At 36.1% G+C, this 144,179-nt stretch overlaps 4 protein-coding genes and 4 long non-coding RNA genes across 16 annotated transcripts; 6 read left to right on the top strand and 2 right to left on the bottom strand.

Annotated features, from left to right (window-relative positions):
* Positions 1-30,558: 30,558 nt before the first annotated feature.
* LOC147761858 (uncharacterized) lies at positions 30,559-45,360 on the top strand. The gene is made up of 5 exons (XR_015334597.1): positions 30,559-30,641; positions 35,320-35,397; positions 35,979-36,060; positions 44,753-44,832; positions 45,258-45,360. It is a non-coding gene; the product is annotated as an uncharacterized LOC147761858 (long non-coding RNA).
* A 5,623-nt stretch (positions 45,361-50,983) lies between these two features.
* On the top strand, positions 50,984-56,299 carry LOC147761857 (uncharacterized). 2 transcript variants are annotated; one of them, XR_015334841.1, is made up of 6 exons: positions 50,984-51,066; positions 51,744-51,823; positions 52,473-52,572; positions 53,216-53,317; positions 53,744-53,823; positions 54,152-56,299. It is a non-coding gene; the product is annotated as an uncharacterized LOC147761857 (long non-coding RNA). The 2 variants fall into 2 exon arrangements; XR_015334840.1 differs by having other exon boundaries at positions 52,470-52,572.
* Positions 56,300-60,750: 4,451 nt separating this feature from the next.
* On the top strand, positions 60,751-71,278 carry LOC106173398 (uncharacterized). The gene is made up of 3 exons (XR_015334771.1): positions 60,751-60,829; positions 61,213-61,441; positions 71,171-71,278. It is a non-coding gene; the product is annotated as an uncharacterized LOC106173398 (long non-coding RNA).
* A 5,987-nt stretch (positions 71,279-77,265) lies between these two features.
* LOC147761856 (uncharacterized) lies at positions 77,266-80,192 on the bottom strand. The gene has a single exon (XM_087013816.1). It carries the CDS (start codon positions 79,074-79,076, stop codon positions 77,352-77,354), a length of 1,725 nt encoding a protein of 574 aa, XP_086869942.1. The 5' UTR covers positions 79,077-80,192; the 3' UTR covers positions 77,266-77,351.
* Positions 80,193-82,186: 1,994 nt separating this feature from the next.
* Positions 82,187-100,595, top strand: LOC106150501 (dephospho-CoA kinase domain-containing protein). The gene is made up of 5 exons (XM_087012635.1): positions 82,187-82,443; positions 84,828-84,941; positions 85,746-85,835; positions 94,328-94,415; positions 99,763-100,595. Exons 1-5 carry the CDS (start codon positions 82,332-82,334, stop codon positions 100,052-100,054), a joined length of 696 nt encoding a protein of 231 aa, XP_086868761.1. The 5' UTR covers positions 82,187-82,331; the 3' UTR covers positions 100,055-100,595.
* A 457-nt stretch (positions 100,596-101,052) lies between these two features.
* Positions 101,053-117,925, bottom strand: LOC106150500 (snRNA-activating protein complex subunit 1). Of its 3 annotated transcripts, XM_013523353.2 has the most exons (11): positions 117,823-117,925; positions 117,361-117,427; positions 115,413-115,632; positions 114,786-114,914; positions 110,924-111,064; positions 109,932-110,039; positions 109,158-109,273; positions 108,548-108,656; positions 106,456-106,648; positions 103,865-103,948; positions 101,053-102,714 (listed from the first exon to the last, which is right to left on the bottom strand). In XM_013523353.2, the coding sequence occupies exons 1-11, from the start codon at positions 117,908-117,910 to the stop codon at positions 102,530-102,532; spliced, it is 1,440 nt and encodes a 479-aa protein (XP_013378807.1). In that variant the 5' UTR covers positions 117,911-117,925; the 3' UTR covers positions 101,053-102,529. The 3 variants fall into 3 exon arrangements, with proteins under 3 accessions (XP_013378807.1, XP_086868760.1, XP_013378808.1); XM_087012634.1 differs by lacking the exon at positions 114,786-114,914; XM_013523354.3 differs by lacking the exons at positions 117,361-117,427; positions 117,823-117,925 and adding an exon at positions 116,987-117,257.
* On the top strand, positions 117,583-122,091 carry LOC106150499 (kelch-like protein 40). Of its 6 annotated transcripts, none has more exons than XM_024077719.2 (4): positions 117,583-117,646; positions 118,368-118,676; positions 119,090-119,268; positions 119,884-122,091. In XM_024077719.2, the coding sequence occupies exons 2-4, from the start codon at positions 118,501-118,503 to the stop codon at positions 121,410-121,412; spliced, it is 1,884 nt and encodes a 627-aa protein (XP_023933487.1). In that variant the 5' UTR covers positions 117,583-117,646; positions 118,368-118,500; the 3' UTR covers positions 121,413-122,091. The 6 variants fall into 6 exon arrangements, with proteins under 6 accessions (XP_023933487.1, XP_086868758.1, XP_013378805.1 ...); XM_087012632.1 differs by having other exon boundaries at positions 117,584-117,637; XM_013523351.2 differs by having other exon boundaries at positions 117,584-117,641.
* Positions 122,092-130,166: 8,075 nt separating this feature from the next.
* LOC147761855 (uncharacterized) lies at positions 130,167-133,840 on the top strand. Its single transcript, XR_015334893.1, has 3 exons — positions 130,167-130,514; positions 133,259-133,310; positions 133,609-133,840. It is a non-coding gene; the product is annotated as an uncharacterized LOC147761855 (long non-coding RNA).
* The last annotated feature ends 10,339 nt before the right edge of the window (positions 133,841-144,179 follow it).

Here is a 144,179-nt window from a genome sequence, read left to right as displayed (position 1 = left end):
AATTGTCAAGTAAGTTCCAGTCTGTTTTATATATTTTGAAAGTGACAAGGGTTAATGTTACCTGTTTGGAGTTGGAGGTGCAGGAGTCAAGGATTCGCTTAGCAAAAGTCTTGATACAGAGAAAATTTCATGCATACATTCCGATGCCTGTGCTTTGTGTGTTGTGAGGTTCAATGTGTCTGTATGTATTCTAATCACTGTCTATATATGTCTATTGTCGCTGTATGTTTTTATTATAATATAATAATATATTTTTGTCACTGTAATCATTTTGGAAAATTGTCACGTGCTTCCACTGTTTTAAATATTTTCAAGGTGACTAGGCTTAATATTATCTGTTTGGAGTTGGGGGGGGGGGGGTGTCAAGGATTCGCTTAGCAAAAATCCTGATATAGACAAAATTTCTTGTATATATTGTGATGCCCATACATTGTCTGTTGTGAAATTGGTTGTGTCTGTATGTATTCTGATCACTGTCTATATCTGTTGTCGCTGCATGTTTTTATTATAATATAATATAATATAATATAATATAATATAATATGATATAATATAATATAATATAATATAATATAATATAATATAATATATTTTGACCACTGTGTTATTTTTGTTTTTTAACTATACTGTATGTGTATATAAGTATATTTTTTATTGATGATGTATTATCTGTTTTCAGTAGAGATGAAGGTGTGTTTTCTGGATCATCATCACAACGAGGACAGCTGACCTGATCACAACCTCGCAACCTCAGCACAGATAAGATTATGTTGGTATTAGATCAGGCTGGTCGAATTACATGGGCGACAAAAATTAAAGAAATACTTTTTAGATATGGTTTTGGGTTTGTATGGTACAATCAGGGTGTTGAGAATGAGATATATTTTTTAGAAATTTTTAAGACAAGAATGAAAGATTGCTACATTCAAGAATGGAACGGCCAGTTACAGAACTCGTCTAAATTAAATTTGTATTGTATATTTAAATCTGTATTTCAAAAAGAAAATTATTTATTGTTGAATCTCCCGGAAGCGCACTTAGCTGCTTTCGCCAGGCTCAGGTGTGGAAACCATAATCTTATGATTGAAAAAGGTAGACATGACAACATACCCTCGAACGAGAGGGTATGCACACTATGTAAGGACGAAATAGAAAACGAATATCACTTTTTGTTAACATGTGAGATGTACAGGGACTTAAGAACAAAATATATACCAAACAGGTACACCTGTCAACCAAATATCCAAAGGTTTAGACAGCTTATGTCTTCCAATGACAGAGATTTGATGATTAACCTGATTAATTATGTTTATTATGCCTTTAGAAAAAGAGAATCTTTTTTTGCAACGGATAGTGCACGTACATGAGCTCTCCGCATGCGCAATAGTTACGTTATATGAACCATTTACATTTGTAATCTGGGCAAATGCCTTTATACGAAAATAAATATCTTGAAAAAAAAAAAAAAAAAAAAAAACCTCAGCACAGGTCAGTACAACAATGATATTGCCATACTGATGATTCTTTTTAATCGAACTGTGACCATCGACAATATATGTAGTACCTGAGAAATTATCATTTGGGAAAATTGTCACGTAGGTTGCACTGTTTTAAATATTTTCAAGGAGACAAGGCTTAATATTATCTTTTTGGAGTTGGGGGTGGGAGGGGGGGTCAAGGATTTGCTTAACAAAAATCTTGATATAAACAAAATTTCTTGTATATATATTGTGATGCCTGTACATTGTCTGTTGTGAAATTGGATGGGTCTGTATGTATTCTGATCACTGTCTATGTCAGTTATCGCTGTATGTTTTTATTATAATATAATATAATATAATATAATATGATATGATATAATATAATATAATATAATATAATATAATATAATATATTTTGACCACTGTGTTATTTCTGTTTTTTAACTATACTGTATGTGTCTATAAATATATTTTTTATTGATGATGTGTTATCTGTTTTCAGTAGAGATGGAGTTGTGTTTTGTGGATGATCATCACACAGAGGACAGCTGAGCTGATCACAACCTCTCAACCTCAGTACAGGTCAGTGCAACAATGATATTACCATACTGATGATTCTTTTTAATCGAACTGTGACCATCGACAATATATGTGGTACCTGAGAAATTATCATTTGGGAAAATTGTCACGTAGGTTGCACTGTTTTAAATATTTTCAAGGAGACAAGGCTTAATATTATCTGTTTGGAGTTGGGGGTGGGAGGGGGGGGTCAAGGATTCGCTTACCAAAAATCTTGATATAAACAAAATTTCTTGTATATATATTGTGATGCCTGTACATTGTCTGTTTTGAAATTGGATGGGTCTGTATGTATTCTGATCACTGTCTATATCTGTTGTCGCTGCATGTTTTTATTATAATATAATATAATATAATATAATATAATATAATATAATATAATATAATATATTTTGACCACTGTGTTATTTCTGTTTTTTAACTATACTGTATGTGTCTATAAATATATATTTTTATTGATGATGTGTTATCTGTTTTCAGTAGAGATGGAGGTGTGTTTTGTGGATGATCATCACACAGAGGACAGCTGAGCTGATCACAACCTCTCAACCTCAGCACAGGTCAGTGCAACAATGATATTACCATACTGATGATTCTTTTTAATCGAACTGTGACCATCGACAATATATGTGGTACCTGAGAAATTATCATTTGGGAAAATTGTCACGTAGGTTGCACTGTTTTAAATATTTTCAAGGAGACAAGGCTTAATATTATCTGTTTGGAGTTGGGGGTGGGAGGGGGGGGGGTCAAGGATTCGCTTAGCAAAAATCTTGATATAAACAAAATTTCTTGTATATATTGTGATGCCTGTACATTGTCTGTTGTGAAATTGGATGGGTCTGTATGTATTCTGATCACTGTCTATGTCAGTTATCGCTGTATGTTTTTATTATAATATAAAAAAAATAATGTATTTTGGTCACTGTAATTTCTGTGTTATAACCACTGTATGTGTCTATAAATATATTTTTTATTGATGATGTATTATCTGTTTTCAGTAGAGATGAAGGTGTGTTTACTGGATTATCATAACACTGAGGACAGCTGAGCTTAATTCAACCTCGCAACCTCAGCACAGGTCAGTGCAACAATGATATTGCCATACTGATGATTCTTTTTTATCGAACTGTGATCATCGACACTATATGTGGTACCTGAGAAATTATCATTTGGGAAAATTGTAACTTAGGTTCTAGTCTGTTTTATATATTTTGAAGGTGACAAGGGTTAATGTTACCTGCTTGGAGTTGGGGGTGGGAGGGGGAGAGTCAAGGATTCGCTTAGCAAATGTCTTGATAAAGAGAAAATTTCATGCATACATTCCGATGCCTGTGCTTTGTGTGTTGTGACGTTAAATGTGTCTGTATGTATTCTAATCACTGTCTATATATGTCTATTGTTGCTGTATGTTTTTATTATAATATAATAATATATTTTTGTCACTGTAATCATTTTGGAAAATTGTCACGTGCTTCCACTGTTTTAAATATTTTCAAGGTGACAAGGCTTTATATTGTCTTTTTGGAGTTTGGGGGGGGGGGGGACAAGAATTCGCTGAGCAAAAATCTTGATACATAGACAAAATTTCTTGTATATATTGTAATGCCTGTGCATTGTCTGTTGTGAAATTGGATGTGTCTGTATGTATTCTGATCACTGTCTATATATGTCTATTGTCGCTGTATGTTTTTATTATAATATAATAATATATTTCTGTCACTGTAATTTCTTTGTTATAACCACTGTACGTGTCTTTAAATGTATTTTTTATTGATGATGTGTTATCTGTTTTTAGTAGAGATGGAGGTGTGTTTTCTGGATGATTATCACACAGAGGACAGCTGAGCTGATCACAACCTTGCAACCTCAGCGCAGGTCAGTGCAACAATGATATTGCCATACTGATGATTCTTTTAAATCGAACTGTGACCATCGACAATATATGTGGTACCTGAGAAATTATCATTTGGGAAAATTGTCACGTAAGTTCCAGTCTGTTTTATATATTTTGAAAGTGACAAGGGTTGATGTTACCTGTTTGGAGTTGGAGGTGCAGGAGTCAAGGATTCGCTTAGCAAAAGTCTTGATACAGAGAAAATTTCATGCATACATTCCGATGCCTGTGCTTTGTGTGTTGTGAGGTTCAATGTGTCTGTATGTATTCTAATCACTGTCTATATATGTATATTGTCGCTGTATGTTTTTATTATAATATAATAATATATTTTTGTCACTGTAATCATTTTGGAAAATTGTCTCATGGTTCCACTGTTTTAAATATTTTCAAGGTGACAAGGCTTTATATTATCTGTTTTAGTGGGGGGGGGGGGGGGGGGCAAGGATTCGCTTAGCGAAAATCCTGATATAGACAAAATTTCTTGTATATATTGTGATGCCCATACATTGTCTGTTGTGAAATTGGTTGTGTCTGTATGTATTCTGATCACTGTCTATATCTGTTGTCGCTGCATGTTTTTATCATAATATAATATAATATAATATAATATAATATAATATAATATAATATAATATAATATAATATATTTTGACCACTGTGTTATTTCTGTTTTTTAACTATACTGTATGTGTCTATAAATATATTTTTTATTGATGATGTGTTATCTGTTTTCAGTAGAGATGGAGGTGTGTTTTGTGGATGATCATCACACAGAGGACAGCTGAGCTGATCACAACCTCGCAACCTCAGCACAGGTCAGTGCAACAATGATATATTACCATACTGATGATTCTTTTTAATCGAACTGTGACCATCTACAATATATGTGGTACCTGAGAAATTATCATTTGGGAAAATTGTCACGTAGGTTTCACTGTTTTAAAATTTTTCAAGGAGACAAGGCTTAAAGCAATAATAACTCTTCGTTTCGGCCAAAAAATGAATTTTCCTGGAGTAAACAACAATTTTCCCATACTTACCAATGGTTAATGAATCCATTTTTACATTCAAAGTTAGTCCCTGGTTTTTTTCTAAAAAGTTTGGTTTTTTGTTAAAATCTCTTAAGAGTTATTATCCCTTTAATATTATCTGTTTGGAGTTGGGGGGGGGGGGGGGGGGGGGGTCAAGGATTTGCTTAGTAAAAATCCTGATATAGACAAAATTTCTTGTATATATTGTGATGCCCGTACATTGTCTGTTGTGAAATTGGATGAGTCTGTATGTATTCTGATCACTGTCTATATCTGTTGGCGCTGCATGTTTTTTTTTATAATATAATATAATATAATATAATATAATATAATATAATATAATATATATAATATAATATAATATAATATAATATAATATAATATAATATAACATATTTTGACCACTGTGTTATTTCTGTTTTTTAACTATACTGTATGTGTATATAAGTATATTTTTTATTGATGATGTATTATCTGTTTTCAGTAGAGATGAAGGTGTGTTTTCTGGATGATCATCACACAGAGGACAGCTGAGCTGATCACAACCTCTCAACCTCAGCACAGGTCAGTGCAACAATGATATTACCATACTGATGATTCTTTTTAATCGAACTGTGACCATCGACAATATATGTGGTACCTGAGAAATTATCATTTGGGAAAATTGTCACGTAGTTGCACTGTTTTAAAAATTTTCAAGGAGACAAGGCTTAATATTATCTGTTTGGAGTTGGGGGTGGGAGGGGGGGGGATCAAGGATTCGCTTAGCAAAAATCTTGATATAAACCGAATTTCTGGTTTATATTGTGATGCCTGTACATTGTCTGTTGTGAAATTGGATGGGTCTGTATGTATTCTAATCACTGTCTATGTCAGTTATGGCTGTATGTTTTTATTATAACATAAAAAATAATGTATTTTGGTCACTGTAATTTCTGTGTTATAACCACTGTATGTGTCTATAAATATATTTTTTATTGATGATGTATTATCTGTTTTCAGTAGAGATGAAGGTGTGTTTACTGGATTATCATAACACTGAGGACAGCTGAGCTGAATTCAACCTCGCAACCTCAGCACAGGTCAGTGCAACAATGATATTGCCATACTGATGATTCTTTTTAATTGAACAGTGACCATCGACACTATATGTGGTACCTGAGAAATTATCATTTGGGAAAATTGTCACGTAAGTTCCAGTCTGTTTTATATATTTTGAAAGTGACAAGGTTTAATGTTACCTGTTTGGAGTTGGGGGTGCAGGAGTCAAGGATTCGCTTAGCAAAAGTCTTGATACAGAGAAAATTTCATGCATACATTCCAATGCCTGTGCTTTGTGTGTTGTGACATTAAATGTGTCTGTATGTATTCTAATCACTGTCTATATATGTCTATTGCCGTTGTATGTTTTTATTATAATATAATAATATATTTTTGTCACTGTAATCATTTTGGAAAATTGTCTCGTGGTTCCACTGTTTTAAATATTTTCAAGGTGACAAGGCTTTTATTATCTCTTTGGGTGGGGGGGGGGGTCAAAGATTCGCTTAGCAAAAATTCTGATATAGACAAAATTTCTTGTATATATTGTGATGCCCGTACATTGTCTGTTGTGAAATTGGATGAGTCTGTATGTATTCTGATCACTGTCTATATCTGTTGTCGCTGCATGTTTTTATTATAATATAATATAATATAATATAATATAATATAATATAATATAATATAATATAATATAATATATTTTGACCACTGTGTTATTTCTGTTTTTTAACTATACTGTATGTGTCTATAAATATATATTTTTATTGATGATGTGTTATCTGTTTTCAGTAGACATGGAGGTGTGTTTTGTGGATGATCATCACACAGAGGACAGCTGAGCTGATCACAACCTCTCAACCTCAGCACAGGTCAGTGCAACAATGATATTACCATACTGATGATTGGTTGCTGTGCCGTTGTTCAGGTTAGCTACAGTAACAGTATTGTCCGTGTGGACTATTACATTGCGACCTGACCAGACGTTGCGCCACCTTCTAGCTGCCACAATGACGACGGCCAGCTCTTTTACGTTAATGTGATGGTGTAACATATCCAGTACGTCTGAATCCCAGTGAGTGTATGTCCAGTCTCCCAGGCAGAAAGCTCCACCTGCGCGCAAGCTAGCGTCCGTGTGAACTATAACATCACTCGAGGGGGGCCAGATTCTCTTTGTGTTTGATCCTTCTCTCAGCCAGAAGTCCCACCAACGCAGGTCCGGTTTAATTGATTGCAGACGAGTCTTGCTTTGTGGAGAGCTCAGAGAAGACAAAAGGTTGAAAATTGACCTATTGTGGGCTCTTCCCCATGGGGTTACTTGTGCGGCCCAAGATAACTTCCCAGCAAGAGACTCCAGCTGGCGTTTAGAGGCTCTAGTCTTTGTTAGGAAGGACTTAACTGCTTCCTTTAATGATGTAATCTTGTCGCTATTCAATGAAAGTCTGCCGGTATTAGTGTTAATAACAATGCCAAGAAAACATATACTTTGGGACGGGTCCGTGACCTTTTTCCAATTAATGCTAAACCCTAGCTTCCGCAGGAGCCCGATAAGGGTGTTGTATGCTCTAAGACAGTCTTGGAAAGTATGCCCGGTCACGAAAAAATCATCCAGATACGCTACAGTTCCAGACAATCCTTTTTTAATCATCATCCGCCGAACTGCCTGTGTAATTCTGTTGAAGATAAAGGGCGATTTTCTCCTCCCAAAAGGTAGATGTGTGTCGGATAGGTAAATGGGGTGCGCGTCCCCTACAAACTGCCATTTAAGTCCCGTCAGAGATCTCTGCTCTCGCTTGATGTGGACCGATCTGTAGGCACTCTTGAGGTCAACTTTTGCCATAAACGAGCCAGGCTGTATACAGGACAAAGCGTCTTGGATGGATTGGTACTTCATAGCCTCCTTTGAAGCATGAGAGTTTACTCCACTATTCTCAGGCTGACTGAGATCGTGAATTACACGAATTTCACCATCAGGCTTTGGCACGCATGTGATAGCACTAGTAATTAGGGGTTTCTCTGAGGAAGTTATGTAATGTCCTTCTTTAAGTCCGTCCAATAATTGCTTTTCTACATGGGGACAGATATCGGGCCTATTCACTCTATTGCTATTATCTACTTCTACTGGTGCAATGTCAGTAACTTTAATATCATTATCAGTTAGAGAGAATCCGTTCACTATGCCATTTAAGATGAAGTCTCTGTCTTTGTCTCCGACAAGCTCAGCGCGCCATATCTCTAAGCTGTTTAAGAGTGGGGGGAGTTGGCGTGTGGTTCCGACACTCTTGTTTAATCGTTTTTTGAATCCAGGGTAGGTTGGCCCGTTTTGTGGTTGAATTCGCCGTGGTTGCGGGCGTAGCACGTTTTGCATACGTGCGAATATTTGCAGTGACGAAGGGAACACCAGTTTTTACCGTTAAAACGATCACAGACAATGCGACCTGATGAAGGGTCAAACTTGTTATTGCGCGCTCCTCCCTCCTGTGGTCTGGACTGTGCGCTTCTGATCGACGTGCTGTTCTCTCGCAGGAACACCTGCATCATATACGGTAATGTGCCATGAATTTCGAACAGTAGAAAATAATTAAATTTGGGACAAGATCGTTCTGGCCGAAATTCATGAAATGGAGGTGCTCAGAACTTCCGAAAGTTCGAATTTCATGGAATTCTGTCAATTTTGACCGGAAGTTGTCTGTTCGTCGCTAGGCCTTCTGTTATCTTCTCCCGACATCTATTTAGAGTTACCATAATGTATGATGTGTGAGTGTCGGTAATTGCGACCAAAGATATACACGTACTTTCACCCGATCACTGTGTATGGCCCATAGATAGAGCGGTACTGTTGTCTAGGGCCGCAAAACAGCACGTCCTTGCACCATTTATAAAATAATGCGTCAGTAGTGTCGTTTTTCAAACACGATTCTGGCAGCCAGAAACAAGGTTCGTTTTTCAAAAACGATCCTGGCGCTCAGAACGGGAGTGGACGGAGGGAGAGACGGCCGACGATCAGCGTCTGTCATGGCCAGATAACCTTTACTATGGAAGCTTAGTGTTACCGTTGCTCCTTTCCGTGCACTGAAACTGAGACGACAGCCGATCAGTGTCTATGGCGCACGTGCAGGTAGCCTTCATCTGCGATAAGTGTCTTCCCCGACCAGGTTCGTTGCCTTTACCGTTAAAGTCGGGCGGAGCTTTACGCGCGAATGCGTCCTCATCTCGCCGTTCGCGGGTCGGTGTCTCCGACGCATACGTAGCCTTCCCTGCAGAAGCCGGCCTCGGCACTACGGCCTCTCCTCCGTGCAGAGAGGCCACTACGACCGCAGATCGGTATGTGCGGCGCACAGGTAGCCTTCGCCACGGCAGCCGAACTGTGTATTACGGTCTCTCTCCGTCGTGCGCTGCGACCAAGATGACCGCTGATTGTTGTCTGCGATCAAATATACTAGGTTTGGGGGGGGGGTGCAGGGCCGTTTTTTTTTTTTTTTTTTTTTTCGCTCAGGCAACCCAATCTTTACAAGCAGCAGCAACTGATTTCCTGGCGCATAGTTGCGTCAATGTACGCATTTGAAAAGCGTGTACGTTTTGTTATTGAAACCATCTTCAAACAAACGCGAGAGATAGGTAATCTAGAGTAAACCGAAAAGGCAGCTTTTATATTCGTTCAAGGGACTGGAAGATCGTCAATGGGAGATAGTGAGCGATCTGAGCGCGACACTAAGTCAATTTCCACACTAGTTCAAGGGACTTCGTTACTATATTCGTCAGCAAGAGATCGTCAGCGATCCGAGCAAGCATAGAAGCTTGGACTTTTTGTCCATGCTAGAAGGCAATTTTCATGTAGTCAGTAGGATATGGTTTGCGACAGGGGCGTAACCAGGCATACGCATGGATACACTGTGCGTATATAATTTTTTGGCCAACCATGATATTATTCTCTATAAATCTAGTGTACTTTTCAAGAAATATTATCGAAAATCCCCTTCGATTATGTGTTAAGGTCACCTGAATGTACAAATTCTCTGTATAATTTATATATGCACCATTGTTCTGACACCCTTCTCGTTTGCTTTCACAGAACTGAGGTAAACAATACTAGTTACCATCTGAAGTCCGATCTTAATCGTCCATCTAGCTGGAACTTGCTTTACCTCTTAATTAGAGGGTAAAGTGCCCTTCAGCCCACAGGTAGCTTTTGTCTTGAGTGTATCGAACGCGATATTTATCTCAGATAAAAATCTACCTGTGTGTTATTTCAAAGAGCTGCTCCAGCAGACCTGGGGGCACTAGATAAATCTGATCATCGGGCTAAACAAGGAGCCAGAGAAACAAAGGAAGATTGATTTTTCCTGCAAAGTTTCAAAGAATTTTGACACGGACTTGATCCAGCTTAACCCTCCAAACTAACGGGGTGGCATGGGCAATTTTTACAAAATTTACAAACAATTAAATTTAGATATATTACAATTTTATCCTTTAATATAATTTTGGGAGGCATGCACCCGCATGTAAGCTGGGTGATGTCAGTAAGCCCCTAGTTTAATAAATATACCCTTATGAGCAAGGCTTTTCCCAGCGAACCGTCCAGCCGTCATTTGGACGGCCGCTGACATCACCGGACGGCCTATATTTCCAAAGACGGCTAGACGGCTTGCGACTTTTTTTAATGACGTCTTGGCTTGTCGGGACAGCCGTGGACGTTGTAAGAAATTTTCTTAGAGTAATTTGACGTACCTAGCTTTTATGATGCGTCACAGATGAATGGTACTACTTTGTAGTGTACGCTGATATTCAGTCACGACGAAACTACTTCCTAAAGCTTACAAAACACAATAAAATGTTTCTATGAACTTTAAGATACACATTCCACGCCATATGCAGCAGTGCCAAGAGTGACCTTCATGCGGTACAAAACACTAAGCAAACTACAGGCCAATTTGTGAAAGGGGACACCTTCCGGACCTTCATACGCACGGCAACTGACAAAGCTGATTAACAAAAAGGAAAATTTCAAATTTTCAGCGAGAGATAGTTCGCAATCCGAGAGAGACCAGGAGGCAATTTTCATATTTGTTAAAGAGACTTCGTAAGCCAAAGGGCGAGTCGAGAACGCAATTTTCGTATCGTCAGCGTCGCAATCCGAGTGAAACGAGAAAGCTCATACTCGTTCAGTGGCTTTCGTTTGCGGCAGATCGTCAGCCGGAGATCGTTCTCGATTGTTTTTAACCCTCCATCCCTCCCCATTGGAATTTATTATTTTTAAAAATATTTTTCATTTCATTTGTACATTTCAAGGGACTTCATTAGCGGAAGATCGTCAGCGGGAGATCGTGAACGATCTGAGCGAGACAAGAAAGCAATAATGGTAATCTTTATTGCAGCTCTTAATATTGCTCTTTTGTTCTGTTACTGAAGTCTCTACGATAACAATGCTATTGTGCGCCTCAGCAAAACTACCGATCGCTATCTCACACCGAATACTGCGGTAAAGAAACAACAGCCCGACAGTACAACTCTTAATAGATTCTCCTGTTATCTGAATGAATGGATATGACGATGTTGTTTAGCGTCCTAAACTAACTGTACTGATCGTTATCCTGCACCGTGGGCTGCACACGTAGTACTCAGGTAAAGGTACGCTAGGGCAACATTGCTGACTGTTAGATCTTTATAAGCGCGAGAATAGCCCGGTGGCCGATTTTAAGGTGTACGAAATTCACGAAATGAAGATCGCGCAAAATTGCTTACTGGCCGAAATTCATGGTCCAGAAAAAACTCCAGACGGCCGATTTTAAGATCGTTCGAAATTCAAGAGCCGTTCGAAATTCATGGCACTTTACCGTAAGCATTATCAGCTCCCCATTGAAAGTCGGCCGCTGCTTTAGCTTTACAGTACTCTTGGTCGTACTTTAGGACAGATTTCCATTGAAAACGTTGGCCCATATGTGCTATCTTTATGAGGTAGCCAGTGTAGTCCATCATTTGTTGCTGCGTATATCCCTCGTCGGTCACTAGTTCTCTCATGATCTTAAGACTTGCCTCCATATACTGCAGGGGCGTTACAGCTTCTAGTTTTGGTTTGGTCTCGGGAAGGGAGAGTTCAAAGTCGCCTAATTTCACCGCTGACTTAGTTTGTTGAAACTGGGTGATATAGTCACGAATGTCTCTACACTTACTGTTGTTGCTTGCGGCTATGTCAAAAGGGTCGAAAACGTATGAAGACTTACCCTCTTGTTCTGGCTTAGGTGCATCTTTGGATAAAATGGAGAGCAGATTTGTGACATCCAGAGGTTGCTGTGAAGCTTGATGATCCTGCGTTCCTGATGCTATGGACTGGGGTTGGGTCTGTGCAGGCTCTTTGACTGGAGATGGCTCCACTGACTCTTTCAATTCATCAATGGCTCCCTGTAGTAGTAGCAGCTGCCCGAGGGAGAGGGATTTTCCAAAGAATTTGCTGGTATTAGCACTGTTGAGCATTTTAATGGCTTTCATGCTTTCGAGACCATTCTCTCGCAGGAGAGCAAGTGTCTCATCATTCAGCTCGGCCTTCTTAGCCCACTCCTCTAATTCTGTACATCTATATCCATAACTAAAAACTAGAACAAGTCAGAAGCAAAAATTAAAAAGCCATAAGCAGAAAGCGTGCGGCGCTGCACTGTTCAAGATACCGAAATTGAATCTAACGGTCTAACATGCGCGCGCAGCTGAATGCAGGGGGCGCTGCCGCAAGTGGCGCTGCCGGGTCTCACGTGACTTACTAGGCAGCTGGCATTGTGTGATGCGTTTAAATCAGATTAACAAACGTTAATCTCCACGAAAATTGTCACGTAGTTGCACTGTTTTAAATATTTTCAAGGAGACAAGGCTTAATATTATCTGTTTGGAGTTTGGGGTGGGAGGGGGGGGGGGTCAAGGATTCGCTTAGCAAAAATCTTGATATAAACAAAATTTCTTGTATATATTGTGATGCCTGTACATTGTCTGTTGTGAAATTGGATGGGTCTGTATGTATTCTGATCACTGTCTATGTCAGTTATCGCTGTATGTTTTTATTATAATATAATAATATATTTTGGTCACTGTAATTTCTTTGTTATAACCACTGTACGTGTCTTTAAATATATTTTTTATTGATGATGTGTTATCTGTTTTCAGTAGAGATGGAGGTGTGTTTTCTGGATGATCATCACACAGAGGACAGCTGAGCTGATCACAACCTCGCAACCTCAGCACAGGTCAGTGCAACAATGATATTGCCATACTGATGATTCTTTTTAATCGAACTGTGATCATCGACACTATATGTGGTACCTGAGAAATTATCATTTTGGAAAATTGTAACTTAGGTTCTAGTCTGTTTTATATATTTTGAAGGTGACAAGGGTTAATGTTACCTGCTTGGAGTTGGGGGTGGGAGGGGGGGGGAGTCAAGGATTCGCTTAGCAAAAGTCTTGATACAGAGAAAATTTCATGCATACATTCCGATGCCTGTGCTTTGTGTGTTGTGACGTTAAATGTGTCTGTATGTATTCTAATCACTGTCTATTTATGTCTTTTGTCGCTGCATGTTTTTATTATAATATAATATAATATAATATAATATAATATAATATAATATAATATAATATAATATAATATAATATATTTTGACCACTGTGTTATTTCTGTTTTTTAACTATACTGTATGTGTCTATAAATATATTTTTTATTGATGATGTGTATCTGTTTTCAGTAGAGATGGAGTTGTGTTTTGTGGATGATCATCACACAGAGGACAGCTGAGCTGATCACAACCTCTCAACCTCAGCACAGGTCAGTGCAACAATGATATTACCATACTGATGATTCTTTTTAATCGAAGTATGACCATCGACAATATATGTGGTACCTGAGAAATTATCATTTGGGAAAATTGTCACGTAGGTTGCACTGTTTTAAATATTTTCAAGGAGACAAGGCTTAATATTATCTGTTTGGAGTTGGGGGTGGGAGGGGGGGGTCAAGGATTCGCTTACCAAAAATCTTGATATAAACAAAATTTCTTGTATATATTGTGATGCCTGTACATTGTCTGTTTTGAAATTGGATGGGTCTGTATGTATTCTGATCACTGTCTATATCTGTTGTCGCTGCATGTTTTTATTATAATATAATATAATATAATATAATATAATATAATATAATATAATATAATATAATATAATATAATAATATATATTTTGACCACTGTGTTATTTCTGTTTTTTAACTATACTGTATGTGTCTATAAATATATTTTTTATTGATGATGTGTTATCTGTTTTCAGTAAAGATGGAGGTGTGTTTTGTGGATGATCATCACACAGAGGACAGCTGAGCTGATCACAACCTCTCAACCTCAGCACAGGTCAGTGCAACAATGATATTACCATACTGATGATTCTTTTTAATCGAACTGTGACCATCGACAATATATGTGGTACCTGAGAAATTATCATTTGGGAAAATTGTCACGTAGGTTGCACTGTTTTAAATATTTTCAAGGAGACAAGGCTTAATATTATCTGTTTGGAGTTGGGGGTGGGAGGGGGGGGGTCAAGGATTCGCTTAGCAAAAATCTTGATATAACAGGGCTCGACATTAGCGCCTGTCCGCCTGTCCGGGACAGGTAAAAATTAAGTTCGGACAGGTGAAGTTGTAGGGTTGGCTGTCCGACGGACAGGTCATGTTATGAGAAATTTGGATCAAAAATCTTTAAAAAAATCATTTTTTGTTGCATACTAACGTATTTTTGCCTCTTCCTAGACAACATTGAAAAGAGTGACCTACTTTTGGCACAAAACACATGCAGTCGCAAAACGAAGTCTGAGCAAACTTACCGCCAAATTATGAAGGTGAACACCCTCCAGAACTTCATCAGACAAAATTTATTCACATATCAGGTTCACAACTGAACATTTATTTAGTTAAAATCTACGTGCTCTAGTAATAAAGACACTTCCAAAGACAGAAACTACACAAGTACTGTGCTGGAGCCAGATTGGACTGGATGAACTGGCTATATCTAGTTCGTTGTCAAGGCAACATACTGCCTGTCAATCAAACACGTGGTATGCTATCTACTCACTATAGAAAGTGAAATCTTTGGGACTGAAGATCTTGTTGAAATGTTGTTTATTTGCCAAAATATAACCTGAAATTTTGTATGATGCTTTCTTTAATGACTCTAGCATCACCTCTGTTATTTACAGTTTAAAATTTAGTGCTGGAATATGATAAATTAACATTGCTCTCATATACCAGTGTTATATTGATGTAAGGAAGAAATAAGTAATAACAAATATGAGAATTTAAATAGAAAGAAGGGGAACCTTTTTATGCTGATTTTATTTAATTCATATATTTTTAAAAAATCAAACATGTGATAACCCCTTAAGAAGTTAAATTGTTGACATAAATATAAGTAAAGTATTATAAAATGAATATTCTTTAATTTTCATTGAACTTTATTCAAATATTATAAAATTTGAATATTTTTATAAAATTATTTTAACAGTACCACCTCCCCACTTCCCGCTCAGGTTTTTTTTTTTTAGCTTTGGTTAAACTTCATGTGAATCTGTTATCAAATTGCAGACTTACAATTAGTAGACCCTGTACCCCAAATCCTAGGAGAAGCCCTGATGTTAAATATCAGACTTATATGCAAGATTAAATCTTCAGGAGTTCACAAGTATGAAAAAACAACTTTTTATCTGAACATAAATTCACTTTAAGGTGCATTTTCGGGGCTCATATGATTGAATGTTTTGGTAATATATACATTAATTTAAATGTATGACTACACGTATTAATTGACAAAGTTCAAAGGTATGAATAGAAAAAAATATTGGTTTTGTGGACAGGTTGGATTGAAAATCGGACAGGTCAAATATATGAGCACCTGTCCGAAGGACAGGTGCTCACAAAAGTTAGTGTCTAGCCCTGTATAAACAAAATTTCTTGTATATATTGTGATGCCTGTACATTGTCTGTTGTGAAATTGGATGGGTCTGTATGTATTCTGATCACTGTCTATGTCAGTTATCGCTGTATGTTTTTATTATAATATAAAAAAAATAATGTATTTTGGTCACTGTAATTTCTGTGTTATAACCACTGTATGTGTCTATAAATATATTTTTTATTGATGATGTATTATCTGTTTTCAGTAGAGATGAAGGTGTGTTTACTGGATTATCATAACACTGAGGACAGCTGAGCTGAATTCAACCTCGCAACCTCAGCACAGGTCAGTGCAACAATGATATTGCCATACTGATGATTCTTTTAAATCGAACAGTGACCATCGACACTATATGTGGTACCTGAGAAATTATCATTTGGGAAAATTGTCACGTAAGTTCCAGTCTGTTTTATATATTTTGAAAGTGACAAGGTTTAATGTTACCTGTTTGGAGTTGGGGGTGCAGGAGTCAAGGATTCGCTTAGCAAAAGTCTTGATACAGAGAAAATTTCATGCATACATTCCGATGCCTGTGCTTTGTGTGTTGTGACATTAAATGTGTCTGTATGTATTCTAATCACTGTCTATATATGTCTATTGCCGTTGTATGTTTTTATTATAATATAATAATATTTTTTTGTCACTGTAATCATTTTGGAAAATTGTCTCGTGGATCCACTGTTTTAAATATTTTCAAGGTGACAAGGCTTTTATTATCTCTTTGGGTGGGGGGGGGTCAAAGATTCGCTTAGCAAAAATTCTGATATAGACAAAATTTCTTGTATATATTGTGATGCCCGTACATTGTCTGTTGTGAAATTGGATGAGTCTGTATGTATTCTGATCACTGTCTATATCTGTTGTCGCTGCATGTTTTTATTATAATATAATATAATATAATATAATATAATATAATATAATATAATATAATATATTTTGACCACTGTGTTATTTCTGTTTTTTAACTATACTGTATGTGTCTATAAATATATATTTTTATTGATGATGTGTTATCTGTTTTCAGTAGAGATGGAGGTTTGTTTTGTGGATGATCATCACACAGAGGACAGCTGAGCTGATCACAACCTCTCAACCTCAGCACAGGTCAGTGCAACAATGATATTACCATACTGATGATTGGTTGCTGTGCCGTTGTTCAGGTTAGCTACAGTAACAGTATTGTCCGTGTGGACTATTACATTGCGACCTGACCAGACGTTGCGCCACCTTCTAGCTGCCACAATGACGACGGCCAGCTCTTTTACGTTAATGTGATGGTGTAACATATCCAGTACGTCTGAATCCCAGTGAGTGTATGTCCAGTCTCCCAGGCAGAAAGCTCCACCTGCGCGCAAGCTAGCGTCCGTGTGAACTATAACATCACTCGAGGGGGGCCAGATTCTCTCTGTGTTTGATCCTTCTCTCAGCCAGAAGTCCCACCAACACAGGTCCGGTTTAATTGATTGCAGACGAGTCTTGCTTTGTGGAGAGCTCAGAGAAGACAAAAGGTTGAAAATTGACCTATTGTGCGCTCTTCCCCATGGGGTTACTTGTGCGGCCCAAGATAACTTCCCAGCAAGAGACTCCAGCTGGCGTTTAGAGGCTCTAGTCTTTGTTAGGAAGGACTTAACTGCTTCCTTTAATGATGTAATCTTGTCGCTATTCAATGAAAGTCTGCCGGTATTAGTGTTAATAACAATGCCAAGAAAACATATACTTTGGGACGGGTCCGTGACCTTTTTCCAATTAATGCTAAACCCTAGCTTCCGCAGGAGCCCGATAAGGGTGTTGTATGCTCTAAGACAGTCTTGGAAAGTATGCCCGGTCACGAAAAAATCATCCAGATACGCTACAGTTCCAGACAATCCTTTTTTAATCATCATCCGCCGAACTGCCTGTGTAATTCTGTTGAAGATAAAGGGCGATTTTCTCCTCCCAAAAGGTAGATGTGTGTCGGATAGGTAAATGGGGTGCGCGTCCCCTACAAACTGCCATTTAAGTCCCGTCAGAGATCTCTGCTCTCGCTTGATGTGGACCGATCTGTAGGCACTCTTGAGGTCAACTTTTGCCATAAACGAGCCAAGCTGTATACAGGACAAAGCGTCTTGGATGGATTGGTACTTCATAGCCTCCTTTGAAGCATGAGAGTTTACTCCACTATTCTCAGGCTGACTGAGATCGTGAATTACACGAATTTCACCATCAGGCTTTGGCACGCATGTGATAGCACTAGTAATTAGGGGTTTCTCTGAGGAAGTTATGAAATGTCCTTCTTTAAGTCCGTCCAATAATTGCTTTTCTACATGGGGACGGATATCGGGCCTATTCACTCTATTGCTATTATCTACTTCTACTGGTGCAATGTCAGTAACTTTAATATCATTATCAGTTAGAGAGAATCCGTTCACTATGCCGTTTAAGATGAAGTCTCTGTCTTTGTCTCCGACAAGCTCAGCGCGCCATATCTCTAAGCTGTTTAAGAGTGGGGGGAGTTGGCCCGTGGTTCCGACACTCTTGTTTAATCGTTTTTTGAATCCAGGGTAGGTTGGCCCGTTTTGTGGTTGAATTCGCCGTGGTTGCGGGCGTAGCACGTTTTGCATACGTGCGAATATTTGCAGTGACGAAGGGAACACCCGTTTTTACCGTTAAAACGATCACAGACAATGCGACCTGATGAAGGGTCAAACTTGTTATTGCGCGCTCCTCCCTCCTGTGGTCTGGACTGTGTGCTTCTGATCGACGTGCTGTTCTCCCGCAGGAACACCTGCATCATATAAACATTATCAGCTCTCCATTGAAAGTCGGCCGCTGCTTTAGCTTTACGGTACTCTTGGTCGTACTTTAGGACAGATTTCCATTGAAAACGTTGGCCCATATGTGCTATCTTTATGAGGTAGCCGGTGTAGTCCATCATTTGTTGCTGCGTATATCCCTCGTCGGTCACTAGTTCTCTCATGATTTTAAGACTTGCCTCCATATACTGCAGGGGCGTTACAGCTTCTAGTTTTGGTTTGGTCTCGGGAAGGGAGAGTTCAAAGTCGCCTAATTTCACCGCTGACTTAGTTTGTTGAAACTGGGTGATATAGTCACGAATGTCTCTACACTTACTGTTGTTGCTTGCGGCTATGTAAAAAGGGTCTAAAACGTATGAAGACTTACCCTCTTGTTCTGGCTTAGGTGCATCTTTGGATAAAATGGAGAGCAGATTTGTGACATCCAGAGGTTGCTGTGAAGCTTGATGATCCTGCGTTCCTGATGCTATGGACTGGGGTTGGGTCTGTGCAGGCTCTTTGACTGGAGATGGCTCCACTGACTCTTTCAATTCATCAATGGCTCCCTGTAGTAGTAGCAGCTGCCCGAGGGAGAGGGATTTTCCAAAGAATTTGCTGGTATTAGCACTGTTGAGCATTTTAATGGCTTTCATGCTTTCGAGACCATTCTCTCGCAGGAGAGCAAGTGTCTCATCATTCAGCTCGGCCTTCTTAGCCCACTCCTCTAATTCTGTACATCTATATCCATAACTAAAAACTAGTACAAGTCAGAAGCAAAAATTAAAAAGCCATAAGCAGAAAGCGTGCGGCGCTGCACTGTTCAAGATACCGAAATTGAATCTAACGGTCTAACATGCGCGCGCATCTGAATGCAGGGGGCGCTGCCGCAAGTGGCGCTGCCGGGTCTCACGTGACATACTAGGCAGCTGGCATTGTGTGATGCGTTTAAATCAGATTAACAAACGTTAATCTCCACGAAAATTGTCACGTAGTTGCACTGTTTTAAATATTTTCAAGGAGACAAGGCTTAATATTATCTGTTTGGAGTTGGGGGTGGGAGGGGGGGGTCAAGGATTGGCTTAGCAAAAATCTTGATATAAACAAAATTTCTTGTATATATTGTGATGCCTGTACATTGTCTGTTGTGAAATTGGATGGGTCTGTATGTATTCTGATCACTGTCTATGTCAGTTATCGCTGTATGTTTTTATTATAATAATAATAATATATTTTGGTCACTGTAATTTCTTTATTATAACCACTGTACGTGTCTTTAAATATATTTTTTATTGATGATGTGTTATCTGTTTTCAGTAGAGATGGAGGTGTGTTTTCTGGATGATCATCACACAGAGGACAGCTGAGCTGATCACAACCTCACAACCTCAGCACAGGTCAGTGCAACAATAATATTGCCATACTGATGATTCTTTTTAATCGAACTGTGATCATCGACACTATATGTGGTACCTGAGAAATTATCATTTTGGAAAATTGTAACTTAGGTTCTAGTCTGTTTTATATATTTTGAAGGTGACAAGGGTTAATGTTACCTGCTTGGAGTTGGGGGTGGGAGGGGGGGGAGTCAAGGATTCGCTTAGCAAAAGTCTTGATACAGAGAAAATTTCATGCATACATTCCGATGCCTGTGCTTTGTGTGTTGTGATGTTAAATGTGTCTGTATGTATTCTAATCACTGTCTATTTATGTCTTTTGTCGCTGCATGTTTTTATTATAATATGATATAATATAATATAATATAATATAATATAATATAATATAATATAATATAATATAATATATTTTGACCACTGTGTTATTTCTGTTTTTTAACTATACTGTATGTGTCTATAAATATATTTTTTATTGATGATGTGTTATCTGTTTTCAGTAGAGATGGAGTTGTGTTTTGTGGATGATCATCACACAGAGGACAGCTGAGCTGATCACAACCTCGCAACCTCAGCACAGGTCAGTGCAACAATGATATTACCATACTGATGATTCTTTTTAATCGAACTGTGACCATCGACAATATATGTGGTACCTGAGAAATTATCATTTGGGAAAATTGTCACGTAGGTTGCACTGTTTTAAATATTTTCAAGGAGACAAGGCTTAATATTATCTGTTTGGAGTTGGGGGTGGGAGGGGGGGGTCAAGGATTCGCTTACCAAAAATCTTGATATAAACAAAATTTCTTGTATATATTGTGATGCCTGTACATTGTCTGTTTTGAAATTGGATGGGTCTGTATGTATTCTGATCACTGTCTATATCTGTTGTCGCTGCATGTTTTTGTTATAATATAATATAATATAATATAATATAATATAATATAATATAATATAATATAATATAATATAATATATTTTGACCACTGTGTTATTTCTGTTTTTTAACTATACTGTATGTGTCTATAAATATATTTTTTATTGATGATGTGTTATCTGTTTTCAGTAGAGATGGAGGTGTGTTTTGTGGATGATCATCACACAGAGGACAGCTGAGCTGATCACAACCTCGCAACCTCAGCACAGGTCAGTGCAACAATGATATTACCATTCTGATGATTCTTTTTAATCGAACTGTGACCATCGACAATATATGTGGTAACTGAGAAATTATCCTTTGGGAAAATTGTCACGTAGGTTACACTGTTTTAAATATTTTCAAGGAGACAAGGCTTAATATTATCTGTTTGGAGTTGGGGTAGGGAGGGGGGGGGGTCAAGGATTCGCTTAGCAAAAATCTTGATATAAACAAAATTTCTTGTATATATTGTGATGCCTGTACATTGTCTGTTGTGAAATTGGATGGGTCTGTATGTATTCTGATCACTGTCTATGTCAGTTATCGCTGTATGTTTTTATTATAATATAAAAAAAATAATGTATTTTGGTCACTGTAATTTCTGTGTTATAACCACTGTATGTGTCTATAAATATATTTTTTATTGATGATGTATTATCTGTTTTCAGTAGAGATGAAGGTGTGTTTACTGGATTATCATAACACTGAGGACAGCTGAGCTGATCACAACCTCTCAACCTCAGCACAGGTCAGTGCAACAATGATATTACCATACTGATGATTCTTTTTAATCGAACTGTGACCATCGACAATATATGTGGTACCTGAGAAATTATCATTTGGGAAAATTGTCACGTAGGTTGCACTGTTTTAAATATTTTCAAGGAGACAAGGCTTAATATTATCTGTTTGGAGTTGGGGTGGGAGGGGGGGGGGTCAAGGATTCGCTTAGCAAAAATCTTGATATAAACAAAATTTCTTGTATATATTGTGATGCCTGTACATTGTCTGTTGTGAAATTGGATGGGTCTGTATGTATTCTGATCACTGTCTATGTCAGTTATCGCTGTATGTTTTTATTATAATATAAAAAAAATAATGTATTTTGGTCACTGTAATTTCTGTGTTATAACCACTGTATGTGTCTATAAATATATTTTTTATTGATGATGTATTATCTGTTTTCAGTAGAGATGAAGGTGTGTTTACTGGATTATCATAACACTGAGGACAGCTGAGCTTAATTCAACCTCGCAACCTCAGCACAGGTCAGTGCAACAATGATATTGCCATACTGATGATTCTTTTTAATCGAACTGTGATCATCGACACTATATGTGGTACCTGAGAAATTATCATTTTGGAAAATTGTAACTTAGGTTCTAGTCTTTTTTATATATTTTGAAGGTGACAAGGGTTAATGTTACCTGCTTGGAGTTGGGGGTGGGAGGGGGAGAGTCAAGGATTCGCTTAGCAAATGTCTTGATAAAGAGAAAATTTCATGCATACATTCCGATGCCTGTGCTTTGTGTGTTGTGACGTTAAATGTGTCTGTATGTATTCTAATCACTGTCTATATATGTCTATTGTTGCTGTATGTTTTTATTATAATATAATAATATATTTTTGTCACTGTAATCATTTTGGAAAATTGTCACGTGTTTCCACTGTTTTAAATATTTTCAAGGTGACAAGGCTTTATATTGTCTTTTTGGAGTTTGGGGGGGGGGGGGGGGGACAAGAATTCGCTGAGCAAAAATCTTGATACATAGACAAAATTTTTTGTATATATTGTAATGCCCGTACATTGTCTGTTGTGAAATTGGATGTGTCTGTATGTATTCTGATCACTGTCTATATATGTCTATTGTCGCTGTATGTTTTTATTATAATATAATAATATATTTTGGTCACTGTAATTTCTTTGTTATAACCACTGTACGTGTCTTTAAATATATTTTTTATTGATGATGTGTTATCTGTTTTCAGTAGAGATGGAGGTGTGTTTTGTGGATGATCATCACACAGAGGACAGCTGAGCTGATCACAACCTCGCAACCTCAGCGCAGGTCAGTGCAACAATGATATTGCCATACTGATGATTCTTTTAAATCAAACTGTGACCATCGACAATATATGTGGTACCTGAGAAATTATCATTTGGGAAAATTGTCACGTAAGTTCCAGTCTGTTTTATATATTTTGAAAGTGACAAGGGTTGATGTTACCTGTTTGGAGTTGGAGGTGCAGGAGTCAAGGATTCGCTTAGCAAAAGTCTTGATACAGAGAAAATTTCATGCATACATTCCGATGCCTGTGCTTTGTGTGTTGTGAGGTTCAATGTGTCTGAATGTATTTTAATCACTGTCTATATATGTATATTGTCGCTGTATGTTTTTATTATAATATAATAATATATTTTTGTCACTGTAATCATTTTGGAAAATTGTCTCATGGTTCCACTGTTTTAAATATTTTCAAGGTGACAAGGCTTTATATTATCTGTTTTAGTGGGAGGGGGGCAAGGATTCGCTTAGCGAAAATCCTGATATAGACAAAATTTCTTGTATATATTGTGATGCCCATACATTGTCTGTTGTGAAATTGGTTGTGTCTGTATGTATTCTGATCACTGTCTATATCTGTTGTCGCTGCATGTTTTTATCATAATATAATATAATATAATATAATATAATATAATATAATATAATATAATATAATATAATATAATATAATATAATATATTTTGACCACTGTGTTATTGCTGTTTTTTAACTATACTGTATGTGTCTATAAATATATTTTTTATTGATGATGTGTTATCTGTTTTCAGTAGAGATGGAGGTGTGTTTTGTGGATGATCATCACACAGAGGACAGCTGAGCTGATCACAACCTCGCAACCTCAGTACGGGTCAGTGCAACAATGATATGTTACCATACTGATGATTTTTTTTAATCGAACTGTGACCATCGACAATATATGTGGTACCTGAGAAATTATCATTTGGGAAAATTGTCACGTAGGTTTCACTGTTTTAAAAATTTTCAAGGAGACAAGGCTTAATATTATCTGTTTGGAGTTGGGGGGGGGGGGGGGGGGGGTCAAGGATTCGCTTAGCAAATGTCTTGATAAAGAGAAAATTTCATGCATACATTCCGATGCCTGTGCTTTGTGTGTTGTGACGTTAAATGTGTCTGTATGTATTCTAATCACTGTCTATATATGTCTATTGTTGCTGTATGTTTTTATTATAATATAATAATATATTTTTGTCACTGTAATCATTTTGGAAAATTGTCACGTGTTTCCACTGTTTTAAATATTTTCAAGGTGACAAGGCTTTATATTGTCTTTTTGGAGTTTGGGGGGGGGGGGGGGGGACAAGAATTCGCTGAGCAAAAATCTTGATACATAGACAAAATTTTTTGTATATATTGTAATGCCCGTACATTGTCTGTTGTGAAATTGGATGTGTCTGTATGTATTCTGATCACTGTCTATATATGTCTATTGTCGCTGTATGTTTTTATTATAATATAATAATATATTTTGGTCACTGTAATTTCTTTGTTATAACCACTGTACGTGTCTTTAAATATATTTTTTATTGATGATGTGTTATCTGTTTTCAGTAGAGATGGAGGTGTGTTTTGTGGATGATCATCACACAGAGGACAGCTGAGCTGATCACAACCTCGCAACCTCAGCGCAGGTCAGTGCAACAATGATATTGCCATACTGATGATTCTTTTAAATCAAACTGTGACCATCGACAATATATGTGGTACCTGAGAAATTATCATTTGGGAAAATTGTCACGTAAGTTCCAGTCTGTTTTATATATTTTGAAAGTGACAAGGGTTGATGTTACCTGTTTGGAGTTGGAGGTGCAGGAGTCAAGGATTCGCTTAGCAAAAGTCTTGATACAGAGAAAATTTCATGCATACATTCCGATGCCTGTGCTTTGTGTGTTGTGAGGTTCAATGTGTCTGAATGTATTTTAATCACTGTCTATATATGTATATTGTCGCTGTATGTTTTTATTATAATATAATAATATATTTTTGTCACTGTAATCATTTTGGAAAATTGTCTCATGGTTCCACTGTTTTAAATATTTTCAAGGTGACAAGGCTTTATATTATCTGTTTTAGTGGGAGGGGGGCAAGGATTCGCTTAGCGAAAATCCTGATATAGACAAAATTTCTTGTATATATTGTGATGCCCATACATTGTCTGTTGTGAAATTGGTTGTGTCTGTATGTATTCTGATCACTGTCTATATCTGTTGTCGCTGCATGTTTTTATCATAATATAATATAATATAATATAATATAATATAATATAATATAATATAATATAATATAATATAATATATTTTGACCACTGTGTTATTGCTGTTTTTTAACTATACTGTATGTGTCTATAAATATATTTTTTATTGATGATGTGTTATCTGTTTTCAGTAGAGATGGAGGTGTGTTTTGTGGATGATCATCACACAGAGGACAGCTGAGCTGATCACAACCTCGCAACCTCAGTACGGGTCAGTGCAACAATGATATGTTACCATACTGATGATTTTTTTTAATCGAACTGTGACCATCGACAATATATGTGGTACCTGAGAAATTATCATTTGGGAAAATTGTCACGTAGGTTTCACTGTTTTAAAAATTTTCAAGGAGACAAGGCTTAATATTATCTGTTTGGAGTTGGGGGGGGGGGGGGGGGGGGGTCAAGGATTTGCTTAGTAAAAATCCTGATATAGACAAAATTTCTTGTATATATTGTGATGCCCGTACATTGTCTGTTGTGAAATTGGATGAGTCTGTATGTATTCTGATCACTGTTTATATCTGTTGGCGCTGCATGTTTTTATTATAATATAATATAATATAATATAATATAATATAATATAATATAATATAATATAATATAATATAATATAATATAATATAACATATTTTGACCACTGTGTTATTTCTGTTTTTTAACTATACTGTATGTGTATATAAGTATATTTTTTATTGATGATGTATTATCTGTTTTCAGTAGAGATGAAGGTGTGTTTTCTGGATGATCATCACACAGAGGACAGCTGAGCTGATCACAACCTCGCAACCTCAGCACAGGTCAGTGCAACAATGATATTGCCATAGTGATGATTCTTTTTAATCGAACTGTGACCATCGACAATATATGTGGTACCTGAGAAATTATCATTTGGGAAAATTGCCACGTAGTTGCACTGTTTTAAAAATTTTCAAGGAGACAAGGCTTAATATTATCTGTTTGGAGTTGGGGGTGGGAGGGGGGGGGATCAAGGATCCGCTTAGCAAAAATCTTGATATAAACCAAATTTCTTGTTTATATTGTGATGCCTGTACATTGTCTGTTGTGAAATTGGATGGGTCTGTATGTATTCTAATCACTGTCTATGTCAGTTATGGCTGTATGTTTTTATTATAACATAAAAAAATAATGTATTTTGGTCACTGTAATTTCTGTGTTATAACCACTGTATGTGTCTATAAATATATTTTTTATTGATGATGTATTATCTGTTTTCAGTAGAGATGAAGGTGTGTTTACTGGATTATCATAACACTGAGGACAGCTGAGCTGAATTCAACCTCGCAACCTCAGCACAGGTCAGTGCAACAATGATATTGCCATACTGATGATTCTTTTTAATCGAACAGTGACCATCGACACTATATGTGGTACCTGAGAAATTATCATTTGGGAAAATTGTCACGTAAGTTCCAGTCTGTTTTATATATTTTGAAAGTGACAAGGTTTAATGTTACCTGTTTGGAGTTGGGGGTGCAGGAGTCAAGGATTTGCTTAGCAAAAGTCTTGATACAGAGAAAATTTCATGCATACATTCCGATGCCTGTGCTTTGTGTGTTGTGACATTAAATGTGTCTGTATGTATTTTAATCACTGTCTATATATGTCTATTGCCGTTGTATGTTTTTATTATAATATAATAATATTTTTTTGTCACTGTAATCATTTTGGAAAATTGTCTCGTGGTTCCACTGTTTTAAATATTTTCAAGGTGACAAGGCTTTTATTATCTCTTTGGGTGGGGGGGGGGGGTCAAAGATTCGCTTAGCAAAAATTCTGATATAGACAAAATTTCTTGTATATATTGTGATGCCCGTACATTGTCTGTTGTGAAATTGGATGAGTCTGTATGTATTCTGATCACTGTCTATATCTGTTGTCGCTGCATGTTTTTATTATAATATAATATAATATAATATAATATAATATAATATAATATAATATAATATAATATAATATATTTTGACCACTGTGTTATTTCTGTTTAACTATACTGTATGTGTCTATAAATATATATTTTTATTGATGATGTGTTATCTGTTTTCAGTAGAGATGGAGGTGTGTTTTGTGGATGATCATCACACAGAGGACAGCTGAGCTGATCACAACCTCTCAACCTCAGCACAGGTCAGTGCAACAATGATATTACCATACTGATGATTGGTTGCTGTGCAGTTGTTCAGGTTAGCTACAGTAACAGTATTGTCCGTGTGGACTATTACATTGCGACCTGACCAGACGTTGCGCCACCTTCTAGCTGCCACAATGACGACGGCCAGCTCTTTTACGTTAATGTGATGGTGTAACATATCCAGTACGTCTGAATCCCAGTGAGTGTATGTCCAGTCTCCCAGGCAGAAAGCTCCACCTGCGCGCAAGCTAGCGTCCGTGTGAACTATAACATCACTCGAGGGGGGCCAGATTCTCTTTGTGTTTGATCCTTCTCTCAGCCAGAAGTCCCACCAACGCAGGTCCGGTTTAATTGATTGCAGACGAGTCTTGCTTTGTGGAGAGCTCAGAGAAGACAAAAGATTGAAAATTGACCTATTGTGCGCTCTTCCCCATGGGGTTACTTGTGCGGCCCAAGATAACTTCCCAGCAAGAGTCTCCAGCTGGCGTTTAGAGGCTCTAGTCTTTGTTAGGAAGGACTTAACTGCTTCCTTTAATGATGTAATCTTGTCACTATTCAATGAAAGTCTGTCGGTATTTGTGTTAATAACAATGCCAAGAAAACATATTCATTGGGACGGGTCCGTGACCTTTTTCCAATTAATGCTAAACCCTAGCTTCCGCAGGAGCCCGATAAGGGTGTTGTATGCTCTAAGACAGTCTTGGAAAGTATGCCCGGTCACGAAAAAATCATCCAGATACGCTACAGTTCCAGACAATCCTTTTTAATCATCATCCGCCGAACTGCCTGTGTAATTCTGTTGAAGATAAAGGGCGATTTTCTCCTCCCAAAAGGTAGATGTGTGTCGGATAGGTAAATGGGGTGCGCGTCCCCTACAAACTGCCATTTAAGTCCCGTCAGAGATCTCTGCTCTCGCTTGATGTGGACCGATCTGTAGGCACTCTTGAGGTCAACTTTTGCCATAAACGAGCCAGGCTGTATACAGGACAAAGCGTCTTGGATGGATTGGTACTTCATAGCCTCCTTTGAAGCATGAGAGTTTACTCCACTATTCTCAGGCTGACTGAGATCGTGAATTACACGAATTTCACCATCAGGCTTTGGCACGCATGTGATAGCACTAGTGATTAGGGGTTTCTCTGAGGAAGTTATGTAATGTCCTTCTTTAAGTCCGTCCAATAATTGCTTTTCTACATGGGGACGGATATCGGGCCTATTCACTCTATTGCTATTATCTACTTCTACTGGTGCAATGTCAGTAACTTTAATATCATTATCAGTTAGAGAGAATCCGTTCACTATGCCGTTTAAGATGAAGTCTCTGTCTTTGTCTCCGACAAGCTCAGCGCGCCATATCTCTAAGCTGTTTAAGAGTGGGGGGAGTTGGCCCGTGGTTCCGACACTCTTGTTTAATCGTTTTTTGAATCCAGGGTAGGTTGGCCCGTTTTGTGGTTGAATTCGCCGTGGTTGCGGGCGTAGCACGTTTTGCATATGTGCGAATATTTGCAGTGACGAAGGGAACACCCGTTTTTACCGTTAAAACGATCACAGACAATGCGACCTGATGAAGGGTCAAACTTGTTATTGCGCGCTCCTCCCTCCTGTGGTCTGGACTGTGTGCTTCTGATCGACGTGCTGTTCTCCCGCAGGAACACCTGCATCATATAAACATTATCAGCTCTCCATTGAAAGTCGGCCGCTACTTTAGCTTTACGGTACTCTTGGTCGTACTTTAGGACAGATTTCCATTGAAAACGTTGGCCCATATGTGCTATCTTTATGAGGTAGCCGGTGTAGTCCATCATTTGTTGCTGCGTATATCCCTCGTCGGTCACTAGTTCTCTCATGATCTTAAGACTTGCCTCCATATACTGCAGGGGCGTTACAGCTTCTAGTTTTGGTTTGGTCTCGGGAAGGGAGAGTTCAAAGTCGCCTAATTTCACCGCTGACTTAGTTTGTTGAAACTGGGTGATATAGTCACGAATGTCTCTACACTTACTGTTGTTGCTTGCGGCTATGTCAAAAGGGTCGAAAACGTATGAAGACTTTCCCTCTTGTTCTGGCTTAGGTGCATCTTTGGATAAAATGGAGAGCAGATTTGTGACATCCAGAGGTTGCTGTGAAGCTTGATGATCCTGCGTTCCTGATGCTATGGACTGGGGTTGGGTCTGTGCAGGCTCTTTGACTGGAGATGGCTCCACTGACTCTTTCAATTCATCAATGGCTCCCTGTAGTAGTAGCAGCTGCCCGAGGGAGAGGGATTTTCCAAAGAATTTGCTGGTATTAGCACTGTTGAGCATTTTAATGGCTTTCATGCTTTCGAGACCATTCTCTCGCAGGAGAGCAAGTGTCTCATCATTCAGCTCGGCCTTCTTAGCCCACTCTTTAATTCTGTACATCTATATCCATAACTAAAAACTAGTACAAGTCAGAAGCAAAAATTAAAAAGCCATAAGCAGAAAGCGTGCGGCGCTGCACTGTTCAAGATACCGAAATTGAATCTAACGGTCTATCATGCGCGCGCATCTTAATGCAGGGGGCGCTGCCGCAAGTGGCGCTGCCGGGTCTCACGTGACTTACTAGGCAGCTGGCATTGTGTGATGCGTTTAAATCAGATTAACAAACGTTAATCTCCACGAAAATTGTCACGTAGTTGCACTGTTTTAAATATTTTCAAGGAGACAAGGCTTAATATTATCTGTTTGGAGTTTGGGGTGGGAGGGGGGGGGGTCAAGGATTGGCTTAGCAAAAATCTTGATATAAACAAAATTTCTTGTATATATTGTGATGCCTGTACATTGTCTGTTGTGAAATTGGATGGGTCTGTATGTATTCTGATCACTGTCTATGTCAGTTATCGCTGTATGTTTTTATTATAATATAATAATATATTTTGGTCACTGTAATTTCTTTGTTATAACCACTGTACGTGTCTTTAAATATAATTTTTATTGATAATGTGTTATCTGTTTTCAGTAGAGATGGAGGTGTGTTTTCTGGATGATCATCAGACAGAGGACAGCTGAGCTGATCACAACCTCACAACCTCAGCACAGGTCAGTGCAACAATGATATTGCCATACTGATGATTCTTTTTAATCGAACTGTGACCATCAACAATATATGTGGTACCTGAGAAATTATCGTTTGGGAAAATTGGCACGTAAGTTCCAGTCTGTTTTATATATTTTGAAAGTGACAAGGGTTAATGTTACCTGTTTGGAGTTGGAGGTGCAGGAGTCAAGGATTCGCTTAGCAAAAGTCTTGATACAGAGAAAATTTCATGCATACATTCCGATGCCTGTGCTTTGTGTGTTGTGACGTTAAATGTGTCTGTATGTATTCTAATCACTGTCTATATATGTCTGTTGTCACTGTATGTTATTATTATAATATAATAATATATTTTGGTCACTGTAATCATTTTGGAAAATTGTCACGTGCTTCCACTGTTTTAAATATTTTCAAGGTGACAAGGCTTTATATTGTCTTTTTGGTGTTTGGGGGGGGGGGGGGGGGCGAGAATTCGCTGAGCAAAAATCTTGATACATAGACAAAATTTCTTGTATATATTGCAGTGTATGAAATGGCCGCCAGCCCGAGGCTGGTAACTTTCAGGCCGGGCGGGTAAGATTTGCAGATTACCCGCCCGACGGGCTGGCTGTTTTTACAGCCTATTTTCACCTTTTATTTTGTCTATGTTCACAAGCAATTTCAGCAAAATATCAAATAAACTCACTGTTTTCACCCACTTTCATAGAAGCAAAGAACTAACCATAGCTTGCAATCGAACGCTCGTATCGAAATGTAACCAACAGTCTCCCTCTCAGTGGCCTCGTTTTCGAAGTTCTGTCTGTGTGATATGAAAGTTGAAAGACAATTTGAAACGAGGCACAATGTTCTTAACCAGCTTCAGTGCACAGCAGATAACGTTACGTCATTGTTTTGTGTAGAGGAGATACCGCGAGTAGCAATTTGTAGGTTGAGAGTAATAAAAATGTGAAAGTATAAAAAGTTATGATATTGATTAAATCGACTTATAGGTACATGAAGTGCTTATAATCAACAGTAATAAAGACAATGGAGGCAAATAAAAGGAGAATTTTACAAAAAATTTGAATCCCAAAATTATGAGTGAACGTACGAGTTTACGCCGTGCGTCAGATGTAGTTCTTTTCCCACGTGCTTTCATCTTGGGCTGTCAAAAATGAAAAAATTCTATCAAGTCCGATAGAGAAGTTCACAAAAGAAAAACAATTGAGGAAAGAAATAAAACTAACAAAGATTACGACAGAACCAAATGAAACAGAACAAATTGGGACCAATGGAAAGGTGACTTCGATTTGCAATGAGTCGAGCGGCAACATTTTTTTTCGTAAAACCGTAACTCGAAAGTATCACGCATTGCTACCGAGCGCAAGCATCTCGATCCAATAACTCGTCCATACTCGCCCCATATAAAAATGATATTGTAGCCTCTATGTGATATATATAGCTATTCTCAATAAGCAATGCTTTCGAGATACGGGGCCCTGCAGGAATGTCTATGGGCCATTAGCGTGCAGGACCATTCCCGACCGCTTTTTAAAGCTTAAAAGCGATATTCAAAGGGACCCTACATGCTAATTTTTTTCTTCTTTATTATTAGCACAGAGATCGATTTATTTGACAACAATATATATATTTTTGGTCATACTTGTTGCTATACAAAAAAGCAAAAATTATGATCAAATTATATCACGAAATCGGAATAAAAGTTATGAATAAATTATTGACGAAGAAATGAGACAGCCTGCAAGGTGAACATAAACTGAATTGACTACCCCCGCCCTCCCCCGACTGCTAAAGGGTCCTGAAAATTTTTGGTATTTTAGATGGTGAATGGTGCCATTTTGTATGGTTTAGAACTATGATTCAACTAGTGAAAATCTTATTTCAAGAGGTGAGTTTTTTTTACAGAAATTAAAAGGGGGGCGTCAGGAGCCCCTTGACCCCCTCTAAATCCAACACTGACAAGGTATCATTCAGTAGAAATTCCAAACAATTTCTAAATTTCCATGCATAAGGCATGATATTGCCCTTTCATTTCCAAATTACTCTCCCAAGAATGCATTCTAGACCCCCTCAGCATACCTCTCTTAACTCTAGGGGTTATCATAAATAGGGCAGGTAACTACATGGCCGGGCTGGTAACTTTTCAGAGTTACCTGCCCGGCGGTCTGGCTAGTAATTTCCTTGAATTTCATACACTGTATATTGTAATGCCTGTACATTGTCTGTTGTGAAATTGGATGTGTCTGTATGTATTCTGATCACTGTCTATATATGTCTATTTTCGCTGTATGTTTTTATTATAATATAATAATATATTTTGGTCACTAATTTCTGTGTGGTAACTACTGTATGTTTCTATAAATATATTTTTCATTGATGATGTATTGCTTTCAGTAGAGATAACTGTTTTCAAGGTGACAAGGGTTAATGTGAACTGTTTGGAGTTGGGGGCGGGTCAAGGATTCGCTTACCAAAAATCTTCTTAAAATATAAGTGACCGACAAAGGCCGGTCACTTATATTTGAAACCGGTAGCTTTAGTGGACTTAAACCAGTTATGTGATTTACGTACGCCCTATTTGAATTTTAATATGACAACTGAAATCAATTTACCAGTCTGAGATCAGTTGTTTTCAACCCGCAAGGCTTGCTCAGCGTCGAGGCGTAGACGTACGTACTTCCGAAGAAAATTCAATCACCCGTATCAAAGAATACCAACTGGTACTCAAACGGAAATCAGTGTAACTTTAAATTACTATTAAGTATTTTATTTAAAAAGCATGTCATATAAAAAATATTGAGAAAAGGCAAAATACGGAGCGTACCTGTGCCGATAGACATACAGTATCTTGCTTGCACTCTTCCGATTTTCTTACTTATATACTCTCGCTGTGCACAAACCACGGTGCATATTGAAAACCCCACTGATACAACCCGATCGTAAAAAAAGCATTTACTTGCCATAATTTTCACAAAACAGGTGCATTTATAATTTGACGTGAGAATTGAGCACATGCAGAAATGAGGGACTGGTTTTATCTGGCCTGCTCCAGCATAGCGCGAACCACATGTTAATGAAGACGGTCCCATTTTGGGGGAGGGGGGTCACAGGAATGGAGTTCGTCGTGGATTACGCTAAATATTATCAACATTTCATGCATATGGGGAAATAGAAAGTGACTCACAGGTAACGTAAATACCCAGTGGAACTCTCTATAAAGCTCCCATGGAGTTAAGGAAGACGTCATTTTTATTGTTGACAAATCAGTTATCCATGTAGGTGAACAGCGACACGTGTTCGTCAGATTTTGACAGCGTGTGGTATTTGGCGCCAAGAAGTCTGGGCGGTCGATCCCGCTGATCTTTCGGTCGATTGTAGTAAATGTAAGATCTTGCGGTGTTGACTTCAAGAACGTTTCCCCATCTGCATATATATTTCAATCGAACTTGAAAATAAATTGCTTATTCTTCCCAAACTTTTTATTGCTAGCAAACGCGATATATGGTCTATATGAAAGTGTTTACGACGTATTCTACCCACTGTCGATAATTGGTTTCATCCAGAATAGACCTTTTTTTAACCCCCCCCCCTCCCCAGTTACGGGCGTGATGAATCAGTCAGCGAGGGCAAGTCTGCTTAATTAGCAAAATTTGTATGTCTATAAGCACTATTATTGTCATCGGGGACAAAGGAAAAGACAGGTACGTAATGCTTCCAGATTAGATCTTCAGTTAATTGTTTCTTCCTCATTGACGAGAGCTATTGAAAGGACAACAATTGACAAAGGGCCGAGGCATGCAGCATCTATTTCACTGGCTTGAAAATTTACCGAGTCTTGTCGACGATGTGGTCGAACAATCGGAACAAGAAAAAAATTCTGTCCCATGATTTTGACGTATGGACTAATTGTTTGAGCCCAGAAAAATTAATTTCATAAAATAATTTTTGTGGTCGGATTGACTGGGCCCGTCGAAATGCTTGGCACATTACCATAGGTGACAGGGGTTAATGTGAACTGTTTGGAGTTGGGAGATGGTCAAGGATGCGCTCAGAAAAAATCTTGATATATACAAAATTTCATGTATACATTGTGATGCCTGTGCATTGTCTGTTGTGACGTTGAATGTGTCTGTATGTATTCTGATCATTGTCTATGTTATTATTGTCGCTGTATGTGTTTACGAATCTGAGGCTAGAGCAAAAATGTTAACAACTTGTGAAGAATCAGACCGTCGCCATAAATAAACGTTTGACTACGCCAAACTTCCCTATTTTGGTCACTGTGTTCTTTCTGTGTTGTAACTACTGTGTGTGTTTATAAATATATTTTTCATTTATGATGTATTTTTTTTTTTTTTTCAATAGAGATGAATATTTTCAAGGTGGAAAGGCTTAATGTTATCTGTTTGGTGTTTGGGGAGGGGGGGGGGGCGAGGATTTGCTTAGGAAAAATCTTCATATAGACAAAATTTCATGCACACATTCCGATGCCTGTGCATTGTGTGTTGTGACGTTGAATCTGTCTGTATATATTCCAATCACTGTCTGTATATGTCTGTTGTCATTGTATGTTTTTATTATAATATAATAATATATTTTGGTCACCTTAATTTCTGTGTTATAACCACTGTATGTGTCTATAAATATATTTTTTGTTGATGATGTATTATCTGTTTTCAGTAGAGATTAAGGTGTTTCCTGGATAATCATCATACTGAGGACAGCTGAGCTGATCTCAACCTGGTAACCTCAGCACAGGTCAGTGCAACAATGATATTGCCATACTGAAGATTCTTTTTAATCGAATTGTGACCATCGACACTATATGTGGTACCTGAGAAATTATCATTTTGGAAAATTATCACTTAGTTCCCACTGTTTGAAATATTTTCAAGGTGACAAGGCTTAATGTTAATTGTTTGGAGTTGGGGGATGGTCAAGGATGCGCTCAGAAAAAATCTTGATATATACAAAATTTCATGTATACATTGTGATGCCTGTGCATTGTCTGTTGTGACACTGAATGTGTCTGTATGTATTCTGATCATTGTCTATGTCATTAATGTCGCTGTATGTGTTTACTACTAGTATATTATAATATATATTTTGGTGTTATTTCTGTGTTGTAACTACTGTGTGTGTTTATAAATATATTTTTCATTTATGAAGTATTATTTGTTTTCAATAGAGATGAATATTTTCAAGGTGGAAAGGCTTATTGTCGCTGTATGTGTTTACTATATTATAAAAATATATTTTGATCAGTGTGTTCTGTTTTTTAACTATAGTGTATGTGTATATAAGTATATTTTTATTGATGATGTATTATCTGTTTTCAGTAGAGATGAAGGTGTATTTTTACTGGATTATCATTACACTGAGGACTACTGAGCTGATCTCAACCTCGCAACCTTAGGACAGGTCAGTGCAACAATGATATTGCCATACTGATGATTCTCTTTAATCAAATTGTGACCATCGACACTATACAGTAGTAGTAATAATTATGTTTCTGTTGTACAACGTTTCAAAAACATTTGAAATGTTTTAATCCCTGTCCTGTGAATAGAATATGGGACGGACAAACAATGGACAGCCGTATAAATCCCTTCAAAATTGGAACGCAAAAACACAATAGTTTAGGTGTAATAACACAATACCTTAGGCGGTTTCTGTGGTCCAGCGCGAGCGACACAGTCCGCTTTAACTAGGTGTTATTAACAGCAGGATACATCAGCCAGAAGGTCTCCATTGTTTGTTGTGGCGATAGGATTACAGCTGTAAGAGGCAAGGCTTGAACCCATGCTACCGCGTGCCACTAAACCGTCTCCCGTAGCGAACTGTCCTTTTGTTCACCAGTTTGGCCCGTGCAGCTGATTATGTTTTTAGTGTTGCTAACAAACTGCTAGTTAAATTTGTTATCAGTTATTTCGTTCAATATGAATTTTTCCGTAGTCAAAGATTGAACTAAGTATTGTTTGTTTGATTAACATGCATGAGCGTCAGCATCAACCTTAAAAAAATTCTTATTGATTTATAAATGTATAATTTATTTATAAACGTACTGCAATCAAGTATTTATAACATGAATGATAATGAATGAGGAATAAGGAAAAAAACAGAATATCATTTTCAAAAAGGAACAATATATGACAAATATATATTACTTATACTATATTTATATTATAATATTATATATAATATATAATATTTAAATTAAATTAGGTACATTGCAACAGGGGGAAGTCTGACATTGTGATTACACAATACATGAGAGCACGGTCAATTAACAGTGTAAATCATCAGTTAGGCCACACTTTTTTATTTTTATGGATGACATCCTCTGGGTACCCCAAAATTGGTGCGAGAGGGCGAAAAAAAAAAAAAACAGTCCAAAAATAAAAATACTGCTTAGGTAAAGGAATGCTGTCAGTACACAGCTTGAAACACAAATTTTACCACAGAAATACGTATCAAACTAACAATATGTCTTTATGATTATCCATGCTCTCAAAATAGTAAAGCATTGTGAATACTTCGTAGAAATGTAAAAAAAAAGTCATGAATAGATATACTTCTTATTACAAAATCTATTAAGGTTATTTCATGCATTTTGTTGGTATAGCAATCAATAAAACAAATATCAAACAAACAGTGTGTCTTTATTTGTATTCTCAGAATATTAAAGCATTTTGAACACTTCACAGAAATGTTTAAAAAATGATGCAAAGATATGCTTAATACTACCAAATCTATTAAAGGTCATTTCGGACGATGCCATTTTGGCTACTTCGACTCACACGGCCAAACCGTCAGGTGGCCTGTCCGACCTTCAGCCCACCAAATAGGCCTACCTCAACGTCCTTGTCGACCCTTTTTTCGCTACAGAAAACCTGGTAGCCTATGTGCTGCTTTGTACAGAATGTCACTGAAATTTTTCGGGCGATAATCGCTGGCGGCCGCCAGCCTTTCGCACAATTGTAAAAAGGTGATATCTCCATGCCCAATATCAATGGCATACCAATCCAAAACAACGGCCCCCGTTCTCTTTATGACTTTAATTGTCGTGTAATTTGAAAGTAATCCTAGAGATGAATTTGATGGCAAAGCGGCCACATTTCCATGTGGCGATAATACGCATGCGCAGAAAGCTCATTTCCTGGCAAATTCAATAACGACGTTTGCAACAACCGACTTCGTTGGGGGCTGGGGGGGGGATTTTTTTTTTTTTCGGAGAACGGGCGAAAATCGGTGCGCGCGCAGGATGTCATCCATAAAAATAAAAAAGTGTGGCCTTAAAGAGGAGGGGGTCTTACTATAGCTTGCTATCTACTGTTAAACGCAACTGTTACTCTCTTGAACGAGCTTAAAGGTTTTCCGCCAGACAGTCAGAATGACCTGAACGGAGCATATTCTTCAGATAACATGCCCAACTAACAATATTTGTCACCAAATACACAAATTAAAAGTTCATTTTGTAAATTTTTGACTTTAAAAAACGTCCTTTTAGCTTAGCCTGCGAGTTAATGAGCTACATGGTCAAGTGGCCCGATGACGACAATCATGCCACCGGAGGATAGAGAGAGACAAGCAGCGTGTTTAGCTGTCAAACTGAGCTGCATTGTCTACCAGTAAGATGACTTTTCCGGCTCCTGATAAAAGTTCATACTCATTCAAATCTCCTACCCGAGGGGACTATATCCTTGTGAAGCTGTGTATACCCAGCTAGAAAAGCAGTCCCTTATGCAGTCTGCTTGCAGTTTCCTTTACAGTCCCCCTATGGAGCCTGCTTTACAGTCTCCCTAGCAGTCCCCGCTCCTACAGCAGTCTCCTTTGCAGGTATCCTTAAGTATGGAGGGAGTCCCCTTGGCAGTCTTAATTTGCATTTTTGGAACGTGCTGCCAGGGGGACTGCCCTGGCAGTCTGCTTGGCAGTCCCCCTGGCAGTTTTAATTTGCATTTTTGGAACGCGCTGCTAGGGGGACCCGAGGGGACTAAATTCTCGTGAAGCTATAAAGCCATTTTCCGTCTATTCAATTCTTTAACTAGCATTTAATTATGGTTATCCCAAGTTGTATAAAACACTGCATTCCAATGACTTGAGAGTACTGTTGATCATTCCATATGAGGTCCACGTTATTTGTGAAATTCATTTTATTAAACCGTTGCGCCCTATGGCTCATCAGAATGAAATGCAATAAAAATATACAGTCATGAAAACAACATCAATACAGCTGCTAGTAGTAATGATAAAAACTCATCAGGCTGACGTTAATCTTAGCTCCGATGCACATTTTAAGTACTTTCACAAGTTGTTTAATTGTGAAACATAGTTAATGGATAACAATTTAAGTAGCTTGAAACCACTGTGCTTTGTTTAATAAATTTTTGATGTATTTCTTCCCAATCGTTCTATAGAAAAAACATTTTTAGTTCTTAAAGGAATAAAATGTAATTCATCCTCAATGTCATCTAAAATACATAGTTTACAGGCTCTTAATTTTTATTTGTTTGTTTACCTTCCAGTTTCTATAGTTAGATTATGCATGGGCGTAACTACAGTAGGCATACGGACGTGTGCACTGTGCGCAGTTTTTTTTTTTTTCTTTTTTTTTTTGCCAACCATGATATTATTTTATATAGATTTAGTTTATTTTTCACGGAATATAATCGAAAATCCTCTGCGAGTTGTAGTCACCTGTATGTACAAACCTTCTGTATCAATTGTAGTCAGCCTGTAGCCTTTGTCTTGAGAGTATCGAACGCACTCTCGCTGGCGATATTTGTCTCAGGTAAAAACTCTACCTGTGCGTTATTTTCAAAGAGCAGCTCCCACAGATCTGGGGGCACTAGATAAAATCTGGACACCAGGTTTATAAAGGAGCTAGAGAAACAAAGGAAGAATTTTTCCTGCAAAGCTTCATAGAAATTTTAACACGGATTTGATCAAGCTTAGACCTCCAAACTAACAGGGCGACATGGGCAGTTTTCACAAACAAATAATAAAACTTAAGTTTATGTTTCAGTTAGCCTCCTTTTAAATAAATATACCATTCAGGGTAAATAAGAATATTGAAACTTTATTAAATCGCGAGAACATTTTTGACTTAAATGATGATTTTATTATTAATAGAAATTAAGCTACTGTATGTGGTACATTTGCTGTGATAATGCTGTTGCATTAGTCTACATTTTGCTCTTTTTTACACCCAACATTCTTTTTAAAAAATCAGTATGTGCCTTTCTTATACCCCTTACCAGGTTAAATCTCCATGCATAATTTAAAATATACTAACGTACGTATCAAAACTGCACATTTAGTGAACACATTAAAGTAATCCTTTTTTAACATGCTACTAATAGCAAACAATGCTTTTTTTACCTTGGTCTGCTACATGTTTTGGGTTTGACAAAACTTACAAATTTGCAAAAAGTTTTGCGTACAGACGCAGAACTTGCATTATAGAATGATAAATCTTTTAAATTATTTAATATTTCAGTTGAAATAACCATTAGATTACAGCAGTTCCCATTTTTTCTTTAATATTACCGCTCTTCTTCCAGTTATTCCTCAACCACGTTTTCTTCCACAGAAGTAATGCCTGGGCATACGCATGTTTCAAGATACCCTGAGAGCAATCACTTTTATTAATGTTCGCAACCGTGTTTGAACTCAATTGTTAAATATCGATATTTAACGTCATTTAAAAATACCAATAAAGTTACCCCATGAAATAAAAGAGATATATTTAAAAATGTTAAAGCCCACCAAGAATCTGACGAGATGGATACCTGTCATTACCTGGCTTGGGAAGTGCAGCGGTGCATAATTAACAGGTTTTATTGTTAACGAGCAATTGGTCAACCACAGTGCATTTAGAATGCATCAGCAATTAGTAAGCTTGTTAACTGATGACAGTTAATTTGAAAGACTATCAGCTTTCAATATGATCTAAACAACTTGAGGTGACCATGATCTGGAGCATCACATCTATTATCACCAAAGTTAGTAAATAAGTCACGGAAGACCGTCACAGACAAAGAAAGAAGATTGTCAACGAGTGCTGTAATTTTGGTGAATCCCATGGCAATACACTGAGGCATAACGAAAATTGCTCAACTCCCTTCAACACAACTTTCCTAAACTTCTCTGTCTATATGCACCATGCAGCTCAGTTGAGTCTCAAAGACCGTTATCCTCATTGTCGTCACAGTACCACGTGATCCAGATCTGTTGCTTCATTTATGCATATTGAAGTGAGGTTTACTAAAATGCTTTTTTTCTACTAATAGATTGTTTTTATACTTTTTAAATGGCGGGGATCGATTAAAACACATCTATAGTGTATAGATTGAGTGCTGAATCTTCAAAATTTGAGAAATGGATTGTTATGTGTCTAATATCCTTTAACCATGCCTATACAATTACTGTGTCTCCAGCTGCCGTGCAGAAATGTCATGTCGAACATATTTTGCTACAGTTACAAACAGGGTGCACTAGCGACTTGTTTTAGATCACTCAAGTAAGAATGCATACATGCGATACCTTGGGAAAAACAATCAAGTATGCAACTGATCTCTTAATTGTAATTGCACAGTACATGTATCTAGACCTTTGTCCTAACTCAGTAGTTAGGAATAGGATGCTTGGACAAAAAGCTTCTATTCAACTTGCTTAGACCTAGGGCGTGATGCTGCTATCATCCGAGGAAACACCTACACTGAACCTTCTACCTTAAGTCCCCTAGCTAAAACAAAAACTGCCCCTTGAACCTGTCCATTTTTTAATCGTCAAAATGATTTGTGATTTCATTGAACGTCTTTGATCGAAAGCTTTTAAGTGACAGTAACCAAACCGTGTGCTGATTATTTATTAAAGCGTAAGTTAATTCATCATGATCTATTTTGTAAACAATACTTGCCTAGATTGTGTTTGGATTGATCGTCGTCACTGTTTGGCTACTCTCCTGTAATGCATGCTGAACGACAGACAACTTTTAAATATCATCTGCGTTACTGTGTAAATGACCACATTTAGTTAAAATATAGCGATGTCGGTGATGTAATCCATCCAACATATTTATATTTGTTCTTTTAAAACCAGTGTCAGGTTAACACCAAATCAAAGCAAGCCTTGCAGACTGGTTTTGTTTAAATTGTCGAAAATTCAATAAAGCTAAATAAAGCCGATCAGTGTTCATCCCAGCAATAAAACTGCATGAAGGATAAAAAGACTCAGTAACGAATTAACTTTCACAATGCTCTGTGCTTCAGGTTTCCAATAGTCCCGTGTAATACAATAACATTGAAGAGTATAGCCTGAGAGTAATATAAATATGAGGCTGTGTATGAAAGATTTTACAAATTAAAAATTCAAGAATTTAAACATGCTAGGTTCATGCACATCACTTAAGTCATTTCACAAAAATCGCACCTAATTGTTTCGATCAACTTTTATCGATCTCAACGCCTTGTCTGATCCACCTAAAAGAAATACAGTTAGCATGAGGAAAAGTAACACGTTTACATGTAGGCAAAAGGGGTATACTTCAATATTAATTGCAAACAATATCAACAGCGATTCAAGACCGTTGCCTGTCTTTCACACGTTTACAAGAACAAACGAAGGCTTAATAAAAGGAGTCGCGTCGCGATATCATATCTCTTTCCTTCGAACAAGCAAAGGGCTGACCCAAAGTAAGCTTTCTAAACTAATTTCCTTTTGATTGTACCGTGTATATTGTAATTACTCCACTTGCTCGCCTCCATTAATTGTCTTGTAAAAGTGACAAAGAATGTGTTGTTTTCATACTCGAGTTGAAAGAACTTTACATAATGCCTTTGCCTAGTTGTATAATGTCTTTATCAAGGTTATAATCAGTGTGAAGAGGGTGTCTTGCCTCACTTAAAAAGGGAGTTGTTATTCATACTAGTTGTTGCTTAACTTATGCTAACCTACTTTGCACAAATATAGTTTCAATAAATCGCCAAAATTAATGAACATTGTGTATCAAACTTCTTGATACGATTGAAATAAATGGACAAGAAGGATTACGGTATGAGCAAGGAGTTATAACTCCTTGGTATGAGTTACTATTTACCTCTGGTGTTAACTTCGCCATGCTATATAAATGAACAAATGTTGCAGATCATAACAAAAAACTTTATTATAGTGTTTTTATGACATATGATTTCCTCGGCTTTAACTAATCACCTGACGTTAACTATGTCTCCCCCCTCCTACCCCCCCCCCCCCCCCCGAAAAAAAAAACTGCTTCTTTTAATTTGTTTTTAAGGCAAAGAAGTCCATTAACCCTTTTACAGCATGTTATTATCGATATTTAAAAAAGTTAATTATTGTTCTCCGCTTTTCAGTGTTCATACCATTATCGGGGATACCTTGGGTTGAGGAACACTTATGTCGCTAGATTAATTCCATATGTTACTGGAATATATTTATAAGTACACGTTAAACTTTGTAAAGTCCCTATCGTCACACATCATAGATACTGAATTTTGTCTTGAATGAAAAAAATACCCTCAAATAATCGTTTTGTGCTTAAACCGTTCATAACTTGGACCAAGGTTTGATATACAGTGTACTGTAGCTACTATGACATTCCTCAAGTTGGGTCTGCTGGGGGAGGGGGGCATTTAAATGATAAACGAGGAAGTCTATCTGTAAAAGCAGCGGCGGCGGTTTAAATGATCGCTATCTCGGTTCTTTTTTTCTTTGACAGCAACATAGAAAGTGGTTAGGGAGAAAGTCACACAAAGACCCGACGTTGTTTTGTCTACACATTTCCTCCTTTTTTATAGCAATAACTATCGTCAATTCTTGAAACCGAGAAAGCAATCAAGTGATGGCATATTGAATATAGTCACTAGGTGCATTTCGCTGAGTGTTTACAAGATCTAGCAACACATTTTTTCGTCAACGTTATGGCTATGAATCTGACATCTGCCCTAATTTGTCAGATAACAAAAAATGCCGAAGGTAGCGGCGACGAACAGCGGCAATGTTTTTCTGAACAACTTGCCTCTATTAATTACTTGATGTAACAAAATAAATTTATACAGGCAAAATTTCATTCAAGGAACTAGTTCCAAGAAATGAACGCGTGTAAAATATAAGTCGGTACAAATATAAGTCATGCAACAATGAGTCTGTATTTAAAGTATAATCCCTACTGTTATGGGCGATCACCTTGATGCAAAACAGTCTATCGTTTCTTCCACTGCGAGTCCCTTTAATTAATGTATTGTATTACTCATTTTACCCATTTTATTTGACACTCTCTCTGTTTCTCTCCCTTTTCCTTTCTCTTGTTAGAAGGAGGGTAAATAATTAAGCACTCAAAATCTGCATCACCAATCTTCAGAAAAGAAAGAGTGAATGAACCATTGGGCTGGTCCACAACGTCCGACATAGCAGAATGAATCAAATAGCAGCTTTCACAGATTTAATTGCAGTTAGCTGTATAGTGTCACTATATACATAATCCGCTGCACGCGTGAAGCTGTTGAACAAAAGGATAGTTCTCTACAGAAGACCTTTTGTTTACATAAGTACTCTAAGGAGGCGTGCCTACCCAGGCGAGCAGGGAATTAGGCTAGTCACTATATTCCGTCAAAATCATTTAGCGACCCTATCATTATCACACTCTCTCTGTTGTATTTTCTGTCGTTATAATTGCATCTAATCTTCATATGGTAGACGGAAAAATATACACAAACTAAATACTAGGACCTGAGAAATCATCATTTTAGATAAGGTTCACTTAGGTCCCATTCGGTTTTATATATTTTCAAGGTACGTGACAAGGGTTAATGTGAACTGTTTGGAGTTGGGGGGAGGGGGGGTCAAGGATTCGCTTAGCAAAAATTTTGTTATAGACAAATTTTCATGCATACATTCCGATGCCTGTGCATTGTGTGTTCTGACTTTGAATGTGTCTGTATGTATTCTAATCACTGTCTATATATGTCTATTGTCGCTGTATGTTTTTATATATATATTATTAATATATTTTGGTCACTGTAATTTCTGTGTTATAACCACTGTATGTGTCTATAAATATATTTTTTATTGATGATGTATTATCTGTTTTCAGTAGAAATGAAGGTGTGTTTCCTGGATTATCATCACACTGAGGACAACTGAACTGATCTCAACCTAGCAGCCTCAGCACAGGTCAGTGCAACTATGATATTGCCATAGTGATGATTCTGTTCAATTGCAATGTGACCTTTGCCACTATATGCTGTACCTAAGAAATTATGATTTTGGAAAAGGATCACTTAGATCCCACTCAGTTTTATATATGTTCAAGGTGACAAGGGTTAATGTGAAATGTCACGAGTTGGGGGGAGGGTTTGCTTCGCAAAAATCTTGATATAGCCAAAATTTTATGTATACATTCTGTTGCCTGTGCATTGTCTGTGATGACATTGAATGTGTCTGTATATATTCTGGTCACTGTCTATGTCTTTATTGTTGCTGTATGTGTTTATTATAATATAATAATATATATTTTGATCACTGTGTTATGTCTGTGTTGTAACTACTGTATGTGTCTGCATATATATTTTTATTGATGATGTATTATCTGTTTTCAGTAGAGATGAAGGTGTGTTTCCTGGATTATCATCACACTGAGGACAACTGAACTGATCTCAACCTAGCACCCTCAGCACAGGTCAGTGCAACTATGATATTGCCATACCGATGATTCTGTTCAATCGCAATGTGACCATTGCCACTATATGCTGTACCTAAGAAATTATCATTTTGGAAAAGGATCACTTAGATCCCACTCAGTTTTATATATGTTCAAGGTAACAAGGGTTAATGTGAACTGTCAGGAGTTGGGGGAGGGGGGGGTTCGCTCAGCAAAAATTTTGATATAGACAAAATTCCATGTATATATCTTGATGTTTTGTGCATTGTCTGTCGAGACATTGAATGTGTCTGTATGTATTCTCATCACTGTGTATGTCTTTATTGTTGCTGTATGTGTTAATTATAATATAATAATATATATTTTGATCACTGTGTTATGTCTGTGTTGTAACTACTGTATGTGTCTACATATATATTTTTATTGATAATGTATTATCTGTTTTCAGTAGAGATGAAGGTGTGTTTCCTGGATTATCATCACACTGAGGACAACTGAACTGATCTCCACCTAGCAGCCTCAGCACAGGTCAGTGCAACTATGATATTGCCATACTGATGATTCTGTTCAATCGCATTGTGACCATTGCCACTATATGTTGTACCTAAGAAATTATCATTTTGGAAAAGGATCACTTAGATCCCACTCAGTTTTATATATGTTCAAGGTGACAAGGGTTAATGTGAGCTGTCAGGCGTTGGGGAGAGGGGGGGTTTGCTCAGCAAAAATCTTGATATAGCCAAAATTTTATGTATACATTCTGATGCCTGTGCATTGTCTGTGATGACATTGAATGTGTCTGTATATATTCTGGTCACTGTCTTTATTAACGCTTTAATCAAATCTAGTTCTACAACCTTACATCATCAGCAAAAAAGGTCAGTGCAACAATGATATTGCTACACTGGTGATTCTCTTCAATCCCATTTTGACCATCACTATATGTTGTAACTGAGAAATTAACATTTGTAAATGGGTTACTTAGATCTAAACCAGTTTTAAATATGTTCAAGGTGACATGGGTTAATGTGAACTGTTCAGAGTTGGGGGAGCGAGGGTTCCCTTAGCAAATATCTTGATATAGACTGTTACGCACGCAGCATTGCGTAAGTTTGTATCACATGCTTTTGCTTTACTAGTTGTCCAATGATCATGTGATGGAGAGCATGGGCTCTCCATTGGCCAGTCTTTTGAGAACTATTCACTCCACTTTACTACTTATACTGTATGCAGCGTATTTCTTTGGACAGTCTATCTTAGTTGAATAAGGGCGTATCGGGCATATGTCCTTGAATTTGTGTATAGCTTGGGGATGGGTCAATATTGAGTAAGTTACATATTTTTTTCTTTATAATGTACAACTTAAGTAATGTAATTATCTATGTAATCCAGTCATTCTTTGCTAGTGGTGCACTGCAGGGGGGCCATAACAAGAATGTTATTTAAATTTAGATAGCCAACCAAATTCTCATGACATCGTTGTGTATGTTTCAATAACAAATCAAAGAAGCTGCATGAGCAAGGAGGATGCTGTTATAAAAGCAAAATAAGAGAAAAAGCAGAAAATATATCGAAATTACCCTCAAAATGGCGTCCATTTTTGTGGAATTTCGACCCTACCTCTATTTCAGAACAGTTTGTTTAGGGTTTGAATGGATTATTGAAGCAGGAAATACATCTACTGCAAGAAGATATAATAAACAGAATGTGCAAATTGTTATTTAAATAAAAATTTATTTGAAGTCACTGAAAAATGATCACAAAATTAGCGTAACTTACGATACATGCGGTGTCCCACCCCGATGAAAATTTCATCTAATCCTATCTTTCCGTATTAAAACTGTTCAATCGTCCAAAGTAGTATGTCGGTTAATTAGTTTGTGTCACGAAGTCCATGATAATATCAGTTTTCTTAAGAATTTCACATTTATTGCTCAGCAAGGTCGATTTTTCTTCACCGCGTCCCAATATAACGTTCGCAATGCTGAAACTTCAGAGATTGATTTTTATCAGACGACTTTAAAATGCCGCGTGAAAATTATACATCGATAGCGATCTTCTTCCATACTCACTAACTGATGACGTCTTACACACGAATGGCTTCTTTTGCACACTGAAAAACCAGCTCAAACTGGCGCGTGTCCCATTCTGATAACATGTCGTGCAGTGACACTGTCGAGATAGGATGCAGGGCACAGGTGTAATTCCCTCGATTTAACCGCCACAGGATTGTTTATAGGGATCTTCTTTGTATGAAGGTGAGAAAAAATGAGTTCCGTTTCATTTTTCTTCAATTGTTTCAACATATTTGAATTACTTTTTTTAGTTTTGTCTTAAATTAAGCTGCTACACTGTATTCCGTGCATTTAAAATTTAACCGTCTGTAAAAACAGCAATAATGGATTACTCGCAACACTTAATTACGTCACGCAATGAAGCACCGAAAATGGGTGAAGAAAATGTGTCTCAGTAATGCATGTTTGCCACTCATAATGCACTGTACTTTGTTTGAATAAGCAATAAACTATTTGTGATCTTAGGTTATCCATTGTTCGTTATCAGAGTTAACAGATTCTTTGTGTGATTTTTTTTTTCAGAATCCCAAGAGTGGATGCCTTAGTGAGCACAGAACAGATATCACCATTGGTCCACATATGTCAGGAAGAATGTTATAATTATGAACTTTGTGTTACACTGAACTTCATTTTGTTAAATTTTGTATTTAACTGAACTTTATTGTGTTAAAATAATAATAAAAAATAATAATTCTGATAAAAAACTACAATCTGGAACATTCTTTAGATCAACTTTGTTCAGTGTGTGTCCCATGTGACAGAGTTACAGTAAATAAAATATGTACATTATTCCTCTGTGTTTGTCAATTCCATTTTAAAAGCATGTGAAAGTGGTGTGCCCCTCATGATTGAAGTGTGTATGGATAAAAGCAAAAATATTGTTATTATTTACATGATTATAAAAAGTTTTTGTACCCGCGTCAATAATGTTACCGTGACCCACATATTCACCATTTTTATTAATTATGAAATGTGGATTAAATTCTTCAAAACCAGTCTTGAAGCATTGAGACAACACCCCCTTATGATTTAAACTAAAACTGAAAACATTCCATTAGACTTTCAATAGTTTGTGCAAAATATATTACCCAGGGCATGGACATAATAAGCAGAAGGACATGAAACGCTGAGCTAGATCAAAGGATAATCGGCTTAAAGTGAGCTCTTCGCAAAACCATGTGCATTCGGATCACGTGACCTCCCGTACAGGTAGCGAGCATATCGCAGTTGTCGATGACTTTTTGTGTCATTTGGGCAGGTAGTTCGCAATAACGTGAGTCAATCCTTCGGGTGAATGGGACAATAAACTTATAAAGATTAAGTATAAGTACAATTTGTTCTGTCATTTTGGAAACTATGTGAGAATTTGATATGTTTGTTCACGGAGGAATTCAAAATGCCCTATGTGGTAAAGGCAATCTTGTTTGTTGCTGTAAAATGAGCATTCAAAATTGTACAACTGTAGTGTAGTATGCTTGTTTTCAGCTATGATCCGATTGGAAAATATTTCTAGTGTCAAACTTTTCTCTCTATGTGAGAAATTAGCCCGAGACGCGGCAATAATGAAACCTTCAATCGTGTCTTGAATTAAAATGACGCAATTCCTCTCCGATTTATTCAACTCGCTGACATCGTTTTGGGTCTGGTATTTTTTACGTACCGTTTAGATAAAAGTGGCATTTACACTGCTGTGTACTATATGTATAGGTTTATGTTACTTGCTCATGTGAGCCCGAATTATATAATGATAATTAATATTTTTAGCTTTCAATATGGGCTTTCGTTGCAATAGGGCAACACACACGCATTCTTGACGCACAAAAACGCACCTGGGGGCCTTTTAATATTCTTTTATCAATGTTGACATTAACACTGCTCTAAAGTATATATAATTTTACACATTACCGGCTATAGTCTGCTCCAGTCTGAGAATGATAATTATTATTTTTTAACGTTCAATATGGGCTCTCATTGCAATACAGCACCACACACACATTCGTTACGCACAAAAACGCACCTGTGGGCCTTTTAATATTCTTTTATCAAAGTTGACATTAACACTGGTCTGAAGTATATATATATTTACACATTACCGGCTACGATCTGCTCCAGTCTGAGAATGATAATTATTATTTTTTTTTAACTTTCAATATGGGCTCTCATTGCAATACGGCACCACAAACACATTCGTTACGCACAAAAACGCACCTGTGGGCCTTTTAATATTCTTTTATCAAAGTTGACATTGACACTGGTCTGAAGTATATATACATTTACACATTACCGGCGATGGTCTGCTCCAGTTTGAGAATGATAATTAATGATTTTTCATTTTTAAATTGGAGTCCCTACACAACGTAGAGACGATGGACAAGCACCCTCACTGGTCTTTTAATTAAAGTATAAATGTGGACATGTACACATGCAAACTTCATGATTATATTTACTTGGGTAATGGTTGTGATTAAAGTCTTACCTCTGTAATTGGCTTGCTACATTGCATTATCTTGTTATCAGATGCATTTGGATGGCACCTACCTGGCTTTATTAGTCAACATGCTTCTAAACAAGTTATATATCAGCTCGACATATACCTATCAATACAATCTTGGGAACGATAACAAGTATAAACAAAGGCCAGAGCTCGTTTTAATGAGGTAACAACAGAAGATACTGAAAACCCGAAACAAATTTCCACGTGTTGGTGCAAGTCTGTGTGCTCACAACTGCAAGATGGCGGCAATGCTGTATCATAGCAACCACGAGGGACTGCGAGAAATTGCATTATCAATGCAGAGAAACAATAGAAATGCATTGAAGCAGAGCGCACGCTACCTTGATAATAAGCTGTTCAGACGCCCGTGGAGCTATCAAAACAGATTATGTGAGACAATAGGCGAATGTTTACCCGAACGCACATAGCTTCAAAGGAAGATGCCGCGTTTCACGTCCTTCTCTAATTAGGTCCATGCCCAGGGTAACGCATCTTGGATTTGTTGGGTATAGCTGTTCAACTCTCCTGTGTGCCCTAAAAAGGGCAGCTGCTGTTTCCCTTTTTATGAAATGATAAACTGTGATGGTGTAGCTATCACATCGCAAAATTACAGCTTCCCAGAGAAAGTTTGAAATTTTCGGTCAAATTCAACATTTTGTAACCACTAGCAAAGAATGACAGAATCATTTCTTTATAAGTGTAAATTTATTAATGTATCTTTATATTAAAGTGACTTATTTTGTTATGTTCTTTTTCTTTTTTAGGCCACCACACAAATAAATAAATAGAATAAAGCAAATGGTTATGCTTGTCTGTTTATTGTGAAATGTGCGTGTGCCACTGACCAAAAAATTTCAACCCCTACGGCTGTGCGCAACATAGACAAAATTTAATGTATACATCTTGATGCTTGTGCATTGTCACTTGAGACACTGAATGTGTCTGTATATATTCTGGTCACTGTGTATGTCTTTATTGTTGCTGTATGTGTTAATTATAATATAATAATATATATTTTGATCACTGTTATGTCTGTGTTGTAACTACTGTATGTGTCTACATATATATTTTTATTGATGATGTATTATCTGTTTTCAGTAGAGATGAAGGTGTGTTTCCTGGATTATCATCACACTGAGGACAACTGAACTGATCTCAACCTAGCAGCCTCAGCACAGGTCAGTGCAACTATGATATTGCCATACTGATGATTCTGTTTAATCGCAATGTGACCATTGCCACTATATGCTGTACCTAAGAAATAATCATTTTGGAAAAGGATCACTTAGATCGCACTCAGCTTTATATATGTTCAAAGGTGACAAGGGTTAATGTGAGCTGTCAGGAGTTGGGGAGGGGGGTATTGTTCATCAATAAAAATATATATGTAGACACATACGTAATCAAATCTAGTTCTACAACCTTACATCATCAGCAAAAAAAGGTAAGTGCAGTAATGATATTGCTACACTGGTGATTCTCTTCAATCTCATTTTGACCATCACAATATGTTGTAACTGAAAAATTAACATTTGTAAATGGGTCACTTAGATCCAAACCAGTTTTAAATATGTTCGAGGTGACTGGTTAGTGTGAACTGTTCCAATTTGGGGGAGCGATGGTTCCCTTAGCAAAAATCTTGATATAGACAAAATTTCATGTATACATCTTGACGCTTGTGTATTGTCTGTCGAGACATTGAGTGTGTCTGTATGTATTCTGATCACGATGTCTTTATTGTTGTTGTATGTGTTCAGTATAATATAATAAGATATTTTGATCTGTGTTATTTCTGTGTTGTAACTACTGTATGTGTCTCCATATATATTTTTATTGATGTATTATCTGTTTTCAGTAGAGATGAAGGTGTGTTTCCTAGATTATCATCACACTGAGGACAACTGAACTTATCTCAACCTCGCAGCCTCAGCACAGGTCAGTGCAACTATGGGTGCATTCCCAGAGATTAAGATCGATCCAGAGATTTAGATTTAGATCGACCTAACTCCCTTCACGCTAAATTGCTGTCAGCTGAGCGCACACCATAGTTAATTACCCCCTTACTGCTTTTAGTAGGCGGGACAGACACTTAAGCCGGCTAAGCTGACAGTAATCTAGTGAGACTTCCCACAGGGATAGATCAATCTTAAATTTATGGGAATGGGATCTATGATATTGCCATACTGGTGATTCTGTTCAGTCGCAATGTGACCATTGCCACTAAATGTTGTACCTGAGAAATTATCATTTTGGAAAAGGATCACTTAGATCCCACTCAGTTTTATATATGTTCAAGGTGACAAGGGTTAATGTGAACTGTTAGGAGTTGGGGGGCGAGGGTGCGCTTAGCAACAATCTTGATATAGACAAAATTTTATGTATACATTCTAATGCCTGTGCATTGTCTGTTGTGACATTGAATGTGTCTTTATGTATTCTGATCACTGTCTATGTCTTTATTTTCGCTGTATGTGTTTATTATAATATGATAATATATTTTGAACACTGTTATGTCTGTGTTGTAACTACTGTATGTGTCTACATATATTATTTTTATTGATGATGTATTATCTGTTTTCAGTAGAGATGAAGGTGTGTTTCCTAGATTATTATCACACTGAGGACAGCTGCATTTCATCTGTTCACCATCTAGTTCTACAACCTTACATCATCAGCAAAAAAAGGTCAGTGCAACAACAATATTGCTACACTGGCGATTCTCTTCAATCCCATTGTGACCATCACCACTATATGTTGTAACTGAGAAATTAACATTTGTAAATGGGTCACTAAGACCCCATTCCCAGAGATTAGATCGATCTACTTTGGATCGACCTAACTCCCTGGGGGTTCACGCTAAATAGCTGTCAGCCAAGCGGGCACGAAAGTTAATTACCCCCTTACAGCTTGTAGTAGCAGGACGGACATTTAAGCCGGATTATCTGACAGTAATTTAGTGAGACTCCCCGCCGGGATAGATCGATCTAAGAGCTCTGGGAATACGCCCTAAGATCCAAATCAGTTTTAGATATGTTCAAGGTGACAAGGGTTAATGCGAACTGTTTGGAGTTGGTGGGGCGAGGGTGCACTTAGCAACAATCTTGATATAGACAAAATTTCATGTGTACATCTTGATGCCTGTGCATTGTCTGTTGAGACATTGAATGTGTCTGTATGTATTCTGATCACTGTCTATGTCTTTATTTTTCGCTGTATGTGTTTATTATAATATGATAATATATTTTGATCACTGTGTTATGTCTTTGTTGTAACTACTGTATGTGTCTACATATATATTTTTATTGATGATGTATTATCGGTTTTCAGAAGAGATTAAAGTGTGTTTCCTGGATTATCATCACACTGAGAACAGCTGAATTCATCTTTTCACCATCTTGTTCTACAACCTTACATCATCAGCAAAAAAAGGTCAGTGCAACAATGATATTGCTACACTGGTGATTCTCTTCAATCCCATTGTGACCATCACCACTATATATATGTTGTAACTGAGAAATTAACATTTGTAAATGGGTCACTTAGATCCAAATCAGTTTTAAATATGTTCAAGGTGACATGGGTTAATGTGAAATGTTCGGAGTTGGGGGAGCGAGGGTTCGCTTAGCAAAAAACTTGATATAGACAAAGTATCATGTATACGCATCTTGATGCCTGTGCATTGTCGCTTGAGACATTGAATGTGTCTGTATATATTTTGATCACTATGTCTTTATTATTCCTATCTGTTTATTATAATAAAACAATATATTTAGATCACTTTGTTATGTCTGTGTTGTAACTACTGTATGTGTCTACATATATATTATTTATTGATGATGTAGTATCTGTTTTCAGTAGAAATGAAGGTGTGTTTCCTGGATTATCATCACACTGAGGACAACTGAACTGATCTCAACCTAGCAGCCTCAGCACAGGTCAGTGTAACTATGATATTGCCATACTGGTAATTCTCTTCAATCACAATGTGACCATTGTTGTATCTGAGAAATTATCATTTTGGAAAATGCTCACTTAGACCGCATTCACAACGATTTGAGCCAGGCTTTACAAATCCTGGGACTAAAAATGGCGGACGCACATGAAAGGAAAACCACCTAATCTTTTAATAGTCTCTCCGCCTCTCACACGCCTCCCCACACGTTGTCCCTGCGGGGCACAGTCATTAAATCTCGGCTCTTATATCATATCTTATATGTGTATTTGATTTACCCAATTAACTCCAACTTTTTTTCTTATACTTAGGCAAAGTGGAAAGGTATTATTCACTATGTAAGAAATGAGCATCTGTGACTTTTTGGAGATGGGTAAGGACCAGGGGAATGTGAGCATGGGCCTCTGGAGGAAGAGGATTGAAGAAAGAGCTAGGTGCACTGGCTGCAGCCTAGGTCTGCTATGTATCATGCCCTCAGAGCAGTGGTTTCCAACACCAGACAGCATTCCTCTTTGTGTTAATTACAGGTTTTAATCTGTACTTCCAGCAGTTGTGACCGTCACACTTACTGTCTTGTGCATTATATTAAAGTCTGTGTCTGCTCCTTTCAATCAACATCAGTACATTTGACATAGATTACCACTATATGAACCATGTATAATATTTTGAATGAGAGAGAACCATTTGTAGCATTCTGGACACCTATTTGAATGAAGTTATTGAAAGCATCAGTGCTTACACCCTGGTATACTGTCCAAAGCAGCAAACCTTCCATCCTCCAGCGTCCACAGCACCAACCTGTTGGCCATCCTGGAATACAGGCAGACAAACACCTGGCACTTCAAATAAGCAAAGATGGAGATGTGACGTGTAACTTTTTGAAACAAAATGTTTGTAATATATTTTATGTTATTTTCATTGCCATATTTCTACAGATCTTTCCCTTCACTTGTAGTATCACATTGGCTGTACTAATGACGAAAAAAAAAATTGTAAGTGCTATAGGCAGAGTACAGGTGTCAAGGAAGTGCTATGTTCTTATAAAAACGATTGAGAGTCTTATAGGATCATTAAGAGAATAAGAAGTGCATTCCATCTTCAGATAGTTATGACATGCGGAAGAGAGAAACTGTTGTATGTTAGATATTATCCAAATTAAAGCTACCTTTATGGTGTTGCGTGTAAACTAAGTGAGTTTGTGTCAAGAGGTATGTCTAAATTGATCGCATGCACTTGGTGTGAATAAGCCTTTGCCTTTTTCTCATACTGAGGTACAGATGGTATTGTGACAGAGTGGAGATTTAACTGTGATGTTGATGGACTTAAACATCTGCTCTTTCATGGGCAGAAATGATCAAACTTTCAGATACATAATTTTATGATCACAAAATTATATTTCTAAGTAGCATTTGTGTTCTTTACTACAATGGAATAGAACCATAGAGCAACATACTTTTACTTTTGTTGCTACCACTCAATAGGAATATTATCATTTTAAGAAAATATAACTTAAATAATACAATATCTATAAAATTCACAATTTTCCTCCATTGAAAAATTTGAGTTATTACCATATGTATGGTGGTATCAGTTAAGGTTGTTGGGGGTATTTAGTATTTTGCAGATGTAAATAGTCTTCCCTACATAGCCAAGTTGCTCAAGAATAGTACAGGAATTTGGGGCACTTGGGATTTTATTTATTCACAATTTATAAAGTTTAACTCCATGGTCAAATTTATATGTTTTAGTTAGGTTGTTTTGTAGGATAGTTCAGTAATGGAGTCATTTTATCTTTTATCTCTGTCATCAGCAATAAGCCTAGGCAACTTTGTATTATTATTAAGCTTACACCAGTACCCTGTGCATGTTCAATTCCCTCCATGCCAGAAAAGATGGTTTTCATTAGATGTTTAAGGGGCCATTCCCATACCCCATCAGACTAGCAGGATCGATCTATCTGCAAATCTCTAATTTGCATTTAGTTTAAGCATGCATGAAAGTTAATTACCCCCTAGCTGCTTCCGTGGGTGTGACAGACATTTAAGCCACTTAAACTGAATGCAATTTAGCCAGAATCCCCTTGGAATTGGATCTGTTTTGCTAGACAGTATGATAGGCTTATGGGAACCCAGTCTAAGAATTGTTATACTCTTTGTCTAAATGGTGAAGGTATAGATAGTCTGGATTATTTGCACATTAGAGTATATGAGATTAGCATATGAAGTAGTACTTATTATGTCCATACAACCTTTTAGAACCCATATCCTGCACTTGCCAATTGCATAATGGTAGTTGTAACATTTACTACATGTATAACAGATTATACAGTACATTGGTGAAATGGTGGACCTGTGTTAGTTTTAATACATTTTAATGAGGAACACTTGTACTATTGTTATCCAGATATACTGCTAATAATGCTATTGTAAATAAAAATATATTGCTTTCTGTAAAGTTCACGTTTGTTTGTTTGTTTGTTTGTTTGTTTGTTTGAGGATGAAATAAACCAGTGGTTGGAATTATGAGCCTGAGTTTCTGGACATCAATTCCCTGCGGGCAAATTATGTTGTTTTAAATTATGTTGAAATAACGTTGAACCATAACGTTGATAATACATTGGATAAACATTGGATTTGAAAGTTGACTCAACGTCAGATAACAACATTGTATCAACCCCAGTTGTTAGACAACATTCTTGCATGAAAAGACATTAAAATGACCTCTACCTGTCTATCTATAACAGGGTACCAAGAACTGTCAACTTTATTAACTTCACTCCATCACATTTACAGCAACTAATTCATCCTAGTATTAGCTGACCTTGCAAGGACTTCAGTTTATTGGAATGTATTTCTGAATAACAAGTTAAGAAAATTCACTAGTTCACTAAAGACACAAAACAACTGTCACTTTTACTTTAAAACACTTTTTTTATTATTTTGATAAAGTAAGTTACAGTATTGATAAACAAAGTATCACGTTTTCAATAATTAATATTTTAAATTACAATCCATGTCTGCAAGGTTGTGTCAATGACCAAAATACAACGTTGAGTCAATGTCACATTATGACGGTGTTTTGATGTGGCTGGATCAAGGTTGATTTTACGTTGAATTTAAGTAGATCAACGGCAATTCAACGTATCAACCAGTTTTCAACATTGATCCAGCGGGACTATGCCTGCTGGGATTGGACTTGAAAATTGGATCAACGTCAAATAACAATGCTGTATCAACATCAGATAACAACATTGTATCAACCCCAGTTGTTAGACAATATCTTTGCATAAAAAGACATTAAAACGACCTGAAATGTTTTATTTTTATTCAAAAACACAGGTAAACAATTATAACGTATACTAAACAACATTTAGCTCCTAAACACATTTAGCTCCTAAGCGCCTGTTTTGTCTCATTTTTTCATTGCATTTAGCTCCTAGGCACATTTTGCTCTTAAGTATGTTACACGCTTTTGGTCTGAGTGTGTTTAACAGCATGACGTGTTTGATGGCTGAATATATGTAGGGTGTTTATGTTTGGCTTTTAGGTGAGGGTTACAACGGTTTAGCTACACACATATATAAGAAAGTCAGGGTCACCTCAGCCTGTTATGTTAATCTATCGATCCATAACAGGATACCATAAACCAACAACTTCATTAACTTTACTCACATATTTAGCTTGAATTAATTATCCTTATGTTAACTGACCTTGTGAGGAAGTTTAGTAGATTATATTTCTGAAAAACAAGTTGGGTAAAATCGCTAGTTCACTATATAGACACCAAACAACTATCATTTTTACTTTAAAGCACCATTTTTTATATTTTGATAAAGTTTGTTACAGTATTGATCCCAGCAGGCAAATTATGTTGTTTTAACGTTGAAACAACGTTGAACCATAACGTTGAGTAGACATTGAATAAACGTTGGATTTGAAAGTTGTGTCAACCTCAGATAACAACGTTGTATCAACATCAGAAAACAATGTTATATCAACCCCACCCAGCAGGAAATTAGCCTGGATGTGTTTAGCAGTAAGACACATTTGATGGCTAAATATATGTAGGGTAGAAATGTATGGCCTTTAAGTTAGAATTTCCAAGGTTTAGATTAGTATATAGAGTTATTTTCTTATATATAACAAAGTCACAGTCACCTCAACCTGTCTATCTATAACAGGTTACCAAGAACGTTTAACACCATCACATTTACAGTAACTTATTTATCCTAGTGTTAGCTGACCTTGCAAGTAATTCAGTTTATTGGAATGTATTTCTGAATAACAAGATAAGAAAATTCACTAGTTAACTAAAGACACAAAACAACTGTCACTTTTACTTTAAAACCATTTTGTTATTATTTTGATAAATTTAGTTACAGTATTGATAAACAAAGTATCACATTTTCAATAATTAATATTTTAAATTACAATCCATAACTGCAAGGTTGTGTCATTGACCAAAATACAACGTTGAGTCAACATCACATTATTACGGTGTTTCGACATGGCTGGATCAACATTGATTTGACATTGAATTTAGGTAGATCAACGGCAATTCAACGTATCAACCTGTTTTCAACGTTGATCCAACGCAACTATGCCTGCTGGGAATTATTACCCACGGCAACATATATACCATACAGCTGCCGTAAATTCTTGGCCTTTATATAAACAACATATCACCTTTTTAATAATTAATAATACTGACTCTACATGGACTCAATATAATTTAAATTATGATCCATTGTAGGGGTCCATGTTCCACCCTACCCAGGTTCTTCTAATATTTCACTTGTCACTGATTCATGGGAGAGGGAATATAACCACAAACTCACATATTCAGTTCCAAGTCTAAAGTCCCTTTATTAGGTCCAAACATTCAGCATTTATACACATTATCTACAGGGAATCTACAGTACCTGCATGCCACAGTGGCAGCAACTTATTTAAATACTAATTGCAATGCAATAGATGACTAGTGAGAGTTTCTTCTTATCAGTACTTATTAGGTATACCTATACAAAGGATGATAAATATTCATGCAAGACTGAAGCAAGTTGAATGCTAATATGCTGACTGATTATATAAACATAATATGTAAATGAGTGAGTTCATCACCTGCATTTAGTGGACTTTAACACCATGTGTAGGATCATGACGACCAAAATACAACGTTGAATCAACGTCACATTCCCTTAGCAAAATGAAAAGTGTGCAGCACATGTGCTGCAAATGTACCGCATATGTGTGGCACACTCTAGAGTGTGCAGTAGACAGCTTTGGGGAGTGTGCAGAAGTGTGCGGTAAAAAATCTTCCATAAGTACAGATAGTGTGCAGAAAGTATGCAAAAGACTTGGTATTTTAGATTAAAAACCTTATCATTTGATTATTTAATATGCACCAATACAAGATACATGTACATGCACTGCCATTGACAATTACACAAACAAAATACTTCAATACACATTTTACTTTATATCCATCAATTAGAAATAATCAATGCTTATATAAAATTTTAATTATTTTCATATATACACTGTAAGTGGCAAGTACACTATGATAAATAATACACTATTGTGAGCTATAGTGGGTATTTTTGTTGCAGGCCAGAGAGAAATCCAGACAAAATTTAAATCACCCTAGAGCAAATTGAAATCTATTCCTGTTTGGGAATATGCAGTTTTAGCTTTTCCTTTGAAAACAATTAAAATGCCAAAATTAGTCCAACAAACAAATGAATAACATTATGTAAAGCTAGTTATTAATTGTATTGTTCTAACAAAAAATGGTCTTTATTACCTCACTCAAAGTATGAGAATAGGTCAAGGGCAATATAAGTTTAACAACATCTAATAGAAAAATGCCTAATCAACCTTTTAAACTCATTCATTAAATCACAACTTTTGCAGTGCCATACCCACTATTAAAAAAATTATCAGGATGTATCAAAAACAGTCATGAAATCTAGGATTGTGGTAAATTAAACATGACTCCTACTAGTATAATCTTGACTTCGCTACATAGTTAATTTTCACAAAAAGATAAAAAACAGTATATAATGTATTTTTACCATTTTTATGATGATATTCACTTGCTTCTTATTTCTTCTATTATATTAAAAGTCAACCTTAACATTTAGTCTCTCATAAGTCCCTCATAAAGGATGGGAAGCAAGGACAAATTAATAATTTTAAAGATTTATCTTATTATAAATCATGCTCAATCACACTTAAAGCCTAAAGTTTAACAGTCAACTGATGTTAGAGAATGTCCTACGTACTCCACCAGCCATAACAACAGATTTAACTGTGAATTTCTTTTGTTAGCCTGGCACCTATTATTAGGTCACTATTCCTGTAGCTACAGTATTGTTACACCAATTACAGTAACCACCTATTTGGTGTTATCAGATATGTGGTATCCTGTCTATGGGACCATTCCCACAGATATTTTGATGGATCTATCCCCCTGGGAAGTCTCACTAAATTGCTATCAACAGAACCAGCTTAAATGTCTGTCACGCCTAGTAAAGCTGTTAGGAGGTAATTATCTTTACTCCCTAGCTGATTCGGTAAGCGTGACAGACATTTAAGCCTATTGAGCTGATAGCAATTTAACGTGAACCCCCAGGGAGTTAGGTCAAAGTATTAGATCTAAGTATGGGAACCCTGCATTGCCATAGATTTATATCAATCCATCTAGATCGACCTAACTCCCTGGGGGTTCATGCTTAATTGATGTCAGCCAAGCGCGCACGGTAGTTAATTACCCCCTTACAGCTTTTAGTAGGTGGGACAGATGCTTAAGCCGGCTAAGCTGACAGTAATCTAGTGAGATTCCCCACAGGGATAGATCGATCTAAAATCTGTGGGAATGGGGTCTAAGTCTTTGTTTATATGAGACGAGCAGCAAATGAGTGAAGGCTTAGTTTAAATTCAGGTGCATAGTGGAAGAATACAGAGTGTAGAAAAATTGGATTGAGGAAGGTATGTATTACAGTAATGCATTGGATCATTTGGGCATCTAATCAAATTGAAAATGAGAAAATTGATCTAATTTGTAGTGTACATTGTAAACATTATATCTATATTACATTTAATACGTTATAATTTATAAAGTATACTTCCCTTTTAGACAACAAAGAAACAAGGATACAGAATGCAATCACTGTTTAGTCTCTTCATTTCTTATAAAACAATGATCAATTGCTCATCAAAATGTTTCTTCAAATGCAGTTGAATCTAAAAAAAAATTACATTTCATTTAATTTTTGGTTTGTGGTTTATTAAATATTATCTATATAATTTTATCTGTCTCTTACTGTGTTACTTGAACAAATGCATATTTGTTGAAAAATTGTTTATTTCAGGTGATCCTAGAGAGTAGACAACATATGGAACCTGGCATGACAAGACTAGAAGTGACAGACTTTGCTGTGAATATCTATAGTTGGTGGCTCATTGAAACTCTCTCAAAGTGTACCAAAAAGTCAAGGACCTTTGTGATAAAGAAGTTACTACAGAGTTTTTTCAGCCCACAAGAACTGTCAGCAACAGTTTCTTTTGTGAAGGATTCTCTAGTTGAAAGAGCTGTGCAGAGTATGTTTTAAAAGAGAACAACACTAACTGCAAGTTGATTATATCATTCAACAATACTTTTTATGTACAGACACAGATGTGTCTGTACATATAGCCATCACCTGCGTCTGTCGTCGTCGCCATCATGCACTTTTACCGATAACACAATAAGTGGAAAACTGTTTTTGCTTTTGGCTCCAACTTACAGAACTGATGAATATTCATAATATGCAGGTCAAGTTCGAAAATAAGCATGTTCGGGCCATTTTCAGGGAAGTTATGCTGTTTTTTTCACTTTTTTCAGCATATATGCAGCACCGATAACACGATAGGTGGAAAAATATTTTACCTTTTGGCTTGAAACTTATAAAACTGATGAATATTTATAATATGCAGGTCAAGTTCGAAAATCAACATGATCGGGTCACTGGTAGGGAAGTTATGCTGTTTTTTCACTTTTTATGTACAGACACAGATGTGTCTGTACATATAGCCATCATCTGCGTCTGTCGTCGCCGTCGCCGTCATCGCCGTCGCCGTGCACTTTTACCGATAACACGATAAGTGGAAAACCATTTTGCCTTTTGATTTGAAACTTGCAGAACTGATGAATATTCATAATACGCAGGTCAAGTTCGAAAATCAGCATGATCGGGTCACTTTTAGGGAATTTATGCTGTTTTTATTTCAATTTTTTCAGCATATATGCAGCACCAATAACACGATAAGTGGAAAAACCATTGTACCTTTTAGCTTTAAACTGACAGAACTGATAAATATTTATAATAAGCAAGTCAAGTTTGAAAATCAGCATGATCGGGTCATTTTTATGTACAGACACAGATGTGTCTGTACATATAGCCATCATCTGTGTCTGTCGTCGTCGCCGTCGTCGCCGTCGTGCACTTTTACCGATAACACGATAAGTGGAAAACTGTTTTTTATTTCAGCTTGAAACTTACAGAATTGATGAATATTCATAATACGCAGGTCAAGTTCGAAAATCAGCATGATCGGGTGACTTGTAGGGAAGTTATGCTGTTTTTTCACTTTTTTCAGCATATATGCAGCACCAATAACACAATAAGTGGAAAACCCTTTTTACTTTTTGGCCTGAAACTTACAAAACTGATGAATATTCATAATCCGCAGGTCAAGTTCGAAAATCAGCATGATCGGGCCATTTTTAGGAGAGTTATGCTATTTTTTCACTTTTTTCAACATATATGCAGCACTGATAACACAATATAAGAAAAACAGATAGGCCAATTGTCATTATACTTACAGGAGTGGTCAATCTTACTAAAACGCAGGTTGAGTTCCAAAATCAGCATAATCGGGCCATTATTTTAGAAGTTATGCTGTTTTTTCACATTTCCTGAGATTCAATTGTTAGGCATGTTAACAGTCTCATTATTGAACTAATAAGATACGTAAAAGTGTTTGTTTGACATTTCCTGCATCTTTATGACACTGTTAGTTGATTATGTAAAAATGATGGTAAACTTGATATCGTGTATTGTGTAATTAAGTGTCAAAAATGGAAATAAACTCATATCATTGCAGTTTGTCAGATTCAATCATCTACTATCTTCAGAATCTCAGAATGGAGGAAATTGGACATTTAACACTGTTCTATTGATATTTTTCCCATCTCATCAATTTTCTTAGTTGGTCATATACAAATGGTAGTAAACTGTTTATTTTGTTTTATGTTAAAAAAGTGTTTTAAAAATGGAAGTAAACCCATTGCAGAACAGTGCTGTCATGTTTCAGCATATATGCAGCACCGATAACACGATAAGTGGAAAACCATTTTACCTTTTGCCTTGAAACTTACAGAACTGCTGAATATTCATAATACGCAGGTCAAGTTCGAAAATCAGCATGATTGGGTCATTTTTAGGGAAGTTATGCTGTTTTTCACTTTTTTCAGCATATATGCAACACTGATAACATAAGTGAACAAGGCAGCAAAGCTGTCAAATGTACAGACAAAAAACAGAAAATAAAGATGCAAAAAAGGTAATTTTCTCAATTTTGATGCAATGATAAATAATGCTTATAATAGCACTGTCAGTCACCACTGAATTTTAATCATGCACAACAGGTAACATGTCAATAACAGGAGCGAACCCAGAGATATTTTCTGACAGTATTCGAAAGTATCTTTTTTTGATCAATCCTCCATTTTGATGGTCTTCCAACAGAAAAAAATAGATACCAGTCAATATAAACTTAATAACCTGACTGTCTTCTGGAAGACCCAGAAGATGGTCTCAATCCACCCCTTCAATAAGATTACAGTTTCAGGACCATGAAAGTTCAAATTCACATGATGAAAGTCTCAATATTTGAATAAATATGTAAAAAATAGGTCATTTTGTCAATTTTGATTCAAAAATAAATAATACTGTCAATCAACACTGAATTTTAATCATGAACAACAGATAACATGGTCAAAAACAGTAGTGAACAGGAGAGATATTTTCTGACAGTATTCCAAATTATCTTTGTTGATCCACCCTCCATTTTTGATGGTATTCCAACAGAAATAATAGATACCCATCAATGTAAACATTAAAATCTGACCATCTCCCAGAAGGCCCAGAAGACAGTCTCATTCAGCCCCTGCAATAAGATTACAGTTTCAAGACCACAAGAGTTCAAATTCACATAATGGAAATCCCAATATGTGAAAAATGATAACAGTGCATAAAATAATATTACATAATGTTTAAAGACATAAAAACAAACACAACTGCTAATGTGGAAAAACAGAAAATGCACAGCACTTCTGGTGGATGGGAGTTGAAAGTGACATCTTGAAGATGCTAGTGTTTGAAAAATAATTAAAAGAAAAAATAAAACAATAAAACATAACAAAAAATTCCAATAAAGCTGCTATTCAAACTTTTAATCTAGCTGTATAATTACTAACATGATATGAATAACCCTATTGAGTTTGAGAATAGTAATGAACTGTTATTCATCTTTAGCATTAACGTAAGCGTTACACAAAATTTTTCTTTTGTAAAATTATTTTCAATATTAAATAACATTTACCTGCATAATAATCATCGATTCCTAATTATGTGACACAGTTAAGAGAGCTAAACCTATGGGACTTTACAATGAAATCTCAACGTGTGTTTTATGTAATCTCATTTAATGGCCACTTGAAAATTAATTAAGCAAATTACTTTACAACCCTGAAATAACTTGAAAATTAATTAAGCAAATTACTTTATAACCCTGAATTAACATACTGCCTGCTATCCATATACATTTATTGCACCATATAGCACTCTATAGAACTGCATTGGTTCCAAAACAGAAAACAATTACACTGGTTTTCCAACACAAGCTGCACTTCAGTCTTATGAAACTTTTCAGTAAGTTTGAGTATCATAAGTAACATGGTTTTCCCTTAATCGCTATCCTGGCAGCAGTGTCCAAAGTAGGGTTTTTCTTCAACTTTCATGCAATATAACAAAATACTTAACAGCACAATGTCCATCAATTAAAAAAAAAAAAGTATCATGGATATTCAGAAAATGTGATATGGAAAGGTCTCCAAGGCCATGGAAGTTCAGAGTCACACTTTCAAAATGCCAAAATGTAAACAAGAGATAACTGAAATGATTTTCTTTCCATTTTCAACACCTTTTTTTACATAAAACAAAATAATCAATTTACTGTCATTTTTAAATGATCAACTAGGAAAATTGCTGACAAAGGAAAAATATCAGTAGAACAATTTTAAGGCCACACTTATTTAATTTTATGGATGACATCCTGCGCGCGCACCGATTTTCGCCCGTTATCCGAAAAAAAAAAAAAAAAATCCCCCCCCCCCAGCCCCCAACGAAGTCGGTTGGCGCAAACGTCCTTAGTGAATTTGCCAGGAAATGAGCTTTCTGCGCATGCGTATTATCGCCACGTGGAAATGTGGCCGCTTTGCCGTCAAATTCATCTCTAGGATAACTTTCAAATTACACGACAATTAAAGTCATAAAGAGAACGGGTGCCGTCGTTTTGGATTGGTATGCCATTGATATTGGGCATGGAGATATCATCTTTTTACAATCGTGCGAAAGGCTGGCGGCCGCCAGCGATTATCGCCCGAAAAATTTCAGTGACATTCTGTACAAAGCAGCACAAAGGCTACCAGGTAGCGAAAAAAGGGTCGACAAGGGCGTCGAGGTATTTGGTGGGCTGAAGATCAGACAGGCCACCTGACAGTTTGGCCGTGTGAGTCGAAGTAGACAAAATGGCATCGTCCGAAATGACCTTTAATAGATTTGGTAGTATTAAGCATATCTTTGCATCATTTTTTTAAACATTTCTGTGAAGTGTTCAAAATGCTTTAATATTCTGAGAATACGAATAAAGACACACTGTTTGTTTGATATTTGTTTTATTGATTGCTATACCAACAAAATGCATGAAATAACCTTAATAGATTTTGTAATAAAAAGTATATCTATTCATGACTTTTTTTGTACATTTCTACGAAGTATTCACAATGCTTTAATATTTTGAGAGCATGGATAAAGACATATTGTTAGTTTGATACGTGTTTCTGTGGTAAAATTTGTGTTTCCAGCTGTGTACTGACAGCATTCCTTTACTTAAGCAGTATTTTTTTTTTTTTGGACCGTTTTTTTTTTTTTCGCCCTCTCGCACCGATTTTGGGGTACCCAGAGGATGTCATCCATAAAAATAAAAAAGTGTGGCCTAAATGTCACAATTTGCTCCATTTGGAGATTCTGAACATAGTGAATGATTGAATCTGACGAACTGCAATGATGAGTTCCTTTCCATTTTTGATACTTTATTACACAATGCACGATAATAGGTTTACCATCATTTTTATATAATCAACTAACAATATTGTTAAGCAGCAGAAAATGTCAAAACAACACTTTTACATATCTAATTAGTTCCATATTGAGACTGTTAACATGCCTAAGAATTAAATCTGAAGAAAACCACTTATATACACTTTATTTGCAAGATCAAATATCTTCTTTAATGAAGTATATTTCATGTTTTCTTTGCAGTTTATTGGTAAAGGACAATTGTTTATTTTTAAAGGTAAAGCTAAGACCATATCTTTTTTCAATATGGCTTCTTTATCCAAGATGGCTGCCATTATTTTAACAATTTTCGCAACTGAGGCACATGTTATATAATCAAGAATTATTTCAACCATGGTAAAATGCAATATTTCAAGAAATATAAATTCTCTTAAATATTTCCTACAATTTCATATCTGTAAAGAATATGATTAGGCCTTTTTCATTAGAGAAAAATCCAATGTGGCTGCCTTATACCCCTTACCATTACAAATCAAGGGTACCATGTGTACTTTACTGATAGTTGCAATCTCTTATTTAATGAAGTATATTTTCGGGTGGCAGTGATATAGATTTTAGAGATGACATCCAAAACTTGTCATTTCAAGATGGCATGTAATAAACTTTTTTTATATATATGGAGTGAATGTCATAAACTTTTAAAATTTAGGATGCTTAATTTAAGTGTGGGCTTGAAATAGGACATTACGATTTCGACCAACTTAGTGGATGATGCAATCTAAAGATTTCACGCTTCATGTCAGATTTACATAGGGTCGTACAAAGAAAACCCCAAGTCCACATAATGACCAGTTAAACGATTTATTCGTTGGCGTTTCTAAGTCTCCAACTCCTAACTTCTTGAAAATACATCTGCTCCATCTTTCCCAACCTCCTCTCCTTTCTATCCCAAAGGTATCAATTCTCATCGCTTATATACTAATTTCTTATTTTATGTGGATCTAAACATTAATTGCTTATAATTGTATACAGGCCCGTAGCCAGCAATTTCAGAGAGGGTGTTCGTTTTCTGAAAAAAAAATGGACCTTTTACCATAAAATCCTCAAGTACATAGGTCAAATTTTACCCAGAGTGGACCTTTTCCTAGCAAAAAGGGTGGTTCTTTCGAACCCCCCGAACTACCAGGCTACGGGCCTGGTATAGTTAAATTCTTCACATGAGCATAATACAAAGAGGCGGCCACAAAACTCAAGAGCTGTTGGACCACAAGAGGTTACATCATGTGACCTCATAAAATATCTTTTTTATCTTGATATCGGACACGACAGGCATGTATGTTACTATAATGTTGCCATGGAACATTACTTTTAACTTAACAATTAATATTAAGTTGGGCCTATTTAGATGATGTGGACCTTGAAAACTTGATTTCAGAGGTAAAACAGGATTACAAACAGATTTTTTAAATATAAAACACCTATCTAATGAAGGAATAATTGATTGAATTTTTTTCTTGTATGAATTTTTTGGCTCACAAATTAAAAAAAAATGTGGAATGTTCATCCATCATTCATGCCAAGTTCTCTCCAACTATAACATATTTCTACACCTCCGGATGCTGTCCTGACAGGTATCTTTTGGAATAAGGCTTGGAGAAGCTGATGGCCATACCAAACTAACCATGTTGTTAGCAGCTTTATAGTTCTCTTGGGGGGCATGCCTTTTTTGTCCATAAAAATGAGTTGCTATTAGATGTACAACCTGAATATGTAGGGACACTACATTGAACAATACCTTTTCCCTATATCTAGCACTGTTAAAGGGTCATAGAAAAACAACCAAGGACAATCTGTGGTCATGTGTGTCCATCTCTTAACATTATAAATCCTCCACCATCCTGCTGCCTTGTAAGGATACAATATGTTCTACAGGTTTCACCAGTTCAAATCAGCATAGTAGATACAGGGACAAGATCCACGTGTCCAAATAATACATCTCGAGAACCTTATGTTATGGTTCCTTCAGTACATTGCCCATGGGTGAAAAATCTTTTTGTGCTTGGTGATCAGATTTTCTTTTCCCAAAGGAGAGTGGAAACTAAAGGATCCGACGCGTCTCAGATTCCTCCTGAGGAAACATGGTGTTACAGTGGATTGGAGACTTGGAGCATTTAGAACTTGGGTATTTCGTTAAGCATATTGGTAAAGAGATCATGGGTATATTCCTCAGAAACTAGCCATACACATAGGTCACTGCAGGTTGCAAAAATTGGAGGGTTTCTTCCAATTTACACATTGATCTTTGTCTTACATGAAGCACTTATGGTCCACATGGATGTGGTTTGAGTACAGTTTATGAGCTTACTTGGGCGTAGTTTCATCAACTCTCCTTAGAAGCATGGGAAGTGCAAATGCTTGGCATTTTATAATATTTTCCAGCATGGAGGGGAATGTCACCACCTTACAGTTACATGGTATTGTGGAAGAGGCGCACATGATTTTTGTACAGCTATATGGATTTTTGGGTCTTTAGATATGACCAAAGGCCCTGCATATTTGCTTCTTGCAAAGCAGATCTTAGGTTTCTCCTCCCAACTGATGATGCTCTTCATTTCTATACTTTATGAGCTTTACCCTTACCAAAATATCAGGCCAGTTGCAAATTTGCTGCAATATTGCTGCAAATTGCAATTCCTTCCTTCGAATTTGCTGTAATATTAGTTCTGCAAATTAGCAGCAATAAAATTTTGCATACTAAACTTAATGATGTGGGACATAATAAACTGCTAAACAGCAAAATGCATAGTTGTTTCCACCATCTGTATTCCCAAAAATTAATTGCAACTAGAAAAGCACTCCGAGAGCGCAGACCTCCGCCAAGGCAGCAAGGTCTCCACCCAATACCGTTTCACTCCTATATTTTCATTCTATAATGATTTAGTTTTTTACTATTGATTGATTATTGATCCGGATCACCACCAAAAACTAATCATCTGTTCCTTGGCCCACTTCTGACAGCTCCTGAAAATTTCATCAAAATCAGCCCAGAACTTAATTTTTTTTTATTTTTCATTATTGATTGATTATTGATCCAGATCACCACCAAAAACTAAACACTTCTAAGTTAACCCATTTCTGACCTACCCTGAAAATTCCATCACAATTCATTCATAACTTTTTGAGTCATGTTGATGACAAACAAACAAAGAAACAAACAAAAAACAGGGGTGAAAACATAACCTCCTTGGCGGAGGTAACTAAAACACCAATTAATAAATGAAAAGTATCTATTGCATAGTTCAATAAATGTTGTTTGAAGTTTCAATAAAATATGAGTTTACCTTTGATTCCAAGAAATGAAATTTGCTTGGAATTGGAATTATTATTGTACAAAACCTTCGAGCTTCTTTTTGATAAACAAATAAATAGATAATGATGTTATTCTAGACATGTACTTTGACAACATAGTTGTTATGCTATAAAATACAATAGTCCAAGAACATACATATGAATGTGAAAAAACTTGTAAATAATTGACTGTGAATAAACATGCCATCTTAAATTTATCTGCAAAAAGTGAACAAATTCTCATATACCCATATATTGTAAAATAAAAATGAAATGTACTTCATCAAAGGAGATATTTCAACTTTTTATGAGATATACGTGACTTTGTTTCATATGAGGGTAATGATAAGGGATTTATGGTGGCCATTTTGGGTATTTCTACAAGCATAAAGCCTTCATTCTGTATATAGATAGTAAAAAATGCAGGAAGTTAGGGTAGAGCATCTATGTTTGATGAAATTTTGCTTCTAGAAGATTGAAAGAAATTCTGACGTAAAGAAAAGGGATTAAATTGCAAAATTGGTCAAATTTTGGCTGCCATCTTGGATAGAGTGGCCATATTGGATTAATAGGCAGTCTACATTTAACCTTTATAAAATTAAAACAAGTGTACTTTACCCATATGTTTTAAAATGAAAGTATACTATACTTCATTAAAAGAGATATACCAACTTTTGAAAATCAGCAAGTTGGATGATTCATATCATGGTAATGCAGCTAGACTGAATGGCAGCTTTAGTGGAATATTTTTGTAATTTTTTCTTTTTTAATTTTTCATTTTTTCAAACTGGCATTTTCAAGATATGACTCATCACTCCCATCCACCAGGAGCCCTGTACTGTTACTTTGTAACATTTTCTGTATTTTTTTAACTTACAAGAATGATTCTTAGGATTGACATACAGCCCAAATTAGAAAAACGGCTCTATTAAATTATATATATATATATATAATTTTTTTTTTTAGTTTAAGCAATTTTGTGAAATTTTCGCTTTATCTCATTCTGGCATTTCCTAAATATGAACTTTAACTCTTATCAGCCTAAAGCCTTAGGGACCATTTCCAGACCCTATCACGCTAACTGTGGATCGATCTATCTCCAAGGGAATTCTCACTAAATGCAATCAATGTAAGTGGCTTAGCTGTCTGTCATGCCTACTGAAACTGGCATGCCAGAATCCTAAGCCACTTAAGCTGAAAGCAATTTAGTGAGAAACCCCTTGGAGTTGGATTGATCCTGTCAGATTGATCTAGGTATGGGAACTCAGTCCAATGCTTGTTACACATTTTACTCTGATCCTAATCCACTGTTATGCAGAATTAGAATTTGATGTTGGCTATGTAGTTACAGTAAGGATAATACATCAGTGCATCAGAACTGACAGTGTCCTATTTTTTGCATTTTTATTTTCTGGTTTTTTGTCTGTACATTTGACAGCTTTCAAGCTATCAAACAGTAATGTGTATATTGAAATGAACGATGCTTTTTGTCCTCCACGTGGATGTTTAAGATTTGGATGTTTAGCATTGTGCACAGTGTGGTGAATTTGTAGGACTTTATGGTATACTCTTTTTTTAGATGCACGGACCAGGACAGGATGAGTAAAGAAGAGAAATATGGCTTGGATTTTGCTGATTTTGTTCGATCTTTTTAAATTGATTAATAAACCACAATATATTACTGTAATTTCTTGTTTGTTGTTGATTAACAGATTTAACAATATTTCTGTTTAATGACAGTACAGCTTCTAAAGGATAATTTTAACTTTTTTAATGTGCCTAATAAAATTTTAAGATGTTGACACGTCTTCAAATTTAACTCAAAACCTGTCTTTGTAGAATTAATATAAACTGATTGAAAAACGAGTGAGTAAAATTTAAATTGTGTTATAAAATATTTAAATTAGTGAGCAGGAAGCGTGCAAGAAGGTATGCAAAAAGTGCATAGGAGGTGTGCAAAAAGTACCCAGGAGGTGTGCAAGAAGTATGCCGGAGGTATGCAAGAAGTGTGCTGGTTGTGGTGTTGGGGGTGTGCAGGAAGTGTGCGGGAGATGTGCAAGGAGTGTGTAGGAGGTAAATATTTTACCATACATACAGTATGAGGTGTACTTCGCATATGCAGAAACAGTGTGCGGGACGCTTCAAATTTTGCTTAGGGTTATGATGGCATTTTGATGTGGCTGGATCAACATTGATTCAACATTGAATTTAATCATTGTAGATCAATGCCTCAACCTGTTTTCAACATTGATCCAATGTCACTATGCCTACTGCATGGGTTCTTATTGATATATTTCAAAGAAAAGGTGAATTTGTAACATTCATCATCATATGCATAACATATTACACTTTACACTGATCAAATAGCTATACTGGCATATTCCGTTACCCTTGTAACATATAATAAACACACTACTTAATATAATAGCCCACATTGATATAAATCTTGGTGATAATTAACATTGTACAGTTATAAAGGTATTACAGATAAACTAATTAGTAATAATTTCTTACTGAATCTGATATGGTTGAAAGTTATCCTTTTTGGCTGTGTAAGGTGAATACATACAATATTTTTCAAAGAAGAGGTGACTTGTAATACTCATATGATAAGATATTTCACTTGACCAGCCAGGCTATAAAACAGTTATGGCCCATGCTGCATAGTGCATGCTAGTGTTGTCTTCCACGCCATCTCCCAATCCATCTAGCCCCTTAAGGTCACCCCTGACCAGCTGGTTGATGGCCAAGTTGAAGGCATTCAACATGTTGAAAGTCATAACCTGCAATTTTGAGCATGTCAATATTACATTTACCTGGGTAGAAAGTGAGGAAATGCAAAGAAACTATAATCTTCACATAAAATGTAACTTGGTTTGTAAGAAAACAACCTAATTGTCATATTTATTCTTTGTGGGCCAATAAACAATGTAAATGTACAAAAAATGAAATATTTTGACGTGAATTACTATACCTCACTCAATTATTCAAAACAACTACTTTGTAAAATGTCGTTATTAACTCTACTGTAGTAAAAAGTTTTTATGTACAGACACAGATGTGTCATACCCAAACTCGAGCTCATGTCTTTGCAATTATCCCTGACTATGACGAGACCTCCTGATCACGTAAATTGAACGATGACATGTTTATCAGATTAATGGCCAATTAGGTCTTTAATCAGATACCGTGTAGGAAAGACACAGCAGAAAACTTCTAAGAGTAAAAAGCTTTGCATTTATTCATGTTGTTTAATGCAATCTGTTTGCAAAATATCCTCTTTGGGTTTGGTAGCACTGATCCTCGTTGTGTTCGTCTAAAATGGAATACAGTAAGGAATACAGCTAATATATTATTGCAAGTACTGGTACTGGATATTTTCAATTAGCGGGAAATTTTCGTCGGAAACCGCCGCACATTCTGTTTGTTAATAAATATGTGTGCCCTACACGCATATCAATGATCAATGTTTTTAAATGAAAGTTTAATTCAGTTTCAATTTTACCTTCTAAGCAAACGCTAAATGAATTTCACAGCAAGTAAATTCCCCTAAAATAAAGGGTCTTTTATTTATTTTATTCTCGTGAAGCAGGCAATAATATGTTAAATACAATCCATATATTCATATTCTTCTAAAGTATAAAAGCATTTATCAAAGAACATTCTTTTTGAAAAACGGGTTTATTTCAACCTACCTGTGAATACCAGCAAGGATATGATGATAAAAAAATAACATTGTATTTTAATATCACATTATATTATATTATAAAGTATTAATATTATTATTATTAAATTTGCAACCCGAGGGTTGGATAAATGGATTCTTTGTATCATAGTTGAAGAAGTAACTAATGAATATTAAAAGAATATATTTACATTAAAAGACTATATTAAAAGAAATACATTAAAAGAATATATTAAAAGAATATATTTGCATTAAAAGAATATATCTACATTCTTGCGTTTAAATGATATGGCCATTTGCTTTGTTATTTCGCATATTTAATCGCATATTACCTGTCCTAGAACAGTCCCATGTTGTGCCAGCAATTTTCTGCATGAATTGCTTTCATGAAATTGTCAAAGGATCTCAGAGACTGTTGTGTCATCCATATACTTATGGCACAGAGATTCACAGGAATTGCAGTGGGCCAAAATGCGTCTTTAATATACGATTTCCTTCGGGAAACCTTATCGATAATAACTTTTGTGCCACAAAGCGAAGAACTAAATATGCAAGAACAAAATGTTTAAATAGGATATTTGCTGAGCAGAATGGCTTCTTCAGTTGGAAAGGATGATTAAAAGATAATTCCTTTCCGTGACCGTGCAATTTTAACTTATTACCATTATGATGGAATTCAATTAGATATAGCTTTAACAAATTATATACTAAATTAGGCCAGTATAACCTTTTCTTTCTGTTAAGAATTCAAAGCCGTGATGGCAGTATCACTGTATTAGTAAATACTGACCCAGATCCAAACAGTTACTCCCGTCTTAACTTACTAAAACATGAAATAAGCTGAAAGTGCATAATCAAGCACATACGCGCACACACACACACATACACAACACGTATCCTTACACACAGGCATACATACACACCCACACGCACATACAACATGCATATGCACACACAACAAGCATACACACGTGTGTACACGCATAAATGTAAATGACGTTTATTGAAGATACATGAACAAATTTGCAAAGTTGTACAAAATTACAATTATCATTTCTTCTCTTTTTGCAAACCCAACGACTAAGTATGTTTTGCGACATCTGTAAATGATGGTTCATTTTATCTTTTTTGTCCGTTTTTGATGCAAGAGCATAAAGGATTTTTATGGGTTTCAGTGCGGATATTAACTGACGTGAACAGTCTTCACCACATTGATTGTACCTTTTCTTTTTTCTGTTTGTATAAAATATTTTTAAACCACGATGAACAGCTAATCGAAACTTATTTTGAAGTGCTGTATTTTATTCGAGAGCAAAATATTATCAATATTCTGTATGTTTACTTCAGAAAATGGTGCCTTGTTATTCAACCGCGATTATAATTGTTTTTCACTATTGTTTTTAAATATATTGTAAGTTGTTGTTGGTGGTGATGGTTATATTATTTAATTAATCAAGAAAAGATCAGAGTCTGGGAAGCGAATGCGTTTCTTTTATAAAATCTGCATACAGGTTTAATCGGGGTGATAGAAAGGAAAACTAAACTATGGAGTAAGCCTTATGAGATTTCTTCAATAGAAATTAAAACACGGCAGCAAATTGGTCAAATGTACAGCAAGAATCAGAAAATAATAATGCACAAAAAGTTTTTTTTTCAATTTCAATTACATAATATTTAACAGTACAACAGGTAATACGGACATTAAGAATAAGCACTTAGCCTTAGGCCCATTAAATTTTAAATTTACACACTGAAAATCTTCATATGTGAAAAATGAACATTTCACATAAAACTTCATGAAAAAGAAATTTATCAGGGTTATTTCCCCACACATCTTCATATGTGAAAAATGAACATTTCACATAAAACTTCATGAAAAAGAAATTTATCAGGGTTATTTCCCCACACAGGCTGTATTCAAAGCCTAAAAATCAATCATGTACATGCTGCTTATGGTGGTAGTGCACAAAGTAAGATTTTTGTCAAATTTGCGACTATACTTCATAATGCTCAAAAGCAAAATCAACACCTAATTTTAATCATGCTTATAAAGTAACACGGACATTAAGAAGATGTAAATGGCACAAGGCATCAGCCCCACGAGAGTTCAAATTCACACATTAACGATACCAGAATGAGAAAATTGAGAATTACAGAAAAAATTCATGATAAATAATTGAATCAACTGCGGTTTTCCAGTTTGAGCTGTATGTTAATCGTAGGAATAATTCTTACAAATTAGAAATTCATAAGAATTAACATGATTTTCCGTAGAATTTGCGGTGGAAGAAAAGAAATTTATTTATTTATTTATTTATTTATTTATTTATTATTATTATTTTTATTTATTTATTTTATTTTATTTTTTTGTCAATTTCGATGCAATGTTACAAAGTGATAAACAGCAGCATTAATAATAAGGACAGTTGGGTCGGTGCCGACCTGCCATCCCATAAGGACACTTGCAAGGGGGTAGTCGAGGAAATAGCACCTTCCTTAGGGAGGGAGATGAAAGAAACTGGGTAGGGGTCCCCTATTCCTTTCCCAGCTTGCAGACTCCAGCTGACTAGGAGAGAGAATCTTTGCTGAGTATGGAGCAGTAGGACTGCAAATTGCCAGACATACGCGCTTGCAGGAGCCCTAGACATAGTTGCACCACAAAAAGCTACCATTCTGCTGCTATTGGCTTCACCGTTATCTTGACACGGGGAGCTTCCGGGGTGCTACACATGTACATGTACAAGGATGCCCCGTGGATGCAGTTAAACGTCTTACCAAGGTTCGTGATTAACAGCATAATCACCACCAATTTTTAATTATCAACTTATCATACACTGGACATGAATACTCAGAAAATGTAACAACCATACGGCTTCATGTCCGTAAGGGTTTTAAGTCCCGTGCTGAAATGCCAATATGCATTTCGTAGAAAAAAAAGAATCCAATCAGGGTGGTTTTCCAATAAACGCTGCATTTCAGTCTAAAGAATCATTTCTGTAAGTTTGAGAAAAATAAGGTACATACTTTTCTCTAAATCGTTATTTTGACAGTAGTGCTCAAAACAGGAATTTCCACAATTCTCATGAAAAGAATAATCACCACCAATTTGAAATAATATGATATAAGCATCATGGCAATTCGAAAAATTGACTAGAAATGGAAGTTCATAGTCACACTTATAGATTAACCTTTCGTGATAAAAGATACAAATTATAGCTAGCATAGTTTGATTTTGCAGTATACCAAGTTCTAGGGAAGATCCACGTATTATTTCATTTCTAATATAATACAATGCCCATATTTGGGCTACTTTTGATAATAAGGTCTGTTTCAGTTTTCCAGGTAAGTGGATGTATATTCTTGCTTTAAACCATAGCATTTAAAGTATAAATACTACAGAATACAGAAAGGTAAATTGCATAAATAAAACCGTTCTGACAAACTGAAATATTTATAGTAGCTACTAAATTATTAGTATGTAGCTGCTGAAGCATTAATATGCATGCGCAGCAACTGAAGTATTTAAAAGTGTAAACTAATGAAATATTAGTATGAAGCTCCTGAAATATTTTGTAGCTACTGAAGTTTTATAGTACAATGTAACTACTGAAGTATAGTTCTATGTAGCCACTGAAGTATTATTTTGTACAATATAATGCAACTACTGATGTATTTATATGTATAAATATATACATATACTGAAGCAGTTAATATTGTGGACTGCAGGCTTTGTCAAGGACCTACGCTGATTGGCTGATTTCACACACAAAAAAAATCAAAATTTGGTATCTACTAAAAAGGCCGTGAATATTAGAAGCTAATAATATTGTAGAAAGTTAATATATATTCATCCTCAATTTAAGTAGACCAGTACTATATATATATATATATATATATATATATATATATATATATATATATATATATATATATATGTTTCAAGTCATAATAAACTTTTAAGCTGAAATTCTTCCGAGAAAAAGGCCCTGTTGTTTGGTTGATAATTGTTCAGTATGACGCCCAGTAGCTATCTGAATTTAAAACAGCTATTTTACTATATGTGGCTATCTACAGTCTATATATCATTGGACGTTTTAAAATTTCTCTGCAACCGCCGGAAGAAACTGTGACAGTCGTAACGAAAACGCACGTGAATAAAAGTATACAGCACTGGGTTGACGGCATTGTTAAAGTAAATGAAATGTGAACACAGTTGCTGCAGGGCCCGCATCCAGTGCCGCCCATCATGGGCAAAGTCAGGTGAAAACATTTCAGCAAACTTTATTACCCAGAAGGGAATCCAGGAAGAAATGAATACTACCATCACAATAAGGAGCATCTTGGCCCCCCTTGGTCCGATGGGTTTTGTCCTCATTTGTGGTACTGCTAACGAGTCAGAACGTATTCGTTTAAAGCACCCGGCCACATTTTTATGTTTCCGCAGTATTGAAGCATTTTTGCCATTGCTCTCATTGTTTCTGGAGCTACTTAGGCTTGTGAGGCTGGGTTCTTTTGTCATGTGCGTGGGCAGCCGCTTGATTTCCTCTAAAGGCTCAATGCAAGAAAACTGCACCATCGAATAAGTCTCGCGATTTTCAGGTTTATATTCCTTGAAAGAATCCTTGCACATTTTGTCTACAGACCACGTGCGTCTTCGCCCCCTATTAATGCACTGAAATCGCGCGCTTGCCGAAGAATTTACGAACGTCACCGATAAGCTCGAGGCGCGAACTCGCGCGTTTTTCCGCTTGGCGTCTTCACTAGACATTTTTACGTGCCCTACAGGTGTTAATGGAGTATGTGAGTCTTGTTGAAAATCAGATAGGCTTGTATTAAGACTGCCGGTCGCTCTTAAAGTTTCACTCGAATGCTCTTGGTGTTTTCTCAGAAGAAAGGGTTGGGAAAATTGCCGAGACCGAGAGCGGGGCTTGTGTTTCTTCATCGGTGATTCTTTTTCTACTACATGACATGAAAATTCGCTGCTAGGTGGGTCATAGTCAAACAGACGTATTTTACTGACAAGTTTTCTGTGTTTCATTACTGTTTTTCCAATGATGATGTATAAAACAGAACTTATTACAAAGCATGTAGTAAACATAACAAATTCAATTCCACCAAAGATGGTCATAATTAATGAACCCTGATAGACGTCACTGTAATCACACAATTCCGCGTAGTATTCCTTTGAATGCACTACCAACAAGACCGTATGGACACCGTAAAACTCGAGTAAAGGCAAGCTGAAGTTCACGCCAAAAACAACGCATGCCGTAATCATTTTACGAGTTCTCCGAAAAGCGTTGGCGAATTTTAGCGGTTTCCGCACTGCGTAGTAGCGGTCAACGCCCACAGAGAGCAACACAGTGCCTTGAACGGCCATGATGACGTGGATGAAATACTCAAAGGTCTTACAGAGCGGTACGTTGGTCTGATGATAGCCCTGGAGGTTCTTGGCTATTATGTATGGATGCAGTACAAGGCAAGCAGTCAGATCCAGTACTCCTAATGTTAACATATAAATATTTGCCGTGGTTCGGTGTTTCTTACAACAAAAAACAACAACTACCAAAAGGTTGCCGACAGTGCCCATTATCATCATTGTAACCATAAACATCACTGTCGGTACCATACAGTATTCACACTTGTACGGAGCGGTGGTTGCGTTGTCCTTTTCAGGAACGGTTAATGTCCAGTTAGCCATTGTAGTGGTTAGATTAAGAATCAGCCCATCAAGGTTTCCGTTCACGAGCACGGCACTCCCCCCAGTGTGCCACGGTGTGGAGGGACGGTCGACAGGCATGCTGTAGGCATTATCTACGCAGGTGATTTTTTCAGTCCGTTGATAACAAATTATTTTTGCTTCAATTTAAGAATGATTGTCAATGTATTGCTTTTCTGCTGCCTTCCAACACCTTTCTGTTAGAGACATAAAATTAAGCGTACCTCCTAACTTGTTCAGTTAAGCCGTATGTGCAAGTACATGAAGACATTGGCAGTCTTGCTTCTGCATAAAAAGTTTACATACAGAATAGGCAGATCATGTACAATCTTACCAAAAACTATCACCCAAACATGTCCCGCGGAGAGATGTGGAGCATGGTTTCGGTGCTGTGCTTCGTGTATATTGGTGTACTCTACTCTTAAGTCCAATGTAAGCCTCTCATTCTTCTGAAGACGCCTCGCATTTAACAAGGTGTATCAGCTGCTACATAAATGACAAAAAGAACTGTCCACATCTCAATATATATGAAATTGCAATAATGTATGGAGCCCACAGCAACTGCAACTCTTACTTTGTTTTCACTACAGAAACACCTACCATATTCTGTATATGCTCTACATCTGAGGGCAGACTAATACCCATCAATCTAAGCCTTGGGCCGTCTTTCTTCAACAAAACAATTGTAGCCATAGTAACAAGCCTCTTTGCTTATCGTTGTATGTTGTGGAGGCCACAGAAGTGAACTTCTGATTTGCGTATTGGAGGCAAATATGATTTATCATTAAGATATTTGTTCAACAGCGAGTTCAACTGCCACAGTGCACGCCACTGTGGCGTTAGTCAGCCTACGTGTTATGAACCTTTTACACATAATATTATGTGACCAATGTCTCTTCTAGAAATTTAGTAAAGTTTACTTCAAGCTTGGGCCCGGAATGGGACATTACTTTTTAACTTACTTAGCACAAAAAAAGCAATCCAAAGATCCAAAGGTTTGTGTTAGACTTCCGCTCGGTAACTCAGAAAAAATTAACATAATAACCAGTGATATGTTGACACTGGGTAATTACATCGTGATGTGAAGTCTCCAACCTCCCGGTTCAAACAACACAGAGTCCAGCCATATATTTCCGGCGGACCTGGTACGTGTATTTTAAAACTGAGGGTCTGGCGGACTCGCTGTCATGAGGGACTTCCTGGTACATGACACCGGAACTCTCGTCAGTCTTCTTGTCATAAGCAAAATAAAAAGCTTGCAGCAATATTGCTGCAAACTTTAAGTTTGCGGCAACGCGTTGACAGGAGTTTTCAAGAAAAAACTTATTGCTGCTAATTTGCAGCAATATTGCAGCAAATTTACAAGAAGGCATTGCAGTTTGCAGTAATATTGCAGCAAATTCGCTGCAAATGCAACAGGGCAGGTTTTTTACCAAGGGTGATTCCTTAAATCTTATCTCCCCTAGCTCTGTTAGGATATCTCTTTTTATAACCAACTTACTAGCCTTAAGTGACGCGGTACATGCATATCTTGAAACTATCGGTCTACATACATCGACTCAACTCATCGGGGACTAAAGCTGAATACAATCCGTTGAACAGATTAACTTGTTTTCAACGTACTCACCAAATTTCTGTATTCTATTCAACGCGTGTTAATCCCCGCGAAGTTGGATCGATCTACATGTAGTAAGTATACCCATGCATAGATTCATTGGGAATGAGCCCTTAATAACTGGAAATTGCAGAGTTTAATACCAGATAATTGCTAATATCTTCATATTGAGTCATTAATGTTATGCATTTGTTTGCGTCTGATGCCGATATCATTTAAAGCATGTTTACAAATTATTCACCAAATACATAATTTTCTGAAATAAGACACCTGATGCTTCAATTTTTTTTTCATAAGCATTAGACAACAGCATTCACCAAATATCAATTTCTTATTCTAAAATTTTTTTAAAACAATTTTTTGCTTTTAGTTTTTGAAAATTACATAAAATATGACTTCTTGTGACCCATTATCAATTTTTGACCCATTATTAATGACCCTTAACTAATTGTCATGTATTTATTACATCAATTGTCCCATTCCTTGCCTTCATAATTATATACTGTATAATACATTGATATACCTTTTATCAATTTGATACAGTAAGCATTTTCTCTACCTTCATCTGAAAACAAGAAACACTTGCTGTTTGTGGGGTGGGATTATTTTTTACATAATTGGGGATCTTAAAACCTAACGGGGATTGACTGATATAAGAATCATCATCATCAGTGCTCTTCGTCCCGTGTGGGATATAAGAATAGATTCATAAAATGACACTATTCTTTGTGTTCTTCTTTACTTTATTTCGACAAAAACCGTGTCCCAACATTTAAACCCCCCAAATCTGGACATCTGAAGCGTGCATAGAGGAAAAGGACGAACTTTTTGTACAGTACATCGTTGGTGATTTTCTCCAGAACTTTAAGAAAGACACCAACTTTAACCGCAGCTACACGAGATAATGGCTTTTGGATTGAATTCCCGATGATACAGCATTGTTTTGGTGGAATTCTGCTGTTCTTTCCAAATCCCCATACTTTTTCGAACATGGTTTTTACTTTTCACTATAAAATAGCAATAATTTACCATATTTGTAATTGAACAGCTGAAGGAACCCAAGCAAATACAAAATCCCCAAATATACTGTAACTTGGAGGTAGAACATGAACTTTTCATATAACACCAATTAGCTTGCTGTTAGTTACATCTTGTCATAGTTTGAACTTTTTGAAATCGTCATCCTTCATTTTTAGCACGAGTGCAAGATTATAGCTCTCACATAAGTTACAATTGTTTTATATATGGTGTTGCACTCCTAGCACATTTTTAACTTTACTGGGCATTTGGTCAGTTTGAAAAGAAGCAAAAATAATAAAACCTGATGAACAGCCTATGTGAAAAAAAATAATTTTTTGCTATCATTGATTAATTTAGGATTTTACAGCTATGCTATGCAGGTGGGGTTAAATGATGTTAAATGATGACATTTAAGGACTTTTTACAAATTTATAATAGTTCATTCAGAATAATCCATTATTTTTGACATTACAAGCGAGTAACACGTATGTAGTTGTATGACACAAGCTGAAGTATCCGCCTGTCTTGATACCAGTATAAGTTTCACATCGACAGCTATCACGTTGCTCATTTACATAAACAGACGATAGTAAGTCGGTGCAAATAATTTTTATCTTTATTTGATCTGCTTCTCGAGAATTAATGAAAGCTATTTTAAATAATTTTGCAGACAAACGTGCATTACTTCAAGGAAAATAACCATGTTTCTTGTCGGTTTGACGGGTGGAATCGCCACAGGTAAAAGTACGGTCTCCAAGATGTTTGCCGACCTTGGTATTCCTGTTATTGATGCTGACAAGTTATCTAGACAAGGTAATAACATTTTCAAGTATCAGGTTATTAAAGTCATACAAAAAAAACTTAAGTAAGTTCGCACCCTAATTCCGCAGGATCATGCGACGTTCGTTTTCTTTTTATGCAATGGGCAATGTATCTGTGCATGTGTATATAGTCGGGTTACATCCCTGTTCTGGTACATGATGTACCGTACGTCCCCGCACCAGTACTCCCTGGCACCAATACTCCCCACATCAGTACTACCCGCCACCAATACTCCCCGAACCTGTGCTCCCGTTCACCCCCACATTGTTTCTCCCCCAAAGCACGGATTCCTTTGGCTTTGGTCAAAAGTGCCACACCCATACATGTAACTCTCAGAAGCTACTCAGTAGGCATCTAGCAGAAGACTTCTGACTCCCACTTCAGGTAAGCAATCCCACTGAATCATGTGTAAAGTTGCTCATCAGTACAATAAAACCTTTCTTTTTCCAAAGTGCACCACCCTTGGGACCCAAAAGTGACATTTTATTCAAAATATTGTGGAAAAATAAGGAAACAAAAACAAACATTTGTCTGCTTTGTAACTTTGAACACAGTTGATCATGGGCTTCTGCAGAACATTTTCCGGGGGGGGGGGGGGGGGGGGGGTCAAAGTCATTGAAGGGGTAGGTAATGATTGGGTGGATACCCGCAATTGATGTGCCTGCCAAAATTCCAGGGGGGTCAAGTGACCCCACTGACCCCTTCCCCCCCCCCCCAAGGATGCCCATGTAGTTCATCCTTCACATCAGACTTGGCTTTTTGATTTTTGAGAAATGTTTGTATATTTCAATTCATTCTTCAACACTGGTAACATTGCACAGATAACACACTCTTTATTTATGTATCTGTTTTACTCAAAGTTTGTTTTAAACTAAGATAAATAACACACCATTGTCTTTTCTTCATGCACTGCATAATCCATTGAATTATTAAGAAGTGAAAAAGTGGTGTTTAAGCAATAAATTGTTGTGATTGTCTTCACGAAAATGTGAGGTTTTACAATTTACACTGTCTTTGGGGGGTTTCTAGGAACCACTAAACAAATAAATTGCACTGTAATTATGGTTTTTATAACAGTTATAATTAAGGTAATTATGGGTTTTCTTTTAGATTTTAGATTTTATAAAAAAAATCTAGAATGAGAAATAAATAACAGCCTAAACGTAACATCATAAATCCTTCAATAGGGTGGAATAGATAACAAATCTGATGGTGTGTACTGCCAGCTTGTGACGAGATTGTTATAAAGAACCCAGTAATGAACAGCAGTAATCCTTTGTTTTGCATCACCATGATGTAACACCCAGCCAAGTTTAGCAAGTCAAAAGAAAGGGTATTATTATGGACCTATTGTTGATAAAGAGTTGGGCCATGTTTGAAAACGGTATTAAAACTAATAATAAAGATCACTGGCGCAGGCAGAGCACCTTTATATTTATGTAGATATGATGAATGTTTTTGAGGCCCTAGAAAATTCAGGCTACATACAGGGGATCTTTGTAGCCTTAGGCTAAACAAAATGTATAAGTTGGTTAACAAGCAGCAACTGTAAATGAATATGGTTGGTAGACTAATTTCATTTTTTTTTTTAATTCCAAATATGGTTAATGAGCATAGCAACTAATTCTATTACCTTTTGTGCATAATAAAAAATTTGTTAAGCATTACTTAATATTGCATGAAAATTGACAAAAATCCTATTTTGTGCACTGCCACCATAGGCAGTATAATGGAAACTGTATTACTTAATTTGCTCATACTTGCAAGAGTGATTCTTAGGACTTAAATACAGCTTAAGTTGGAAAAACAGCCTGGTTAATTTCTTTTTCTTGAAGTAATACATTTTTAATGTTCATTTTTAAGATTCATGTATTGAGATTTTCAGTGAGTGAATTTGAACTCTCATGAGCCTGATGGGCCTATGAAGTTAATGATAATGTTACCTGTTGTGAAATTTTTTTTTTTATTTTGCTGTTAAAAATTGTTGTTGATTTGTGCTCAGCATCATGTTAAATTGCATCAAAATTGACTAAATAACCTAATATATCTGTGCATTGAACATCTGTGGTACTTGTTAACACAAAAAAGGTTCTAGATTAACCTGAAGGGCATTTCACATCTGATTTGAATTTAAATTTCTCATTTCTCTTAGCACCTTTATAGCCGAGATATTCCACCATTTCTGGCAAAATTTTCCTCAATTCAAAAGGCTTCAGGTTTGTCTGTCTAGTTGCAGGCTGATTGAACCTGGGCTGTGAGAATAAGCATGTAACTTAGTATTTTCAAGTTTTGTATATATGTATAATATACACAGATGCCAAATCCAAAGGGTGAGGCATAATAGTATATTATTTTTTATTTATATTTACATATAGTGGTCAGACCAGGAACACTTGGTGCCAAAAAAATATGCAAACAGTTTGGCTTGGAAGTTTTCCATCCAAATGGGCAGCTCAACAGAGATTTACTTGGACAAATTGTATTTTCAGGTATACTATAATTTACTAGTACTCGAAAAAATTACACAGATACATCATTATAGCTGAAGTAATGATTTTGAAGCAAGATTATTGGTGATGATATATATCATTAGTTCAGGGCATTCACTGTACAATTAAAGGGAAGCTAGAAGATAGCAGGTGACTTGTCACCCTTTACTACTAGATTGTTAAAAATTTTATTAAGTATAAAGAAACTTATTTCAACTTTTAGAAGGCAGATAGAGGTTTCAAATAACTTTTTATCTTTCAACTGTTTCTTGTTTTAATTGTAATTTGTAATTTAAAAAATATTTACACCTTAAAGCTTTATGTGATTTTATAATTTACCTTCAAGAGCTCTGACAGAAACCAGTGTCCAATATATGTGACATGTATGTTGAATATATATTAGCTGAATAGACCATTATTATCACTTTTTGTTACATGTATTGATAAAAATGTATTATTTCATTATATCTTCTATCTGTTTTAGGGAGCATTCACATTGAGAAGAGCCGAGGTCTAGTAAGGCCACGACCTAAATATGGCAGACCTACATGAAAGGAAGACTGCTAATCCTGTAATGGTCTCTCGTCTCTCACACGCCTCCGCACACGTTGACCCTGGACTGGTTGAATTGAGCCGAGATTTAATTACTGTGCCCCTGCAAAGATGACTCGTGGGGATGATTAACAGGATTAGCGATCTTCCTTTCATGTAGGTCCGCCATATTTAGGTCACGGCCTAACTAGACCTCAGCTCTTCTTGCTGTGAATTCTCCCTTAGTTTTTAAGAAGAAAATACACCTTTCAGATGCACATAAGAGAAAGATACTGAACTCTATAGTACATCCAGAGGTCTACAAGGCAACTGTATGGGCCATTGTGAAATACTTCTTCCAAGGTACACTTGTGAGTGAAATTTGGAGTTTAAATCATTAATGCTGCAAAGTAATAAAGTTAATTCAACCATTGTATCATTTCATACTTTATAAATATTGACTTTGGGTGTGGTCACCTCAGGCATTTATTGACTCTAAGCTGGGATAATTGGCCGATGCTGAATTAATTCCCTAAGTGTAACTGTAAAAGACAGACATGTATCTTTTGAAAAAATAAATAAGAGCCTTTTATGTACAGACACAGATGTGTCTTTACGTATAGCCATCACCTGTGTCTGTCGTCGCTGTCGCCGTCATTGCCGTCGCCATGCACTTTCACTGATAACACAATAAATAGAAAACCATTTTACCTTTTGGCATTAAACTTACAGAATTGATGAATATTCATAATATGCAGGTTGAGTTCAAAAGCAGCATGATTGGGCCATAACTTCAAAAGTTATGCTGTTTTTATTTTTATTTTTTATTTTATTTTATTTTTTATTTGCTTTTTATGTACAGACACAGATGTGTCTGTACATATAGCCGTCATCTGCGTCTGTCGTCGCCGTCGCCGTCGTCGCCGTGCACTTTTACTGATAACACGATAAGTGGAAAACTGTTTTTTCTTTTGGCTTGAAACTTACAGAACTGATGAATATTTGTAATAAGCAGGTCAAGTTCGAAAATCAGCATGATCGGGTCACTAATAGGGAATTTATTCTGTTTATTCACTTTTTTCAGCATATATGCAGCACCGATAACAAGATAAGTGGAAAACAGTTTTACCTTTTGGCTTGAAACGTACAGAACTGATGAATATTCATAATACGCAGGTCAAGTTCGAAAATCAGCATTATTGGGTCACTTATAGGGAATTTATGCTGTTTTTTCACTTTTTTCAGCATATATGCAGCACCGATAACACGATAAGTGGAAAACCATTTTACCTTTTGGCTTGAAACTTACAGAACTGATGAATATTCATAATATACAGGTAAAGTTCGAAAATCAGCATGATCGGGCCATTTTTAGGGAAGTTATGCTGTTTTTTCACTTCTTTCAACATATATGCAACGCTAATAACACAATATAAGAAAAACAGATAGGCCAATTGTCATTATACTCACAGGAGTAGTCAAACTAACTAAAACGCAGGTTGAGTTCAAAAATCAGCATAATTGGGCCATTATTTTAGAAGTTATGCTGTTTTTTCACATTTCCTCAGATTCAATTGTTAGGCATGTTAACAGTCTCATTATTGAACTAATAAGATACGTAAAAGTGTTTGTTTGACATTTCCTGCATCTTAATAACATTGTTAGTTGATTATGTAAAAATGATGGTAAACTTGTTATTGTGTATTATGTTATAAAGTGTCAAAAATGGAAATAAACAAATATCATTGCATTTTGTCAGATTCAATCATCTACTATATTCATTATCTCAGAATGGAGGGAATTGGACATTTAACACTGTTCTATTGATATTTTTCCCATCTCATCAATTTTCTTAGTTGGTCATATAAAAATGGCAGTAAACTGTTTATTTTGCTTTTTGTTAAAAAAGTGTTAAAAATAGAAATAAACCCATTTCAGAAATGTGCTGTCTTGTTTACATTTTGGCATTTTTAAGATGTGACTTTGAAGTTCCACGAGCCTACAGACCTTTGCTAGTCACATTTTCTGAATATCCATGATACTAATATTTTATGATTAAAAATTGATGGTCATTATGCTGTTAAACATTATGTAATATTACATCAAAATTTGAAGAAACCCCTATTTTGGGCACTGCTCCCATGATGACCATTTAAAGAAAATCATGTCACTTACTGTTCTCAAACTTACAGGAAAGAAACATGGGACTAAAATACAGCTCCAGTAGGCAATGCAGTCTGTTTGGTAATTTTTTCTGGCAGTTAAACAGTTTTTTGTGAAAATTTAATTTTTCACATATTGGCATTTTCAAGGTGTGACTTTGAAGTTCCATGATCCTGAAGACCTTTGCTTGTCACGTTTTCTAAATGTCCATGTTAATAATATTCTATTATTAAAAATTGATGGTCATCATGCTGTTAAACATTATGTAATGTTGCATCAAAATTTGAAGAAACCCCTATTTTGGGCACTGCTCCCATGATGACCATTTAAGGAAAATCATGTCACTTACTGTTCTCAAACTTACAGGAAAGAAACATAGGTCTAAAATACAATGCAGTCTGTTTGGTAATTTTTTCTGGCAATTAAACAGTTTTTTGTGATAATTTAATTTTTCACTTATTGGCATTTTCAAGGTGTGACAAGACCTTTGCTTGTCACATTTTCTGAATGTCCATGTTACTAATATTCTATTATTACAAATTGATGGTCATTATGCTGTTAAGCATTATGTAATGTTGCATCAAAATAGAAGAAAACACAATTTTTGGTGCTGCTGCCATGATGACCATTATGGGAAAACCGTGTTACTTATGACTGTCAAACCTTTAAAAAAGGAACACTGGACTAAAATGCAGCCTGAGTTGGAAAAGCAGTCTTATTGGCTTCTTTTTCTGGAAGTTATACATTTGAGTGAAATATTTATTATCTCTTTGGCATATTCATTGTGGGACTCGGAGCTCCCATAGACATGAAGTCGAATGGTAATCAAATTTTCTACATGTCCATACTATTTATAGTCAATAATCAAAAATTGGTGATAATTATTCTGTAATTTATTATGTAATGGTACATCAAAATTGACAACAATTTTTTTGCACTGCTACTGCAAACATTATGAAAAGAAAACTGTGTAACTTATTATTATTTTTAACTTACAAGTTTGATTTTTAGGATTGGCATGTAGTTCAAATTAGAAAGCCAGGTCAATTGGGTTATCATTTATTATTGAATTTATGCAATTTTGTGTGAAAATTTCATTTTTCTCATTCTGGCACTTTTTAAGTATAAACTTGAACTTTGATGGGCCTGAAGCCTTATGCTTTTACTTTTGTTGGTGTTACCTGTTGTGCATAATTAAAATTTGATGTTGACTGTGCAGTTAAACATAATGTATTATTGCATCAGAATTGGTAGTCACCTATTTTGTGCATTATTGTTTTGTGCTTTTCTTAAGATGTGACTTATGGGCCTGAAAGACCTTTGAGAGGGTCAGTCTATAAATTTCCCTTGGATTACATAAAGCACACTTGTTGATATTTCCCTGTAAACTGCCAAAGGTTAAGCTCTCTGCTAGATAAAAAATAAGGAAGCAGTGATAATTATACAGGTAAATTATGCAGGTAATTATATATATATATATATATATATATATATATATATATATATATATATATATATCAAACTTGAAGATTAAAAGTTTGAATAGCAGCTTCATTGGAATTATATTTACCTCAGGCTCTGCCTAGGAGGTTATGGTTTGTCTGTCATCAACATAACTCAAAAGTTATGGACCGATTTTGCTGAAATTTTCAGGAACTGTCAGAAGTGGGCCAAAGAGGACAATGATTAGTTTTTGGTGGTGGTCTGGCTCAATAATCAATCAATAATAATCAACAATTGCTGCCTTGGCAGAGGTCTGCACTCTCAGAGTGCTTTTCTAGTTTTGTTATGTTTCTTTTATAATTTTTTCTCAAACACTGCATTTGTGACTTTTAACTCTCATCCACCTGAGACTCTGCACATTTTCTGTATTTCCACATAAGCAGTTGTTTTTTATGTCTTTAAATAAACATAATAATGTAATAAAATGTAATATTATTTTATGCACTATCATCATTTTTTCAAATATTGAGACTTTCATCATGTGACTTTGGTCTCTCATGGTCCTGAAACTGTAATCTTATTTAAGGGGTGGATTGAGACCATCTTCTCAGTCCTCCGGAAGACAGTGAGGTTATTAAGTTTATATTGACTGGTATCTTTTTTTCTGTTGGAAGACCATCAAAATGGAGGATGGATCAACATAGATACTTTGGAATACTGTCAGAAAATATCTCAGGGTCCGCTCCTGTTATTGACCATGTTACCTGTTGTGCATGATTAAAATTCAATGTTGACTGATAGTGCTATAATAATATTTATTTTTGCATCAAAATTGACAAAATGACCTTTTTTGCATCTTTATTTTCTGTTTTTTGTCTGTACATTTGACAGCTTTGCTGCCTTGTTTAAGCATATGTACAACACCTATAACATGGTAAGTGGTAATCTGTTTTACCTTTTGGCTTTAAACTTACAGCACTGATGAATATTCCTTAAATGAAGATAAGGCTCGAAAATCAGCATGATTGGGCCATTTTTTTAAAAGTTATGCTGTTTTTTTTTGTTTTTTTTTTGCTTTTTTCAGCGTGTATGCAACACTGATAACACATTTCCAGGAAAACTGATCAGCCTGTTGTCTTGCATCTCATAGTGATCAGTCTGATTAATTGACAGATCAAGTTCAAAAATAAGCTTGATCGGTTAAGTTTTGATGAAGTTGTGCCTTTTGTATATATAAGTGGTTTTTCTTCAGATTTGATTCTTAGGCATGTAAACAGTCTCATTACTGAACTAATTAGATATGTAAAAGTGTTCTTTTGACATTTTCTTCTTCTTAACAATATTGTTAGTTGATTATGTAAAAATAATGGTAAACCTTTTATCGTTTTATTGTGTAATAAAGTTTCAAAAATTGAAATAAACTCATTTCATTACAGTTTGTCATATTCAGTCCTTCACTATGTATAGAATCTCAGAATGGAGCAAGTTGGACATTTATAATTGTTCTTTTGATATTTTTCATATGTAAACAATTTTCTTAGTTGATCATATAAAAATGACAGTACTACTGATTCCAAACATGGTAACAAAACAAAATAGATGGTTACATGTACAAATCTTAATTAAAAGTTGAAAAGCTCCAATGAATATTTAGAAGCCAATCTTATGGATGGTTTACATATAATTATTTACTTCTAGATTATCTTGAGATGTGTTTTAATGTACAGATATAGATACTTCTGTTCATATAGCCATCATCTGCATCTGCCGTTTTCAAGGTGTAGCTTTGAGCTTCCATGCACCTAAAGACCTTTACTATCCTGTAGTTACATGTTGAATATCCATGTTATTGCTGTATATTATTAAAAATTGGTCGTGGCAATTTTGATGTGGGACTTAAAATTCCCATGGGCATGAAGCTGTATGGTAGTTACATTTTCTGAATGTCCTTGTAGTAGACAATTAAAAATTAGTGGTAATTATATATATGCAGTTAATCATTATGTGATATTGTATTAAAATGGACCAAAATATCTGGTGCACTGCTACTACAAACACTGTGAAAGGAAAGATGTGTTACTTATTATTTTGTAACTTTAAAGATTTATTCTTAGGATTGACATACAGCCTAGATTGGAAAAACATCTTTATTGGATTTTTTCTTTCATGAATATATATGCATTTTTGTGAAATTTCATTTTTTTTTTCACATTTTCAGTGTCTAAATTTGAACTCACATGAGCGTAAAAGCACAATGTACTATAGCATCAAAATTTTGTGCATCATTATTTTCTGCTATTTGTCTGTACATTTGACAGCTTTGCTGCCTTGTTTTTAATATTACTCTTTTATATTCTTACATTAACGTAATAATTTAAAGCACACTACTTGCATACCTCCTACACACTACTTGCATACCATCTACACACTACCTGCATACCTCCTGCACACTACCTGCATACCTCCTGCACACTACCTGCATACCTCCTACACATACCTGCATACCTCCTACACACTACCTGCATACCTCCTACACACTACCTGCATACCTCCTACACATACCTGCATACCTCCTACACACTACTTGCATACCATCTACACACTACCTGCATACCTCCTACACATACCTGCATACCTCCTACACATACCTGCATACCTCCTACACACTACTTGCATACCATCTACACACTACCTGCATACCTCCTACACATACCTGCATACCTCCTACACACTACCTGCATACCTCCTACACACTACCTGCATACCTCCTACACACTACTTGCATACCATCTACACACTACCTGCATACCTCCTACACATACCTGCATACCTCCTACACACTACCTGCATACCACCTACACACTACCTGCATACCTCCTACACACTACCTGCATACCATCTACATACTACCTGCATACCTCCTACACACTACTTGCATACCATATACACACTACCTGCATACCATCTACACACTACCTGCATACCTCCTACACACTACCTGCACACCTACTACACACTACCTGCATACCTCCTGCACACTACCTGCATACCATCTACACACTACCTGCATACCTCCTGCACACTACCTTCATACCATCTACACACTACCTGCATACCTCCTGCACACTACCTGCACACCTACTACACACAACCTGCATACCTCCTGCACACTACTTGCATACCATCTACACACTACCTGCATACCTCCTGCACACTACCTGCACACCTACTACACACAACCTGCATACCTCCTGCACACTACTTGCATACCATCTACACACTACCTGCATACCTCCTGCACACTACCTGCACACCTACTACACACTACCTGCATACCTCCTGCACACTACCTGCACACCTACTACACACTACCTGCATACCTCCTGCACACTACTTGCATACCATCTACACACTACCTGCATACTTCCTGCACACTACCTGCACACCTACTACACATACCTGCACACCTCCTGCACATTACTTGCATACCATCTACACACTACCTGCATACCTCCTGCACACTACCTGCACACCTACTACACATACCTGCACACCTCCTGCACATTACTTGCATACCATCTACACATACCTGCATACCTCCTGCACACTACTTTCACACCTCCTGCACACTACCTACACACCTTCTGCTCACTACTTGCACATACCTCCTGTACACTTGATCTGAATTGTTTATGAAACTTTCATATACAGGTACTTAGGTGCATATGAAGTCAAATGCAAACAACTTTAAGCAGAGACAAATTAGGTAAATTCAGTTGAAAATGGTTTTCCACAGTAAGAAATTTTTGCATATAAGAATGGTTACAATAATATTTTTCAGAAGCAGGTAAGTCAATGAGCACAAGTATTCTAAATTCTATTTTGACCGACCGGATGGCCTTGTGGTTAGAGTATCCGCCTCCGGAGCGGGAGGACGTGGGTTCAAAACCCATCCGGGGACATACCAGTCCTTTATAAACGGTACCTGCTGTCTCCCCGCTTGGCACTCAGCACTAAGGGGTTGAAGCAGGGGCCTGGTCAGGCAGTGCAGAAATGATATATTAGCTATGAGCGCCTAATATGGCAGCCGAGCTGTATGCTCCCCAGGGAGGTGAGACCGTCTACAGAGTGCACCAGTGCAAAAATGACCAGGCTTCCTTGACTTGGATATTCATATATAATTGTATAACTTCAACCTTCGGGTTGCGATTCTCCAATAAAGATTATTATTATTATTATTATTATTAAATCTGTTATCAACAATGAACATATATTGTACTTTATTAATCATATAAAAATTGTACAAAAATTCCAGATTTCGAACCGTCTTCATCTGTCCTGTCCACTCCATCTAGAAAAAAGCATAAAGTCATGAAAAATACAATTAATCATACTATGCACAATCCTTAATAAATCCTAAATGTCCAAGTGAAAGGAGACATTAATTTCAATAAACACACTATTGTTCAATGTTCTTAAACCAATAAAATAGTGTTAAGATTGTTTGTATAAAAGAGAAGAGGTAAATAAAAGACTTGGAAATTTAGATAAAACAATTTTGCCAATTTTTAAAAAGTTAAACTGCTAAAACTGCTTTGAAGAATACTTACACATCTGAAGTCTGTTGATATCTTTGAATTGATCGCATGCAGTTGGCCAGAACATGGTAATTCCATAGCCTTAGAAAAAATTGAAAAGTTAAAGGTAAAAATTAACTGGTTGCAAAATTACAAAGCTAAACCAATTAAAGTCAGAAGTTACCCTTTAAAAACCTTACCTGGCACCAGATTCCATGGTTATTGTTGTGATTAAATAGGTGTTAAAATGTTGTTCATAGCTGTTCAGGTAATGGAGGTCTAGAATTGGTAGCACGCACTTGATGTCTTGTTTTATATGGGTATCCATTATTACAGCACCCAGATGCCATACAATTTTGCTACATGCTGTTTTTTGTCACCTTGCATTTTGGTGAACTATCCATGTGTTACAATTACCTCAGCAATCACAAAGAGCTTACCACTAGAAACCAACCTATCAGAATATGTATTTTATGTGCCTTTGATTAAAACACATTTTTTCACTATCAGCCCTTTTAAAATTTGATTCATGATATTAATATTGTCAATAAATTTGAAAACACTTTATATATTTTAAGTACATGTAGGTTAGAAGAACTTCAACAATAAAACTTGAACTTTAAGAACTTTGTAAACATTTTCATAGTCACTATTAATTTTAATTATTTCTAGGTCACCAATTTATCATCCTTGACTTCCCCCTACTGTTTGAGACAGGAAACACAGTGCCTTATCTCAGTGAGATTGTTGTGGTCTCTTGGTAAGTTGAAGGTTTATACATTACTTTTCTGCAGATGGTCATTTTGTTTAAAGGTATCCTATTTCTTAGACCACAGTGGAAGTAAAGAACAAAAGACTCAGACGTGGTGTAACTTGCGTAACCACACTTCTCGCATGAATGCGTTATAAACTGCTAATGGACCGTGGTCTAAATAAGATAGATCCCACGTCAGCGAGGGTTATGTGACATCCACTCGTGCTACGCACTCGTGAATGCCACATAACCCTCGTTGACTTGGGGACTATCTATTACATAACCTCCACCAGGGCCACATATTTTTCACTTTGAGGCCATTCCCAGACCCTATCAAACTAACTTTGGATCGGACTATCCACGAGGGGATTCTCGCTTAATTGCAATTAACTTGGGCAGCTTAGATGTCTGTCACACCTGCTTAGGCTGATACATATCATTAATTAACTACCGTTACTGCTTAGGTTGATACATATCATTAATTAACTACCGTTACTGCTTAGGCTGATACATATCATGTAATTAACTACCGTTAAGCAGTTTTAGTAGGCGTTGGGCTGAAAGCAATTTAGCAAGGGACCCCGTGGAGATGGATCCTGTTAGATCAATCTAAGGATGGGAACCTAGTCTTAGATACATTCACAGATATGCCTCTGTTAATTCATTACGTTCTCTTCTATGACCATATGATGACATCTCAAGGATAATTACAAGAATGATAATTGTTTGCATAAATACTTAGGCACTGCAAGTTCACAAATCCCTGCCAAATCCCTCTGACTGCAATCAAGGCAGTTAGTTGCTCTGACTTTAAAGCTACACAAAAGTGGATTTTAGTGCCAAAATTCATATTTAACAAATTATCCTGGGGTAAATGACATTTTTTCCTGTATTAACCAACTTTTAATCTTCCTTTCCTGAAACTCTGTCACAATATTGAAATAAGACAAAGAGCGCATTCTCAACGAATTAAGCCAGGCTTTACAAAGCCGGTGACCTAAATATGGCGGACGTACATGAAAGAAAAACCACCTAATCTTTTAATAGTCTCTCCGCCTCTCACACGCCTCCCCTGCGGGGTACAGTAATTAAATCTTGGCTCCGAACATTAATATTTCCGTGAATATCTCTGGTGATATTATCTCCGTAGATAGTCGATTCATTGCTGCTCTACGGGCCAAATTATTCCTTTTTCGTCTCTGTTTTCAAAGATAATAGAACAGAAGAGCTTTTTTCCTTCGATCGCCTTCAGCCGCCATGCTTTCTTTACCACGAGTTTAACTGATGAGCATGCGCACTTAATATTTCTCAGGTAGCTTCCGCATGGCGAACGGAGACGCGATTTAATTACTGTACCCCGCAGGGACGACGTGTGGGGAGGCGGAGAGACTATTAAAAGATTAGGCGGTTTTTCTTTCATGTACGTCCGCCATTTTTAGGTCACCGGCTTTGTAAAGCCTGGCTTAATTCGTTGAGAATCCGCTCAAAGAACAAAACCCATGCATAAATGGAGGTTTTTCATTTTCACCATTTATTTCCACCGACTCGCTTCTAGATATCAATTCTCGTACAGTAAATCTTTTCAAACCTTGTTAAGATGGCTGACTACCAAGGTTTGAAAGGGTGCGGTGAATATGATTTTTTTTTTTTTTACTATATCGATTAAGGCCATTTACCTGTCATTTTATGTTTTAAAAGTTATAATTGTCCTCAGTTAAGTTCAACAACTGAGAATGCATTTGAAATCCTGTACTTGATCTCAGCTGTCACCTTGACTGGTCAATAGAACTAAAAACCTCAGAAAACTATTTTAAAATACCACACTAGTCTATCATGATGCAAAAAGGAAGAAAAATGATCAACATTAGGTAAGTATTATTTGAAGTTTTCATAAAATCACCATATATACACAGCAGAAGTTTCTTAAACAAAACTTGGTCCGCACGCGATAAAATACAAATAAAACTAGAGGATCAGAGAGGCTATACCGCCTCCGAATATTGTACCACCAGCTGGGGTAAGTGCGATCGTATAGACCCCCCCACACACAAAAAAGGGACACCACCACCAGTCTTGTGCTTGACAAGCTGTAAAAAATGCAATCAACAAGAATTCTCAAAATATGCAAAAAAATATATATAACTAAAAATGGTACAATCAAAGTTCAGTTCATAGTAAGATAGGTCAGTAAATTTCCAGTATATGACTTCCTATTCAAGTTCAATAGCAACTATGGACCTATCTCTGCCAGTTTTGGAGATAAAAGGGAACCAAAATTTGTAAACTTTAATTCATGATAAAAAGTAGGTCAAACGTAAATTTCAAGGTCACACTTAGATTGCCAGTATATGACTTCCTATTCAAATTCAATCATAACTATGGGCGTATCTTGGCAGTTTTGGAAATAAAAGGGAACCAAAATTTGCAAAGTTCAGTTCAGGGTTAAAAGTAGGTCAAAGGTTAATTTCATGGTCACATTTAGATTGCCAGTATATGATTTCCTATTCAACTTCAATAGTAACTATGGACCTATCTCTGCCAGTTTTGGAGATATAAGGGACTAAATGTTATAATTTTGGAGTTACAATAATGTGCCATAAATTTTGTACAGAAAAAATTAATTAAAATAAAGAAAAGGTCATTTTGGTCAAAATTCTTGAAATGGGAGGTGCTCTGAAGTTCCAGATGTTCAAATTTGATGAAATAATGTCATTTTTGACCACAGGTTGTCAGCCTCGCCAAGCCTTATGTTTTATTTTTCTGGAGTTCAAAATTTATTATCCATTACCGTACTGCACATTTTGCTTTCACCACCAATATGTACTTTTTGATACAGCGTAACTCGAAAACCGTATGGAATACAAAAAAACAGAGACCACCTCCAGTGTTGGGCTTTATATGCTCTACAAAATGCAAAAAAAAAATGGGTCTCTAGCATTAACGGGTCCCGAATTAGAGACAGTTTTCAGTTTCGGTATCTTATGGCTGCTACTCCCGTGAAAATGCACCGATTGACCCCAAATTCACGGAGATGAAAGATGACCTGAAGGGTAACACTTTCCAATAATATTATTGGTTAAGTCTGTGTGGTGTCTGAATAACAGGGCAAAACATTTTTTTTTTTTGTAAAAAAATTTTTTTTTTTTTTTAATTTTGGCCTGTTTGACCTTGAAATAAAGGTCAAAGGTCAAATTCAAGGGCATATTTGAAATCTACACATATGACTTTTGGAAAGCCGTCTGTAGAAAATTTTCCCATAATTCCTTCCATAGGGTAGATAATTAGCATTTAATTTTGCCATTTTTAGACAAGGGTGCATTGCAATGAGTGCCACACCTAGACCCCAATACCGACAAAGCCCAAAATTTACGTGGAACGAGTTGAGATTATAGGTGACCTAAATTCAAGAGATGGGTACGGAGGCCCTTACCGTCTAGGAGGAGAAGCGGTAATGGTAGCTGGCCGGCGGAGCCGGTGGAGCCGGCAGAACGATCTGGACGGGACTAAAACCATGTGTACCGCCAGCGCTAACGCTGGTGGTACAATAAAAATAGCCATCAGATCACCAGCCAACCAACCTCATGTGCCTTAAAGGCATACAATGTGGGCTAGACCTTTATATAGTAAAAATGAATTTTCCAGGAAACTTCATCAATTTTCTCATTTCATCCCTATGTCCACTAACCAATTAAGGTGACAGCCAAGCATGTTCCCAAACATGTGACTTATTTCAGCAGACAGATGAGTGAAGAACAGGTTGTGTAACAAGCAGCAAGTAGATTGATGCTAAGTTTAGCTACAACAGAACAGATGCAATGGCCCCTATCCATGAGCAGATTTAATTACTTTGGAATCCAGATTTCCAAAAAACACATAACTAATATAATATGCATCCTTGGTAGAGTGTAGTTATCTGGCATTTTCTTGCCAAGTGAAATTTATCTTCCAAATCTTTTTTTTTTTTCCAATCCATGAATCAATCCACTACTCATCCCATACACTAGGATTAGATGTTTCATACCATTTCTAATTAAAAGAGGATTTTGTTTTGATAAGTAAATTTGTATACATAACATTTGTAATGTGTTGTTGCCATATCAGCCAGCTCATTATTATTATTTCTATGTATTATTATGAACTGCTGGCCTGCAGGCCTGAACTACAGTTGACATGAAAAAGAAATTGCAAAAAGAAATATCGACATCAGTGACACTTTCAATTGAGTGGTTTTAATTAGGACAGATAAGCAGCTTTACAGAATAATGCTATGCATGTGAGTCATCCTGTCCCATTTCACATGGGACTGATCAACTAACAAGACTGAGAATACATGTAGTCCATCTGTTTTCTTACTAGACCAGCTGAATTACATGTAAGGAACCATTCCCATACCCTGTCATACTAGCAGGATTGATCTATCTTCGGGGGGTTCTCGCTAAGTTGCATTAGTTGAAGCATGCATGAAAGTTAAAACCCCCCCCCCACAGCTTAATGGGCATGACAAACATTTAAGTTGCTTAAACTGAATGCAATTTAGTGTGAATCCCCTCAGAGTTAGATCAATCCTGCTAGTACGCTAATAGGATTAATCCATCTCTGAGGGGTTTCAGGATAAATTGCTTTCAGCTTAAGCTACTTATATGTCTGGCATTCCTACTGAAGCTGATAAACCTTAATTAATTACCCCCTAGCAGCTTCAGTAGGTGTGACAGACATGTAAGCCGCTTAAGTTTATTGCAATTTAGCGAGAATCCCCTCGGAGATAGAATGATCCACATTTAGTAGGATAGGGTCTGGGAATGGTCCTTAAGTCTCTGAGAGGGAGACATAGCATTGTCCACATAACAAAATTGTAAGTGCGGAGTATTAGATTAAAAATCTTAGAAAATGGCAAATATGACTTTGGCACATTTTCAAACACCAATTATATACCTTCAAAAATATTGCATTTTAGAATGATGAAAAGTTATGAAAGGAAACTCGAATAAAATAAGGAAATGAGAAAAATATCAAGCCATCATATTCAGCAAGATTTTATTGGAAAGTTGATGAAATAAAAATGAGATCTGTCAGATCTTCAAAGGCATTCATACCTTGGGCATTGAATAATTTGTAAATTTACTAGCCTTTTAATATGATTCAAATAGAACTTTCAATGCATCATAAATATCCTCTGTATTCCACTTTCATTTATTTAAACTCTCTGTCATTATATATCATTAAATTTTATTTTAATTAATTATATCAATTTATATGACTTATTGCACAATCCAACTACTTTAAGTTGCAAATAAAATTACCTCTTAATTATTATTATTATTATTTAAAAACCTTTAAATTTGCTTTACTTCAGTGACAAGGAGACCCAGTTGAAGAGGCTAATGGCCAGGGATGGCCTCACAGAAAGCCAAGCTAAGCTGAGAATACAAGCCCAAATGCCTTTGGAAGAGAAGTGCAAGAAAGCCACACACATCATAGACAATACTGGGTCAATTCAGAAGACTAGCAGCAGGACAAAAGCCTTGTTCTTGGAATTTAGGGCTTCAAACAAGCACTTAAAAGTAAGGATCTTTGTGCTTTTTGTAATATCTTTATGGATTGGACTGGCTACTTGGATGGTGGCTGTGGTGGTCAGGAGAAAGTAAACATCTTTATGGATTGGACTGCCTACTTGGATGGTAGCTGTGGTGGTCAGGAGAAAGTAAACATCTTTATGGATTGGACTGGCTACTTGGATGGTGGCTGTGGTGGTCAGGAGAAAGTAAACATCTTTATGGGTTGGACTGGCTACTTGGATGGTGGCTGTGGTGGTCAGGAGAAAGTAAATATCCAACAAAAGGTCACATAGCCTGCATATCATTTGCAGAAGGGTAGGATGGGAGGCTTACTGCCAAGTACCCTGGTATCTAATTCATGAAGTTGGGATTTTAAAGTGCATTAGGTCATATCAAAGCTGTCATTACACACAGTAGATATAAGTTTTGAAAACATTCCAATTTTAATGACAAACACTTTGTGCATGCAAAATTCACCAGAAACGGCCTCAGACTTAAGTTGATGTACAGTTAAATACTGTTGTCTTTTTAGATTGAGAGACAGTTAAATGCAAATGTCACTAAAATTTAATGTTCCTTTTAAAATAAATTTATATAGTAATTTAATAAATTGAAGTTGATTATTACATGATTAGATTTGTTTTGTTTGATGGTAAAAGATCTTGTAGACTTGGGCTTACTGCAGTATAATGATTCCATTAAAAAACATCCTATGTCCAATTTAATTGCAAGTAAATTAATGTTTTCCTCTTGCAAGTGATAAAAAAAATGCAGAACCATAACTCCAACAATACTCTTTACTGTGCAAGTTCTTTAACGTGATGTTTTTCAACTACATTAATTTTATTAAATTGATATTCAGTTGAGTTCAAAGACATTGTCTTTTGAGATTTCTAAATGTCTTCAATAACTGTACACAGAAAAAATAATAAGATAAGATGAAGATACATTCTTGTTAATATCAGTGCATGCATGACTTTATGCAGCAGTCAACTCTTGTGAAAACAATAGACAAGAAAGAGAGCTGGACAATGTCATTTCTAAAATCAAGTTGTGTTGATACTACTGTCAGAACAAAGAGAGAACTCCTCAGTTCAACACTTTATTGGGTGTCTGCCTTGGCCACAGAATGGCTAAGCTTAAATACACAGTTCCAACAGTACACAATTGGCCAATTTAATATTCAACAGATAACATACAATGTGAGGCCAGAGATCACCATAGCCAAATACATGGTGACTTATCTAAATTAAGCATTATTATGATTACACCTGTGTAACTACTTTTCTATAATCGTCATACACGTTCATATATATTCTGGTAGTGGCAATTATTCATGCAAGGTCATTTATATTATGGCAATGTTATTCTACACAGAGGATCGTCAGCAATTCCTAAATTCCTAACTATTATACATTTTAAGTCATTATACACAATGGAAGTACTGCAATCTCTTGCTAATATGCATTTTGGCCCATGATTTTAAGTACTAATGGTCACTAAAACATTATGGCATTTGTATATAGCAATAAATTAACTGTACCTGGACAAAGTTAGTGAGAACCTCCTAGACGTGACTGTCAACAGTATTTACCATCTTGCTTGTGGTCAGCTATTGCTTATCTACTGCCTCCATTTTGTTACATAACACATTTGAGACTTCTGTTAATATACATTACAAACACTCTTCACTCTTTGTTGTGTACTTGAACTTCAAAAGTGGATTCAAAGGTTGTTTTTTTTTCTTTTTTTTGGGGGGGGGGGGCTAAAATGTAGGGTTGCCATCCAATGTATCTGCATAAGACTAAGTGCCTTTAGACTCCCAGTCTAATGCTACATGTAACACGGACTACAGTACATCCAGTGGGCTCACCTGACAATTTGAAAAACATCTTTTCTTTAGTTTGTTAAGTTTCTGACACACGAACTTGCTCTTTCGTAAATTTATATGAATTTCCGAAAACAAACATTGAGTGCTGGTTCTCATGATTTACTAATTCCTCATGAACTACAAGACACTTCAGTTCATTTAATTATAATAATAACTGTGTCATTCTCAGCCATAAGGAAACTGTCTGTCTGACAGGTCATGACCCACTGAAATGCCAGAGGACCTGATGGATGATATTGTTTTTCCCAAATATTAAATAGTTCATAATTTTTAAAAATTATCAATGGGCTGTTAATTTAAAAAATGTTGAGAATTTTTTGCATGTAGACAAAATGGTCCTTACAAAAGTTTCTAGGGTTCATCATAATAGGCAATAATTTTATAAACCAAAATCTCAAAAACTGTGGCCGCTATCAATGACCAAAGAAGTGACTACAAACAAAAAAGCAGACCAATGTACCTTTGAGAATATTTCCCAAGTAACAAACAACTGAGCAGACCAATTCACTTACAAACAAAATTTTAAAAGTAATAAACTGTATAAGCCAGGCAATGATCATGTGATGACTATCCCTACACATTGGTGGATCATAAAAGGTGACATTGATCAGATTAACAAAATCTTGAAGAATGAATGTATTCAGTCTCCCCTTCCAAGTCACAGGAAAACACCTTCAGTGGGGATCAGGTATATTTTCCTCTGGAGTACATTGTTTACTTTTGCTCAGCTTGACTTTAGACTTCCCTTTCGGTGCAATTTTTTCTTTTAGTTGTCCTTTTTCTTTGGGTGCTTTTTTTATTTCCTTCTTCCTAGTATTCTTCATTGATTCTGTTTTAGACTTCTTTCCTCTTTTAGAGACTGAAAGTATTAAATGAGAGATCTGAGTTTGCAAAATGAATGTTAAACAAAAGAAAACTGTCCACACAGCTAGAGGACCAGGACTGCCTCCTAGGTATGCCCCCTAGCTGGATTTGACATAACAAAGGGATAATAACATGCAAAATAAATACAAAGAGCTTTCAAGTATATTCAAATTAGTACTTGTTTTTACTTTTTAATTTCTGTAATAACTATAACCATTTTACTTTGATATGTGAGGTAAAACATATTTTAATCTGAGAAACAAAACTTACTGCCTACATATTATCTGCCATCTTTTTTAAAGAATATCACTCCTAAACCATTTAAAAACTAAGTATCAAATATGATTTTCATTAATAACAAAAAAAAAAAAATCAGTGCTGTTAACATGCCTTGAAATATGCAATAAGTACTGGGTCACTAGCCATAAGCTTGCAAAGAGTTCACAGTTTCAGGAATTAGTTAAAGCTGCTACTACATCTGTCACCCAAACACAAGCAGTATAAGGGAAACCCTATATGTAGGTTTATCATAATAGAACATCACTAAGCACAGCATAACATAGGTTTTAAAGGGGCCGAGATAAACTCTGGCTGTGAATCTATTCGACCTTCAGTCACCTTTCACTTTGTCAAATAAAATGTCACATTCAAGTTCAATAGTAATTATATCAGGCCTCCCCTTACCACCACAGTGCTGTTTAAATGCTTTTGTTATGGAGTTATGAGCCACTAATTAAAGACTTTCATTTAACAAAGGCATTACTTTGCTTTATCAATGATTGAATCTGAACTAAGACTTCTAGGAAAAATCGCTGGCAGAATTTTGAGTACTAAATGGTGTCATTAAATCCGCCTTGAAAAGGTGATTGTGGGTGCTCAGGTAAAGGAGAAATTTGAGAAACTGAATTTGTCCTTTTTACCCCAAAATTGCAATTATGAAATCACCCGTAAGATGACACGTTTGATTGTTTATTTATTTAGTTACTAAACACTGAAGACTTATCTATTACCCAAAAGAATGTAAGTAAGGAGTTTTGGGCGAAAGGTGGCAATATCCTTTAACATACACCACATAATATCTTGCAATGATCAATTACCTTACTCCTTGTGTTAAACAAACAACACATCTTGTAATCACACATTACCTTTCTCCTCTCCACTGAGCCTGGGCATGTTAAGGATCACTGACCTCATCTCCTCTCTCAGGTTCACTGTCGGCACCCGTAGCACTTGAAGTAAGAAGAAATCCCAGTGACAAAGAGCACAGTCATTACAGCAAGACTAGGGCAGATCAAACATCCAATCCCTCATGCATGGAAACACATTTGATACAATTGCTTTAAACTACATAATAATGATGTAAAGACTTATTGCTTTTAAGGATTCAATCAGGAAATAAAGAATTTACTCCACATGTACTCCTGCAAAACTTGTTCTTGAGACAACATAAACATATGAAGGTGACAGTTCAACCTGTTGCCCTCTCCTTTGTTTTGAAAGGAATTACTACATAATTATTAAACCATGGCATAATTCAGTTACAACATCAATATACATAACTGGGTGCATTTCATTCACACTCAAGCTGACATTTTTTGGCATGTATTTCAATGAGATTTGGTTGTTGTATAATATTCATAAACCCATCATACTAGCTGAATCAATTTTACCCTGCAGGGATTCTCGCTAAATTGCATTCAGTGTAAGCGGCTTAAATGTCTGGCATGCCTACTCCAGCAGCTTGGGAGTAATTAGTGAGAAGCCCTGCAGAGTTAGATTGATTCAGCTAGTATGATGGGTTTATGGAAAGGCAGTGTAAGTCTCAGTCACATTCTAAAGATCACAGCTCCTGTCTGTACATACTTGAGGACTTCTTTCAGTCTGATAAGGGGTTTTCAATTAATCTGATACAAAACAATCATTTAAATCAGTAAGTTGATCTGCAGATTCTGGCATTTTTTGACTGACAAAATTCAAAGTATCTTATAATGGCTGTATCTCTTAATGGTGGAATGGTAGTATAATCACAATAAATTATTACAATAAATCTTCCAGCTTAAAATATTCAAGTGTCATGTCAAAGGTGCTCCCGATGGGATTTTCCACCAAAATGAATTTTCTTGGGATATATATATATAGGGACAATTTTCTCCTAATCAGGTATTAATGTTTCACACATCCTTGAATAATGCATTTCTTATAATAATACATTTCTTAATACAGTGCTACATGTGCATCTCAGCACTGTTTACATTTACATATAAGAACTAAAACTACAGAGATAAATAAAAAACTAACATTGAAGTAATAAGTACTAAAAGATAAAAGATTCAATTTTCTCAAAAAGCAAGCCTTTATTTAGAATAAAATTTGTGGGGTAGCTGTACTTATGTGCTGTTGTGGAACTATAAACCTACTAGTAATCATTCTTGTACTACTTATTCATGACTCTCAATTTCTAATCACTGCACTTACTGAGTATAATATGCACATGAGGTACCACTTATAAAGAACAGTTGGTGCTGGCCATATGAGACTCATACCCCATTCACACTACAGTTGCAAAAATGTGCATTTCTATAATTCGAATTTTTCGTGAGGAATTCGATTCGGTATTGCGTTCACACACGCAAAGTGAAACCGAATCACATGTTGAAAATTTCAGGTTTAACTTCCTGTTTTGAACACTCGCGCATGCGCCGCACAGGATATCTTAAAATACCAACAAAAATTTGTGACGACAAATGCAACTCAAAAGACATTCCAGCATTCTTGAGAAGTATAAGATGGCAAAATAAGTTTCTGTTTCCTCATGTTGTAGTGAGTGGTGACCTCCAAATACGTTTGGTGCAATCGTTAAAGTAATAAACAAGCGTTCATAGATACCCGCACTTATCTGCACACATACACAGTAAGATCTGTACAGGTATCGATTCCGGTAAGTTATTCGAATCGCGCTTAGGAATCCACCTCGCTTGCAGGATTTTGAAAATTCACATTACAGAAATCCTCTTGCGTTCACACAACTGCATTTATTCGAATTGTGACCTAATTCGCAACTTATCCGGATAACTGAGCATAGTGTGAATGCGGTATCAGGCATCGTTCACATGAAAAATCCAAATTCCAAAAATCCATTGGTCTGTGCCCTGAATACCCTGTGGCGTAACTAACTAGCAGAGCGAGCGAGTTACTTCCAAAGCTGTAATTAATTCTCGGCTGTGCTCAAAGGAGATTCTGACACCTGGACGCATGCACAGTAGTATCTCTAAACTGTGTGTTGCACTCATATCTGTGGTGTGTACATGGACCTCATCTTCTTCGTCCTGTTGTTGCACAAAATCGACAAACATATTTTTCAAAGCAACTGTGACTGCCACTTTCTTCCTCTCTAACTTATTACTGCGCATGCGTCCAGGCGTCAGAATCTCCTTTGAGCGCAACCAAGATTTAATTACAGCTTTGGAAGTGAGTCGCTCGCTCTGCTAGTTAATTAGGCCACGGGGTATTTAGGGCACAGACTGTGATCACTAGATACCGCCAATGGATTTTTGGAATTTGGATTTTTCATGTGAACGCAGCCTCAGTCCAGACTAGCAGCAACCCCAGTATGTCAGCTGCAAGCAACATGAAGTCAAAACAGACCATGTAAGGGACAAACAGCTCAGCATTGGTGTCACAATGAAATGCAACTGATTGATTAATCAATTATACAGTACTGTGTTTATTTCCCTACCTTCTTGTTCTTCCATACTCTCTACCCTTGAACTTTTCCTGCCCCTTTTCTTCGGAGGAGACTTTGTTGGTGACTGCTCTGTACCATTGTGGACCGTTGCCCGACGATGTCTACGACCTCGAGATGGTTCTGCAGTTTTAGAGAATGCTCTCTCTCTGATTGACGCCCTTTTCCTTCCATGACAAACTGAGGGCTTAAAGACAGAAAAATATATCTAATCACTTTGGATGGTGTATTGTGACGCAAACTTCAAAATGAGAAAAATAAAATATTGAAAATAAAATCATACAAATGAAAAATTTCTATTTTTATATATAAATGGAAAAGTGTGAATTTATCATTACAGTTTTGTCAACAAAAACATAATACACGACTTTTAATTTATTGACTTTGCCTAGTTTTTTAGCTTTCAGACCAAATGACTCATTAGCCTGTCCAATACAGAATAATACAAAAGAGATATCAATAACGGAGTGATGTAATGTATTGGTATGCTTGTAAGCTGAGGTTTCATTTCTATAATTACTGCTGTATGCCTTATTGCAAAAGTACATTTCACTTGGCGAGCTCTTCAAAACGCAACAAGCAAAAAGTCTCTATGTTTAACAGTGCTAGCATTAGAAAGTGTTTTCAGTTGGGGTCATGTCGATACTCCCCCGCACAGATACTCCCCGCAGCGATATTCCCCCACACCAATAATCCCCTCTTAGTAAATTTCTGTGTATTATGCGCATCGATACGACCCCACACCAATAGATCCCTGCATCGATACATCCCCAGTAAAATTGCCGATGTAGGCGCACTGTTACTCCCCCACACCACTGCTTCCTTCCATCGATACTGAGGGGGAGTATTGGTGCGGGGATGTACCGGTGTGGGGAATGATCGATGCAGGGATGTATAGGGATGTAACCTTTCAGTTTTGGCATCTAATTTATGACCAATTCTCCTGTGAAAGTCAAAATAAACAACTTACATGTTATACTTCAATGGCTGCATAGCATCAACAGCTTGGGGAATCATTAAGTCTTAGTTTTACCAGCATACCATGGGTTTTTACTACTATACAATGGTCCAGTCCTAGCATTATGGGTACTAGTGATGAGTTTATCTTTTAGTGTAACTATGGGACAATTTTGCTGATATCCTTCCTGTCTCTACATACTAGGTGGGAAACTTGATTATTGATCAGATCTTTTGTCTAGTCTACTTAATTAAAAAAACTTGTCAAGAAATTTCAAACTTGAAACACACCTTACAATCCAATTTACATTCAGTTTTATATAAAAATTATTTCATACTCTCCAAAAAAAGGAGGTTAGTTTATCTGGGGTGAAACTTATGGTATGTGGCACGGTTAAGTCACCATAGTCTGTCAGTTTTCAAAGGGAATTGTGCCCTCACTAACTGCAGACAAAGCGTATATCTTTATAAGCAGGAGCTAACAGACCTAAGTAAAACAAGGAGGAGTATTGACCACTTCAGTGTTTTTTAACATTTCACACTGCAGATGGTCAAGAAAGGCCTATTGGGAAAAAAGTATCTACTGAGGCAAGCTGGTCACTGCTTGTAGCATGGAGTCTAGGGGTGCATTAATTCACAGTGGTAGTCTGGTAGGTCGTTTGGCATTAGGTAGTTGGAATAAACTCCACAGGGACCATCACTAAATGCCATCAAATTAAAAGATGAACATTGATTGATGGTGAGGAAAGATGCAGGTGATGACTATTTGTACAGATAAGCTGTGTTTGTATATCATTGTTATCTTAATAAACTAACTTTAAAAACCTTGGACCAGTTTGTTTTGAGTGAACATGGGTCTTCCAGTGGAATGTGCATTACAGCAGTTATATGTCAGTCAATAGAAATATGTCAGCTGAAATCAGCTAATCCATAATTGTTTGATAGTTCAGTTAATATTTGTTAGATTTTGTGTATCAAAATTTGCAACCAAACCTCCAAAAATTCAATAGCAAGTGGAAACGGTTCACACCAAGCACTGTAACATCACTCACATCTTCAAGTGGAATTGGATTGTTACAAGTGAAACATCTCATTTAGGCTCTATTCCTCCCAGTGACCCCAGGCATACCTTTGGATGTTCCACATCTGATTCTGCCTCAGACTCAGAGGTGATGCCACCATCTTTCTTTTGCAGCCTTTTTCCTGTTTTACGCCATTCTTCATGTGAAGCTACAGCCCTAGAACAAGCCCAATATGATTCCTGTTCACATCTCAGGGAACAATGTTGATAAAAAAATCAATAACAAACTTAACATAAGAACATTTATTGTGATCATTTGTTTCTGTTAAAAACATGCTTGTGAGCCTGTCTTCACCTGTATGTTGACAAACTTCCAGCATCAGTACTTCCCAGTACCCCTTCCCCCAGACTCTGGATTACACTCAGCTGGTATCACCAGTACCCCTTCCCCCAGACTCTGGATTACACTCAGCTGGTATCACCAGTACCCCTTCCCCCAGACTCTGGATTACACTCAGCTGGTATCACCAGTACCCCTTCCCCCAGACTCTGGATTACCAGACAGATAAGTGAAGACAGATTATGTCACCAGTGTTCAGCACCCAGGCATAATGCAAAATTGCTAGCTGCACTAAGACAAAGAAGTCCAGCAAAAATTTATGTATGGAATGAACTCTACCCCGTATCTTGTTTCTAGTATAGAGAACATTGTGCTCACCTTGTTAAATATTGTACAATGTCTGGCTGGATGACATCTAGTGCAGTGTCTGGTCTGTCCCTGCCTGCCAGCCTGCACTTCATCTCCACATACTGCTCATGGATGGTAGCCAATTGCTGAAAACAGCTAGATTTTAACAGTTCCAAAAAAGACTGTGGTCCAAAACATATAATAACAACATTGGTCTTTAATGTGTCTTAAAATGAGCACTAACAACATTTCTATACAAAAAATTCAAAATTTTGTCATCTGACTTTAAAATATAGGCAAAAGTTTAAATTCAACATCCACTTTGAAAATTTCTTGATCTGACTTTTAATCAGGTTTCTGAAGTAACTTTCCCCATGATTCAATTGGTTTGGAAGCTATTTCACATTTAATTTGGTAAATTTATGTGAACATTGCAACAATGTACTTTTTGAAATAAGAACAAAATACAGCCCTCATATGTACCTGTAGCACTGCACTTGCTGAGTTCTACAAAACACAACAAACTAAAGGTCTCTAGCTTTTAAGTGTGCTAAAATTTTATGGTGCCAAAATTGTGCCCCAAACGGAGCAGGTTCAAGTTGAGCTGAGATGTGGCCTAGCTAGTAACATAAGATGAGGATATCGGCCTCTCTGGTCTGGGAGGGAGTAGAGGCATACAAAATGGTGGCAGTTGTTTGGAGGTAACAACATGGTACTGACAGTGCTCCCAATGGTGGCACAAAAAAGTGCATCATTGATAAAAGATGATCAAAGTGTCAACTCTGTAAGCCTGAAGACACTTACTGCTATATTATCAGGCTGCAGGATCTCTGATACAACACTCTTCTCAACAGGCAGGCTATCTTTATTCAGGTCATCATCTGCTGTGTGAGTGGCCTGGAGAATATCACACTGGAAAATAAGAAATGCCATTGAAAGAAATAATCAGGCTGGTTTTCAAATGACCTGTAACTAAGTCATATTCATCAGTCTTGTAAGTAAACAATTTTCCATGAAATGTGTTATCTATATTGCATATAGTATCATATATGGTAAAAAAAACACTTGAACAAATTATCTGATCAAGCTGTTTTTATTTTTATTCTACCTGTATCTACAATCAAATTCATCAGTCCTTAAAGTATGAAGACAATAGGTCAAACTGTTTTCCATGAAATGTGTTATCAGTATTGCACATAGTAGAATATATGCTAAAAAAACAAAAACCAGCATAACTTCAACAAAAATGCTCTGTTCAAGCTGATTTTGCAACTCAACCTGTATTTTATGTATAATTATCAATTCTGTAAGTTTGAAGACAAAATGTCAAATGGTTTCCCACTTATTGTGTTATCTCTGAAATGGCACTGTTAGGACAGACCTAGGTGATGGCTATAGATCTACAGACACACTGTGTCTGTACATAAGCAATAACTGCAATAATATTTTCAAAATAATAAAAATGAAAACATCTGTAAACACAATGAATTTAAAGAAACAGATACAATACCATCTGAGCAAGATAGAATGAAAAAGAGTTTTTAATCTATAAAAAGTCAGAATTTTTTCACCTCAGTGATGAGTTCTGTCTCTAGCTAGCTATATAATTGAGCAACCATCAATACACCCTACTGTTTCTACAGACTTTCAATATTTTAAATTATTAACTTAACACAACAGTTCATTCAACAATGATAATATTCTGTAAGGTTCTGTACCATTGCTTTATGTTCAATTTTGTCTCACATAAAATAATGAGTTTGGTATTGATTTAAAGAGTTATCATTATGACTTACAGGGTGCGCATTGGCTACAAAATCAAATGCACGTTGTATCTTCAACTTCTGAAAAACATAGTCAACGTCCAAATGACCCTGGTTCTTTACCTCCCTGTGAAACTGCAAGATGCTCTGGAACTGTTCTCGAGTCACACGGACCTGCAATATAAAATAGTATAGTATAGTCATGAACTATGTGCAAGAAGGGAACTAAGAAAAGCTTTTTACTTCTAAAAGCAAATAAATAAATATCAAAGATGGTACATATACAGATAAAAAAAATCATAATCATCTGGGAAAGATGGATGGCACAAGAGAGTTTAAAATTTAGCAGTTTTCAACTCAGCAACAGGTACCTAAAAGAAGCATTTTTTTTACAGAGCTTATTTACTCTGTTAAGGTTTTCTCACAAGCCATCAATACACATTACTATATAATTATATGTACATTTTAAGTAATAACTGAACTAAACAACCCATCAACTGTGGTTGTGTTTTTGCTCGTCAATTTCACCATGTGAAACTAAATGGACTTGAGTAAAAATAACAATAATAATAGCATAACTACTAAGGTAGATTCCCTTGGGGCAACATGACTGCACAGTTTAACACTGTACATTCAAAGGAAATCCCTTTCAATATAGACAAAAAAGAGCATTTGTCAATCACCACACATTAAAATAAACATCATAAATGTTGTGCATGCCTGAAGACTCCTACCACTGTAGATATTGATATAGATATAAAGAAGAGAAGCTACTCCTGAAATTTCACAAAATTCCTCATTTATCTCCAAGGCTGACTTTTCAAGGATTTATCGAGAGAATAAAAATCTATTGACAGATTCAATTTTGGAAAAAAATCCTGATTTGATATGATTTCTTATTCAAGTTAAATAGTAACTATGGATGAATCTTTTCTAGTGTTGGAGTTATAAATGTTAGAAAATTTTTGAAGTGTATTTTATGGTGGAAACAAGGTCAAAAATCACGTTCAAGCCAATCAAGGTCATAATTGGATTTTCAATATTTGATTTCCATCTTAAGTTTGAATTAAGGATGAAGACAGGGTGGAGGTGCCTGGAATATGGCTATCTTTTCAATCAACCAATACATACCAACTTGTTATATAACAATAAAAAGCTTACTTCAATATCACATCATTTCTTATTGTGTAACAGTTACGTAAGGAGATATAACACTTTATAGGTTTTCTCAAAAAAAGTTTTAGACCAGTGTCAAAACTACCTCAACCCTCCACTCCTTAAAGATTGCATTTATTCATTAGATCAAAGCTTTGTCTGATGGAATGTGCCTGGGTTTTCATACTACAGAGGCTTAGCAAATGACGAACAACAAAGGTGAAGGACGAACATGTGCACTACGTCATCACTTTACGCTCATCATAACCTCGTTTTTCGTAGTTCGTCCTTCCAATGTATGTAGATTTTATGAATTCCTCGTAAAAAAAAAAGAAAGTACAAACTGAGTTTGTTCACACATCAATACTCGTTTGATATGCATTAAATCACATTTGTTTCTTCGTATGATTGCCTTCAGGTTGGTTGATCGAAAGTGAAAACGGATATAAAATCGTTTCAAACAGCATTTTTTCTCTCACCCTGCTCTATTGTTGTCATACTCGTTATTTGGCATTTGCAAAATGGCCACTATGACTTATGACGTACGAACCTAGTTTTCGTACTTCCTCTTTGTTGTTCATTTGTTAAACCTTTCTAATACCAGCTCCATTTTCAAACTACCAGTGTTTCAGTCATGGTAGGGGTATTGTTGAAGTGGTAATTTTGTAAATTAGGATATGGTTAGTAATTAAACTCAGATCAAGTATCAGAGACATGCTTATCAGAGACATGCTTCTGTTGATGTCCTTGTCTTCATCCTACAATCACTAGTGAAGAGTGTTCCTGTCTTTATCCTACAATCACTAGTGAAGAGTGTCCCTGTCTTTATCCTACAATCACTAGTGAAGAGTGTCCTTGTCTTTATCCTACAATCACTAGTGAAGAGTGTCCTTGTCTTTATCCTACAATCACTAGTGAAGAGTGTCCTTGTCTTCATCATACAATCAATAGTGAAGAGTGTCCTTGTCTTTATCCTACAATCACTAGTGAAGAGTGTCCTTGTCTTTATCCTACAATCACTAGTGAAGAGTGTCCTTGTCTTTATCCTACAATCACTAGTGAAGAGTGTCCTTGTCTTCATCATACAATCAATAGTGAAGAGTGTCCTTGTCTTTATCCTACAATCACTAGTGAAGAGTGTCCTTGTCTTTATCCTACAATCACTAGTGAAGAGTCTCCTTGTCTTTATCCTACAATCACTAGTGAAGTGTCCCTGTATTTATCCTACAATCACTAGTGAAGAGTGTCCTTGTTTTCATCCTACAATCACTAGTGAAGAGTGTCCTTGTCTTTATCCTACAATCACTAGTGAAGAGTGTCCTTGTCTTCATCCTACAATCACTAGTGTAGAGTGTCCTTGTCATCATCCTTCAATCACTAATGTAGAATGTATCTCCTCCAGAAGTGGATCTCTGATGTATAGTGAGGGTTGTAGCTCTTCAGACAGTTTTCTTTCTTGTACTTCCAAACCAATGGTATGATTTTGTTTTTGGATAGTTCATTCATAGACCAGAAAATTTGAACCAAAGTCTTTTAGCTTGGCATTCTGGACCCTGTAGACTGTTCCAGTAGTTCAGATGAGGGGTGGCCAGCACATGAGCCAGTCTCGCAGTTACTTTTCATTACCAAGTTTACAAATTTTGTACACTCTGCAAAAGCCAAATGGGCTGCTTTGTGTAATGGCACTGACAGATGAGTCTGAGGGCAATGGATACAGAAACGGGTACATAAAAATCAAAGCTTAGTGTCTGTTTCAAGATTATATATATATAGCCAACAGCACATTTTCATTTAGAAATTATGCAATAACCCTGTAAAGCAGGATATGAAGATATCCATATTTCAAAATAAATATTTTGCCCCCAAAACGGCGGTTAACACAATTATTTTGGAATTTGTATTTGCCATCACATCAAGTGACCTCCATAGATGGCTACATTCTGTAACAATCTCTTAAGAGATTATTACAAAAAACCAAACTTTTTAGAAAAAAAAACCAGGGACTAATTTTGAATGTGGGAATGGATTCATTTACAATTGGTCAGTATGGGAAAATTGTCCTTTACCCCAGGAAAATTCATTTTTTGGCCAAAATAAACAGTTGTTATCCCTTCAATGTACATAAAACAAGGTTGCAATGTAAATGCAATGAAATGCCTCTTAAACATCTCTAAAGAGTTAAAATTTAGCATTTTATAACCAAATGTAAACTACTGAAATAAGATGAAATACATGTTACTCAATCTGTTCCTTAAAGACTGACTCATAGTAAACCACTCAGGATTTAGGACATTGGATCAGTTTCATGCCATCTTAGTATAGTGTCAAAGCGATCAGTTTTATTTGCTTTATTGAGCAACACAAGAGTCAGGTCTGAAAATGTAAAGAATTGTCTCATTTCAAGACAACAAACTGGACAAGAAAGACCATGTCTTTCCTATGGCGCGACTTGCGGACGACTGATCTCTTTCCCTCGTGTAAAAGAGACTTTGGACAAGGAAAAACACACACAAAAGAATACGAAAATACACAAACGAAGACAAACGAATACAAACACAAGGAGAACACAATGAGAGTCCAAGGAGAGTACAACTAAAGCACTTCGCCTGTCACATATGTGGTCATCACCAAACAACCTTTTAACTAACAACATGGCCTGTTGAGCAATCTGGTCATGGGGAGCTGTTAATTAAGATTACACAAAGCTGACCCAGGTTGAACCTGCTGTGTAGCTGTCTACCTTTGCCTTAGGTTTCAGAGGCTGTGTATGGTAGAGGCCATAGAGCAGGAAGAGGCCAGCCACTTGGACCTGGAAGGTTTGAGATGACCCCAAGTACTGCAGCACCACTGAGAACATGTCCTCTGTGAACTGGAACAGAAAGATGAGAGGCCACAAAAAGCAGAAATAATGACACACAACATAGGTTATTTTTTCAATTTTGATACAATACTACACAATGCTTAACAGCGAAATCAACATCAAAAATTGTATTATGCACAACAGGCAACTTAGATATTAAGAATATGTAACTAGCATAAGGCTTCAGGCACATGTGAGTTCAAATTCACACGCTGGAAATGCCAGGTGAGAACAACACAGAAAATAATGATGAACAGAATAGGTAACTGTCAATTCTAATGCAATGATACATTATGCTTAACATCAAAGTCAACATATTTTAATTATGCACCACAGGTAATACACATGTTAGGAACATGTAACTTGCATAAGACTTCAGGCCCATGAAGGTGATCATAGGTGCTTTCAATATGATTGGTAGGGCAGGAGAAGTCACCACCTATCAACTTTGGAATATAATACAATGTAGATCAACTAGTGTTAAACCTTCAGTCATTTTGCTCTCACCTCTTTTAGTTCTCTCTCTGTTTGTCTGCCACAAAATATCAGAGACATTTTCTTTTCACGCCATATTTCAGCAAACTGCTCATAACGCACAGATTCAGTGGCAGTGAATTCTTCAACAAATGATTGCATGTCAACAAGCACCCCAGCCAGTGGCGTGTACACCCTCTCCTTCACCATCTTGGAGCTTTTTACCCTGGCTTGTACTGGGACCAACTGCCACCTGTAAAAAAGACAATGTTACTTCTACTAGCTCACTGTATTAAGAGAATGTTACAATCTTATGTCTAAAACAGTTTTAGGCAAAACAGGAGTTCCTTTAAATTTCTGTTTAATGCCATGTAGAGCATGGAAACACCGGTCTGGCTAAATTGCGCAATACGCCGCAATACAGCGCAACACAGCACAATACACTTAAAATAACAAGTCCAGTCACAAGTAAACACAGAAAACGGTAATTCTCAACAAAATAAGGTGATAAAAAAGCAAAATATTTGACTAGATTATTGATGTCATTGATATAGCTAACACATTGGTGCTACTTCTAATATCGTCGGGTCGGCAGCCATGTTGGCTTGTGGCTCTTCTTGACAATATTACCGGCCAAGAAGAGCCACTAACCAACATGGCAGCTGACCCGACGATAAAGAAAATGTGCAAATTTGTTAAGTTTTATCAAGGCTATTAATTATTTAGTAATATATTTCGCTCTCATATCAGCCTATTTTGTTTGGAATGACAGTTTCCCCCTTTTACTTGTGACTGGACTCATTTTTTCAAGTGTATTGCCATTGGGCAATTTAGCCCGACCCTGGAAACACCTACTATTTGTGGCACAGTTGGAGTTTTCAACAAATTGTATTTAAATTTGACTGTGGGAATTTCCAAATGCATGGAGAGTTTCTATAACATTTCTGAGACATTTAAAGGTTTTCTAGCTGGAAAGTCACCCAATATGAAACATGCTGCCTGTACTTGGACCTTAAAAATTGGGTACTTTTGTAGTATACCCCCCCACCCTGTAACTCTCTGTAACTTTCACTTTTCAAACAGTTTTTTACATTTTTTTGTTCATCTATGTCAAAGCTGTTGAAATAAAATGCTTTTGTAATTACCTGTGGACTTTTTATTAGTTTTAATCACGTTTAATCCAGCCCATTGAAATACAATGTTAGAATCTTCAATTTACACCCGCAGTCAATAACTTGCCGCGTTTTCGTTGGCTAACTCTAGGGTAATTTTATGTGAACAAGTAGCTCATAATAATTTCACAGAGGAAGTCCAAGTATACAATGTATCAATCCTATGTTCACATAAAATAAGGTAGAGTTAGCCAACGAAAACGCGGCAAGTTATTGACTGCAGGTACATTGTAAATTTTCACATTGTATTTCAAGGGGGTGGATTAAACGTGATTAAAACTAATAAAAAGACCACAGGTAATTACAAAAACATTTTATTTCAACAGCTTTGACATAGGTGAAAAAGACAAAGTAAAAAAATGTTTGAAAAATGAAAGTTTCAGGAAGTTACAGGGTGGGGGGGTATACTACAAAAGTACCAAAAATTGTGCCTACCTTTTATCCCAAGGATCCTGGACTAATGAGTCTACGTAAGTGCAGAGCGGATAAAAGATTGGTAAGCTAATTTTCTGCAAGATATGGGCAGTGTCTAATATTTCTTTTACATTTTAAGAAAAACCAATCAGCAGTTAGCTTTTCTGAAGTTTTCAAAAAAGTAATTTTGGGGCCCTACTGAGTCTCAGTATTTCACTGTCACATCATCATGTACGGGATGTACCCCTGATATAATCACATTTCACATAGTCAATGTTCAAAATCAACTGATTAAAAGTTTATCGATTATGAAATCAAAGACAGCTGCCGTAAACCTAGTTAAATACACTGTTGGGGAAAATAAACCTGAGCAATCCTACACGAATCCCACTTACTGTCGTCGTTTCCTTCGTACTCGGTTGTTTTGGTTTACGCTTCTAGCCTCGATTTCAAAAATGGGTGCTTAAAACATTAAAAATAATTTTGTCAAATTGAGGGATAATATTGTGTCAGAAACACTCAAAAGTAAAATTCCATATTTTCATGAAAATTCTTTGAAATATTTGTGTCATGACAATGCCTATAATCGTGCCCTTGTTAACTTTTTTTTGGCTCAAGCGATGCGTCCCAGCTAATGGAGTAAACACTGCAGAAGTGAATTTCCCTTTTAGGGCAGGTGCAGTATGTAAGATATATGATGCATATAATTAGAGGTCTCTGTATGTTTTGATAAGTGTTGTCGTGTACAGGGAGTAAGTGAAACTTCCTTAGAATATTTTATGGGGAAAATATTAGGCAGTTAAGAGCTTGCAAAATCTTTGAAATTTATACTACAATACATGTACTGTAGTACTCACCAATTGTGTTATAAGCCTGAATTATGACGACAAGGAAAATATCTGCTACTGCTACGTAGATATCTTGCATCAGTAGTGGTGTTTGCATTTGATCAGGACGTTTTGAGACGTGATCTTATTAAGTGGTGCTAAAAGGAAGCAAAGCTATCAAATGTAAAGACTAAAAGCAGAAATTTATGATGAAAAAATAGTAGGTAATTTTGTGCAAGATCTTTCCAAGACATTTTCACAGACGCACATAAACAGATATCAGTACAGTTTTTATGCCTATTTAATCACAACAATAATTAAGTTCTATTGTTGTGAGGCCCAAGTTGGACATTTTGTATTCATTTACAGATTTTTTTTTTTTTTTTTTTTTACAAAACTGATCAGTTACTGTTTAAAAAAAGTGGGGGGGGGGGTGATCATTAGATTTTGCATAAAATTAGTTATGAAGTTATTAAATTAAAGATGATTTCTGTTGTAAAGATCTCATCAGAATGTGCAATTCAATTGATGTAGCTCCTACAGGACACAAATCACAGCATTATTTCTTGTTTCAGGTCTTCAACTCAAAATGCAGTGAGTTTGCAAGAATTTCTGACGTAAAGGCTGCCTTGATCTTGCCAGAATATTGATCTAGATTTCACTTTCTAAACTGATATTTCTATCGGATGAGATCACATACAGTTTATAATGAGTGACCAACTGTCTCCAAACACATACAGCTTTCCCTCCCAGCACACACTGCTGGTGATTGGACTGCAGGAGCTGCAGGAGAGCAAGCAGCTCACAGATGTTACTCTTGTTGTTGAAGATAAGAAGTTCCCTTGCCACAGGAGTGTGTTAGCTGCAAGCAGCCAGTATTTCAGGTGAGTCTTAAGCACAGTAAGACCTGATTTCTCGGATCAGTTTAACTTCCATTATAATTAGATTTACTATGAAGACTGCTATATAGGGTGTAGTAAAGGTTGAGAACCAGAATTTTCTACTTGAATAATGTTGATAGTTACCAGAAGTTTAAAAAAGATTTTGAAATAGGGTGTCGAACTTCAACACTGCATATTACTGAGACAGGCAACCTAAACTCTATTTCTTCCACTAATAAAAGGGGATTTAAATAATAACCATCCAAACCTAAATAGCAGTAGTTAGGTAGTTTTGAAGACAACTGGGAGGTTGTCTGACTGATACCCTGCTGCTGGTATCTTGTTATTATTAAGTGGCAGCTTTGAATACAAACAATTATTCCAGTTCATGTTGTGTACTTTGTCTGTCTGTGCAGGGCCATGTTCACAGGAGAGACAGTGGAAAAAACCCAGTCCTCTGTCAGCATCCATGGAGTGACAGCTGAGGCCATGGGGAACATCATCAACTTCATCTACACGGCAAATATAGAGCTGTGTCCTGAGAACATCCAGGACTTGTTTGCCACAGCTAACATGCTGGCTATGACACACCTGTGTGAGTAGATGGATGATTTTCACATTTCAATACTTTTGAATATATATTGCCCTGTTTTTCCAGTTGATACACATGTAGTTATTTCGTAAACTTGTTGAGTCTGTACCTGAATATGCTGCCTGAGGTACTGGTCAATAGACACATGGGTGTGTCAGCTATTAAGTACATAAACTGAAAACTCTATAAACCTTTTTAAAATTATTTCCTGTGTTTTATTATCCCTTTTCTGTTCCTAATCCAGCAGGAGGCAGTACTGTCACTCTGATCCTCTAGTTTCTGATTAGTTAACTATGAGTTGATAGTACCAGACACATAGTTGTTCAATGTGCTGTTGCATTTTTTGGAAAAATTTTAAATTCACTACAACTGTGCCAAATATACATGTACATGTACTAAACGGGGGTGGTGAGGGGGTACAGTAGATATCCCATTGATAAGTGTAATAATCTTATGCTATGAATAAGATTATGCAATAATCAGTAATCTTATGCTATGAATTAACATGTACCTCTTTCCTAAACTGGCATTAATGAGTATTGTTTGTCGTTAACTGATTCACTTTAAATGTCGTGACAGTCAGGTGTTATGTAATTGTTTAAATTTCTTACCTTTCAGGTGAAGTGTGTATAAGATACATGCACAACCACATAGGCCACAGTAACTGTATTGAGTTGTACCTTCTGGGTCATCTCCATGACAGCCTGCTGCTGAAGGACGCCTCCAGGGCCTACATCCTGGACAACTTCAGTGAACTGGAGCTCAGCAAGAATGAGGCTTTTGCACAACTTCCTGTAGACTTTATGGAAGATTTGCTAAGTAGCGATGAGCTAAATATTGAAAAAGAGGAGCTTGCTTTCAATGCCCTTCTTCAGTGGGTTAGCTGGGATGTTGTCAATAGAGGTCAGCACTTGCTGCATCTTCTGAAATGCTTGCGATTTCCATTTATGTCAGGTGAGGTGATACAGCAGACAGTGCTGCCATCTGTGAAGGCTGTGACCAGTGATCCTGATGTGCTGTGTTATCTTGCTGTTGTCACTAACACTGGGGAGAGAGACCAGACTGCTGGAGACCACATTGAGGAGTGCACTATGGTGCCCCGTGTGGGAATGTACAATGCTGAACTTATTGTGTTTGTTGCAGGCAGTCAGAAAGAGGAGACACGCTCAGTGTGCTGCTTTGATCCAGTCACCAAGGAGAATTACTGTGCAATTCCTCCCAATGTCAGCTTTGACTTTCGCTATCGCCTTGACTATCATGAGGCAGTAGTGACATCACAGAATCAGATTTTTTGTCTAGGGGGAATTTTCTTCCCAGATCACAAATACACAGGGCCAGCTTTGAACTCAGTGAAACTGTACAATGCCAGGAAGATGCAGTGGATAGACAAGCAGTCCATGAGAGAACCAAGGTGTGCATTCGCTGCAGTAGTACACCAGGGCAAGATCTATGCCATAGGTGGAAAACCTGCTTATCTTGATGCTGATCCGCTCTCTAGTGTGGAGAGTTATGAAATAGAGGCTGACCACTGGACTATGGTCTCACCTATGCCGTTTGCACTGTACCACCATGCTGCAGTTGTTTGTCAGGAAGTGATCTATGTCATAGGAGGATTGGATGCCAGTAGTCGAGTGACTAATGTGTTTCTAAGCTATGATCCTGTCATGGACTCCTGGACAACTGTTGTCCCACAACCCAAAGTCCCACGTGCTGAGTTTGCAGCTGCAGTATATGAGAGACGAATATACATAGCAGGGGGGAGGGCACAGGAACGGGATTCAACATTATCCTCTGTGGAAGTTTATGATCCTGTTGAAAATAGATGGCGCTTTGGACCTGAGCTCCCAGACGACAGACGGTCACCACTATTAGTTGTGTTTGATGGGAAGTTGTACATGCTAGGTGGGCTGCAAACATTATGGAATCGCCACAGCAGAGCTAGGCAAGAGGTTGATCGCAAAGACATGCATGTGCTTCATGCATCCACAAACCAGTGCTCCTCCAGGCAGTGGACTAGGTTTGCAAAGTTTGTACGGTATGCCAACTCCAATGCTTGTGTACTGGCAAAGCTGAATACAAAAAGAATGGGGAGGAGTGAGTACATTTGGTCTGAAAGGCCCAAAGATTCTCTTCTCGATTTTAAGTAGCACAAGGGGGAGGTTATGCAGCTCTGTTTACACTGGCAGTTGGTGTGCTATGATGCATATGTGGAAAACAAGTACTTAGTGTTGATTTCTGTTACCTGTTGCAGTAAGAAGCCAAGTGAGGAACTTCAGAAAATGATTGGTGCTCAACATAAGATAAAACCATTAATTCCTGCATAAGCATAGATAATAATGAATGTTACATGTGACATTATGCCAGTGAGTAACATATAATTAACAAAAAAGATATGATTATACAGATAACTGGTCAGAGAACGGGGTTGCTGTAACACAACTCCATCTATCTGTATGATAATTCTTGAGATTGAAGCCTCGATATCTTGACAGTGTCTCCTGTGGTCCTACTATGACAGCATGCACAGCTTAACTTGTAATCAACTAAAGGTTTTTTGTTGCTTGTTTTTAAGTGTACTTTTACACAAAATGCTTTATATATGAAACACCTGTATTTTGGGTCCTGATTTGAAATTAAAGTAGCTTTATATTATTGCATAATTTTGGTGGTGCTTTAGTATACAGTAGATTAATATTAGCTGTTCATAATTTTTGTAGAATACTCTTTTTAACATATTTAAAATTACTTTTTTCATATTGATGATTATGTGAGAAAAGATGCGACTCATTTATGTAATAAGTGTAATAAAGCAAGTTTTGCATCTGATATGTACTTGATGTTTTTTAAAGATTAGGTTTTGTGGATGTTATCTGAACATGAATCTGAGTTCTTTTTTATGTTGAGATTAGAATTTAGTGTAGTATTTTAATTAGACATCTAATTACGGCACTCCTTACTGTCAAATTATCCATAAAATAGTAGATGACCTGGAAAGTGACATAAGTTGACCCGTGGAGAACTAAAAGACAATCTTAAAGGGATAACAACTGTTTGTTTTTGGACTTGGGGTACATAGAAAAACAACGGTTTTCTCCCACTTATCAATGGTTAATGAATCCATTCCGACATTCAATGTTAGTCCTTGTATTTTTTTTCCTAAAAAGGTTTTTTTTTTATTTTATGAAGGAATAGCCATCTATGAAGGTCCACTTTATCTGATGACAAGCACAAATTCTAGAATAATTTTGCCAAAACGAACAGTTATTATCCCTTTAAATGCAAAGTCGAGTTGCAAATATTGCACAACAGGTAGTATCAATAAAAGTGAACTGTTACGTGCCCTGGGGCGTTCTAAGTCCCACAATGAAAATGCCAATATGTGAAAGATGAAAATTTCACAAAAATGTACAACTGAATAACATGGTCAATAGGATTATAGTTTCAGGACCATATGTGAGAGTTCAAATTCACATAATGAAAATCCAAATATGTGAAAAATGATGACAGTGCATAAAATAATATTACACAATGTTTAAAGACAAAAACCAACACAACTGCTAATGTGGAAATACAGAAAATGCACAGCACTTCTGGTGGATGGGAGTTAAAAGTGACATCTTAAAGATGCTAGTGTTTGAAAAATAAATTTAAAAAAGTAAAATAAAACATAAAATATTCCAATAAAGCTGCTATTCAAACTTTTAATCTAGCTGTATAACTATAAACATGATATGGATAACCCTATTGAATTCAAGAATAATAATGAACTGTTATTCATCTTTAGCATTAATGTAAGTGTTACACAAAATTTTTCGTTTGTAAACTTATTTTCAATATTAAACAACATTTACCTGCATAATTATCATTGATTCCTAATTATGTGACACAGTTAAGAGAGCTAAACCTATGGGACTTTACAATGAAATCTCAACGTGTTTTATGAAATTTCATATAATGGCCACTTGAAAATTTATTAAGCAAATTACTTTATAACCCTGAATTTAGCTGGTGATCACCCAAGGGGCAATAACATATTGACCGCTATCCATGTACATTTATTGCACCATATAGCACTCTATAAAACTGCATTGCTTCCAAAACAGAAAGCAATCACACTGATTTTCCAACACAAGCTGCACTTCAGACCTATAAAACTTTTCTGTAAGTTTGAGTATCATAAGTAACATGGTTTACCCTTAATCGCTATCCCGGCAGCAGTGTCCAAAATAGGGTTTTCCTCAACATTCATGCATTTATAACATAATGCTTAACAGCATAATGATCATCAATTTATAATAAATAAGTAACAGTATCATGGATATTCAGAAAATATGATTAGCAAAGGTCTTCAAGCCAATAGAAGTTCAAAGTCACATCTTAAAAATGTCGTTATGTGAAAATTTTAATTCTCACAAAAAACTATATAATTTCCAGAAAAGTTAATTGATAAAAGAGGTTTTCCAACTGAAGCAACATTTTAGTCCTATGCAACTTTTCTGTAAGTGACATGGTTTTCTTTAAATGGTCACTATGGAGGCAGTGCCAAAATGGGGTTGTCTTCAATTTTGATGCAATATTACATAATGTTTAACAGCATAATGACCATCAGTTTTTTGATAATAAAATAAAAGTATCATGGATATTCAGAAAATGTGATATGGGAAGGTCTTCAAGGCCATGGAAGTTCAGAGTCACACTTTCAAAATGCCAAAATGTAAACGAGAGATAACTGTACTGAAACGATTTTCTTTCCATTTTCAACACCTTTTTTTACATAAAACAAAATAATCAATTTACTGTCATTTTTAAATGATCAACTAGGAAAATTGTTGACATAGGAAAAATATCAGTAGAACAATTTTAAATGTCCAGTTTTCTCCATTCGGAGATTTTTAACATAGTGAATGATTGAATCTGACAAACTGTAAAGATATGAGTTTATTTCCATTTTTGACACTTTATTACACAATAACAAGTTTACTGTCATTTTTATATAATCAACTAACAATATTGTTAAGAAGCAGAAAATGTCAAAACAACACTTTTACATATCTAATTAGTTCTATAATGAGACTGTTAACATGCCTAAGAATTAAATCTGAAGAAAAACCGCTTAATACTAAAAAAGGCATAACTTCATCAAAACTTAACTGATCAAGTTTATTTTCAAACTTGATCAGTATACTAGTCAGACTGATCACTCCTGTGAGTTGCAAGACAAAAGGCTGATCGGTTTTCCTTAAAATGCATTATCAATGTTGCATATATGCTGAAAAAAGTGAAAAAAACAGCATAACATCCATAAAAATGACCTGATCATCCTGATTTTCGAACTTGACCTGCATATTATGAATGTTCATCAGTTCTTTATGTTTCAAGCCAAAAGGTAAAATGGTTTTTCATTTATCATGTTATCGGTGTTGCATATATGCTGAAAAAAGTGAAAAAACAGCATAACTTCCATAAAAATGGCCCATTCATACTGATTTTCAAACTTGACCTGCGTATTATAAATATTCATCAGTTCTGTAAGTTTTAAGCCAAAAGGTAAAATGGTTTTTCATTTATCGCATTATCGGTGTTGCATATATGCTGAAAAAAGTGAAAAAACAGCATAACTTCCATTAAAAAGGCCCAATCATGCTGATTTTTGAACTTGACCTGCGTATTATAAATATTCATCAGTTCTGTAAGTTTCAAGCCAAAAGGTAAAATGGTTTTTCACTTACCGTGTTATCGGTGGTGAAAGTGCACGGCAACGACGGCAACAACAGTGACAACAACAGACGCAGGTGATGGCTATATGTGCAGACACATCTGTGTCTGTACATAAAAAGTGACAAGCGAAGGTCTTCAGGCCTGTGGAACTTCAAAAGTCACATCTTGAAAACACCAAAATGTAAACAAGAGATAACTTTACTAAGTTTATTTCCATTATCAACATGTTTTTACATAAAATATCCCATTTACTTTCATTTTTATATGATCAACTAAGAAAACTGCTGAGATGGGGAAAATATCAATAGAATTTTAATGTCTAATTTGCTCCTTTCTGACATTCTGAACAAAGTGAAAGATTGAATCTGACAAACTGTAATGATACCTGTACTTCTTTCCATTTTTGACATTTAATTACACAATACACTATTACAGGTTTACCATCATTTTTACCTAATCAGCTAAAAATATTGTTAGGAAGCAGAAAATGTTTAAATAACACTTTCATATATCTAGTTAGTTCAATATTGAGACTGTTAACATGCCTAAGAATTGAATATGAGGAAAAATCACTTAAATACAAATGAAGGCACAACTTCAGCAAAACTGAAGCTATCAAGCTTATTTTTCGAACTTGATCTGTAGGCTATATTAGCCCTATGAATCGGTAATACAAGTTTTAGATATGACACGGTTTTCATGTTATCTGTATAATGGTGGGTAAAATATACTGAAAAAAACAGCAACACTTTTGTAAAAATGGTCCGATCAAGCTGATTTTCGAACTCGACCTTTATTTTAGTAAGATTGATCACTCCTGTGAGTTGCAAGACAATAGGCTTATCGGTTTTCCTTGAAATGTGTTATCAGTGTTGCAGATATGCCGAAAAAAGCAAAAGAAAACAGTATTACTTTGGAATAGTTGGCCCGATCATGCTGATTTTTAAACTCGACCTGCGTTTTATGAATATTCATCAACTCTGTAAGTGTAAAGGTAAAACGGTTTTTCACTTATCGTGTTACCAATGAAAGTGCACGGCGACGACAGGCGCAGGTGACGGCTATATGGGCAAACATCTGTGTCTGTACATGAAAATCAAAACTCTTTTTATACCCGGGTCAGGACGTTGCCTGGTTTTATGGAAGACAGACCGCGTGATTGTAAATTATCTATAGTTTCTTTAGTTCCCGAGTCCCCAATGATTGATGTGGATTCTGGTCTCTTTCCTGGCGTTATAGATCTCGCCTCCCTATTCCCTTGAAATTTCTTTAACATTTGATTAGCCAAAATTTCTTTTAAAAAACAATTAATATTCCAATTATTCAGAGAATTAAAGCTAAGGTGTCTAAGTAACCCAAACGTAACTTTCATCAGGTCCCCCCCCCCCCCCAAAAAAAAAAAAAAAAAAAAAAACTTCTGTCCTTCCTCATGATTTTTTAACGGGATGGTCGATTGAAAGGCCAAATCTTTTTTATTAAAACTTGTTAGGAGTTTTAGAGCGTCGTTTTCGCAAGTAGTGTCTTGTAGATTTAAACCTTTGGAGAAGTTGATTTGAACAGGGGTGAATTTCGATTTTTTAAATTTTGATGGATGAGGGCCGGCAAGATGTAATAATCTCCCTGGTGATCGCAACCATTTTGTCGTAAATACGTCCCCGGTGAAGCCTTCGCGAATTTTTCAGCGTTGTTATCACATCTAGTATACAAAGTCTCTCTCCAGGAAACAATAACACACTGTCCAGGATTTATTTCTGTAGCGTATCCTTTGTCTAAACTCAGTGGCGGATCAAGAGGGGGGTCAGGGGGGTCCTGCCCCCCCCCCCTTCGATTTCTGGTCCCCTCTTGTAATTAGAATCATAGTTCTAAACCGCAGTAAATGGCACTGTTCGCCCTCTAAAATACCAAAAATTTCCGGGGCCCTTCAGCGGGCCCCAGACCCCACGCCAAGTGTGTGTGCGTGGGTCTTTTTTTGCATCCGCAGACCCCCCTTCAAATAATCCTGGATCCGCCCCTGGAGCCTACGGCCATCGTCTCACGATAATGTGGGGTTAATCAGCCAAGAAAACCATCTCTTCAAGCTTCCAGTAGTGCACATTTGGACGTATAGTATTTTTTCAAAACTAACATTTACCACAAAAATAACTTAAAGGTGTATTTAGTGCAAGTTTGTTGAATTAGGGTGCTTTCCCAGAGATTTAGATCGATCTAAAGATTAAGTTTTAGATCGACCTAACTCCCTGGGGGTTCACGCTAAATTGCAGTCAGCCGAGCGGGCACCATAGTTAATTACCCCCTTACAGCTTTTACTAGGCGGGACAGACGCTTAAGCCGGTCAAGCTGACAGTAATCTAGTGAGACTCCCCACAGGGATAGATCGATCTAAAATCTATGGCTGTATTCCCAGAGCTTTTAGATCGATCTATCCCCGCGGGGAGTCTCACAAGATTACTGTCAGATAATCCGGCTTAAATGTCCGTCCCGCCTACTACAAGCTGTAAGGGGGTAATTAACTTTCGTGTCCGCCCGGCTGACAGCTATTTAGCGTGAACCCCCAGTGAGTTAGGTCGATCTAAAGTAGATCGATCTAATCTCTGGAAATGGGGTCTATGGAAACGGGGTGTTAGGGTGGCTGGTTTAGAGGAAATTAAAATTTTATTTTCGGAATTTTTCTATCCTTCCTATGCCTGATATCTATAGGTGCGAATGAGTTGTGTGAGTGTGTCTGTATTCAAGCCGACTGGGTGGCGATTTGCACTAGTAATAGTGCATAAAACTTCCATATAACTGACAACAGCAAACATCAAATTTTCAAAAAACACCATCTCTTTGAAATGATAAAACTGATGGAAGAGAGGTAAATCAATCAAACTTACTTACCACACACAAGAGATCCTTTCAAATTGTATTAAAATTAATGGATTAATATTTCCGAACTGCCGTGTCAGCTTTTCTGTCAACGGCATCAATCTATCTTTCTCTTTAAAAAAAAACTCAGCACGCCGTTTCAAATTGTTATAATAGAATTATATACTACAGGTAGTAGTCACAGAGAGGACATTTCGAATTCAACGTACACTATAAAATCTTTGTGTGACAGGATATAAAGTCATACCGGTCCCATTTATTGCTGTACGTATAAGATGATTACTATATTCATTGGTTATTTTTCCTACTTTTTCTCTATTATTCATTCTTTCTCACGTGTCTTTGACTTTGGCAGGCACTGACCCTCTGATTTGATTGGCTCTTTCTCTCACTGTCAGGGACCACAGTATAAAAAGTGTAATCAGATTGCGTTATCCAAAGATGTGAGCCCATAGTTTCCTGGAGTTTTATTATAAAAGGTATAGTTCATGTTATGTGGGGTCGGGTTATAATAAAGAGGTCCCCCACAAGTAAAAGGAAGGTCCCTTTTAAGTAAAAGGGAGATTCTCAACTATTTATTATCTAAAACATTACGAACTAACATCTTCATTTGTCAAGACACATCCTTATTTAATAAGTTCTTTCAATAAACAAGAATGTTTATTTTAATTATTCTATAAAAAGCAGTTGCGGACTTAGGGGGGAGGTAAGGGGGTCCTGACCCCCCCCCCCCCTTCGATTTCTGGTCCCCTTCTTGAAATTAGAATTTTGACTAACTGAATCATAGTTGTAAAACGTACCAAATGGCACCATTCGCCCTCTAAAATACCAAAATTTTGGGGCCATTCAACAGGCCCCTAACCCCACTCCAAGTGAGGTGGGGTTGGCTTTGCATCCGCGGACCCCCCTTCAAATAATCCTGGATCCGCCCCTGTAAACTTTTGGAAGTCTAGACATTACACGACCCCCTATATTTCTTATCTCCAGCAATAACCGTATGCTCAAAATTTTTAGGCCCGGAAATTCACAATCTACGCCTACACAATCTTGAGTGGAAAATGTTTGACCGGTTTTAGGGAACAAACCCATCGTTTCATGGGCTAATCTGACATGCGCCGAGAGTCCGGTCGAATTTTAGGGGAGAGGAAACGTCAAAACGTTAGGAAGCATTTAAAGAAGGTTGCCCTCGAAGGGTAGTTCCACTTTATAAATGGATTTATCAATATCGTGGATCGAGGATACCGTCATGTATCTGTAATACCAACTCAGATCCAACTCGGGCTTTAATTGTTTACTTCGGATAGTAACAGCAATAATTTCACGAACATTCTTGGTGCTAGTGATAATTCGGTTTATCTTCCTAATTCCAACTACTTTCTCTCTCTGTTATATCTGTCCAAAAGTAACATTTGGTGTTCGATAAATTTCTCAAAATTACTTATTACCGCTTTTTCTATGTTAATATATGGAAGGAAACCAATAATTTCGTTAAACTCCTCTGCTTATTATTAAATTTTTTTATCAAACTGTTTATTTTGTTCAAAACGCTCTATTTTAGGTAATGTTGAATAGAGTTCTTGTGTTGGATGTTCGTGTTCATAGTGTTTATCGTTTTATATTTACTACGGAGGCCAAAAATTCTACCCTCTGAGCGACTTCCCGTGTCTCCTTCTATTCCAAGTGATCGTTAAGGCATGGAAAATGCGATTCTCGGTTAAAAGCTGTGCACTGTTTGCTACGTGGTAGTAATAGGAAGGTTATTTCATTTTGTCGGTATATTGAAGAGATCATTGATTTTTCTGGTTCAGTAAGACGAGGTTTTCGTTGTAGGTGTAGACCTACATGTTGTGTAGGCCTATTGGTGGTGGTGATGTATTTTAGCATGTTTTTTTTTCGTCGGTTCAGAATGACAAGATTTCTGCGTTGTAAAATAATGGTTATTGCGTTAATCAGGGGCGGATCAAGGATTTTTTGAAGGGCGGGGGGGGGGGCGGTTTTTTAGGAATGACAGGGTGCGGATGCGAAATCAACCCTGAAAGCCCCGAAATTTTGGTGCGGTTTAGAACTATGATGCATGTAGCTAGTCAAAACTCTAATTTTAAGAGGGGAACATTGGTGTGATTTTTTTTTTCAGAAATCAAAGGAGGTGGGGTCAGGACCCCCTGACCCCCCCCCCCCCCCCCCCCCCCCCCCCCCCAATCCGCCACTGGTTAATAACGGTAGGCCTACTCTACGTAATTTTGCCGGTGGCAGGCGGTAACGTAAGAAATTTAAAGTATTTGCAACTTGCATCGAACTAGGTAATAATCGGAGAGAGATGAAAAGGAAAAGGTTCTGCGTTCTCAGGCAAATTTGAATTTAGAGGAAATTTCAACGGTAGGCTAATAAAGCGGCCGAGATTAACCGGATCGATTTTTTTTAAAGGCAAGGCGCGGGCGTAGAAAGACAGAAATATAAACGGACACACAGACAGACAAACGCTCGACTGGTGTAGACTTTTTACAACGTTGGGAATTTTCAGTTATCCGACATATTGGAGAATGATAATTAAAAGTCGTAACGGCAAATGAAGGAAGCAGATTCATGTGGCGTTGTGAATACAGGAAAGTGAGGTTGTAGACCCAGTTTTAAAGGATATCCTGCACTGAGTTAGGGTGGAAGATCTGGTAAGTTCGTGTGGATACCACGGTGCTTGTTAATTTAGGTCCTCAAAGGACTAAATGCAAGTGAAACCAGATGTTTTTATTATTTATTTAAAATGGCATCCTGCTCCCAGATTAGGACGAAAAGTCTGGTAAGCTCCTAGAGGTACTAGAGCTGCAGGTTAATTTAGATCCACCGATGGACACCAGATATTTTCTTTAAGGGTAAGTAGCATCCCCCACTTTAAAGTGTAGGACCTGGTATTTTAGAGCAGGTATTTTTATGCCGACACCCCTCCCCTCCCCCGGCTACGGGCCTGTGCCAGATGACGTAATCAGCCCAGGAGCAGCGCAACCGGCTCCTAGGCTGACGAGGCTGACGGTTATTTAGGAAATTATTAGATTTGGCCTCGTTTTCAAATAGGGATAAACCGCTCCAAGAGAAATTGGCAGGAGAAGGCATAGAGACAGGTAAGATGTACATATGTTTATACAAAGACCAGTTGATTTATATACTAATAAATATCACAAGACAAAACAATATATGCTTGAGTTACATTTTATACACCAAAGGAATGTTCATGTATCAACTTTACTGAGCATTATCTGAAGTTACATTTGTCACACATAGCTGCATTGTAAACATGCGTTTTTGAATTGTGCCAAATGCAGAGGAAAGTTTTTTCCTTTATCTGTTCAAGTCTTTCCATAGTTTTACATACATTTTTGAACATTTAAAAGTTTTGGAAAGCGACCAAATAGGTAACTTGGTAATTTTAATATTTCCAACAAGTTGTATATTAGGCGTAATGATCACAGTGTCGGCTAATGGCAGTCTTGTCTCATATGTTGAATCAATTCACAGTTAAAGGGAAAATAACTCTTCGTATGATATCTATATTTCACAATAAAAACATTGTGAATAACTCATAGAAATATAATATACTTTGTTTTACCACGAAACGGCAGTTATAGCTATTTTTTCTGATATCTGAGCTTGTATTTAGACCACGTGACCTCCATTGATAGCTATACTCTGTTAAAATCTCTTAAGAGATTTTAACAAAAACAAACTTTTTAGAAAAAAACCAGGGACTAACTTTAAATGTAAAAATGGATTCATTAACCATTGGTAAAATTGTTGTTTACTCCAGGAAAATTCATTTTTTGGCTGAAACGCAGAGTTATTGTCCCTTTAAATATTTTATACTTGTCTTCATATGCAATTAAATCATGTTTTATTGTAAACAAGATGTAATGATTTGTGAATATACATTGTGATCCCTCATGGATGTGTGTGCATGGAGTTAGTGTGGGGGATACATGCTTGTACATGTACTGTAGTTGAAAGATACAAAATTGAAAACCAACTACAATATGAATATTAAATTTGGACTTTATACATGTTTGCCCTTTGTTCAGGGAACATATGTATGATATCAATTAGGGGAAAACTTGTTACTCAGAAATAAGCTTTATTAAATGATTTACCTTCATTTGTTTAGAGGTTTCAATAGATCAACACTGTGTCATAAAATGCTAGTGTTATGTTACATATCATGGGCAAATTTTCATTTTAAGGTAGTTTGTTTTGCTCCAGTGATTGTTTTTGTTTTAACCCAAATCCCCCTCCCCAGTATAAAACAATATTATTTTTGATTACAGTACCTACTGGATTTGTCAGCAAAACTGGTTCTTTGGTTAGGGGAACAGATCTTAATGTTTTTGAGGATATGGCGTCATATGTGTTGTTTTGTTGCCACCTTAGTATTTTTGTCTTGCAATTTGACTACAATATAACTCTCTCTTTCTCTCTCTCTCTCTCTCTCTCTCTTTCTCTCTCTCATGCACACAAACTCTCCCACACACACCTATAAACACATGGCTATTAAGTTGTGATCTATGAAAAGTAAATGTTCCAAGAAAAAAAAAGAACATATATAATGGGAAGGTTTGAGTCATTTGTAAAACTCATCTTTTGTTTTAATTTATATTGCATATTTAATGAAACAGCTTAAGTGTATATTAGTTGCAAACACTGTAGTTTGTGGACTTTTATGTATTTCCTAAAATCTTTAGGACTTGATTCAAATGGGGTTTAATTGATTTGAAGGTGTGTATGCTTGCGGCACTTCAGCTCCTGATGTTGAGTTTTATTTATCAATACTGATACACTTTTTGTGTAAAAAGTACTATTTAAGAAACTTGGTTGTTACCAGTTACCCTATTACAAAAATTGTGATTTACTATTTATATTGATATTAGGCTAGTATGTGTGTGTATGTGTGTTTGTTCGTGTGTGTGTAAAAAGATAAAGTTAGAAAAGTATTTCTGTGTTATTCTTTTAAAAACTGAGACTATTCATTTTTTTCTAGGCTTGGAGAACATGGGACCAGGATTTATCAATTTTGCTATTACTGTCTGCAATTAAATGACAAAAGCACCTATCATTTCCAAATACTATGTGGAAATGAGCACCTTCACAACTTCTGACATACTTACTGTTAATTTAAAATAAGCACTGATTAATGTTAGTTATTATTATTTTTTGTTGTTCGTAAGAAAATAAGGCAAACTTGTGTTGGAATTGTTTTCCTATAATTAATGCTTATTCAGTGTATGCATAATATATTTTAAAAAGGGAGAGAATAGTTGCCACTTGGCTGTTCAGTATACATACAAATGAAGTGGAGTTTAAGTATGAACAACATGACTATGAAACTTCTTTATAATCAAGAAAATTCATTTTTTCTTGTTTCTCCCTTCAGGTGACAGTAAAACTCAACTACACAAAGCCAACTTATCACAGATTTTTCTACTGTTAGTTTCTAGTATCATATGTGCAAGTTTCACAAAATTTCAAGTACTTTTTTGCGGAGTTAATATTGTTCAACGTTTGTCAGATTGGCAAGGTGACCAGTAACCTCAACAAAGCAAGTACATTTAATTCACATATCAGTTATTACAATACTAATATCTATCTGATAAGGGGGGCACCTGTCAGTGCACAATAGATTAACATGTTTTCACAATTGGATGTGGTGGACTGTCAGCTATTTGTTTTTTAGCAGCAAATTTTGGTCACTTTACAAGTACATTGCTTTGTCTTTATTTCCAGTTTTGCTTTCCATCATGGTGGCTCGATGAACAGTTTTTTTGGCTGGCTATGTGATTTTGTATCTAAAAGGCATTGAAAGACCCCAACCACAACATCCCTTTATCTAATCCACTAGTGGAAGACACATAACGTGACAAGATTCAGGGCAGATGGGGTGTGAACTGACAGAGACAGAGAAGCCATTGTAAAGAGGAAACTGGATCTTGTGCAGGAAGTAAATGAAATGGACTGTTAAGTTTTGTTTTACTGTTCATGACAGGTAATTTCTGTTCCTTCTTGTCTCCATAGAGAAACAAATATTACATGTTTTATTTTATTAAGGTTTAAAAAATGTTTGTTATCAATGATAATTTTTGGTCAGTCATTTCACATTTCTCTTATTTTCCCCCTCACAGAAATGCATCTCAACTACAAACATTTAACCGATATACTTATTAAAGACTTTTATTGTTGTTAAGCTTAATTTGTATAAATATCAGAAACATTGGACTAGATTTGACAAAGTTAAGTCATTTTAAGTCATGGAATTTGCCAGTCTCTTCAGTGTTATTTTCAGTTTTTTCAGTTACATTGTTGTTTTTCCAGAGTACCCTTAACACGAAAAGGCAGGCAGTGCAAATCAGCAGCAAGAGCAGTGCTATGTGTTATCCATGTGAACAATACATGATATGTTGCAAGATTTAGGACATTGTCAAAAATTGTGCTAACAGGCGGATTCCAGCAACCCATTGTAAGCTTCATCTGCATCTGGCATTGGTAGTAAGGAAAAGTCATGGAATTCGCCAGTCTCTTCAGTGTAATTTTCAGAAATTCAGTGTAATTATCAAAGATTTTTATTGTTGTTAGGCATCATTTGTACAAATTTCAGAAACATTGGACAAGATATGTCAAAATTATTAATGTTTAACTATTTTAAAGGATGGGATTTGCCAGCCCTTTCAGTGTAATTTTCAGTTTTCTCAAATATATTGTCCTAAAAATTACTTTTCATTTAATACAGTCACTTGATCAGCTTATCACAGATTTTTATTGTTGTTAAGCATCATTTGTACAAATATCAGAAATATTAGACTAGATTTGACAAAATTATTAACAATTAACTATTTCAAGTCATGGAATTTGCCAGTCTTTTCAGTGTTATTTTCAGTTTTATCAGTTACATTGTTGTTTTTCCAGAGTACCCTTAACACGAAAAGGCAGGCAGTGCAAATCAGCAGCAAGAGCAGTGCTATGTGTTATCCATGTGAACAATACTTGATATGTTGCAAGATTTAGGACATTGTCAAAAATTGTCCTAACAGGCGGATTCCAGAAACCCATTGTAAGGTGTCATCTGCATCTGGCATTGGTAGTAAGGAGAAGTCTTGTATGGGTATATATTGTTTTCTAGATGAGAGTTATAGGTAATTTGCAACTTCCTTCACAAACAGACACAAATCATCACATTTGCTGTTTTCTTTTACAGTGAAATATATATTGCAATATTGAAATATTTGATTTAGTTTATTGTCACACTCTTCTGATTATTAATTTCCAATAAACTTGACACTTAAAACAGACACAGACAACTGATCATCTTATCACATACTTTTATTGTTGTTAGGCATCATTTGTATAAATTTCAGAAATATTGAACCAGATTTGACAAAATTATTCACAATTAACTATTTTAAGTCCTGTTATTTCCCAGTCTTTTCAGTGTAATTTTCAATTTCTTAAATATATATTGTCCTAAAAATCACTTTTCATTAAATACAGTCAACTGATCAGCTTATCACAGGTTTTTATTGTTGTTTTGCATCATTTGTACAAATTTGAAAAACATTGGACAAGACTTGTTAAAATGATTAATATTTAACTATTTTTAACGATGGAATTTGAAAGTGTTTTTAGTGTAATTTTCGGATTTCTCAAATATATTGTCTGAAAAAAAATATTTTTCATAAGACACAGACAACTGATCATCTTATGACAGTCTTTTATTGTTGTTAGGCATCATTTGTACAAATTTCAGAAATATTGAACCAGATTTGACAAAATTATTCACATTTAAAGTGATAATAACTCTTTGTTTCGGCCAAAAAATGAATTTTCCTGGAGTAAACAACAATTTTCCCATACTTACCAATGGTTAATGAATCCATTTTTACATTCAAGGTTAGTCCCTGGTTTTTTTCTAAAAAGTTTGTTTTTTTGTTAAAATCTCTTAAGAGATTTTAACAGAGTATAGCCATCAATGGAGGTCACGTGGTCTAAAGACAAGCTCAGATATCAGAATAATAACTATAACAGCTGTTTTTGTGGGAAAACAGAATATATTATATTTTTATGAGCCATTCACAATGTTTTTATTGTGAAATACAGATTTCATACGAAGAGGTATTATCCCTTTAACTATTTTAAGTCCTGTTATTAGTACCACCAGCGTGTACGCTGGCGGTACTCATGGTTTTAGTCCCGACCCGTCTCGTCCGGCTCCGCCGGCTCCGCCGGCTCCGTTGGCTCCGCCGGCTCCGTAAGCTCCGCCGGCTCCGCGTACTGGCGCCGGATACAAGTCACCGTTACCGCTTCTCCTCCTAGACCGCAAGGACCGCTGTCCCCATCTCTTGGATTTAGGTCACATATAACCTCAACTTGAACCCCCAGGTTTTTTTGTCTCAGTCGGTGCATTAACCTGGGCATGACGCTCGTTGAAATGCACCCTTGTCAAAATTTTTGAAAATTCAATGCCAATTATCTACCCTACGGAAGGAATTATGGGAAAAATTTCTACAGACGGCTTTCCAAAAGTCATATGTGTAGATTTCAAATATGCCCTTGGATTTGACCTTTGACCTTTATTTCAAGGTCAAACGGGCCAAAATTTTCAAAAAAATGAAATTTTTTACAAAAAAAATATTATTTGCGCTGTTATTCAGACACTACACAGACTTAACCAATAATATTATTGGAAAGTGTTACCCTTTGGGTCTTCTTTCATCTATGTGAATTTGGGGTCAATCGGTGCATTTTCACAGGAGAAGCGGCCATAAGATACCGAAACTGAAAACTGTCTCTAATTCGGGAACCGTTAATGCTAGCGACCCGTTCTTTTTTGCATTTTGTAGAGCATGTAAAGCCCAACATTGCATATGGTCTCGATATTTGTATTTCATACGGTTTTCGTGTAATGCTGTATTAAAAAGTACATTGTGGTGGCACATTATTGTAACTCAGAATTGTAACATTATATCTCCAAAACTGGCAGAGATAGGTCAATAGTTACTGTTAAAGTTGAATAGGATGTCACATACTGGCAATTTAACAGTAACCATAAAATTGACCTTTGACCTACTTTTCATCATGAATTGAACTTTGCAAATTTTCGTTCCCTTTTATCTCCAAAACTGGCAGAGATAGGTTCATAGTTACTATTGAACTTGAATAGGAAGTCATATACTGGCAATTTACTGTGACCTTAAATTTGACATTTGACCTACTTTTTACCATGAACTGAACTTTGCAAATTTTTGTTCCCTTTTATCTCCAAAACTGGCAGAGATAGGTCCATAGTTACTATTGAAGTTGAATAGGAAGTCATATACTGGCAATCTAAGTGTGACCTTGAAATTGACCTTTGACCTACTTTTCATCATGAATTGAACTTTGCAAATTTTCTTTCCGTTTTATCATCAAAACTGGCAGAGATAGGTCCATAGTTACTATTGAACTTAAGTAGTAAGTCATATACTGGTAATTTACTGTGACCTTAAAATTGACCTTTGACCATCTTTTTACTATGAACTGAACTTTGCAAATTTTCTTTCTCCTTTATCTCCAAAACTGACAGAAATAGGTCCATAGTTACTATTGAACTTGAATAGGAAGTAATACACTAGCAATCTGTGACCTTGAAATTGACCTTTGACCTACTTTTTATGATTTTGCATGTTTTCAGGCCTTTAAATCTGCAAAATTGGCAAAGAAATACCCATGGTTGCTATTGAACTTGAATAGAAATTCATATACTATGATATTGAAATTGACCTTTGACCTACTTTTTCACCATGAACTGAGCTTTGCATATTTTCTTGCCTCTCATATCTTTAAAACCAGCAGAGATGTGCCCCTTGTTGCCCCTAGGTTTTCTCTTTTGTCAGCATATATGCACCATTGACAACACTTTTCAAGGAAAACCAATAGGCCTTTTGTCTAGAGAATACAGGAGTGATCAAGGGTAGGAAAATGCAAGTCAATTCGAAAATCTGCTTGATTATACCATTTTTAGTTATATTTTTTTTGCATATTTTGAGAACTCTTATTGATTGCATCTTATAGAGCTTGTCAAGCACAAGACTGGTGATGGTGTCCCTTTTTGGAGGGGTGGGGGGGTCCATACGAATGCGCTTACTCCAGCTGGTGGTACAATATCCGGAGGCGGTATCGCCTCTCTGATCCTCTAGTTTCCCAGTCTTTTCAGTGTAATTTTGAGCTTTCTCAAGTATATTGTCCTAAAAAACACTTTTCATTAGATACGGTCAACTGATCAGCTTATCCCAGATTTTTATTGTTGTAAAGCATCATTTGTACAAATTTGAGAAACATTGGACAAGATGTGTCAAATTGATTAATGTTTAACTATTTTTAACGATGGAATTTGAAATTGTTTTCAGTGTAATTTTCGGATTTCTCAAATATATTGTCCTAAAAATCACTTTTCATTTAATACAGTCACTTGATCAGCTTATCACAGATTTTTATTGTTGTAAAGCATCATTTGTACAAATTTGAGAAACATTGGACAAGATGTGTCAAATTGATTAATGTTTAACTATTTTTAATGATGGAATTTGAAATTGTTTTTAGTGTAATTTTTGGATTTCTCAAATATATTGTCTGAAAAAAATATTTTTTCATAAGACACAGACAACTGATCATCTTATCACAGGTTTTTATTGTTGTTAAGCATCATTTGTACAAATATCAGAAATATTAGACTAGATTTGACAAAATTATTAACAATTAACTATTTCAAGTCATGTAATTTGCCAGTCTTTTCAGTGTTATTTTCAGTTTTATCAGTTACATTGTTGTTTTTCCAGAGTACCCTTAACACGAAAAGGCAGGCAGTGCAAATCAGCAGCAAGAGCAGTGCTATGTGTTATCCATGTGAACAATACATGATATGTTGCAAGATTTAGGACATTGTCAAAAATTGTCCTAACAGGCGGATTCCAGAAACCCATTGTAAGGCGTCATCTGCATCTGGCATTGGTAGTAAGGAGAAGTCTTGTATGAGTATATATTGTTTTCTAGATGAGAGTTATAGGTAATTTGCAACTTCCTTCACAAACAAACACAAATCATCACATTTGCTGTTTTCTTTTACTGTGAAATATATATTGCAATATTGAAATATTTGATTTAGTTTATTGTCACATTCTTCTGATTATAAATTTCCAATAAACTTGACACTTAAAACAAACACAGACACCTGATCATCTTATCACAGACTTTTATTGTTGTTAGGCATCATTTGTATAAATTTCAGAAATATTGAACCAGATTTGACAAAATTATTCACGTTTAACTATTTTAAGTCCTGCGATTTCCCAGTCTTTTCAGTGTAATTTTCAGTTTTCTCAAGTATATTGTCCTAAAAAACACTTTTCATTAGATACAGTCAACTGATCAGCTTATCCCAGGTTTTTATTGTTGTTATGCATCATTTGTACAAATTTGAAAAACATTGGACAGGACTTGTTAAAATGATTAATGTTTAACTATTTTTAACGATGGAATTTGAAAGTGTTTTTAGTGTAATTTTCAGATTTCTCAAATATATTGTCTGAAAAAAATATTTTTCATAAGACACAGACAACTTGTCATCTTATCACAGACTTTTATTGTTGTTAGGCATCATTTGTATAAATTTCAGAAATATTGAACCATATTTGACAAAATTATTCACGTTTAACTATTTTAAGTCCTGCGATTTCCCAGTCTTTTCAGTGTAATTTTCAGTTTTCTCAAGTATATTGTCCTAAAAAACACTTTTCATTAGATACAGTCAACTGATCAGCTTATCCCAGGTTTTTATTGTTGTTATGCATCATTTGTACAAATTTGAAAAACATTGGACAGGACTTGTTAAAATGATTAATGTTTAACTATTTTTAACGATGGAATTTGAAAGTGTTTCTAGTGTAATTTTCGGATTTCTCAAATATATTGTCTGAAAAAAATATTTTTCATAAGACACAGACAACTGGTCATCTTATCACAGACTTTTATTGTTGTTGGCCATCATTTGTACAAATTTCAGAAATATTGAACCAGATTTGACAAAATAATTCACGTTTAACTATTTTAAGTCCTGTGATTTCCCAGTCTTTTCAGTGTAATTTTGAGTTTTCTCAAGTATATTGTCCTAAAAAACACTCTTCATTAGATACAGTCAACTGATCAGCTTATCCCAGATTTTTATTGTTGTAAAGCATCATTTGTACAAATTTGAGAAACATTGGACAAGAAGTGTCAAATTGATTAATGTTTAACTATTTTTAACGATGGAATTTGAAATTGTTTTCAGTGTAATTTTCGGATTTCTCAAATATATTGTCCTAAAAATCACTTTTCATTTAATACAGTCACTTGATCAGCTTATCACAGGTTTTTATTGTTGTTAAGCATCATTTGTACAAATATCAGAAATATTAGACTAGATTTGACAAAATTATTAACAATTAACTATTTCAAGTCATGTAATTTGCCAGTCTTTTCAGTGTTATTTTCAGTTTTATCAGTTACATTGTTGTTTTTCCAGAGTACCCTTAACACGAAAAGGCAGGCAGTGCAAATCAGCAGCAAGAGCAGTGCTATGTGTTATCCATGTGAACAATACATGATATGTTGCAAGATTTAGGACATTGTCAAAAATTGTCCTAACAGGCGGATTCCAGAAACCCATTGTAAGGCGTCATCTGCATCTGGCATTGGTAGTAAGGAGAAGTCTTGTATGAGTATATATTGTTTTCTAGATGAGAGTTATAGGTAATTTGCAACTTCCTTCACAAACAAACACAAATCATCACATTTGCTGTTTTCTTTTACTGTGAAATATATATTGCAATATTGAAATATTTGATTTAGTTTATTGTCACATTCTTCTGATTATAAATTTCCAATAACCTTGACACTTAAAACAAACACAGACAACTGATCATCTTATCACAGACTTTTATTGTTGTTAGGCATCATTTGTATAAATTTCAGAAATATTGAACCAGATTTGACAAAATTATTCACGTTTAACTATTTTAAGTCCTGCGATTTCCCAGTCTTTTCAGTGTAATTTTCAGTTTTCTCAAGTATATTGTCCTAAAAAACACTTTTCATTAGATACAGTCAACTGATCAGCTTATCCCAGGTTTTTATTGTTGTTATGCATCATTTGTACAAATTTGAAAAACATTGGACAGGACTTGTTAAAATGATTAATGTTTAACTATTTTTAACGATGGAATTTGAAAGTGTTTTTAGTGTAATTTTGAGATTTCTCAAATATATTGTCTGAAAAAAATATTTTTCATAAGACACAGACAACTGGTCATCTTATCACAGACTTTTATTGTTGTTAGGCATCATTTGTACAAATTTCAGAAATATTGAACCATATTTGACAAAATTATTCACGTTTAACTATTTTAAGTCCTGTGATTTCCCAGTCTTTTCAGTGTAATTTTGAGTTTTCTCAAGTATATTGTCCTAAAAAACACTCTTCATTAGATACAGTCAACTGATCAGCTTATCCCAGATTTTTATTGTTGTAAAGCATCATTTGTACAAATTTGAGAAACATTGGACAAGATGTGTCAAATTGATTAATGTTTAACTATTTTTAACGATGGAATTTGAAATTGTTTTCAGTGTAATTTTCGGATTTCTCAAATATATTGTCCTAAAAATCACTTTTCATTTAATACAGTCACTTGATCAGCGTATAACAGGTTTTTATTGTTGTTAAGCATCATTTGTACAAATATCAGAAATATTAGACTAGATTTGACAAAATTATTAGCAATTAACTATTTCAAGTCATGTAATTTGCCAGTCTTTTCAGTGTTATTTTCAGTTTTATCAGTTACATTGTTGTTTTTCCAGAGTACCCTTAACACGAAAAGGCAGGCAGTGCAAATCAGCAGCAAGAGCAGTGCTATGTGTTATCCATGTGAACAATACATGATATGTTGCAAGATTTAGGACATTGTCAAAATTTGTCCTAACAGGCGGATTCCAGAAACCCATTGTAAGGCGTCATCTGCATCTGGCATTGGTAGTAAGGAGAAGTCTTGTATGAGTATATATTGTTTTCTAGATGAGAGTTATAGGTAATTTGCAACTTCCTTCACAAACAAACACAAATCATCACATTTGCTGTTTTCTATTACTGTGAAATATATATTGCAATATTGAAATATTTGATTTAGTTTATAGTCACATTCTTCTGATTATGAATTTCCAATAAACTTGACACTTAAAACAAACACAGACAACTGATCATCTTATCACAGACTTTTATTGTTGTTAGGCATCATTTGACAAAATTATTCACGTTTAACTATTTTAAGTCCTGTGATTTCCCAGTCTTTTCCATGTAATTTTGAGTTTTCTCAAGTATATTGTCCTAAAAAACACTCTTCATTAGATACAGTCAACTGATCAGCTTATCCCAGATTTTTATTGTTGTAAAGCATCATTTGTACAAATTTGAGAAACATTGGACAAGAAGTGTCAAATTGATTAATGTTTAACTATTTTTAACGATGGAATTTGAAATTGTTTTCAGTGTAATTTTCGGATTTCTCAAATATATTGTCCTAAAAATCACTTTTCATTTAATACAGTCACTTGATCAGCTTATCACAGGTTTTTATTGTTGTTAAGCATCATTTGTACAAATATCAGAAATATTAGACTAGATTTGACAAAATTATTAACAATTAACTATTTCAAGTCATGTAATTTGCCAGTCTTTTCAGTGTAATTTTCAGTTTTATCAGTTACATTGTTGTTTTTCCAGAGTACCCTTAACACAAAAAGGCAGGCAGTGCAAATCAGCAGCAAGAGCAGTGCTATGTGTTATCCATGTGAACAATACATGATATGTTGCAAGATTTAGGACATTGTCAAAAATTGTCCTAACAGGCGGATTCCAGAAACCCATTGTAAGGCGTCATCTGCATCTGGCATTGGTAGTAAGGAGAAGTCTTGTATGAGTATATATTGTTTTCTAGATGAGAGTTATAGGTAATTTGCAACTTCCTTCACAAACAAACACAAATCATCACATTTGCTGTTTTCTTTTACTGTGAAATATATATTGCAATATTGAAATATTTGATTTAGTTTATAGTCACATTCTTCTGATTATGAATTTCCAATAAACTTGACACTTAATACAAACACAGACAACTGATCATCTTATCACAGACTTTTATTGTTGTTAGGCATCATTTGACAAAATTATTCACGTTTAACTATTTTAAGTCCTGTGATTTCCCAGTCTTTTCAGTGTAATTTTGAGTTTTCTCAAGTATATTGTCCTAAAAAACACTCTTCATTAGATACAGTCAACTGATCAGCTTATCCCAGATTTTTATTGTTGTAAAGCATCATTTGTACAAATTTGAGAAACATTGGACAAGAAGTGTCAAATTGATTAATGTTTAACTATTTTTAACGATGGAATTTGAAATTGTTTTCAGTGTAATTTTCGGATTTCTCAAATATATTGTCCTAAAAATCACTTTTCATTTAATACAGTCACTTGATCAGCTAATCACAGGTTTTTATTGTTGTTAAGCATCATTTGTACAAATATCAGAAATATTAGACTAGATTTGACAAAATTATTAACAATTAACTATTTCAAGTCATGTAATTTGCCAGTCTTTTCAGTGTTATTTTCAGTTTTATCAGTTACATTGTTGTTTTTCCAGAGTACCCTTAACACGAAAAGGCAGGCAGTGCAAATCAGCAGCAAGAGCAGTGCTATGTGTTATCCATGTGAACAATACATGATATGTTGCAAGATTTAGGACATTGTCAAAAATTGTCCTAACAGGCGGATTCCAGAAACCCATTGTAAGGCGTCATCTGCATCTGGCATTGGTAGTAAGGAGAAGTCTTGTATGAGTATATATTGTTTTCTAGATGAGAGTTATAGGTAATTTGCAACTTCCTTCACAAACAAACACAAATCATCACATTTGCTGTTTTCTTTTACTGTGAAATATATATTGCAATATTGAAATATTTGATTTAGTTTATTGTCACATTCTTCTGATTATAAATTTCCAATAAACTTGACACTTAAAACAAACACAGACAACTGATCATCTTATCACAGACTTTTATTGTTGTTAGGCATCATTTGTATAAATTTCAGAAATATTGAACCAGATTTGACAAAATTATTCACGTTTAACTATTTTAAGTCCTGCGATTTCCCAGTCTTTTCAGTGTAATTTTCAGTTTTCTCAAGTATATTGTCCTAAAAAACACTTTTCATTAGATACAGTCAACTGATC

This window comes from Lingula anatina, chromosome 5 (genome assembly GCF_051362555.1).
Source record: "Lingula anatina isolate TDL-2025a chromosome 5, LinAna3.0, whole genome shotgun sequence".
Taxonomy (NCBI): Eukaryota; Metazoa; Brachiopoda; class Lingulata; order Lingulida; family Lingulidae; genus Lingula; species Lingula anatina.
Note: the sequence above shows the minus strand (reverse complement) of the source record. Positions and strands in the feature narration are given on the sequence as shown.

Coding starts and splice junctions, on each gene's coding strand:
- LOC106150500 (XM_013523353.2), bottom strand. CDS start 117,910: ATGCAAACACCACTACTGATGCAAGATATCTACGTAGCAGTAGCAGAT. Junction 115,633..117,360: donor GTACGAAGGAAACGACGACA/GTAAGTGGGATT, acceptor TCTTTTTTACAG/GTGGCAGTTGGTCCCAGTAC. Junction 109,274..109,931: donor TGCAGCCTGATAATATAGCA/GTAAGTGTCTTC, acceptor AGCTGTTTTCAG/CAATTGGCTACCATCCATGA.
- LOC147761856 (XM_087013816.1), bottom strand. CDS start 79,076: ATGCCTGTCGACCGTCCCTCCACACCGTGGCACACTGGGGGGAGTGCC.
- LOC106150501 (XM_087012635.1), top strand. CDS start 82,332: ATGTTTCTTGTCGGTTTGACGGGTGGAATCGCCACAGGTAAAAGTACG. Junction 82,444..84,827: donor TGACAAGTTATCTAGACAAG/GTAATAACATTT, acceptor ATTTACATATAG/TGGTCAGACCAGGAACACTT. Junction 85,836..94,327: donor TGTGAAATACTTCTTCCAAG/GTACACTTGTGA, acceptor AATTATTTCTAG/GTCACCAATTTATCATCCTT.
- LOC106150499 (XM_024077719.2), top strand. CDS start 118,501: ATGAGTGACCAACTGTCTCCAAACACATACAGCTTTCCCTCCCAGCAC. Junction 118,677..119,089: donor GCAAGCAGCCAGTATTTCAG/GTGAGTCTTAAG, acceptor CTGTCTGTGCAG/GGCCATGTTCACAGGAGAGA. Junction 119,269..119,883: donor GCTGGCTATGACACACCTGT/GTGAGTAGATGG, acceptor CTTACCTTTCAG/GTGAAGTGTGTATAAGATAC.